Source organism: Anomaloglossus baeobatrachus, chromosome 9, assembly GCF_048569485.1.
Source record: "Anomaloglossus baeobatrachus isolate aAnoBae1 chromosome 9, aAnoBae1.hap1, whole genome shotgun sequence".
Classification (NCBI taxonomy): Eukaryota; Metazoa; Chordata; class Amphibia; order Anura; family Aromobatidae; genus Anomaloglossus; species Anomaloglossus baeobatrachus.
Window position 1 is genome coordinate 206942499 of NC_134361.1, and position 144179 is coordinate 207086677.

The 144179-nt window shown below is 47.3% G+C and overlaps 3 protein-coding genes and 1 long non-coding RNA gene across 4 annotated transcripts; 1 reads left to right on the plus strand and 3 right to left on the minus strand.

Moving 5' to 3' along the window:
* The first annotated feature begins 9798 nt into the window (after nucleotides 1–9798).
* On the plus strand, nucleotides 9799–16751 carry LOC142251877 (uncharacterized). The gene is made up of 7 exons (XM_075324925.1): nucleotides 9799–9826; nucleotides 9886–9976; nucleotides 10076–10133; nucleotides 11063–11275; nucleotides 14334–14475; nucleotides 14554–14704; nucleotides 14790–16751. Exons 1-7 carry the CDS (start codon nucleotides 9799–9801, stop codon nucleotides 15319–15321), a joined length of 1215 nt encoding a protein of 404 aa, XP_075181040.1. The 3' UTR covers nucleotides 15322–16751.
* A 5035-nt stretch (nucleotides 16752–21786) lies between these two features.
* Nucleotides 21787–23189, minus strand: LOC142250703 (uncharacterized). The gene is made up of 3 exons (XR_012725259.1): nucleotides 22982–23189; nucleotides 22497–22728; nucleotides 21787–21978 (listed from the first exon to the last, which is right to left on the minus strand). It is a non-coding gene; the product is annotated as an uncharacterized LOC142250703 (long non-coding RNA).
* A 15757-nt stretch (nucleotides 23190–38946) lies between these two features.
* LOC142251878 (mitogen-activated protein kinase-binding protein 1-like) lies at nucleotides 38947–60712 on the minus strand. The gene is made up of 8 exons (XM_075324927.1): nucleotides 60602–60712; nucleotides 44500–44689; nucleotides 44013–44159; nucleotides 43740–43924; nucleotides 43568–43659; nucleotides 43033–43158; nucleotides 42841–42911; nucleotides 38947–39141 (listed from the first exon to the last, which is right to left on the minus strand). Exons 1-8 carry the CDS (start codon nucleotides 60631–60633, stop codon nucleotides 38947–38949), a joined length of 1038 nt encoding a protein of 345 aa, XP_075181042.1. The 5' UTR covers nucleotides 60634–60712.
* Nucleotides 60713–124937: 64225 nt separating this feature from the next.
* On the minus strand, nucleotides 124938–131304 carry LOC142251879 (mitogen-activated protein kinase-binding protein 1-like). Its single transcript, XM_075324928.1, has 6 exons — nucleotides 131234–131304; nucleotides 126380–126569; nucleotides 125893–126039; nucleotides 125621–125805; nucleotides 125449–125540; nucleotides 124938–125041 (listed from the first exon to the last, which is right to left on the minus strand). The coding sequence occupies exons 1-6, from the start codon at nucleotides 131263–131265 to the stop codon at nucleotides 124938–124940; spliced, it is 750 nt and encodes a 249-aa protein (XP_075181043.1). The 5' UTR covers nucleotides 131266–131304.
* Nucleotides 131305–144179: the final 12875 nt, after the last annotated feature.

Consider the following 144179-nt stretch of genomic DNA (forward strand, 5'->3'; position numbering starts at 1 on the left):
GTCTGCAGCTCGGTTATATAGGGAATGTTTGGATAAAGCACTTATATCTAGAACACCATGAGGAAATATGAAGGTAACGGTATAAGGCGTGCAGAGGTGTTGATCCCCTCTGCGCCCCGGGGAAGTCATTTGTAGGCCTGGTGACCACATACTAGACATAAATCCTTAGGAATTATGCAGTGTATTATGTCAGTGGTTCTCCCAACACAACACCTATCAGTCAAACGTCCTTTGCTTCGAAGGTTTGGCACACCAATTTCAGCAGGTTTTGAGACAGACCTCATTCCTTCAGAATGTTTTAGACTCAAAATGTTAGTTAAATTGGTAAAGTTGTTCACAAGTGTACACAGAATGTGTAAACCACAGTTCACTATTGCTCAAAACATCCATGGTCACTTTTCTGGAAACAACTATCATTACAAATAATCACGAGTAATTGAAGTACTCTCACAGTTTTTCCAGTCCTAAGAGTGGGAGCATCACAGGCTTAACTTATAGTCCTCATATAGGGTCAGGGGATCTGCAAGATATGGCATAGAATTAGAAGATATTGGGCTCGGAGTGCATATCCAACAGTTCTTAGTGCTTTAGAGTCCATATCTTGGAACAGAACTTGGTGATGCTTTATCAGTTTGTTATCACAGTCCTCTTTTAGTGCCTCATTGATGGGACAAGAGGTACAGTTGCCATCAGCATAATCCAAAAGGCAGAGTGGTTATCTTTGCCTTGGATCTTGACAGAAGTGGCAGTGGTTAGCATCACTTAAGCTGGGTTCACACTAAACGACAGCGACAACGACGTCGCTGTTACGTCACCATTTTCGGTGACGTAACAGCGACCTTGTAAGTCGCTGTTATGATCGCTGCTTAGCTGTCAAACACAGTAGAAGCAACGATCATAACGTCGCTGTGCTACATGTGCAGAGAGCAGGGAGCCGCGCTTACCGCTGGCTCCTTGCTCTCCTGCAGCACACATCGGGTTAATTAACCCGATGTGTGCTGCAGCTACATGTCACAGTTCAGAGAGCAGGGAGCCGCGCGCACTGCTTAGCGCTGGCTCCTTGCTCTCCTTGCTACAGTATACATCGGGTTAATTACCCGATGCATACTGCAGCCACATGTCACAGTGCAGGAGCCGGCACTGGCAGCAAGAGCGGCGGAGGCTGGTAACCAGCGTAAACATCGGGTAACCAGGGAAAGGTCTTCCCTTGGTTACCCGATGTTTACGCTGGTTACAGCTTACCGCAGCTGCCAGTGCCGGCTCCTGATCGCTTCATTTCGTCGCTCTCTCGCTGTCACACACAGCGATGTGTGTGTCACAGCGGGAGAGTGACGACCAAAAAATGAAGCTGGACATTCAGCAACGACCGGCGACCTCACAGCAGGGGCCAGGTCGTTGCTGAATGTCACACACAGCGACAGCGACGGGACGTCGCTGCAACGTCACAGAAAATGGTGACGTAGCAGCGACGTCGTTGTCGTTGTCGCTGTGTGTGACACCAGCTTTAGAATGGCTCCCTGGATCTAGGCTCCAATGGTCTCCTTATGTGTCTCTTGACCACGACCCAGTCGCCTGGTGCCGGTATGTGTGTGCCGCTTATAAACATGGGGTCTGGGATGGAGGAAAGAACACAGTTATGAGTAACAGTCAGATGTTTGTGCAACTCAGCGACATATTCAGTGAGAAAAGCATACGAGGCCTGCAATTGCTGTGGGAAATATAATTCTGTCTCAGGAATACTACCAAACATTAATTCATATGGGGACAGCTTCTTTATACCTCTTCGGGCAGTTCTCACTGAAAGCAATGTGGTGGGCAAGCAATCTACCCAGGACAAGTGTGTTTCCTCCATGCACTTTAATTTAAGAGTACCGTTAAAGCGTTCCACCTTCCCACTACTTTGTGGGTCATAGGGAACGTGGAAAGCATGTTCTATTCCCAAAGTAGCCATGATCTGTTTCATTTAATTCTCCATTGAAGTAAGCACCTCTGTTACTTTCTATAGTTTTGGGAAACCCATATCTGCAAACCACCTTACTTATTACTTTCTTGATGGTAATTGTGGTCTTTGTATTATCTTTCATCACGGTCTAAGCTTCAGACATACCAGGACATATTCATAAGTACCCACCTTAGGCAGCAGTATGTAATCCACCTGCAGTCTCTGAAATGAGTAATCTGGTTTTGGTGCTGAATTTCTGCGGAACTCAAATAGGCCTACCGGGGCTGTGTTTTGCGCAAACAATACATACTTTGCAGCCATATTCGGGAACCCTGGGGCACATCAGTTTTGCAGCACTACTGCACACGTCACACCTTTGCACCGGGGAATGTGCCAGGGCAGCCATCATGGGGAACAGGCAGCGAGGGAGGCAAATCCGGGTGTTTACCTGCCATACCACTGACTCTGACCGTACAGCGCATTGCATTCTGTTCGTTTGAGGGGGCCTGGGTCTGGAAGACCTGAAACAGTTCACGATCAACGGCCACTAGGGCCGGTACGGTGCCAGCCTCCTTTGCTGAAAGGTGGCGCCCCGCACTCTCGGTCACTAAGCTCCCTTAGAGGGCTATGTCTGTTATGGCCAGTATTCCTGTCAGAGGTAGTCTCGCTGCTTCTTTAGCCAGCTTGTCGGCCAGTGCATTCCCTACTGCAAGGGGAGTTTGTTCCCGTGCGTGTGCCGATACTTTGACTATGGCTGCCCTTTGGGGAATGGTGAGTGCTGCGAGTAGCTGCTCTACCGCCTGCGCATATTTCAGGAAATTACGGCTCCGCCAAATGACGCCAAAGTCGTGTGCTACCCCAAAAGCGTATTGTGATTCAGAAAATACATTACTCTTCTTACCGTTTCCCAGACTGCACATTACAGCGAATGCCTTCAGCTCAACCTCTTGGGCAGAGTAGCTCGAGGGGAGTGGTTCTTACTGCCTTACCATTGTGGACTACTGCATACCCGGTGATGAACAGTCCTTGATCATTGTCCAAAGCTATGGAACCATCTATAAAATACTCAGCAGAGGGGTTAGTGAGTGGTACATCAGTGATATTTGTCAAGTCCTCTGTTTCTGCCTCCACCAATGCCTGACAGTCATGAGTCATATCAAACTGAACTTCTTCACCTGCTAGTTTGAAAAACAAGGGCAAGTCTTGTCTCACGGTCTCTCCCACAGGGACATGTCTTGTCTCATGGTCCCTCCCACAGGGGCCGGTCTTGTCTCACGGTCCCTCCCACAGGGACAGGTCTTGTCTCATGGTCCCTCCCTCAGGGACATGTCTTGTCTCATGGTCCCTCCCACAGGGGCCGGTCTTGTCTCACGGTCCCTCCCACAGGGACAGGTCTTGTCTCATGGTCCCTCCTTCAGGGGCAGGTCTTGGCTCACGGTCCCTCCCACTTCCCCATCCAAATATTCTCCTCCCTTTTCTACAATCCACTGTTAATCATGCAGCTGGATTTAGACCATTACAGTTTGAGAGCATTATGGGGGAATGTAAAGAGGGAAAAGCTTAATATTTGTTCGGCCTTTATACTGAAAGATGGTGGGTCTGAGCCTGTTGGAGTCTTTCAGATACAGCATGAGGAGCTTGGAGTGAGGGGGCAGCTTAACACTATGTCCTCTGTCTGTCAAATAGAGTCCTGAAACAGCTGCCCAGCTCTTACACAGGCAGGGGTCACTGTAATAACTGAATGTAGTATCCCAGAGTAATACTCTGGAGGGTGCTGTCTGCCACCGTGTTCTTGGGTGAGGACGCCGTCTATATGTCCAACATGCTTGTGGCGGTAAAGGGTTAAAGGTTTTTTCCCACGTCTATTTTGCTTATGTGACCACAACTGTCTGGATTTATTCTCGAGTCAAACAACTAGCTTTGGGAATTGTCAGTCAGGATTCGGAGACTACACAGGGCGCCTTCTTTTAAGGGGGGTCATCACCTTGGGCCCAATTAGGGTAAATTCTATGCAGGTCCCAATTTTCTGCAACACTTCTGTCCTTAAATTAATAAGTGAATATGAGAAAACTAAAACCTGGATCACAAAATAGGAACAATGAATATAGTCCCCGGGGGATGACAATGGGGTTGTGGGAGACATCTGAATTGTCAGTTTCCTATGGTGGTGGGGGTCACGATAGTAGTTGTTGCATTTTTGGGACATTTGTCCCCTCAATAAAACAAACAAAAAAACCCCTTTTTGCCCACAAGCCCAACCTTTTACATTGCTGTAGTCTAAGCCCTTAAAGCCTCTAGGGCTGTGACAACCCCACACCCTGATGAAGGTGACACTAATCACAAAACCACACATTGGTTCTGGACATCACACACCAACAAGATGTCCGTAGCGAGGCACCATCCTCTCACACATTGTGCTATCTTCCTATGCAGCATGGCTGACATACCTTCAGTCTTTTTAGCTGACACATTTACCATTGCTACTGCTTGCACATTTTCTCTTTTTTTTTTTTAGCACCTTACATTTACACCATGTACTTTTGTATGGTTCTTCATACATTGCTGCTGTAATATACTTCACCATCATTCCATTCTGTTCTATAAACTCATTGCCTTACATACACACGCAGCATGTTACTTTTTATAACGCATACTGTTTTTTGTATCATTATAGGTCAATACGGGTCTATTCACATTGCTGCTTGTGGTCATCATTATAAACAATCCTTTATAATCCAACATTATAAATATTCCTTTTACGTATTTTGATTGTTGTGATGCCGCCCTTTCTCGGTTGTACCCACTGCACCATTTTACTTGTTATCAATAAACATTATTGTGTTATTTCTCCTCTATAATGGTTACATATAGGCTATTTTTTTTTCTCTTCACTCTTTTGTGTATTCCTGTAGTTTAGTCTCTTATCTCCTTCTTGTGGTGGATTCCCCCTCTACCCCTCCCTTTTCTTCTACTTGGCTGCAGGGGGGCCAAATTAACGCTTTCCTTTCTAGTTCAGCTCCCCAGGGGATATTTCCATCAAATACATCCATTTCATATTGCTCCACTTTGGGAGACTGGTACAGCGCCCTGGACTGTAGGTCTATGGGCATTTATAACACACCGCAGCAATAGTCCATGATTCTTATCATTATGTTCATACCCAAAACTGAGTATGGTCCTATGCTACAATCTGCAACAGATCTTGTCGCTTATTCTGCCTAAAACCAGTGTCTAATCCTCTGTTAAACTCCATTCTCCGGAAAGTTATTAAGATTAGGTTTTCCTATGTGGCCAGATATACCTCCTGAATACCCTGGAGATATGTTCTAAATGTAAGGGTAATTTTACAGGAGATTCAGGATCTAGGTAGCAAGGACAATATACCTGGGCATAGAGAAACACAGGACACGCAATATTAGCTCCAGAGGGACTGTGTTGGCCACAGTGTCTGCAGGTCTATCCCAATGATCCTGCATATGGCAGGGGTGCTGAAGGGGGAGGCAGCGCAGGTTTTACATCAGTTATAGAGACTGCAGCGTTCCCTGGGCCTTTATACTATCACAGATTACATATACACCACCATGAATGGTTTAATCTGATTTATGGTCACTCAGTGAGAGACGCTTGGATACTTTACCACATTCTAACCTGTTTGTTTTTATCTTTCATACAGTCTTCACATTTGCAGAAAAAAACATCTCCCAAAACAAAAAAAAATTCCAATAACATTTTGCATCAATCCATTGCTTCATTCCCTTTTCGTCTTTCTTCTATATCCTTTGTAGGGACATGGGTGGTACCTCTGAGGCTGATTACGTCCTATAGCTGCCAGTCCTCTGACTGCAACTTCAATGCCCGCAGTTAACCGTAGAACTGAAATGGGCCATAGAGCTTAACCGCAGAAGAGTCTACTCTTCTCCCAGCACCAATTTGCTCGCAAGAGAAGGATTTCTACTCCCAGAACCACTGTTCTCGCAAGAGAAGAATTTCTAGGAAGCATCAGGTTACCAGCCCTTTGTACCCGTACAATTCTGAGACAGAACCAAACAAATAACAATTCATAAACTCTACTACCAACAGTTATTGGGATTACTTCTACTTCTCAATATAATATATCATGGGAGACTAAGCTAATTTCCTACAAAATCTCCATCTACCTCTGACTCAAACAGATTACATCAAACACAAAAGAGACAGTGTATCCAGACCAGAGCATATCAGATTTCAACTACTCAAACAAGTTCCCTTTCTTGTCCTGTAGAGGGCGCAGCTCCAAAAATAAAATCTTCAATAAGTTTTCCCTCTCTGGCTATATGTTTCTTTGTCTGGATAAACTGGATGATTACAAACTACACCTCCTATTAAGCCAATTCCCATCTTAAATGCAAATGCAAGAGAACATAAACACCAGCACAATGGTTTATCAGATTTTTACAATACATCCGTCACTCAAAGCTCAATCAGTCCCACATTAAAGGATCCTCATAGCTTAAAATATAATTCCAGACATAACAGTCATATAGAAAACACAGGACAACATATAATCTTTCAACTGCTGAGATGTTATACTCTTCATTCAATTTCCTTCAACAATCATTCGCACATTTAAAAACACATTGATACATATAACAGATCACAGATGGCATATCTCTATTATTTCAATCATACACACAAAATCCAAACACTGGCAGAGGTTTGATAAGAATGGTCTTGTTGGACCACTACGTACCCGTCTCGGACCTCCAGAAAGCACTGAAACATTTGTAACACAATGGGTTACTCACCGCGGATTTTGTTCAGTGGTTCCTGGGAAGGTCTTTGTAGTCGCGTCACAGAGAGGTCCAGTTAACCATCCCGGGTTTCAGGCACCATGTTCTGTCGTGGAAACCACTTTCCTGGGAGAGCTAATTTAGGGTGAGATGCAAAGTGATCTCCAGATCTGCCAATGTTGGTCCAATTAATAGCGATGCATCGGAGACAAACACAAGAACACACAGTCAATGTCCGTGTACCAGGCTTTGTCTGAATCTCAGATGCCCAAACAGTAGTTTATTAAAACCACAAAAGAAAAGGGGACGGCTTAGTACATGACCAAAAATGGAATGAAAGTTGAAAATAACAAAATCGTAAATTATGGACCCTGCTGAATTCCTTAAAATCAGATCTGTCCAGTTTTCTGGACCTTCAGTAACAAAGAAACTTTAGACAAAGGCCTCTTTAAAGCGACTACACCCAGTGCTATTGCTTTTATGAATAACACTTATAAAGCTAATACAAAAATACAAAATTATTAAACATATATAAATTGCTTAAATGATAATCAAAACTTAATATAAAATATTAACCATAACACCCACTTTCAACGTCCTAAGACAAAGTTTGAAAAATTGTGTATGGGTTCAGGCACAATACGACATTCGCTTTCAGTGGTTTATTCACTTTTGTCTTCGTCCCCTGACCAACAACTTCCCCCGTTTGCTTCACAATGGGAATGTGATTTGGGTATCCAGCTGACACCAATACAGTGGGAACGGATCTTCAGATTGGCACACACATCTTCCATCAGCTCCAGGTTCCAGGAGGCTAGCTATAAACTGTTATCCAGATGGTACAGAGTACCCTCCAGGTTACATGTCATGTTTCCAACAGTGGACCCCACATGTTGGAGATGTGGCACAGCAGAGGGTAACATTTTACATGTGTTTTGGGGGTGTGAGGCGATCCGGCCCTTCTGGAAGGGAGTGTCCGACACCATTCGCCAGGTTACTGGCAATGACGAGGAGCTGGGACCTGCTGCTGCCCTATTGCATCACTGTGGGGTCCCTGAAAAAACCTACAAGAATTCTTTGAGGAAATTCCTTATTATGGGTGCGAGAGTATGCATACCTGAAAGATGGAGGAGCACGACCCCTCCCATGTTGGTCCAATGGATCAATAAGGTCAATGACCTCATGTACATGGAGGATTTAACCTCCTCGCTGCATGATACATATGAGAAATTCTGGTCCACTTGGCGAGAATGGTTGGACTTCCAACATTCAGAGGAATATAGCGTCCTGGTGGGGGGGCGATGTGGCTGCCGATGGAACCGCAGTCCGCAACACTTAGCTGAATTCCCCTCCCTACCCCCCCTCTTCCCTCCCTCTCTTCCCCTCCCCCTCCCATCTTTCTTCCTACTTTTCTATTCTTCTCACACTGATTGCCTAATAACTTCTCTTTCTTCTCTAGCCTTTCTATCTTTCTTGTTTCACATGTATTTGTGAGTCACCTTCGTTATCTGTTTTAATGTGAATCTGTATTAAAGAAAAAGTGTGGTGGAACCTAGACTTATCAGGAACCCGGGAGGAGATATATGAAGGAACGTGATTCAGCAAGATACAAATATATATTTCCCAAGTTTGGCATCTTGTTAATGATATATGTATTGTAGCGCAAATTGGCCTGATTGGTCATAAGAACTGTATTATGTTATGTTGAAGGTTTTCACTTAAAAATAAAGAATTTTGAAAAAAAAAAATAGTTATATCTATCTTGAAGTGGTCAGTCCTGATAGTTGTATAGCACCACCGGCTCAAATAAGCCCAACCCTATCACAGTCAGGACTGAATATACCACAAGTTTTTATATATATCACCTCCAATATACACTGTGGCGGCATTCATCACCCACTGAATGACGTAAATTGCAACCTAAATCAGGCTTGCAATCACATATATTGCGGTATAGATACCACCTATCTGTACCTACTAGCTATCGCCATTAGATGTCACTGCAGCCATATAAAACATATATATATATATGTATCACATTACACTGATCACCTGAGATCATCATCAAGCTGTTATATTAGCCAGGTGACTAGCCATGTCTCAACATACCCACACCAGAGACAGGCAACAAACAGTGTAACCAGACATAAGGAGCATTAGAAAAAGAGACATTACCAGTCAGGAGCATAAACGTCCGACACGTGTTTCGATAGACTCTTCGTCAGGGGGCACACACACCAATGTTAAAGTGTCAGCAGCGCGTGCGCGTAGGGACACATGGCCACCGCGCGCACAACGGGGCAGGGCGCCGGGTGACGCCGTGTATCGTGAGCGCGCGGAGGACAGGGGACCCCGCGCACGCGCTGTGGGAGAGTGCTCGCATTGAGAGAATATACAAACCTAAGTGAGAGTGCAGGACATTAACATTGGTGTGTGTGTTCTGCCTTCCGCGCACGCGCGGTGTAACGGCGCCGGACTTCCAGTGCTTACTGCACCGCGCGTGCGCGTTACATCACAACGCACTCCCTCACTCACCGGGCACACACGCAGAAGTGTGGGCCTTGACTTCCGCGCATGCGCGGGGCTGACACTGCCTCAACGGCGTTTGGCCTTACCGCGCATGCGCGGGGCATTACGTCACCACGCCTGCGGCCACATGCGGGCCATATGCGTTCCACTCCCTACAGGAAGCTGATGCTCTTAGCACAGCATAAATACCACGCACTTCCCGTTCAAGGCGTCCAGCGTCCCACACGTGGCGGTCCTTCCACACAGGTATGTTATGGAACCTCTTGCCCCCACTAGCATTATTCCCCATTTAACCCCTTCCCCTCTGCTCCTCCATAGAGCCTTTGGCCTGCTCATTTACAGAAAACACATATACAGTCAGCATAGGAAAGGTATGTTACCATCTTACACCCCATCTGTCGTTCATACATTGACCTCACCCACATGTTCTTTTTATCACCTCTATAACATTCCAGCAACCACTCCACTTCTGGGGATCATACTTTTGTACCTCGCGGACCTCTCCCACAGCTGATGTAGCCTCACTTACATTACATGGCTACCATTGAATAAGGTACGATGGACTCTTTACATTTCTCTTTTCTAGGTATGGTCATATTGACTCATGTACTCTTCATTATATGATCTCCCTTACTGTCACCACAGCTAACACTCACCAACTGATGATCTTATTGGATCACAGAAGTATTGATTTGAGGCTGATACAGCATAACACCCATGAGATCCACATCCCATGGTGAGGTGTGTCCATTACCACCCCCGGTTTGGTAATTCCCATGACCAATACACATTCCTCTGCATTAACGTAATGTACGATCATGTGTTTTTCCATTAGTTTCCCCAGTATTCCTGTGGACCCATCTAAGACCTATCCCTCTACTCCTGTGTTGGTGGTAATCATGCCTTTACTTTACCCTGGTTGGTACTCACATCCAGTGACAATGCTACTATGTTTTTAGTCTCTGACATACATCTCAGACTTGTTTCCATGTATATCACAGCATGAATCATTTACCCACATTGGCTTTAATTTGACTCACATCGTGGCTTTGGACCCCTGGCACATTCTAGCTTTGCTCACCAGGTACGCCCCCCCTTTTTAGGGTTATATGCCATCCGTCCTGTCATGTCTCTTGTTTTTTATAGAAATATAATCTTTTTAATTTAGGATTAGGCTTTCAGCGACTTCCATGGAATTTACACACTAGCTTCACTTGCAAGGTATGCTCTCCAGGGTAGCCGATATGACACCAGCCTTTAAACGACGCCTATAGTGAACATAGTGAACATATGTATATTCTTCTGATTTCACAGGACGGCTGTGACCTCTCTTTTTTTCTCTCTACCAACACGAATCGATGTCCTAACACCCAACACTGGCCCTCTTAGGTAGGTCAACAACACAATCCCTTGCTGTCCCCCTTGGGTATTATTATTATCAGTTCTCAATAGTAACACTTTATGTTTCACCTTTTTCTAGTACCATTTTGGACATTAAAAATCTGTTTCACCTAACGTGACTTGGTGCTTGCTTAAGAAGTTTAGTTTCATCTACCATAGGTATGTCTTCATTTAATCCACGCAATTTGCATAACTACATTTAGCTAATCCCTGAGGGGATATACTTCATATTATTACAGTCTGTTCATGGGTGGTCCTCATGTATACTTTATATGGAATGCTTGTCTTGTTTTTGTTTTTGCAAAGCATTTTGTTTATTCTTTCTCATGTATGTGATACATGTCCCCATTATGTAACAATTGTGTACATTATACTGTTGTAACACTGGATCCCTTTCTTTTTTTCTGTTATCACAAATTAGTCCTTGAAGAAAACCCTCAACGGGTTGAAACGTTGGACAAAATATTTATTTCAAATAAAAAACGTTTGTTTGAGCACCATATTGGATCCATCTTCGCCTGTAGTTTCTGCACAGCGTCATTCAGTCGGTGGATCTCCTTCCGCTGCGAGCGGGAAACAGCGAGTCCGGAGTCTACTTTCTGAAGCTGTGACGGGAGAGGAGGCTGTGACACAGGTGCGGCGTACAGGCTGGGACACACGCGCGGAGTTCAAGCTGAGCAGACGTGGAATACAGACAGGGCAGCGTGTTGTCTGTATATAGGTGGTGACAGCACTCCTGGGTGGGGCCCTGCGGTCACTCCCCTCTTCCTCCTCCAGGGCAGGGTCCTGCGACCGCTCCTCCTTCTTGGGAGAGGACCTCCTGGCCACTCCGCCCCACCCTCACCAGCCCGCCCCCTGCAGACTGATCTGTGGAGCATCACCTGATTGTCCTTGGTGTGGAGCAGTCCCTGGAGCAGCTCTATCTCGGCCTCCGCTGATACCAGCGCTGCATGCTGGGAGTTGTAGTTCTCAGCTTCCTGCATCTCCTACAAGAGGACACAGAACAGCTATTTGGAGGAGTCTGCGGCTCTAAAGCAATGCTGGGAGTTGTAGTTTACCAACTGCTGGAGATCTGGGATACATTATCAATGAGAAAAGAAAAGTAACAGCAAGGCCCTGTGCGCACACGATAGTTTTTGATGCGTTTTTGGGTGCAGTTCCTGAGCCTCCACTGCATGAAAAGTCTGAGAATTGTAAGTGCTGTGCTTCTTTAAAAACGCACCAAAATGTGGCAAAAACGCACCAAAATGTGGCAAAACCGCACCAAAATGTGGCAAAACCGCAACAAAAGTGGCAAAACGCACCGAAACAAGCAAAACGCACACTTTATGCATTTTTCCCGCCAGAGGTGCGTTTTTTGTTGAAGAAAAGAAATATATAGTGTGCGCACAGCCTAAGGCTATGTGCGCACTTACCGGATTTTTCGCGGATTTTGCCGCGGATTTGCTGCATGTTTCGCTGCAGAAAATGTTGATAACATCTCTGCAGTGAATCACCAGCAAAGCCTATGGAGAAAAAAAATCCTGTGCGCACTGGGCGGAATTTGACAGCTGCGTGTTTTGCTGCGGAAATCCCGCAGCAAAAACAAGTGCATGTCACTTCTTTTCCGCACATCGCTGCGGGATTTCCCTCCATTGACTCAATGTTAATCATGAAATCCCGCAGGGAATAACGCAGGCAGCAAATTCTGTGCGGTTCACTGCGTTTTCCTGCGTTATTCCCTGCGGTATTTCGCGGTTTCGGGACCTAGTTACCTGCGGTTTCAAAGGAAGTGATGTCCCAAGAACAGGAAGAGGAAGTGCCTCCATTTTGTGAAGATTGTAAACATCCAGAAAAATGTCGTGGTACACCAGAATGTCCATTAATGTAAAACACCTCATAGAACTGGTAAGTATGTACAGTGCATCAGAACACACACACACACATCACACATCACACTGACACAGACCCCTCTACACACGATTTTATAGAAAAAAAATAGCGTGTGCTCCGCCGTAATTTAACGTCCGGCCGAGCTGAACACACAGCGGCGGGCCGGTATTCTCATGCTGCAGAGGGCAAGGGCCATGGTTACGGCCCCCCCCTCTCGCAGCCGCGAATATCAGCCCGCTACTGCTCCGAGATTGTCGCATGCATTGTATGCGACAGTCTCGGCGTGTCACTGGCCCTTCCTTTTGCCGTGTAGCAGTGGCAAAAAGGGTAATCTATGGAGTTATTGGCAGCACTTCGCTGCCAATAAATCCAAGATTAGTAATGGCAGCGTCCATGACACGCCATCACTAATCTGCAAGTTAAAGTAAATAAACACACGAGACAATCATTTATTTGCAATAAAACTCCCCAAAAAGCCCTCTTTGACCACTTTATTAAGTCCAAAAATAGCCTTGCACCAAGTAATCCACACGACATCCAGCGCTGTGTGAGACGTGGAAACCTCTGCAGCCTCAGCAGGGTTATTCCAGGTCATTTCCCACGGTCGCGAGACATTCACTGTACAAGCAGCACAAACACCAACGTGCTGTCAATTGCTAGCAGTGACCCTGTGTGACCTCCCCGATCATGCAAGGCCACTGCTGAGAGGGGGGACACAACTCACAAATAAATAAATCTATCTATTTAAATACATGTATTGTATTTATCTATCTTTTTATCCATCCTTCTATCTATCTTTTATCAATCCATGTTTCTATCTATCTATCTTTTATTTATCTATCCATCTATCTATATTTTATCTATCTATCTATCCCTCTATCTATCTATCTATCTATCCTTCTATCTTTTATCTATCTATCTATGCATCTATCTATCTATGCATCTATCTATCTATGCATCTATCTATCTATGCATCTATCTATCTATCTATCTATCCATCTATCTATCTATGCATCTATCTATCTATCTATCTATCCTTCTATCTTTTATCTATCTATCTATGCATCTATCTATCTATGCATCTATCTATCTATCTATCTATCCTTCTATCTTTTATCTATCTATCTATCTATCCTTCTATCTTTTATCTATCTATCTATCTATGCATCTATCTATCCCTCTATGTTTTATCTATCTATCTATCTATCCTTCTATCTTTTATCTATCTATCTATGCATCTATCTATCTATGCATCTATCTATCTATGCATCTATCTATCTATCTATCTATCTATCCCTCTATCTTTTATCTATCTATCTATGCATCTATCTATCTATGCATCTATCTATCTATGCATCTATCTATCCTTCTATCTTTTATCTATCTATCCCTCTATCTATCTATCTATCTATCTATCTATCTATCTATCCCTCTATCTTTTATCTATCTATGCATCTATCTATCTATGCATCTATCTGTCTATCTATCTATCCCTCTATCTTTTATCTATCTATCTATGCATCTATCTATCTATGCATCTATCTATCTATGCATCTATCTATCTATGCATCTATCTATCCTTCTATCTTTTATCTATCTATCCCTCTATCTATCTATCTATCTATCCCTCTATCTTTTATCTATCTATCTATGCATCTATCTATCTATGCATCTATCTATCTATGCATCTATCTATCTATGCATCTATCTATCTATCTATGACTATTAATTACCGATTTATCAATCCATTTTACACCGTCTCACATGTGTTTGGATTTTTTGGATATATGATTTAATTCCTTTTTTTTTAAAATTTGTAGGTGGAATGTAGACCAGGATTGTGGGATACAGCGTGCGATGAATACCATAACAAGTATAAACGCCATGACTGGTGGACCCAAATTTGCAGAGAGCTATTTCCCCTCTTTGATGAGGCCGATAAAAAGCTACAGTTTCAAATTGGTAATGGGCTAAATGTTTTTTGTTTTTTTTTTGTTTTTTATTATTCACAGAATTGAGTAATTTATTTTTGCTTTACAGATAAAGACGTTCGTAATCGATGGCGGTCCGTCAAAGACAGATTCCAGAAAGACCAGGCAAAGGCGAACCTGAGTGGTTCAGCAGCGCCCTCCAAGAAAATATTGTTTGAGGATGAACTACAGTTCCTTAACACTGGTCGAAGATTACGACCGTAAGTATTTGTCTTTGTAATTTTTTATAAAATATACTTTTTTTCCAAAAAATCAGATACAAAATTTGTCTCCTTGAAATCTTAGCACTGAAGGTAATATGATGCCAGAAGCGCCAAATGTGACCCTGGAACCAGAATCCGACTGTGACATGCTACCTTTGGCAACCGACGATTTGGAGGATATAGGATCCCCAGCTGCTGCCAACCTCAGCTTGGAGTTACCGTCCACTGCACCGGAACCGTCAGCCTCTGAAGAACGGCTGGACACTGATTGTTCGGCCACAACTTCTAATCGATGTCCCAGCATGCCATCTTCGTCAGTAGCGAATAAAGACAGGTCTACCATATTGCTCCGTAAAAAAGGGAAGAGTACAAAATCTTCAACTGTCTCTGAGAAATGTGATCAGCTGACCTGTGAGGCACTGAGCCTTTTAAAAAAATCATCCTCCCAAGCCAATAAATGTGATTCATTTGCTGCAAGTTTGTCTAGCAGGCTGCAAGAAATGAACAAACCAACACAGTCCACATGCATGGCTGCATGCTGTGCACTGTTTGATGGTTTTGAAGCCCCCCCCCCCCCATCCCACTCTAGCAAAAATTGTAAATGTAATTTGTAATGCATTTGGTAACCAAAACAATACTGATCAAACAATGATCCAGCAACAATCCCAACCAAACAATTTGCCCCTGGGTCAACAAAACCAAGGTTATGTTGGTGCACCAACACCAAGTTTCCAATCCCAACATCTATCAGCTGAAGTAGGCCAAAACAATATTCTAAATCAACCAAGGGCTTCAATGTCCAACCCCAACCCATCTGACAACTATAATTCTGGGTATTTTACCCCAGAATTATATAGGTTGTGATAATTATATATGTACCTCAGATATGTATCACACATAACATGAAGGCCCCTTTTTTTTTGTTGAAAAAGCAACAGACACTCTATTCATAAGTATGTACCAATATTTTTTTATTACTCTACAATTTTTATGTTAATTTGTAGAAATCGGACAAAGAGTCACAATGGCGAGAGAATTGCGCCAGTCTGTCAGCACATCACCCGGCATGGCCACACACTCTCCGGACAGGAGTGTCTCAGCGGCATAGAAATGCATACAGCCGATATGTTTCTGTCAGGAGAGTGTGTTGCCGTGCCTGGTGATGTGAGATGACACTTGGGCAAGTCTCTCACAAGTGTGAAGACCCCGTCACACACAGACATAAATCTTTGGCAGATCTGTGGTTGCAGTGAAATTATGGTCATATTGTTACGTGTTTACACAGCCAGAAACCTGCCACTGATTGTCCACAATTTCACTGCAACCACAGATCTGCCGCAGATTTATCTGCGTGTGTGACAGGGTCTTGATTGTTGCAGGGATGTCAAATTTGTATTCATGACTGGTTCAGCAGTCCTGTGTGCATTTATCAAAACACTGCTTCACTGTCCAACAATAATTCTACATACAAATAGGGTCCGGTCTTTACAAACTTTAATTTGTACATGCTGATGACTCCAGGGTGTATGTCGTAAATTAATAAAAAGGTCTGTCCTTCATGTATTCCTGTGGCTTGGTGGCCATATCACAGTTGCTAGAGTGACATGTTTTATTTTTTGGTGTTTTTAAATTAGTTAATTACATTTTATAGTTGCCAATTTAAATTTGCATATGGATACAGTGTGGCCTAAAGTATTGACACCCCTGCAATTCTGTTACAGAATACTCAATTTGTTCTCGAAAATTGATTTTAAGATAATAAACTAAAGTACTTTGTGATGATAAACATTTTCATGAGTAAACTGATTATTCTGTGCCAGGATTGCAGGGGTGCCAATAATTTTTTACAGCACTGTCATATGTGTTATGTTTGTTTTTGAATAAAAAATACAAGGGGTCAAATAATAAAAATACGACTTTACAGATTTCTAATTGATTTCACATTAAAATACTTATATTTCCAACCAGCGTTTATGATGTGTAGGGTGGATTGTTGGGTTATTTGTGTGGCTGGTAGGCCACTTTTTTGTTTGTACTGTTGTAAAGCATGTAATAAAAAGAATTTTGTTTGCAAAAATACAAGTGAACATTTTATTTATAATATTATTTTTATTACAACAAAAGAGCATAAATTTGTTATCCAAAGTACAAACCATACATTGTAAAAAAAGACAAAAACATTAAGAAATTTCAATTAGATTATCATCTTTCTGCGATGCCATGGCTTTGACAGGTTGTCACACAGTAAGGGACATGCACAACAGCAACCCACACACGGTTACTAAGAGCTGACCAGAAACCAGTCAATCCACCAAGGGTAGGACAAACACAACAGTGTACGGGACCATGTGGATGGAGAACGGACACCTAGGGGTGTAAACAGCCCAGTGAGGGAAGATTAGTACTTGACCTTTAGTTAACGTGTATAGGAGGAGAAGGTCAAATGCAAAGGCCAGAGACGCCTGGGTTGTAGCCCTGGTTCATTGGGTAGGTGGCAGATGGTGTTCTTTGGCTGCAAGACGTGAAGACGGCAGCCGGTGATGAAAGGTGTTCCGTGACATCCATCCTTCAAGATCAGAGCATCGCTGGCTGGTGGCACGGGGGCGGCACATTCGGGTGTCAATCGTGTCCCATGGGTCTCTGCTGATCCGGCTGCACATCACCAACACAGGAGTATTGCCAGTGCACGGCACCTTCTGGACTCATGAAGTAGTCAGTGAAGGATTCTCGCACCAACACACCCGAGTTTGATGGACGTCCAAAAACCATGTTGCTCACTGGATGTAATTCGGCCTGTTGTGTTTCCTCACCTTGCTGAGAGCTGTACTCTCTAACATAGTTGTGGAGAACACAACAGGCCTTTATCACAGTGTCAACGGTTTGGGTGTTTAACTGGATGGTTGTGTGTAGAATCCTCCACTGACTAGTCAGGATTCCGAAGGTGCACTCCACATATCTGCGTGCACGACTCAGCCTATAATTAAAAATCCTCCGCCGGGTATCCAGTCCCCTTCGTGGGTATGGGCGCAGCAGGTTTGGCAATAAAGGAAATGCCTCATCCGATACCATCACAAAGGGGACTGGATCTGTGGAGCCCGGCAAAGGTTGTGGGGCTGGGAGCGTTCCGCAATCCTGAAGAATTTGCAGTCCAATTTGTGATGTTCGCAACACCCGAGAATCCCCCGTACTGCCATAAGCACCGACATCGATGGCAATAAATTTGTAATGTGCATCAGCCACCGCCATGAGGACCACCGAAAAATACTTCTTATAATTAAAGAAGAGTGATCCTGATCGCGGTGGCTTCTGCACTCTTACATGTTTGCCATCGACCGCACCTATACAGTTGGGGAAGTTGGCCACAGTTTGAAAGCCCGCTGCAACCTGAAGCCAAGTCTCCTCGGTAGGGGAAGGCATCACCATGGGCTGCAATTTCTGCCAGATCACGACACATGTGCACCTCACAATTTCGGAGATGGTTGATTTACCAACCCGAAATTGAAGGTGCAGGGATGTGTAGCTCTCTCCTGTGGCCAGAAATCTGAAACATAAAAATATTAAATATTAGAAACACACACAGATATATAACAAACATTGTATGCTTTTCAAAATGGAATGGTCACATCATGTTAGATTTAAAAAACAAAAATAAAAGAATGATACTTTTTTGAAAATTACTTACCGCAAGGTGATGAGCAGCCGCTCCTCAGCAGACACAGATTTCCTTAATCTTGTGTTTTCATATTGTATATCTGACTTGAGCAAGGATAGCAGTCGGTCAAAGGCCGGTATCGTTAGGCGACAAAAAGAGGTAAATTTTTCTGGATAACTGCAAAATAATGGTAAAAAAAAAATAATGCAATTTCTAGCATTTAACAAATAAAAAAAGGTGTAAAGAAAGATAAAGGATACATATAGAGGTAGACACAGATAGGTCATACAGCTAGAAAGATATAATGATAGATAGATATAGACCGTAGAACCATGAGCCGATATAGACTCAGTGCCCACAGTCTAGACAACGAATCCGACCAACACAAGCAGAGCTACAAGCCCAGGGAGGACAGACTGTGCCAACACTGTGACCTGGAGGCCCTGGAGGATGAAACCCACCTCCTGCTACACTGCACCAAGTACTCAGCAGTGAGGGACACTCACTTCAGGAGACTCTCCCATCTCTTCCCGGATTTCAGCTCCATGAAGGAGGAAGAGAAAATATATATCCTGCTATATAGATAGATAGAGGGATAGATAGATAGATAGATAGATAGAGGGATAGATAGATAGATAGATAGAGGGATAGATAGATAGAGGGATAGATAGATAGATAGATAGATAGATAGAGGGATAGATAGATAGATAGATAGAGGGATAGATAGATAGAGGGATAGATAGATAGATAGAGGGATAGATAGATAGATAGAGGGATAGATAGATAGATAGATAGAGAGATAGATAGATAGATAGATAGAGGGATAGATAGATAGAGGGATAGATAGATAGAGGGATGTATAGATAGATAGATAGAGGGATAGATAGATAGAGGGAGGGATAGATAGAGGGATAGATAGATAGAGGGATGTATAGATAGATAGAGGGATAGATAGATAGAGGGATAGATAGATAGAGGGAGGGATAGATAGAGGGATAGATAGATAGAGGGATGTATAGATAGATAGAGGGATAGATAGATAGAGGGAGGGATAGATAGAGGGATAGATAGATAGAGGGAGGGATAGATAGAGGGATAGATAGATAGAGGGATGTATAGATAGATAGAGGGATAGATAGATAGAGGGAGGGATAGATAGAGGGATAGATAGATAGAGGGATGTATAGATAGATAGAGGGATAGATAGAGGGAGGGATAGATAGAGGGATAGATAGATAGAGGGATGTATAGATAGATAGAGGGATAGATAGATAGAGGGAGGGATAGATAGAGGGATAGATAGATAGAGGGATGTATAGATAGATAGATAGAGGGATAGATAGATAGAGGGAGGGATAGATAGAGGGATAGATAGATAGAGGGATGTATAGATAGATAGATAGAGGGATAGATAGATAGAGGGAGGGATAGATAGAGGGATAGATAGATAGAGGGATGTATAGATAGATAGATAGAGGGATAGATAGATAGATAGATAGAGGGATAGATAGATAGATAGAGGGATAGATAGATAGAGGGATAGATAGATAGAGGGATAGATAGATAGATAGATAGAGGGATAGATAGATAGAGGGATAGATAGATAGAGGGATAGATAGATAGAGGGATAGATAGATAGAGGGATAGATAGATAGATAGATAGAGAGATAGATAGATAGAGGGATAGATAGATAGATAGATAGAGGGATAGATAGATAGAGGGATAGATAGATAGAGGGATAGATAGATAGAGGGATGTATAGATAGAGGGATGTATAGATAGATAGATAGAGGGATAGATAGATAGAGGGAGGGATAGATAGAGGGATAGATAGATAGAGGGATGTATAGATAGATAGATAGAGGGATAGATAGATAGAGGGATAGATAGATAGAGGGAGGGATAGATAGAGGGATAGATAGATAGAGGGATGTATAGATAGATAGATAGAGGGATAGATAGATAGAGGGAGGGATAGATAGAGGGATAGATAGATAGAGGGATGTATAGATAGATAGATAGAGGGATAGATAGATAGAGGGAGGGATAGATAGAGGGATAGATAGATAGAGGGATGTATAGATAGATAGATAGAGGGATAGATAGATAGATAGATAGATAGATAGATAGAGGGATAGATAGATAGATAGAGGGATAGATAGAGATATAGATAGATAGATAGATAGAGATAGAGAAATAGATACATAAGGGCTAGATAGATAGATAAATGGATAGATTGATATTGAGATAGATGGATGGGTAAAGCGAGTGAGAGATACATAGTGATATAAAAATTAAGACATAAAAAAATAAAACTTTATTTACATATATTACATGTTTCACTTACCTTCTTAAATCTCTATAAAGAAGTCCAAAATGACCTTTTTCTTCACGTGTCATTAGTATGGGATGTATCCACATTTTTTTTCTTCTTTCTGCCTAAAAAAAACCAAAAAAAAAAACACCTGTAAAAAAAAAAAATTTTTTTTATGTTTTAAAAAAAAAAAAAAATATTAATAAATTACCTGTTGGCGACGACGACGTAGAAGACTGATCACAGTAACCAATAATAACTGGTAGTATGGCCTGTGTAGCCCCATTGTCATAGAATAGCCTGACATCGCAAAATAGGAGAATATACCCTCTGAGGTTAGAAAATGGAGAATCAGTGTCAGAGGAAGTGACATCATATCTTTTTTTTTTTTTTTTTTTTTAACCTTGCTTTATTGATTTTGGCAGTACAAACTGCAATGATCACCCTGCGGAAATTCCGCAGCAAATCCGCATCAAAAACCGCATCAAAACCGCATAAAAACGCAAAAAAACGCATGCGGATTTTGATGCGGTTTTCCGGCGTTTTTTTACCGCGGGTGCGGTAATCTTTGAGAGCATGCGGAATTTTCTCAAAGATATTTCATTTCCCAGTGCGCACAGAGCCTTAAAGTGACCCGAACCTGAGCCCACCATGCAGCATTCACTGCCCCCGCCCTGAGCCCACCATGCAGCATTCACTGCCCCCCGCCCTGAGCCCACCATGCAGCATTCACTGCCCCCCGCCCTGAGCCCACCATGCAGCATTCACTGCCCCCCGCCCTGAGCCCACCATGCAGCATTCACTGCCCCCGCCCTGAGCCCACCATGCAGCATTCACTGCCCCCCGCCCTGAGCCCACCATGCAGCATTCACTGCCCCCCGCCCTGAGCCCACCATGCAGCATTCACTGCCCCTGAGTGGCCCTGTTCCTCAGTGTCTCCTCCTGTCACTGCCCCGAGTGGCCCTGTTCCTCAGTGTCTCCTCCTGTCACTGCCCCGAGTGGCCCTGTTCCTCAGTGTCTCCTCCTGTCACTGCCCCCTGAGTGGCCCTGTTCCTCAGTGTCTCCTCCTGTCACTGCCCCCGAGTGCACTTGTTCCTTAGTATCTCCTCCTGTCACTGCCTTACCTCCGTCCTCTCCCTGTTTATCTGGACAGCGGTGCGGTGCAGGGACCTCAGCTGCTCTTTGGTTACACTCAGCTCCGCGGCAGCCATCTTGTCGGATGAGGCGACGTCCCTCTTCAGTTCCCTCAACTCTTGGTCCAGTCCGGAGAGTCTGTGCCGAGCGCGGGAATCCTGTACATCCCGCTACAAAACACAGCAACGTATCAGCACACGCCGAAGGGGGCGCTCCGCCGCACCGCACACATGCTGAAGGGGGTGCTCCACTGCACCGTACACATGCCGAAGAGGGCGCTCCTCGGCACACATACAAGACTGAGGAGGCGCGGGGGGGGTATGGGCAGATTATTAAGGGTATTCAGAGTGCGGGGGGAGTATGGGCAGGATTTCAGAGTGCGGGGGGAGTATGGGCAGGATTTCAGAGTGCGGGGGGGGGGTTTGGGCAGGATTTCAGAGTGTCGGGGGTATGGGCAGGATTTCAGAGTGTCGGGGGTATGGGCAGGATTTCAGAGTGTCGGGGGTATGGGCAGGATTTCAGAGTGTCGGGGGTGTGGGCAGGATTTCAGGGTAAGGTCCCAGATTTCGGGGTGAGGGAGTATGGGCAGGATTTCAGGGTGCGGGGGGGGGTGTATTGGCAGGATTTCGGGGTGCAGGAGGGTATGGGCAGCATTTCGGGGTTCACCAGCTGGCAGTGAATACCGCACCTCGGCCTCCAGCTGGTGCAGCTTGGCCAGCAGCCTCTCCCGCTCTTCCTCAGCCTTCAGCAGCTGCTGGTCAGCCAGGCCTTGTATCTCCTCCATGGTGCGGAGCTTCTGGTTCAGCCGTTGGACCTGGTTTTCCAGTTGTCGCTCCGCTGCCTCGTACTGTCGCTCCGCTGCCTTCCGCTGCCTCGTGCTGTCGCTCCGCTGCCTCGTGCTGTCGCTGCTCCATCTGGATCTATGGAGAAGAGATCTAAGTCTTCCTCCATTCCTGTGCACAATGCGTCTCACCAGTTTCCACATCTCTACATGACATACTGCTGGATACTGGTATTACGCACAGCTGAGGTTTTGTTACATTTGCATCCAGTCTCCCCTGTGACCTAATGCACTGACACATTGTAACGTGTTAGACATTATTGCACAGCAGTTTGTGGCTGGCAGCAGAGCAGTGGTGAGAAGCTGCGTGCGGACTCCGTCTCTGTGCTCACCCTGGCGTCTGCCGCCTTGGTACACGCCTTCTTATAGTCCTCGGGGGCCTGGCGGGCACGCTCCTGGAGGGCAGAGACCTCCTTTTGCAGCCTCTGGTGCCGCTCCTCTGCCTCCTTCTTCTCCTCTTCTGATTTCCGCAGGATCTGACCGATCTGTCTCTGCAGCTCCAGAAGATTCTGCCCCAAGACATCAGATGGACCCGAACATCTGCCAAAAACCAAATGTAGAAATTACACGGGTCCCACGTGTGCCATACACATCCAGTGTCCATTGTAGCATCGGCCCCCCATGTGTAACATGAGGGCGCTGTTGTGTCTACACATATACGGCTCCTCCACGTCTGGAGGAAACATTGTAATGAAATGTCCAATAATCCAGGGCCTCTTCAGCCCGGGACAGGAGAGGCGAGGCGACGGCCGGTGCCCCCAGCCCGGGACAGGAGCGCGCCGCGGCAAATTTTTAGGCCACGCCCCCTAACCACACCCATTTCACAGTCACGCCCATATCCACTCCCCATCCACACCCATTCAGCATGGACACGCAGGCAGCCGGCGGGCCTCCAGCATGGACACGCAGGCAGCCGGCGGGCCTCCAGCATGGACACGCAGGCAGCCGGCGGGCCTCCAGCATGGACACGCAGGCAGCCGGCGGGCCTCCAGCATGGACACGCAGGCAGCCGGCGGGCCTCCAGCATGGACACGCAGGCAGCCGGCGGGCCTCCAGCATGGACACGCAGGCAGCCGGCGGGCCTCCAGCATGGACACGCAGGCAGCCGGCGGGCCTCCAGCATGGACACGCAGGCAGCCGGCGGGCCTCCAGCATGGACACGCAGGCAGCCACAGTGAGGCGGCCGGTCGCCCGCACAGTGAGGCGGCCGGTCGCCTTCACAGACAGGCGGCGGGGGGCGCGGGCCGACCGCACAGAGAGGCGGTTGTCCGCCCGAACAGAGAGGCGGCCGGCCGCACGCACAGAGGAGTGGCCGGCCGCCCGCATAATGTGGCGGCCGGCCGCCCGCACAGACAGGCGGCCGGCCGCACGCACAGACAGGCGGCCGGCCGCACGCACAGACAGGCGGCCAGCCGCACGCACAGAGAAGCGGCCGGCCGCACGCACAGACAGGCGGCCAGCCGCACGCACAGAGAAGCGGCCGGCCGCACGCACAGACAGGCGGCCGGCCGCACGCACAGACAGGCGGCCGGCCGACCGCACAGAGAGGCTCCGGCCGGGGGTGGGGGGGGGTAGGGAGTGAAATCAGCGCTGGGGAGATTCAGTTTACATACCAGCAGCAGCACAGCGCTCCTCTCTGTTATGCCACGTCTACTAGGATGGTAGGAGGGAAAAGCAGTGAGGCGGGGAGAGAGTGGGTGGGCGGATCCCGGGAGACGGCCGTCCCGCCCGTGGCAACGGGACAAACAATGTGAAGCGTGAAAGTCCCGCTGTATCCGGGACGGTTGGGAGGTATGTGTTCAGAATTTACACCTACTGTCAATTCTATAAGTAGGCACTGAATAATTACAGCCAAAGCTTTCAAACCTCAGGTTCTGAATGTTTTTGATTAGAACGGTACATACCTGCAAAACTTATGGCTAAGAATGTCTTTAGTGGAATTTTTTTTTCAAGATGATAAATGTTCACACTTCTCTTGACAATATTACACTAAAATCTTGAGAAATAGAAGATCCAATGTATAATTGACCCAGTAACATGTCACAACATGAATTTTGTTGTCTATTTTAACTTGCAAGTTAAGCAGGAAAAAGCGCACTGCTACATATGCAAAGTTTCTAAAGCCTGACTACAATGTGAAAACAGTGTAAGATGAGCACATTGAAATGCCCGACATGAAAACATAATACATCTGGATATTATCATCTTCATTAACCCCTAGAGAGTTGGTGCTAACACAAATAGACTATTTGTTACATATGTATCATATCCACGTATATACAATTTTATCCAAGCTTTAAGGCTCCACTTGTGGTCTGCCTCTAAGGCTACTTTCACACATCCGGTTTGAGCACTGCGGCTCAATCCGGCTGTGAAACCTATGCAACGGATGTGGCGAAAACACTGCATCCTTTGCATAAGTTTTTACATGCGGCCTGTCCATTTTTTTCCGGTTGCGGCACGCTACTGAGCATGCGCAGTAGAAGAAACCGCATGCGGCGGCCGGATGCGTTTTTTTCCGCATCGCGCCGCATCCGGCATCCAGAGGCATGCATTGAAAATGCGCCGCAGCGGCCAGATGCGGCGCGATGCGGTTTTTTTTTGCCGGAGCAAAAAACGTTGCAGGCAACGTTCCATCCGGCCGTGGCATCGGCTAAATCTGCCGCATGCGGCAAAAACCGGACCGAACGCAGGCCCATGCGGCACAATACGGCACTAATGTAAGTCTATGCAAAAAAAAACGCAACCGGCGGCAAAAAAAACGGTTGCGGTTTTTCTGCAGAGTGCCGTATTGTGCCGCAGTGCAAAAACCGGATGTGTGAAAGTAGCCTAAGTAAAAAGAAGTTAAGACAGGCTTTTCCAAAAAACTGTCATGTGCAAATGCTCTCACAGTTAAAGTGGTCTCTTCATTTCCACATCGGCGGCGAGCTGAGTGAGAGGACACCAAAGTACCCAGAGCAAACCCATACAATCACATGGAGAACATGCAAATTCCTTGCAGATGTTGTCCTTGGGGGGATTTGAACCCAAGAATCACTGAGCCACCATGCCACCCAAATATCAGTACTTTTCACACCATTACTGCAGGAGCTCGGCAAAGCCAACAGCCGAGCTCCCGTAGTAACAGCCAGGGATGGCGTGTGGCCCTCTAGATGCTGCAATGGATAGTGATCATGGCATTTAGAAGCTTGTGGGAGAGGGCTCCTATTCTGACCTCCATTGGCCACTCCCGTGACTAAATCATGGGGAGCCAATGGTTGTCATGGCACCCAGAGGTCAAACAATTACCTCCTGGTATTGTGGTATGATGGTCTGTTAGGCCAGATTACAATTGTAGGCATTCTGTCTGTGTAATGATAGGTCTCAAGAATTGCAATACATGTCTATTGCAGTACATGAAGATGCATACAGTTGCACACTAAAAAGCCAACAATGCATAAAGGAATTCTGGTATTTCATTACTGCTATAGGAATATATGAAAAAAGAGATATTTGGTTTATGAATTGGCCAATGCATGTAAGCCCGGTCACCACGGCAAGGTATATCTCTGTAAACTAAATCCAAATGCTCCCTCCCTTCTGAGCCCCACAATGTGCCTAAACCACAGGTAGCATCCACATGTTTGGCTTTTCTATAGTAAGGAAAGCCCATTACATTTACAAGGTGCAGGTCTCTTGAAGCTCAAGCTGGACACAATATTCTGGGCACTACAAGATTTCCATTTTCACAACAGCAACATCCATTGCTGCTTTTTTCTGGAAAACACCCATGTGTTCCATGTTTCAAAATCTTCTCTACACCGGTAGATGAATTCCCAGAAGGGTGTAATTTCCAATTTGGGGTCACTTGAAGGTGGTTTCTGCTGTTTTGGCACTTAGGGTCTTTGTATATGGCGTCCAAAAACCATACTAGGAAACTCTGTGCTCCAAAAGTCAAATAGTGCTCCTTCCCTCCCAAGTCTCGCCATGTGGCCAAATGGTACTGCACAGCCACATATGTGGTATACTCACTTTCACAAGAATTTGTGTAATAATAATTATACAGACTCTTTCATCTATTTAACTTTGTGAAAATGTAAAATATGGGGCTAAAATTACATTTTAGTGGTAAAAATGTAATTATTTTTTCTTCACCGCTCAATGGTATAACATTTTGTGACACACCTGTGATGTCAAATTGAAAACGGCACCCATAAATAAATTAATTGAGGGGTCCAGTTTCTAAGATGGGGTTACGTGCGATTTCTGCTGTTCTGGCACCTCTGGGGCTCTGCTAATATGATATGGTACTCGCAAAGCAATCCAGCCAAATCTGCACTCCGATATGGTGCGCCTTTCCTTCTATGCTGTGCACTGTGCCTGAGAAGTAGTTTCTGATCACATATGGGATACTGCTGTAGTCAGGAGAAATCGTGTAACATATTTTATGGTACTTTTTCTCCTGTTACCCTTGAAAAATATTTTTTTTCCCTTCAGCATCAGTTTTGTTGAAAACAAAATGTAATATATCATTTATACTGCCCAATATCATAAAATTCAGTGAAACACCAATGGGTTCAAGATGCTCACCACCCCCCTAGAAAAAATCTTAAGGGGTGTGGTTTCCAAAAATGTGTCACATTTGGGGGGTTTCTGCTGTTTTGAAACCTTGGCGGCTCTGCAAACGAGGCATGTGTTACGTCCCCACAGGAGTCCGCTCCAGCGACTTCTGCTTCGATCACCAGGCAATACCGTGTTCTTGTCATGGATAGGGCTGGTGATGGGAGAGGAGTCGATGCCAGCGGCGCTGGTGGGCACAGGCTCCGCTCATCCACTGGGCTGGGTTTCCTTGGGATCTGCAGTAGCACTGGCTGGCTATAGGTGGCGTGTGTCTTCCAGCAGAAGTTACCATCATTCAGCTACAACCAATGGGAAGACACCACACCCTTTGTATTTGCCATCCTGTCTGCTGACCACTGCCAGAGATAGTTCTGTATTTCTGGTTCCTGTCCTGCCCTGTTCTGTTTAGTAATTCTGGTGTTCTGACTTCTGCTTGTTTCCTGACTACCCTCCTGCATGCTGTTTATGCACCTTGCTGCCCGATCCAGATTTCACCTCTGCTTTGTTTTCTGATTACGTCCTTGCCTGCGTGATTCTGTCCCTGTTTTGCATTTCCCGGTTTGACCCTGCCTGACTACTACTATCATCGAACTGCAGCCTTCCACAGGTAGTGATCACCTTGGGCCCTATGTAATTCCAAATCCCTGTATAGGGGTTAAAGGGGTTCAGGGTTCTAGGGATCCTGCTTGGTGAGTGGCTTCCCTCTAGCTTGTCCATTACAGCCTGTCTGAGTCTGTGGATCCAAGCAGGTGTTACAATATGGCATTCATAATCTATCCCAGGCAATATTGCACTCCAAAAATCAAATGTTGCTCTTTCCTTTCTGAGCCCTGCTGTGCATCCAAACAATAGTTTTCCACCACATATGGGATATCGACGTACTGTAGAGAAATTGCAGAACAAATTGTATGGTGTAATTTCTCCTGTTAATATTGTGAAAATGGAAACTTTGGAACAAAAATAAAATTTTTATTGGAAAAAAGTGATTTTTTATTTTCATGGCTTAACATAAAATTCTATGAAGCACTTGGGGGTTCAAGGTGCTCACCACACATCTATATTAATTTCATGAGGAGTCTAGTTTCCAAAATGGGGTCACTTGTGGGGGATTTACACTCTTTAGGCACATCAGGGGCTCTCCAAATGCAACATGGCATCCGCTAAGGATACATGCACACAATCAGGACTCGCTGTATCCTCGACTCAGCGGGTCCTGACCTGTGGGGCCACAAAACTCCTTCACAGGAGAACGCAGTAGACCGCAGCTGCTTGTACCCACAATCAGGGTTCGGTGCGCTGCGGTCTCTCGCTTGTGTTCTCCCTATGGAGGACACTTGTGCTTTCACAGCAAACAATTTACATGCTGCAGCTTAGAAAGTTGCACCGCAGGTCAGTGTTTACTGCGGGAAAAACAACAAGCACAGTGGGCATGAGCGTTCTAGAAAACCCATCCACTATGCTTGTACTTTACAGTGCAGCATTTCGGATGCAGCTGAAGCATGCTGTATCCAAAATGCTGTGAACACTGATCGTGTGCACTTACCCTGACAATTCCAGACAATTTTGCATTCCAAAAATCAAATGGTGCTCCTTCGTTTCTCTGCTGTGCACCCAAACAGTAGTTTTCCATCACATATTGGCATATGTGACGCCCTGGACTAGCCAGGTAGTCACAGACATAACATACACACCCCCACCCTAGGCAGTTACAACAGTCAGACAAAAAAACCCTTGATGCCTCCCTCCAGGGTCTGATGTCCACACCAGGTGGGGCGGAGCCAGGTGGTTGGCCCCACCCACCAAGGAGTTCACAGGCCTGGAGGCGGGAAAAGCAGTAGATCAGTTTAGAAGGTGAAAGTGAGAGGACACAAACTGCAAGTGTCTGGGTAGGAGCCCAGGCACTGACAGCAAGGTTGGCAGACGGTGGTGGCCATCTGCAGGAGTTAGCGGAACTCTGCAGAACCGTAGGACTGGGGTTGGGCGGTGGCCCACCGGTACCGAACCGGGGTAGCGGAGTGAAGTTAAGCACACAGGCAGGGCCATCGGACCCCGACTAGGCTTGGAGCCGCCGACAACGGTCAAATCCGAGTGTGACCGGAACCCCAGGGGTTTCCTAACAACCAAGTCCCGACAGAAGGCAACAGTCCACACCGTGAGGATATACAGCCACCGCCACAGGCTAGAGATCCAAGGGCCAGCGCCTGCGGGCAAAAGGGCTCCTACGGTACCTATACGCTGGGGAGCGGACTACCGTTGGGAAACCATCAGAGTCAACACAGTTTACACAGGTGCAGGGAAAAACAGCCACCATCAGCCGTCTGGGGAGAGCACAACAACACTGCAGCCGGCTGCGGGACCCGTCCATCCGGCCATTTGGTTTACCAGAGACTTTGTGACTTTCTATCTGAGTGAGTACACCAGTGCTGCCTGGCACTGTGCCGCGCTGTCCCTTCAACCCTGTGCCCCAGCCATCCAGCCTCCCCGTTACATCATCGGGCCCCGGGAGCACCGACCCCTACCCACGGAGGGGACAACATCCTAGCTGCTCTCTACCATCTCTCCCAGGATTCCCGTCACCAGCAGCGGTGGTGCCATCATCACCACGTCCCGTGGGTGGCATCACGAAATATCTCCCCAAACCAATCATCCCTTTTCACTCATGGGTGAGGATCACTCGAGCCACCGAGCAGCAGCAGTAGAAGCCCCGTCCCCGAGCGTGGCGAGCGCGTCCTCTCCGCCGGCGACACATACTCAGAAGAAATTGCACAACACATTGTATGGTGCAGTTTCCCCTGTTACCCTTTTGAAAATGCTAAATTTGGAACTAAGACAACATTTTTGTTGTAAAAAAAGTGATTTTTTTTTTTTCACATCTCAACATTATAACATGGTATAATCGCCTGGGTGTTCAAAGTGCTCACCACACATCTGGATACATTCCTTGATGGGTCTAGTGTCCAAAATGGGGTCACTTGTGGTGGAGCTCCACTGATTAGGCACATCAGGCACTCTGCAAACATGACATGGTGTCGCTAACGATTCCAGCCAATTTTGCATTTCAAAAGTTGAATGGTGCTCCTTCCCTTCTGGGCCCTGATGTGCATCCAAACAGTAGGTTTTTTTTAGAAAAAATGCAGATCAAATTGTATGGTGCAATTTTTCCTGTTACTATTGTGAAAATGTAAAATTTGAGGCTAAAATAACATTTTTGTGGTCAAAAGTTAAATTTTCATTTTTTAATTTCATATTGTTTTTGCTCCTGTGAAGCACATACAGGATTCATAAACTTCCTGAATGTAGTTTTGAGCAGTTTGAGGGTTGCAGTTTATAGAATGGTGTCACGTTGGGGTATTGTCTGTCACAAAGGCCCCTCAAAGTCACTTCAAATGTGATGTGGTCCCTAAAAATGTGGTTTTATAAATTTTGTTGGAAAAATGAGAAATTGCTGATAAACTTTGAACCCTTCTACCTTCCTAGCAAAAAAATTCTGTTTCAAAAATGGTGCTGATGTAAAGTAGACATGTGGGAAATGTTATTTATTATCTATTTTGTGTGGTATAGCTATCTGGTTTAGGCCATAAAAATTCAAAGTTTGAATAACCACTGGGACCTGTTGAAGCTTTCCAGGATTATTATTGTACTTCATAAAATAACACTAGTCTGATTTAAAAAAAATGAGACTTGGTCGCTAATGTACTAAGTGGCTTCGTTGTCAAGGGGTTAACCTGATCGGTAAACACTGTATAGAAAAATCTAAATTCCAGAAATGCAATTTTTTGGGCCACCACAAAAAAATGTAAAAGTGATCAAAGTGTATTAGTGCCAAAATAGTGTCAATAAATACATCAACTTTCCACGCAACAAACAAACCCTCATACAGCTCCATTGAGTGAAAAAATGAAAATATGGCTCTCGGAAAATGGCGATACAAGGGATTTTTTCAACAAATTTGTTCATTTTTTTCCACCACTATGTATTGCTGTAATCATACTGAATTGGAAAATCACATTGCCAGGTCATTTTTACTGAACATTTCTTCCCCCCCATTTTCTTGTACTCTGCATTGTAAAATGGATAGTGTTATTCAAATGTACATCACAATTAAAAAACAAGTCTTTATATGGCTAAGTGAAATTAAAAAATGTAAGTTATGGCTCTTGGATAAAGTGGAGGAAAACATGAAAACATAAAAAAGCGAAAATTGCCATGTCAGGAAGGGGTTAATTTAATAGGAACTAATAATGGGCGAGTGTGCTTGGCACTCGATTAAGCATCGGGGTGCTCGGGTACTCGCAGTGCGCAGCTGGGTTTCACGGGTGCTTGGATGTTTCGTCTGTGAGGCAATGAACACAAACCACAGGCTTGCTTCACTGCATGATGCGAGTAGGCACCCAAGTGAGAGCCACTTGCTTTGGGGTACGGTAGGAACCTCCAGCTGTGACCACAAATAAACTGAGTGACGTCACCGCTCATCGCTGCGGCTCAGTCAGACTCTGACTGAAGCCACAGTCTGCGGACATGTTCTGTCCCAGCACGCTGTGCCTTCAGTATGTAGCAGAGCCGGAATCATTGTGGGACCTTTTGTGGATTATGTCGGAACTGGATGTTTGAGGATAATAAAGGGGTGAAAGAGGGTGTTTATTTGTATTTCATTTCAAATAAAGTATTTTTTCGGTGTTTGTGTTTATTTCTTTTCACTTAGAGATTAGTAATGGGGGGCTCATAGAAGCCTCCCATTATTAATATAGGGTTTAGTGGCAGCTGTATGTTGTCATTACTCCCTTATTACCCTGATTGCCACTGCACCAGGGCAATCACGATGAGCCGGGTAAAGTGCCAGAATTGTCACTTCTAATGGATGTGAGAATTCAGGGTGGCTGCAGGCTGCTAAATTAAGGCGGGAGGGGGGCTCAATAAGCATGGGCCTCCCCAGCCTAAGAATAAAAGCCCCCAACTGCCAATCATGGCTGGTTATCAAAATTGTGGTGGGGGACCACTCGCCACTTTTAAAAATTGTAATAAGTTTTAAAAAAAGCTGCATAGGAGTCCCTCTTACTTTGATATGCAGCCAAGAGCAGCACACGGCTGGGGGATGGAGACTGCAGCTGTATGCTTTATCTGTGCTGGATATCATAGTATGGGGAGACCCTACACCAATTTTTTATTTATTTATATTATCACCAGTATAGGGACACACACAGCATCTGTGATTCCAGTCAGACACGCTGTCACACAGGGTGGGGGCGCGGTCTGACTGCAACGAGTCACAGATGCTGAGACTGCCGGTGAGCGAGGGATGCAGTGCATATGCATGAGGATAATGAGCTGCCCCGGAAGTAGTGTTACAGCCGTGAGGAGACTGATAAGTATAATGCACCTGCTTTATTTTTATTTTCTTTCTTTTTCCTTTATTTTTTAGCTTTAATTCCCTGGGTGGCCAGATCTGGATAGTCACCTGGAGTTCCCTGAAACCTCGGGGCCCAAGGATCAGTGCACGTGTACTAGATAATTCTTGCGGATCTGGACTATTACAGTCCGGGTTCGCCCATCACTAATAGTAATATATTTTGTATGATCTCAACCATTAATTAGCTTGCTTTGACCTCAATCCAAGTCAGGTGTAGAACATTTCAGAACTTGAAAATGTTTCCTTGAAGCTAAATGTACTTTATTGTTTCTGAATCTTAAAACAAATGTAATCTATATATATATAGAAAGCAGAATCTGTGTGCTGTAGCCTGTGGTAGCCCGTTCAACACAAAACAGTTTTCATCCGATTTGAGTGAATTTTGCATGGCCCATCTTTAACCCCAGACTAAATATACTGAAAATATTGAGTGAACAGTGCACTAAAAGTGCACAAGTGCTCTCTACCTGAGTCGAGCAGCTCAGACGGTCTGATGGGCTCAACTCGAGTAACGAGTAGAATGGAAGTCAATAATTCGGCAGGTCAGCTCCCCCCACTTACAGCCAGACATAAACAAAGCATTTCTGGGCTATTTTTTTTACATACAGCACCCAGACACGTTTTTACCCCCCCCCCCCCCCCCCCCCCCGTGCCCCCGTGAGAGCCATTCAGAGACTGCAAGTGGCTCTTATTGGGGTTCTGGCTCTCATCATTCACTGAAGGGAGCTGGCTCTTTGTGTCTGATCGTTTATAAACAAAACATCTGAGCACCCATGATACTTGGCCAAGTACCGAGCGTACCCGAGCACCCAGATCGGGTATTGAGCAGTAGTGAGCATGCCCACTCATCATTAACTGCAAACATTAAAACTCAAAACCTCCCCACTTTCATGAGATTTAGTCCCCAAAATTAGGCTCTATACAAATAAAGGAGTAAATGGTTTTCAATGCAAAACCATAGTTTTTGCCCAAAAGGGTCTTAAACAATTAAAGCCATGGTGCCAAAAGAGTTGCTCTTAAAGGGGCAGAAACCATATAGTCGCTAAGCTGGAGCAACCTGATAATTCGCTCTAAAGTCTGCAATTATAGCAATAACTATCAACAATCAGTGCAAAAGTAACTGGGACCTCATTTATCAGAATTGCCTCACAGTAAGATCATTCTAGTTGCCTAAAGCCACTGCCGAAGTAAATGGGGCCTCATTTATGAGATTGCCTCACAGTAAGATCATTCTGGTTTTCTATAGCCACTACAGAAGTAACTGGAGCCTTATTTATAAGAATTGCTTCAAAGCAAGATCATTCTAGTCTCCTATAACCACTGCAGAAGTAAATGGGGCCTCATTTATGAGAATTGCCTCACAGTAAGATCATTCTGGTTCCCTATAACCACTGCAGAAGTAACTGGGACCTCATTTATGAGAATTTCCTCAACGTAAGATCATTCTGGTGGCCTATAGCCACTGCAGAAGTAACTGGGGCCTCATTTATGAGTATTGTCTCACAATAAGATCATTCTGGTTCCCTATAGCCACTACAGAAGTAACTGGGGCCTCATTTATGAGTATTGCCTCACAGTAAGATCGTTCTGGTTCCCTATAGCCACTGCAGAAGTAACTGGGCCCTCATTTATGAGAATTTCCTCACAATAAGATCATTCTGGTTCCCTATAGCCACTGCAGAAGTAACTGGGCCCTCATTTATGAGTATTGCCTCACAATAAGATCGTTCTGGTTCCCTATAGCCACTGCAGAAGTAACTGGGGCCTCATTTATGAGAATTTCCTCAACGTAAGATCATTCTGGTTGCCTATAGCCACTGCAGAAGTAACTGGGGCCTCATTTATGAGTATTGTCTCACAATAAGATCATTCTGGTTCCCTATAGCCACTGCAGAAGTAACTGGGGCCTCATTTATGAGAATTTCCTCAAAGTAAGATCGTTCTGGTGGCCTATAGCCACTGCAGAAGTAACTGGGCCCTCATTTATGAGTATTGCCTCACAATAAGATCATCCTGGTTCCCTATAGCCACTGCAGAAGTAACTGGGGCCTCATTTATGAGAATTGCCTCACAGTAAGATTGTTCTGATTTTCTATAGCCACTGCAGAAGTAACTGGGGCCTCATTTATGAGAATTGCCTCACAGTAAGATCGTTCTGGTTTTCTATAGCCACTGCAGAAGTAACTGGGGCCTCATTTATGAGAATTGCCTCACAGTAAGATCGTTCTGGTTCCCTATAGCCACTGCAGAAGTAACTGGGGCCTCATTTATGAGAATTTCCTCAAAGTAAGATCGTTCTGGTGGCCTATAGCCACTGCAGAAGTAACTGGGCCCTCATTTATGAGTATTGCCTCACAATAAGATCATCCTGGTTCCCTATAGCCACTGCAGAAGTAACTGGGGCCTCATTTATGAGAATTGCCTCACAGTAAGATCGTTCTGATTTTCTATAGCCACTGCAGAAGTAACTGGGGCCTAATTTATGAGAATTGCCTCAAAGTATGATCATTCTGGTTGCCTATAGCCACTGCAAATGTAACTGTGGTCTCATTTATGAAAATTGCCTCAAAGCATGATCGTTCTGGTTGCCTATAGCAAAAAGAGTGCAGCTTTCATAATGAAGCTGCTGAGGTAAAGTGAAAGCTGAGTTCTGATTGGTTGCTATGGATAACTAGAACAGTCTGACTGAGGCAGATTTCATAACTGATATTTTACATACGTCAGGACATATTTTGTGGTTTAGATATTTAGATTCACCTATTAGATCTCTGATCAGTGTGAGAAGATTACTAAGGGTCATAAGACTGTTTTCTCCCTCTTCTTTTTTGTGTATTATGTTATGTGAAAGGAGAGTAAATTTTAATGTTTGATAAAAATGTGTTCAAAAACTAGTTGTTGTTCACCTCAGTATTACAACAAATTTGTAAAAAGAAGCAAGTGGCCTGAGGCAATCGTCCCCCCATCCTCCTCCATTTCATAAAGAGCCTCGCCTGTGTCAGAATGAAGTGGAGGCGCTGGGACCAGAAGAGGGTCAGAAATAATATGTTCAGATCCGGCATAATGAAGTATATAGCGAATTAGCAGAATACCAGGGCTTCGCTCGCTGAAAACGATATGTGACATTATTGATAATGCTTATAAGATAATAATAATAAGATAATAAGATTACATTTTCAATTTCAACCTGAAGAAGACCTCCTCAGGGTTAAAAATGTTTTTTTTTCAGCTATTCTTTTATTAGTTTGGCGTTAACAATAGCTTAAACCAGCCCAATTCTCCATTCTTCCACTTCATTTTATCCACCCCTTATTGCTGTATTTTGAATGACACCGTCCATTTTATGATGGATGTACTGGAAAGCAGCGGCGAAATAGCAAAAAAACCCCTGTAATTTCACAATTATTTTTTACATTTTTTACTTACAGCGTTCATTTAACTGTAAAAATGACCTGGCAATATGATTGTCCAGATCGGTACTGTTACAGAGATACTAAACATGCACAGTTTTTGCCTCATTTAACTGGTGAAAAAAAATTCAGAAATTTGTAAGTAAAAAAAATATTATGTCTGTATCTGAACACTCAATAGTTTCAGTGAACCTTTAAAAGTAAATGATCAAAGACTGGAATTAGAGATACAAGACAAATAAACCAGATTTTTAATATATCTATACTCATGCTAATTAATATTTAAAAAAAAAAAATAAAATAAATAGAAATTAACCCCTTCATGAACAATGACGTACTTATATGTCAGTAGTCGTGTCTGTCACTTTAATGTGGTCTTGTGCGACGAGTCTGCATTATTCCCCACACATGTTGGTTGATCTAATCAGCAGACATGTGCAGCTAACATGGACCTGTTAACTAGTTAAAACACTCTGTCAAACTCTGACAGCACGGTCTAATGTGTGGGTTGCGCTATTTCCCACCACCATTGGTGACCCCCATGATCACATTATGGGACGCTGATGGGTTGTCATGACAAACGGGTGTCAGCTGATGACGCCTCTCTCTGTCATCATGAAGTTCCTGTGAATGGCGGCAGAGTGACGGTATTCACAGGAGATCAGCATTTCTGCTGTTCAGAGGGATGCTGAAGCACTGATCCAGAAAGCTGAAGGATAGGATAGTGCAGGCTTCAAGTCCCCTAAGGCTATGTGCGCACGTTGCGTCGGAGTATCTGCAGTTTATTCTGCACGTTTTCCTTCCCTTGGTTTTTGACCAAATGGCTTTTGACCATTTTTTAGCGCTAAAAACGCATGCGTTTTTACCGCGTTTTTAGTGCGTTTTTTAGCGCTTTTTACCTGCGTTTTCACCTGCGTTTCTGCAGATGCGTTTTTGAGATCAAGACACTGAGAAATAAAGTTGAATTAGTCAAAAAGAATGAAAAAAGAGAAAAAAAAGTATAAAATTAACTTTTAATAAAATTATATGGGAAATTATCAATTTTAATGTAATAATAGTGGTTATGCACATTTTAACAGAAAAATAGCTAAAAGTTTATTATTTTTTTACATTTAAATTTTCGGTTATTGTGTGTGTGTAAAGGAACATTAGAACCCATTAATTTTTGCCCAGAAAAGCATGCGTTTTTGGAGCCAAAAACGCAGTTGAAAAGCAGGTAAAAAGTATGAAAAACGCAGGAATTGTGATTTTGGTTGCTTTTTGCCATTTCTCATTGACTCCAATGTTAAGGAAACGCTGCAGAAATGGCAAAAACAACTCACATGCTGCTTCTTTTTCAGCATGGTTTTTGACCACAAATATGCAAATTAAACGCTGCAGAAAAAAAAGCAAAGTGCAAACAGGATTTCTGCTTTTCCCATAGACTTTGCTGGAAATCAAAAACGCATGCGTTTTTGCCCAAAAACGCTGCCGCTAAAAACGCTGCAGAAACGCGGTAAAAAACGCAACGTGCGAACATAGCCTTAAGAGCACTAATAAAATCAATAAAAAATATAAAAAAAGTTTTTCAAAATATGAAAACCCCAAAAAACCCATTTGTCCCATTGAAAATAAAATAATAATTAAAAAAAACACATATTTGGTATGGTCGTGTTCAGAAATGCCCGATCTACCAAAATATAAAATCAATTAATCTGATCGGTAAAGTGCTTAGTGAGAAAAAAAATAAAATGCCAGAATTACATCTTTTTTATCGCTGCAACATTGCATTAAAATGCAATAGCTGGAGATCAAAACATTGCATCTAAAAAAAAATGGTAAAATTAAGAACATAAGCTCAAGACGCAAAAAAAATAAGCTGTCATTGAGCTCCAGATCTCCAAAAATGAAAACGCTACAGGTCTTGGAAAATGGTGGCAAAAACAGAATTTTTTTCATTTTTTATTTTTTTTTATAAATGTCTAATAAATTTTTTACCACTTAGATAAAAGTAAAACTATACATGTTTGTTATCTACAAACTGACCTGGGGAATCATATTTCCAGGTCAGTTTTAACATGTAGTGAACATGGTAAATAAAAACAAGTGTGAATTCACACTTTTTTTTGTAATTTAGCCGCATTTGTTTCCCGTTTTCCAGTACAATATGGGGCAGAAAGAATGGTGTCATTGAAAAGTACAACTATTCCTGCAAAAACAAGCCCTCATATGGCTATATTGATGGGAAGTTGAAAAATGTATGGCTCTTGGAAGAAGGGGAGGAAAAAATTAAGACGAAAAATGGAAAGTCACCTGGGGATGAGGGGTTAAGAGAATTGTGATCTTGAAGATGAAGAAAAATCCCTGATATATCCCGTTAAAGACTGGTCATATATGAATAAACCTGCATGGACCAGGTACAATTCTGCTGTGCTAATGGATTCTGTATCTCCAGTGGTGCTGCAGGGTTTCTCTCACCCCTGCTAGGTCTAAAGAGAATCTAAATCTGAAACCGCCTAATGCAGATTTTGAAAGTTTTGATATGTGTAAGGCTGCTTTCACACTTGCGTCGTTTTGCATCAGTTGCAATCCGTTGTGTGACTGATGCAACGGATACGTTTTAGAAAGTGGCACAACTGATGTGACTGATGCTGCAAAAAAATGCATCCGTTGTTTTTTTTCTTTACTGTTTTACCGGCGGCCGGCTATTGTGAACGATCAGCTGATCACCCGGCGGAGGCGCTGTGGGAAGATCTCCGTGCCTCCTTATGGGCTGCAGCTGGCTCGGATGTTTGCAGGAGTGAGCATCCTCTCCACCCTGCAGTCCGGCCTGACACTATGGTCTCTGCGAGGACTCAGCTTGCCTATGTACGTAGTATTCAAGCGATGTCTGCCCCTGGTGACCCTATTCATTGGAGTACTGGTGCTCAGGAATGGGCTGCCCTCTGTAGGGGGGCTCGCTGCAGTGTTCATCACCACTTGTGGGGTGCTCTGGCAGGTAAGTGCAATCATCATACCTATTCAATTCAAGCTGCTGCCTCTTACTGCATCTTAGGCAAGAGTCTGCTGTATTAATAAAGTCTGCTTTCTTTATTTGCTCCTACAAAGACATATCAGGCTCCTGAAAGGGTATATGTAGTATTCTTCAACTCAATAAATACCTGGCTATCCAGAAAGATAGACTTCCCCCATTTGATCACTACCTCATTTTATAGGACTTGTGAGTATATTAACAGCTGTTTTTATTGTCACCTCTATAAGCTACAGGCTGAAGCTTTTTCCTCTTTCCCCTCCTTGCCCCCTAGTGTTCTAGCACTTGTCATACTGCATACTGTACATACTTTACAGTTTAGTGTGACCTGCCTTTTGGGCAACAATATAACTTCACTTACCCTGGGTATTCACATTAGCAAAATGAAATAAATCTCATTTAATCATGAATTATTAATGAACACTAAATAATAGTATAAGTAAAGGACGTCTGGCTCAATGAACAGGTTCTTCTTTAATGATCACTAAAGTTGGAGGAACGAAAGGAACGAAACCATGACTGATTCCTGCCCTGGACAGGTTTCCTGGTTTTGGTTTGTGGCATGGAAGTACTCTTCCCGCCAGTAGCTTCCTTAATAATTTCATCCAGCTGTTCCCCGAACAGCCGGGACCCTGAAAAGGGAGTCCAGCAAGGTACTTCTTTGAAGAAGCATCTGCCTTCCACTCTCGAAGCCACAAGATTCTGTGGATAGCGAGGGAATTAGCCGAAGCCACCGCAGTGCGGTGAGAATCCTCCTGCATGGCAGACATGGCATAGGATGAAAAAGCTGAAGCTTGGGAAGTTAAGGTAACCATTTCGGGCATAGATTCCCTGGCGAGGGAATGCATCACCTCTAGAGAAGCAGAGATGGCTTTGAGAGCCCACACTGCTGCAAAAGTCGGGGAGAACGAAGCCCCCGCCGCTTCATATATGGATTTGGCCAGAAGGTCAATCTGGCGGTCAGTGGAACCCTTAAGAGAGGTGCCATCAGCCACCGATACAATGGTCCGGGCTGAGAGTCTAGACACCGGGGGGGTCTACCTTTGGGGAATGAGCCCACTCCTTGACCACCTCAGGTGGAAAGGGAAAGCGGTCATCAGAACCACGCTTTGGGAAGCGTTTGTCAGGACAGGCTCTGGGCTTGGTCACAGCGGCCTGAAAACTGGAGTGGCTAAAGAACACACTCTTTATCTCTTAGGCGAGGTAAACTGGTGCTTTTCTGCCAGAGAGGGTTGCTCCTCTGATACTGGCGGATTGAGATCCAGTACAGAATTAATGGACGCAATCAAATCACTAACATCTGAGTCACTTTCGGACAGATCAATGGGGTACATGGAGTTAACCTCCGAGCCCCCCGTTAAGACATCCTCCTCGCCCTGCGAGTCAGCTCCTGAATTAGAGCCGCGGGACGAGGAAGGAGAGGGAACCCTGCGTCTCTTCTTAGAAGGACGGGGTCTGGGACCAGATGATGAATCCTCTGTGAGCTCCGGTCCTGAGAGACCCCTAGCAGCAGAGGCACCCTGTGAAAGGGGCTGATGCATGTTCAGCAAAGTCCTGGACAGAAGTCCCATGGAGTCAGCAAAAGACTGGGAGATAGACCTAGAAAAGGATTCTACCCAAGCCGGGGGTTCAGCCACAGGAGCAGGAGCAGGGTGAGACTCCAGGCTGAGGCACCGCCAGGTTAGAGCAGGCATCACAATGTGGGAAGATGCTCGGTTCAGGCAGCAGGAGCTTACATGCAGTGCATACTGAATACAGCTTTGGAGCCATGCTCCTCGTGTGAGACATGCTGCTGGAGTGGGGGCTCTGCCAGAGAATGAACCCCAGAGAGTATAATCAGAGGTCCACAACCGGAGACCGGTTGTGGCTTACCAGACCGCTGGAGCGGTGTTGTGTGCCCTCCAGATCCCGAAGCCCGGACCCCCAAGCACAGCAATTCAGCAGAGATGCTGCAGACCAGCGCTGCAATGCAGAGAGAACGCTGAGAAAATGGCCGCCGGAGCAAAGAGAGGGGGCGGGACTTGCTTGAGGAGCGGGATCTGAAGGGCCATAGAGATCTACAGGGGAGGAGACACACACTGCAGTAGGGAGTGTCCCTCCCCTTGCAGAACGGCCGCCGGGCGGAGCCGAGCCTGTCCCTCTGCAAGAGTGACATGCGAGGGCAGTGAAACCGAAAGTAGGCCTCCGGCGAAGCCGGGGCCTAAATTTGAGCGGTGCGGCCGGCGCGCAGGCACCATCGGCGCGGTTCTCAGGCAACAGCCAGAGAACCCGCCGGAAATGTCATAAAAACACATCAGCACACTCTCCCACAACAATAAAGTACAGGGACCCCCAATATATAAACGTCTCAGGTACTTAGCTTGCTGAGACGCCGGGTTCCAAGTCCCTGGGGATGAGTGCTCCGGTCCAGCAGGGTCCTGAAGGGCTGCGGATGGAGACCGGTCTCCTGCTAAGCATGGAGACCGTGCTGGCTCCCACTTCAAGCCAGAGCCCAGGAGGGATGGTGAAGGAGCGCGGCATGTAAGGCTCCAGCCTTGGAATCAACCTTAACAACACCGCCGACACAGTGGGGTGAGAAGGGACATGCCGGGAGTCCAGACTTGGACCCGCTTTTCTTCAAACTCTTTCCAAAAATCAAAAAATCAGATGAGAATGCATGTGTGGATGTATGCCTCCTGAACACAAAGCGATAAACTGGCTAGATCTGGTTCTCCAGGGGGTGTATAAGCTCAGAGGGAGGAGCTACACTTTTAAGTGTAGTACTTTGTGTGTCCTCCGGAGGCAGAAGCTAAACACCCATGGTCTGGGTCTCCCATAGGAACGATAAAGAAATCATGTTTTTCTTGAACGATACCGACTTCTTCCTGTACCACTGCTTGAAGAAGTTGTCTTCCAGAAACTGGCAGTAGGTCTGGGAGTTGAGCTTCACTCCATCCTCAACCCAAAAAGGTCCCACAAGTTCATCTTTGATGATACCAGCCCATACCAGTCCCCACCTCCACCTTGCTGGCGTCTGAGTAGGAGTGGAGCGCTCTGCCCTTTACTGATCCAGCCTCTGGCCCATCAATCTGGCCCATCAAGTGTCACTTCTTATTTCATCAGTCCATAAAATCTTTGAAAATCATTCTTAAGATATTTCTTGGCCCAGTCTTGACGTTTTATCTTATGTTTCTTGGTCAGAGGTGGTGGTTTTTCAGCCTTCCTTACCTTGGCCATGTCCCTGAGTATGGCACACCTTGTGCTTTTTGATACTCCAGTAACGTTGCAGCTCTGAAATATGGCCAAACTGGTGGCAAATGGGATCTTGGCAGCTTCACGCTGAATTTTCCTCAATTCATAGGCAGTTATTTTGCACCCTTTTTTGCCCAACTTGCTTCTTGCGATCCTGTTGGCTATTTGCCATGAAACGCTTGATTGTTCGGTGATCACGCTTCAAAAGTTTGGCAATTTGAAGACTGCTGCATCCCTCTGCAAGACATCTCACAATTTTGGACTTTTTTAAGAGCCCGTCAAATCTCTCTTCTGACCCATTTTGCCAAAAGAAAAGAAGTTGCCTAATAATTAAGCACACCTCATATAGAGTGTTGTCATTAGACCGCACCCTTCCTCATTACAGAGATGCACATCACCTAATTTACTTAATTGGTAGTTGGCTCTCAAGCCTATACAGCTTGGAGTAGGACAACATGTATAAAAATGTGATCAAAATACTCATTTGCCTAATAATTCTGCACACAGTGTATATATATATATGTTTCACAACCATACCTGCTCAGCAGTGCGGAAGTAAATGCTTTTATCTGCTCCACAGCTGATCATTCGCATCTTGCCATCGTTAGCTGAAAAAGTAGCAGATTCAGGTTAGCAGTACGACAGTCGCCATCTTGGCAAAGATGATCAGTCTTCTTTACAAGGTATATAGCATTGTACTAGTCTATATGACTGCACATCAGAGCTCACCAGTAAATTTTACAGCAGTGATTGATGAAGAGTGGTCATCCAAGGTTTGTTGAAGGCTGTAATCTTTTGATGCATCTAGGACATGAATCAGTCGGTCACGGCTGGCAGAGGCCAACAGGTTCATTCCTAAAAAGGCAAACAAAAAAAAAAAAAAAGCATAAGATATTGAAGAAATAAAATGAATCACAATACATAAATGCACGTATAAAAGGTCACCTTGCCACGGTTGATCGGCTCACATGAATTGGCCAATTCTTGTGTGCCACCTATTCTGACTGTGCTTTCCGCCTATCAGCCACAGGGTGATTTTAATTAGTGCCAGATCCTATCTCCCCATACATTTGTAGAATTATAGCCCAGGAGAGGCAGGACACTAATATAGGGTCCCATCAAAGAAAGGTCACCTTGCCGTGGTTGATGAGCCAACTTTCATTTTTTTATGTATATTGCATATAGCATTAATGCAGTTTAGATTTCACATATTCTATGTTTGGTGCTTACAGAGGCTGCTGTATCCTTTTGTTTGTATATTTACCTGTGTCTGGTTTAGAATATTCTAAGCAAAGGATTTCCGAATCATGAGCTTCTACTTTCAGTAGCTCCGTCAGAGACTGCAGCTCATAAACCCTGTAATAATGAAGAATAAGCATTCAATCCCCCTAATATAGTGAGAATTTCGATGCCAGATATCCCCTCTGACCATATACCTGAGTGTGCCGGTTCTGTCGCCTGAGGCCAAGTGTTGGCCATTGGGGCTCACACACACGGAGCGAATCCCGGCCTCGGTGTCCAGGGTCTGCACATCGACCTTGTCCACCAACCCAGTGCAGTTACAGTCAGTGTCGAGCAGAGCTTGTGTGTTACCATCAATCAGAAGAATTTTCATCAAGTCCTGGTAAAGTCAAAGAACGTGAGACAATAAGAGTTGGTCGTGCTGTACATGAAACAACCCCCCCCCCCCCACAACCAAATACACGCACATTGCTGAGGATGTTCCGGTGTAACGCCGTGCCATGGATGCTAGACGTCTCCATGTTCCACAGTCGGATGGTGCTGTCAGAAGAGCCGGTAATGAAGGAGTTTGGGGGCAGGCAGGCCTGGTTGCTGTCCTTCATTTCAGGGTAAACCTAGACAAAAATATATAAAATTGGTATATAAGAAGCAAATGCTACCATTTATAAGATGAAACGGCTTAAATAACAATTCCTTAATTGTAGAGTCACTCACTTTACAATCAACAGAAAAAATGTAAAGTATCTGCGGCTTCAAATCAGCCCAGAATAAGATGAACTGATGTGATTCTATAGATCAGATCACTGCAATTTATAATAGCCAGTTTTATCTTAAAAGGAGATGACTCCGCACATATAAACGCCCTCAGAGCGGCGCTCGCTGAACAAGGCAGCACATCAATACTATAAAATAGACATCTGTGTTGTATTTTTATCTCGGTCGGCACGCTCATACCTCAGCGCTCCATACACAGGAGGAGTGGTACAGGGCAGAGTAGACTTTCCCCACTTTCTTCAGATCTTTAATGTCCCATACATAAAGACTGTGGTCATTGTACACACAAGACAGCCACTGGTTGGTGGAGTCAAAAGTCATACCGACGGTGTCCGGGTACTTGGCATCCGCAGCATTGGAGAAGAGGCGGCTGCAAAGAGAATAGATTGCATGAAAAAAACAAACAAACAGATATGGGAGATTTAAAGGAAAACCTATATAAACTGTATATAAATGGAGAGCGAGCACAAGGCAGAAAGCGGAGGCCATCCAGAGGCACGACGCTCCCCAACACTGAAAGCGGCACGACGCTGCCCAACACTGAAAGCGGCACGACGCTCCCCAACACTGAAAGCGGCACGACGCTCCCCAACACTGAAAGCGGCACGACGCTCCCCAACAATGAAAGCGGCACGACGCTCCCCAACACTGAAAGCGGCACGACGCTCCCCAACACTGAAAGCGGCACGACGCTCCCCAACACTGAAAGCGGCACGACGCTCCCCAACAATGAAAGCGGCACGACGCTCCCCAACAATGAAAGCGGCACGACGCTCCCCAACACTGAAAGCGGCACGACGCTCCCCAACACTGAAAGCGGCACGACGCTCCCCAACACTGAAAGCGGCACGACGCTGCCCAACACTGAAAGCGGCACGACGCTGCCCACCACTGAAAGCGGCACGACGCTGCCCACCACTGAAAGCGGCACGACGCTGCCCAACACTGAAATCGGCACGACGCTGCCCACCACTGAAAGCGGCACGACGCTGCCCAACACTGAAAGCAGCACGACGCTGCCCAACACTGAAAGCGGCACGACGCTGCCCACCACTGAAAGCGGCACGACGCTGCCCAACACTGAAAGCGGCACGACGCTGCCCACCACTGAAAGCGGCACGACGCTGCCCACCACTGAAAGCGGCACGACGCTGCCCACCACTGAAAGCGGCACGACGCTGCCCACCACTGAAAGCGGCACGACGCTGCCCACCACTGAAAGCAGCACGACGCTGCCCACCACTGAAAGCAGCACGACGCTCCCCCTGCAGCATTGGAGGAGAATAGCATAATACTATTCCAAAGCAGAACATCATATATTCATATACGAATCCAGAGTCCAGCCCCACAGAAGTCTACTGGTCTTGTATAGAAGATAGTGAATGCACGTGGAACAGATTGTGCTGCAAAAATTTGTCCCATTCATCCTCATGCATAACAAATTTTCACTTGTATAAATTTTTGCAACAAAATATTTAGTGTGTGAAAAAAAAGTTGTAGGCCCTGTTCTGATTAAAGTTGTCCAAACCTGCCGATTTTGACAGAATTATGACCCTGATATGAATAGGGGCTACCTGAATTCTGTTGGAGAGAAGATTTTGACATGTGGAATTACAATGCCTCGTCCCATTGTTCTATTGGTAGATGAGCTGCTGGCGGAAATATTTGGTAGAAGGTTTTCCTCAACTTCACCCCAATAAAAACACAAACAATGGAGACTTTGGGAGAGAACGCTGCACATATCTGGTGTATGTACGGGCACCTTTAAAGCTCCGTACGACTCAGAGGTTGTGCCTTGGGTATGCAGTTGATAATCTTAATATAATGTATTTATATATACGATTTCACACATGCCTATCACACATTTAGCCCTCTGTAGAGGAGATATAATTTTTATCCCCGGATGTATCACCACAGTTGGCCGATAAGCAAATATAACACCGAGACTGAAGACCGAGACAGATGGAAGGTTTCTGAGAAGTTCCTCTGTGCCGTCTGCAGACATGTGAAAATGGGGCCGGGAAGAGACATCACTCTACAAATGATAGTAAAAACTATCAGCGCAAGTAGCTTAAAAGACAAAGCTGTAACACCAAGAGGTCAACTAGAAGAAAGCTGAAGCACTTCATGACTGCTGAGACCCCAACAACCCAAAACTTATCGTCCCATGTAATGAAAAGCCACACTCAGATATATAAAAACAGAACTCTCTTTATTTGGAGATTTAATAACCAAATCTCATCTTTCAGTGGATGGTGGTCGGTCACAGCATAAAATATTAAGATAAAACCACGTAAATAAACCACAGTAAACCAGTACAAAGCATTATGCCGCCGCTGGACTCCCAGCACAGGTAGCTTTCGTACAAAAACCATCAACGCTGTTAAATTGACCGCCAAGGAGGAGCAAAGTAGCAAACTGCGCTCCGACCCCCACCCATTAAATAAGGAACACTCGATAGAAAGAAATAAGTCAGCTCTAATTTCCGTTAAGTATATGTGGCGCCCCTGACCTGGTCAGGCACCACTGAGTACTGCACCCATGCTGGGGACAGTACAATACAGGTAATCCAGAAGGCTGACCGAGGTGTGACTACACAGGCGCATAGTGATCAGGTCTCACACATGTACCTATGAGAGGACCCCTGGGGATCCCAGGAGGGGGAAAAGCCTTCACCTCCACTGGAATAGTGGAGGGGGCCAAAAGCCTCCATCTCCTCTCAAGGGGTGTGGTAAGAGAGTCTGGTTGCTAGGTGGCGTAGGCAGGCACAAAAGGGAAAAGAGAAGGAGGAGTAAACAGTCTGCAGCAGAGTGTGGAGGAGTGAGGAGCAGGAAAGTGAAGCTCTGACAGGAGCAGCAGTGAAGGTCCCAGATGTGAGCCGGTTCAGAGCAGAGTCCAGGGAGCTCCGAGGAGAGCTGACCCCTTCCCCTGGGGCTGTTGCAGTCTGACAGCGTCCGCGCAGTGGCTACCGACGGGGGAGAACGGTCACCTAGGAGTGCTACCCGAAACCCATCTCCAGCTAGAGAGAGAGCACAGAGTGGGAAGTAAGGAGACTGCTAGGGAGAACCAGGCCCAAACGGGTGGCAGATCCCGGAGCGGGGATAGATCCACCTTTCCCTGCTAAACCTGCCGGTGTGGGGCCCTCAAAGCCCACACCACAACACCTAAAAGCCGCAGCCACGTAGCCACAGTTAGGGCCCATAGTTCACAGGAGGCAAGCAGCTGGAGTGATCTGGCCCAGGCAACAAGCAAACGGCAAACGAAGGGGAGAGAGGCACCAGCAACTTCCCTGGGTGACCCCCATAGGGACTAAAAGTCGGGGTTACCCCAAACCACTAAGGGCTAAGGAAGGCGAGTTGGTAGTCACCATCAGAAGTCAGCCTGAAGGATACCTGGTTCCAGCCTGGTTCATCCCAGCTACGCCCGGGTTACTCACCCTGCCATCAACTGTGAGTAAAACCCCTGAAAGACATCCTGCTTGTGTGGAGTTATTCTGCGCCTTGTGGTTCTACACACCTACACAGGGCCCTGGGGCTTGCCTCACTCTCAGGAGGCTATTCCAACTAACTGCACTCACCATCAGCCCCAGGCGTCCCTCAACCTGCAGTGGCGGTCCCCACTGACCGCAATACTGAGAGTGGCGTCACGACAAATAGAAGATTCCCTACCTGTAACAAGATCCAGCCGAGTGGAGTCCCTGAAGGTAATGCACCGACACAACACCTGTGGGGCTTCACATCTGGCGTCACGAACAGGATAAGGACTAGACCTGTTCAGACAGGTGACCATGTGCCTGGGCGGTCCGCTTGGAAAATTGGAAGCGCCGCCATATTGCCACCATGAAAAGCGCGCTGAAAAACAACAGCAGCCCGCGCTGGGAGAAGTTACCGCCCACGAAGAGGTGTGGCTACCCAGAGATCCCCTGCAGAGTTCTGACCTCGCTTGTGAAGAGAGCGGAAGCGTCCAGAGACGTCGGGACAGAAAGGGAGCCAGAAGCCTGCTGCTGGGAGAGGAGCTGCTGAAAGAGGCAGAGCGGAAACTGAACAGCTTGCTACTAGAGGCAACGACGAGTCCACTGCTGGGAAATCGTGCAGAAGAAATGGCGTCTGACCGCAGAAACCCAGAACCGGGCTCCGCTGCCTGGTGGTATCGGGAGCTGGCCCAGTTCTGCGACCGACTGGAGACCCGGGTCGTGGAGCAGATCAGAGAAGAACGCATGGAACTTCTGGAGATGGCTGCCGCGGTTCAGGCCTATGAAGGGAGAGCCGCGCGCCGAGTGCCAGACCGGGCGGTGACGACTCAGACCCCGATGCTGCCACCGATGGGTGAGTCCAGTGATGCCCCTGCCAGCGCGAGTGCCCCGACCCCTGCTGCCACGTCCGCGGTCCCTGAAGAGGCGTCCGGCGCGGCGACGCTGAAGCAGGCCGCAGCCACGCCAGGTGCAGCCCGCCAAGCCCAGGCCGCCGCAGCGATGCCCTGCTCGGCCCACCAAGACCCGGTCCCTGCAGCAACGCCCAGTCCGGCCCGCAGAGAACCGGCTGCCACCGCGACCCTCATCCATGCCGCAGGTGTGACGCTGACCCAGGCCGCCGCCATGTTAGGCCCGGCCCGCCGAGACCCCACCGCAGCGGCAACGCTCGTCCGCGCCGCAAGTGAGGTGCTGAACCAGGCCGCAGCCCCGTCAGGTGCGGCCCGCCAAGCTCCGATCGCTGCAGCGACGCCCAGCCCAGCCTGCACCGATCCCATCGCGACAGCGACGCCGATCCAGGCCGCCGCCATGCAGGGCGCGGCCCGCCAAGACCAGGCCGCCGCCATACAGGGCGCGGCCCGCCAAGATAAGATTGCATCATCATTAACCCCGGCCTGCAAGGCCAGAGCAGACACCGCTCCCCAGTCCAAAGAGGTCCCTGCTGGAAAGCCCACGCTGGGGGAGGACCCCGCATACTGGCAGCTGAAGGCTGACATGGAGGCCAAGTTTCCACAATGGTTGGTGGATCAGTACATGCTCCCTCCACACACCCCCAAGAGGATCCCGACAACCCCTGCAGCAATCACGCCAAAGAGTCCCCCGCCTGGGCCTGCTGAAGGAAGTCCCTCCCCAGCACCGCCACCAAAGGAGTGCCAAGAAGAACTAAGGGGGAGAGGAGGCCAGGAAGTTGAGGAGTTGACTCAGGAGCCACCAGCAGTGGATCCATGCCCAGAGCCAGAGATGTTGCCATACTCCCGCTGGGATGAAGAAGACCTGACACCGTCTGCTGAAGAAGATTTGCCTAAAAGCCTCACCTGGGAGCTTGTAAGCTGTACTTCGCAGAATCCAGCCCGCAAGACACGGCGCCGCAGCAGAACCCAGTTTTCCCCTGCACCGCCATCCCCAGAGCAGAGAGAAGTCACGGCCAGAGACCTAGAAGAAAAACGGTTCCTGAGAAGAGCCAAAGCACAGGTCAGAGGACCCCTTTGTAGAGGAATTGTGGAAGACTTTAGCCTGAAGTCAGGATACGGATTCATCGTTGCACCTGGTATCAAAGAAGGCATTTTTGTCAATAGGAGAGACGTCAGAGCTAATTTGCCCAGAGGACATCCTGGAAGAAACTTAAGAATGGGAGATTCCGTACAGTTTACCATGCATCAAGGAGAAAGAGGGTGGTATGCGCTAGACGTAACACCATGTCCTACAGAAAAAGAAACAGATACAGAGAAAGAAACAGATACAGAAGATACAGAGGAAAGAAAAGAAAAGGAACCCATTGATGACCAAGATGGAGAAACCAACAGGTGCCGCAGCCCTACAGGCCCAAGCCCTGGTGAGGAGGAATCTGCCTAAAGTAAGAAGTACAGCAGTTGAAAAGTTAAAGTTTTGACCAGTTTGAAGTTTGCAACGTTTTCAAGTTTAAGAGATGTGCCCACATAAACTATTGTGAGAAATAAACCTTAAGGCTATGAACTGGCTATAGCCACAAACTCTCGCAGTGTACATAGTTACCCCAGAGGCACCACCACCAGAGCCAGCCTGTTTAGGGGCTTGGCTCGTCTGCAACCAGGGAGCACGTCCATTATGGGGCCTTGGCTTACCTGCAACCAGAGAGCATGCCTGTTTATGGGGCCTGGCTCTCCACCACAAAGAGGGTACCTGGTCAGCACCAACTGTGGAGGCCGCCTCTACATCCTGCCAGAAGAGGCTGAAGGCGCGGATCCACCAGGCCAGGTATACCCTGAAACCACCAGCCCATGGAAGCCGCCTCTACATCCTGCCAGAAGTGGCTGAAGGCGCGGCCAACGTGAGAGGGTTTTGGGTGGGTTAACGGACTTGTGGGTGGAGGGTGGTGATGTATGGTACCTGGTGCTTTTAAAAATGTTTTACATGTGGTCCCCACATAGCTTTCTCATGAGCCAGATCAGACACCCCCATACTTTGCACTGACGAGGGGCAAGCACCCCGAAACACCGTGTCTGCAAATTGGGATTCTGATCTGGCTTATATATCCTGAGTCATATTGCAAAGGATTGTCAAAAATCCACTTGTGACTTTTAGGATCGCTACTTCCAATAGGTGGCGCTGTGCTAGAGTTTGTCTCCTTTACTGGAGAGACAATTTGAATATTTCCCAGAGGGGCATTGCAGCTATAAGTCCCCTTACCTGGCAGCCAGACTGGCTTGCAAAGTCTCCTTAAGGAGAATAGTGTTCCCCCGTGGAATTTTAGGGGCATTGCAGCTATAAGTCCCCTTACCTGGCAGCCAGACTGGCTTGCAAAGTCTCCTTAAGGAGAATAGTGTTCCCCCGTGGTCCCCACATAGCTTTCTCATGAGCCAGATCAGACACCCCCATACTTTGCACTGACGAGGGGCAAGCACCCCGAAACACCGTGTCTGCAAATTGGGATTCTGATCTGGCTTATATATCCTGAGTCATATTGCAAAGGATTGTCAAAAATCCACTTGTGACTTTTAGGATCGCTACTTCCAATAGGTGGCGCTGTGCTAGAGTTTGTCTCCTTTACTGGAGAGACAATTTGAATATTTCCCAGAGGGGCATTGCAGCTATAAGTCCCCTTACCTGGCAGCCAGACTGGCTTGCAAAGTCTCCTTAAGGAGAATAGTGTTCCCCCGTGGAATTTTAGGGGCATTGCAGCTATAAGTCCCCTTACCTGGCAGCCAGACTGGCTTGCAAAGTCTCCTTAAGGAGAATAGTGTTCCCCCGTGGTCCCCACATAGCTTTCTCATGAGCCAGATCAGACACCCCCATACTTTGCACTGACGAGGGGCAAGCACCCCGAAACACCGTGTCTGCAAATTGGGATTCTGATCTGGCTTATATATCCTGAGTCATATTGCAAAGGATTGTCAAAAATCCACTTGTGACTTTTAGGATCGCTACTTCCAATAGGTGGCGCTGTGCTAGAGTTTGTCTCCTTTACTGGAGAGACAATTTGAATATTTCCCAGAGGGGCATTGCAGCTATAAGTCCCCTTACCTGGCAGCCAGACTGGCTTGCAAAGTCTCCTTAAGGAGAATAGTGTTCCCCCGTGGAATTTTAGGGGCATTGCAGCTATAAGTCCCCTTACCTGGCAGCCAGACTGGCTTGCAAAGTCTCCTTAAGGAGAATAGTGTTCCCCCGTGGTCCCCACATAGCTTTCTCATGAGCCAGATCAGACACCCCCATACTTTGCACTGACGAGGGGCAAGCACCCCGAAACACCGTGTCTGCAAATTGGGATTCTGATCTGGCTTATATATCCTGAGTCATATTGCAAAGGATTGTCAAAAATCCACTTGTGACTTTTAGGATCGCTACTTCCAATAGGTGGCGCTGTGCTAGAGTTTGTCTCCTTTACTGGAGAGACAATTTGAATATTTCCCAGAGGGGCATTGCAGCTATAAGTCCCCTTACCTGGCAGCCAGACTGGCTTGCAAAGTCTCCTTAAGGAGAATAGTGTTCCCCCGTGGAATTTTAGGGGCATTGCAGCTATAAGTCCCCTTACCTGGCAGCCAGACTGGCTTGCAAAGTCTCCTTAAGGAGAATAGTGTTCCCCCGTGGTCCCCACATAGCTTTCTCATGAGCCAGATCAGACACCCCCATACTTTGCACTGACGAGGGGCAAGCACCCCGAAACACCGTGTCTGCAAATTGGGATTCTGATCTGGCTTATATATCCTGAGTCATATTGCAAAGGATTGTCAAAAATCCACTTGTGACTTTTAGGATCGCTACTTCCAATAGGTGGCGCTGTGCTAGAGTTTGTCTCCTTTACTGGAGAGACAATTTGAATATTTCCCAGAGGGGCATTGCAGCTATAAGTCCCCTTACCTGGCAGCCAGACTGGCTTGCAAAGTCTCCTTAAGGAGAATAGTGTTCCCCCGTGGAATTTTAGGGGCATTGCAGCTATAAGTCCCCTTACCTGGCAGCCAGACTGGCTTGCAAAGTCTCCTTAAGGAGAATAGTGTTCCCCCGTGGTCCCCACATAGCTTTCTCATGAGCCAGATCAGACACCCCCATACTTTGCACTGACGAGGGGCAAGCACCCCGAAACACCGTGTCTGCAAATTGGGATTCTGATCTGGCTTATATATCCTGAGTCATATTGCAAAGGATTGTCAAAAATCCACTTGTGACTTTTAGGATCGCTACTTCCAATAGGTGGCGCTGTGCTAGAGTTTGTCTCCTTTACTGGAGAGACAATTTGAATATTTCCCAGAGGGGCATTGCAGCTATAAGTCCCCTTACCTGGCAGCCAGACTGGCTTGCAAAGTCTCCTTAAGGAGAATAGTGTTCCCCCGTGGAATTTTAGGGGCATTGCAGCTATAAGTCCCCTTACCTGGCAGCCAGACTGGCTTGCAAAGTCTCCTTAAGGAGAATAGTGTTCCCCCGTGGTCCCCACATAGCTTTCTCATGAGCCAGATCAGACACCCCCATACTTTGCACTGACGAGGGGCAAGCACCCCGAAACACCGTGTCTGCAAATTGGGATTCTGATCTGGCTTATATATCCTGAGTCATATTGCAAAGGATTGTCAAAAATCCACTTGTGACTTTTAGGATCGCTACTTCCAATAGGTGGCGCTGTGCTAGAGTTTGTCTCCTTTACTGGAGAGACAATTTGAATATTTCCCAGAGGGGCATTGCAGCTATAAGTCCCCTTACCTGGCAGCCAGACTGGCTTGCAAAGTCTCCTTAAGGAGAATAGTGTTCCCCCGTGGAATTTTAGGGGCATTGCAGCTATAAGTCCCCTTACCTGGCAGCCAGACTGGCTTGCAAAGTCTCCTTAAGGAGAATAGTGTTCCCCCGTGGTCCCCACATAGCTTTCTCATGAGCCAGATCAGACACCCCCATACTTTGCACTGACGAGGGGCAAGCACCCCGAAACACCGTGTCTGCAAATTGGGATTCTGATCTGGCTTATATATCCTGAGTCATATTGCAAAGGATTGTCAAAAATCCACTTGTGACTTTTAGGATCGCTACTTCCAATAGGTGGCGCTGTGCTAGAGTTTGTCTCCTTTACTGGAGAGACAATTTGAATATTTCCCAGAGGGGCATTGCAGCTATAAGTCCCCTTACCTGGCAGCCAGACTGGCTTGCAAAGTCTCCTTAAGGAGAATAGTGTTCCCCCGTGGAATTTTAGGGGCATTGCAGCTATAAGTCCCCTTACCTGGCAGCCAGACTGGCTTGCAAAGTCTCCTTAAGGAGAATAGTGTTCCCCCGTGGTCCCCACATAGCTTTCTCATGAGCCAGATCAGACACCCCCATACTTTGCACTGACGAGGGGCAAGCACCCCGAAACACCGTGTCTGCAAATTGGGATTCTGATCTGGCTTATATATCCTGAGTCATATTGCAAAGGATTGTCAAAAATCCACTTGTGACTTTTAGGATCGCTACTTCCAATAGGTGGCGCTGTGCTAGAGTTTGTCTCCTTTACTGGAGAGACAATTTGAATATTTCCCAGAGGGGCATTGCAGCTATAAGTCCCCTTACCTGGCAGCCAGACTGGCTTGCAAAGTCTCCTTAAGGAGAATAGTGTTCCCCCGTGGAATTTTAGGGGCATTGCAGCTATAAGTCCCCTTACCTGGCAGCCAGACTGGCTTGCAAAGTCTCCTTAAGGAGAATAGTGTTCCCCCGTGGTCCCCACATAGCTTTCTCATGAGCCAGATCAGACACCCCCATACTTTGCACTGACGAGGGGCAAGCACCCCGAAACACCGTGTCTGCAAATTGGGATTCTGATCTGGCTTATATATCCTGAGTCATATTGCAAAGGATTGTCAAAAATCCACTTGTGACTTTTAGGATCGCTACTTCCAATAGGTGGCGCTGTGCTAGAGTTTGTCTCCTTTACTGGAGAGACAATTTGAATATTTCCCAGAGGGGCATTGCAGCTATAAGTCCCCTTACCTGGCAGCCAGACTGGCTTGCAAAGTCTCCTTAAGGAGAATAGTGTTCCCCCGTGGAATTTTAGGGGCATTGCAGCTATAAGTCCCCTTACCTGGCAGCCAGACTGGCTTGCAAAGTCTCCTTAAGGAGAATAGTGTTCCCCCGTGGTCCCCACATAGCTTTCTCATGAGCCAGATCAGACACCCCCATACTTTGCACTGACGAGGGGCAAGCACCCCGAAACACCGTGTCTGCAAATTGGGATTCTGATCTGGCTTATATATCCTGAGTCATATTGCAAAGGATTGTCAAAAATCCACTTGTGACTTTTAGGATCGCTACTTCCAATAGGTGGCGCTGTGCTAGAGTTTGTCTCCTTTACTGGAGAGACAATTTGAATATTTCCCAGAGGGGCATTGCAGCTATAAGTCCCCTTACCTGGCAGCCAGACTGGCTTGCAAAGTCTCCTTAAGGAGAATAGTGTTCCCCCGTGGAATTTTAGGGGCATTGCAGCTATAAGTCCCCTTACCTGGCAGCCAGACTGGCTTGCAAAGTCTCCTTAAGGAGAATAGTGTTCCCCCGTGGTCCCCACATAGCTTTCTCATGAGCCAGATCAGACACCCCCATACTTTGCACTGACGAGGGGCAAGCACCCCGAAACACCGTGTCTGCAAATTGGGATTCTGATCTGGCTTATATATCCTGAGTCATATTGCAAAGGATTGTCAAAAATCCACTTGTGACTTTTAGGATCGCTACTTCCAATAGGTGGCGCTGTGCTAGAGTTTGTCTCCTTTACTGGAGAGACAATTTGAATATTTCCCAGAGGGGCATTGCAGCTATAAGTCCCCTTACCTGGCAGCCAGACTGGCTTGCAAAGTCTCCTTAAGGAGAATAGTGTTCCCCCGTGGAATTTTAGGGGCATTGCAGCTATAAGTCCCCTTACCTGGCAGCCAGACTGGCTTGCAAAGTCTCCTTAAGGAGAATAGTGTTCCCCCGTGGTCCCCACATAGCTTTCTCATGAGCCAGATCAGACACCCCCATACTTTGCACTGACGAGGGGCAAGCACCCCGAAACACCGTGTCTGCAAATTGGGATTCTGATCTGGCTTATATATCCTGAGTCATATTGCAAAGGATTGTCAAAAATCCACTTGTGACTTTTAGGATCGCTACTTCCAATAGGTGGCGCTGTGCTAGAGTTTGTCTCCTTTACTGGAGAGACAATTTGAATATTTCCCAGAGGGGCATTGCAGCTATAAGTCCCCTTACCTGGCAGCCAGACTGGCTTGCAAAGTCTCCTTAAGGAGAATAGTGTTCCCCCGTGGAATTTTAGGGGCATTGCAGCTATAAGTCCCCTTACCTGGCAGCCAGACTGGCTTGCAAAGTCTCCTTAAGGAGAATAGTGTTCCCCCGTGGTCCCCACATAGCTTTCTCATGAGCCAGATCAGACACCCCCATACTTTGCACTGACGAGGGGCAAGCACCCCGAAACACCGTGTCTGCAAATTGGGATTCTGATCTGGCTTATATATCCTGAGTCATATTGCAAAGGATTGTCAAAAATCCACTTGTGACTTTTAGGATCGCTACTTCCAATAGGTGGCGCTGTGCTAGAGTTTGTCTCCTTTACTGGAGAGACAATTTACATGTTTTAATGTTTTATGCATTTTAAAATGTTGTCTTGCAGCCCGAGGACGTGCTGGTGATAACTAAGGGGGAATGTGGCGCCCCTGACCTGGTCAGGCACCACTGAGTACTGCACCCATGCTGGGGACAGTACAATACAGGTAATCCAGAAGGCTGACCGAGGTGTGACTACACAGGCGCATAGTGATCAGGTCTCACACATGTACCTATGAGAGGACCCCTGGGGATCCCAGGAGGGGGAAAAGCCTTCACCTCCACTGGAATAGTGGAGGGGGCCAAAAGCCTCCATCTCCTCTCAAGGGGTGTGGTAAGAGAGTCTGGTTGCTAGGTGGCGTAGGCAGGCACAAAAGGGAAAAGAGAAGGAGGAGTAAACAGTCTGCAGCAGAGTGTGGAGGAGTGAGGAGCAGGAAAGTGAAGCTCTGACAGGAGCAGCAGTGAAGGTCCCAGATGTGAGCCGGTTCAGAGCAGAGTCCAGGGAGCTCCGAGGAGAGCTGACCCCTTCCCCTGGGGCTGTTGCAGTCTGACAGCGTCCGCGCAGTGGCTACCGACGGGGGAGAACGGTCACCTAGGAGTGCTACCCGAAACCCATCTCCAGCTAGAGAGAGAGCACAGAGTGGGAAGTAAGGAGACTGCTAGGGAGAACCAGGCCCAAACGGGTGGCAGATCCCGGAGCGGGGATAGATCCACCTTTCCCTGCTAAACCTGCCGGTGTGGGGCCCTCAAAGCCCACACCACAACACCTAAAAGCCGCAGCCACGTAGCCACAGTTAGGGCCCATAGTTCACAGGAGGCAAGCAGCTGGAGTGATCTGGCCCAGGCAACAAGCAAACGGCAAACGAAGGGGAGAGAGGCACCAGCAACTTCCCTGGGTGACCCCCATAGGGACTAAAAGTCGGGGTTACCCCAAACCACTAAGGGCTAAGGAAGGCGAGTTGGTAGTCACCATCAGAAGTCAGCCTGAAGGATACCTGGTTCCAGCCTGGTTCATCCCAGCTACGCCCGGGTTACTCACCCTGCCATCAACTGTGAGTAAAACCCCTGAAAGACATCCTGCTTGTGTGGAGTTATTCTGCGCCTTGTGGTTCTACACACCTACACAGGGCCCTGGGGCTTGCCTCACTCTCAGGAGGCTATTCCAACTAACTGCACTCACCATCAGCCCCAGGCGTCCCTCAACCTGCAGTGGCGGTCCCCACTGACCGCAATACTGAGAGTGGCGTCACGACAAATAGAAGATTCCCTACCTGTAACAAGATCCAGCCGAGTGGAGTCCCTGAAGGTAATGCACCGACACAACACCTGTGGGGCTTCACATATACCATCAGGAAACAGAATCTGTGAAAAAGTGCGCTGCAAAGCGAATAAAACGTGACACTCCAACATGAACTCCATGATTCCTAAATAGCCGTCATGTCATACACGCGAGGACTGACCTCTGACTAAGCCAAAGAAACCATGGAACACATCATAGTGGAAAGTTGCGTTAAATAAAGAGGCAGAGGTCATTCCCAGCAGCATAGAAAAACAAACTAAGAGGTAAAGAGGCATCCGGGAGATCCCAACTATTGGTCCTCGATGCCTTTCAGGGAACATCCAAAACCTGAAAAACCCAAATCCTCTTCCACGTGAATGGTTCTCCCATTCTCCTGGTCACCTAAGATAAAAGAATGGCCAAAAACGATACCACATGTTTGACACCATCTGTAATAGAGAAAATTGTTACAAAGGCAATAAAACCGGTCTAAAATACATGGAGAAAACTCAGCACGGCAACTATAAATACGTCGAATTTCAGGATTGGCAAGTAATGGCACCAATTATGAATTAGCACCAATCTCCTAGCCTCGAGGCTGAGAAACACAAAGGAGCAATTAAAATAATATTTATGAGAGGGGAACCATTGTCATGAGGTAAGAAAGAAGGACCTGAACGGCGAAAGGTAATTGCAACTAGAGACAGGGGAAACTTTTCCAAGGAAGGAAAAACAGGTACCCAAGAACAAATATCTGGAGGCTCGGTTGTTTGAGCATCAAATCCGAATGCAAAACCCCCGATCACTAAATTGATGTTATCACGATAAAGACCACCGGGGCTTGTTTGGGAAACAAAGTTATATTATCCCACTTCTATTCCTGTAATCGGGACTCCGCATGTCCCCAAGTATGCAGGAACCAGTGCCAAAAACACACCTTCAAGAAGTGAGCACCTACCGGAATATATGATGCAAAAAGCCTGGATACCAATATAGACCGGTGTAAAATAAATAAAACAATTGCTAATTCATATTTCCTTTACTTAGAAATTTTGACTTGACGTAAGCAGCAAGTATATATATATATATATTTTTGTGTTGTTTTACTTTTATATAAATATATTTATCAGGTCATTTCACTTCTAGAAACAAACATTTAATAGTGAATGTATGAAGAAATAGTGATCGCCCACACATACGACTCTCACCATGTTTTACTGTGAGCTTACCATGTTGCACAGACACCAAAAAACCTCCCCAGTGTTATCGTCTGTATTCACCACTCCCACATGAGGGATGGAAATGGACACTCAGGCATTGGGGCGAAACTCTCAGAACATAATGAAAACGAGAAAGTGTCAGCAATGATATTTCACCAACTAAAATGTACCGGACCCATAACCAAATGTTGAAACCAAAGCCCTAAAGAACAATAAACAATGAACTGTATTACCGAGGGGTGAGGATGGGGATACTATGACAAATGGTTTAAGAGTCGCCATGCTTATGTTAACGATGACAAATAGTTTAAGAATCGCAATGCTGATGCTAGCGGCCCAAAAGCAAAAGAGTCAAAGCAGAAAAATGTCAATCCAAAGTGTGATATCAATGGGAAACAACACAGCAAGGAAAGATGAATTTTCCAACCCCTAGGACACCAGAGACAACTTAAAACCCACAGAACCGACAGTATGAAAAAAAAAGATCAATTCCTGATAGTCGAACCTGGGAGCTAAACAAGGCAAGTATAGGATGAAAAAAGCTCTCAAACCGTCAAGGCATCTCACGCTAACATGCTATGCAATACCGTTGTTAAGGGAAATGTCAACTATCCACTGGTGGGACCAGAACCAAAGTTCTGTCTGTAACCCGCACACTTACTATTGAGCTATACACGCCATCACAGCCAAAACCTGTTGTTGGAAGCAACAACCAACGAGGGAAAATGTAACCCGTCGGAAGAATTCTCATCTGAACAAACAATACAAAATCAGAGTGCGAAACCGAATAGGGGACGCTGGACAGAAACCGAATAGGGGACGCTGGACAGAAACCGAATAGGGGACGCTGGACAGAAACCGAATAGGGGACGCTGGACAGAAACCGAATAGGGGACGCTGGACAGAAACCGAATAGGGGACGCTGGACAGAAACCGAATAGGGGACGCTGGACAGAAACCCAATAGGGGACGCTGGACAGAAACCGAATAGGGGACGCTGGACAAAGCAGCAATGAACAAAAAGCGTTTAATAAACTTGACAAGAATTAAATCATCAAAGTTGTGTATGATGGGACAATCCCTGTCACATACCAAATGACCCATTTCAGGAAACAACTAAAATGGCTCAAAATAACAAATTAAAACAACCCAAAGGAAAATGTGTTAAATTAATGTCAGTCTTAAAATGACCAAAAAAAAAACAACGGAAAAATGGTGAGAGTGTGAATGAACCAGGAAAAACGGAAGGAAGACCTGATGTCTGATGATGCGTATGTTACCGAAGTGAAACCTTTAAGATAAGTTGAAAACGGTTATATACACACACAGGCTGAAAATGTAACTATCGATACGATTATGTTAGCAAGAACCCTTGCGATGTGTTTAAAATTGGTTATATATGTACACAAGGCATTATCGGAAGTGCCGTTAAAGCTGATGAAACCTGACATGCATTGAAATTGGACATATCTGTATATACAGAATGAATTATCAGCAATTCCGACGTTAAAAAACACAAAATGCTCAAGGAAACTTCTAAATAAGATGACCAAGTAGTGAAAGCAGCCATGACATCTAATAATTAATTGTTAATAACTACATAATTCACCTGACATTAGGGGGGGGGCAGCAGAGTGCTGTTCATGACAGAAAAAAGACCCCATGCAGGCGGTGTAACCGGGGATGGGGAGGGGGGACACACCTTGCATGTGGGCAAACCCCAGAAATGCAGACGCAAGGAGGGCAAATACAAAATCCTTGTGTCTTAAATAGAAACCTGGTAATTTAGCATACCTAGAAACGCTCAGGGCAGGGATCGAAACCATAATGCCATGTTATCCAGCCATCAGCTGGAGCAGTAACCCTTCCCACTATATCACTGCACGACTGCCTATACACATCACTCCTTCTAGACTGAGCTCAAGGGCAAGATCCTTACTCCAACCGTACCAGGATGTGCCATGTATCAATGATTATTATTATTATTGATATTATTTATGTATTATTTATATTATTATTATTATTAATATTAATAATAATGATGATTATTGAAGGGTTTTTTTTTGTTTTTTTTTTTTAACTATAATGAACACCCTTACACGTAACCTGCTATGGTACAAATGGCACAATAATAATAAACAATAATAATAATAATAATAGTAAAGCTATGAACGAAATGTTGGTGTAAAATTAAGCTGAATCTTATTAACTGTTTTGATGTCTAAGTTTGAACGTAGTAAAAAACATTCTACCATGTGCTGGAAGCAGGGGGTGTTAATGAACACTACTACAATCAGGCAGCAAAGTAACTGACTAGAAGGCAAGGGAAATAATGCTGGTCATGCCCCCGCCCCTGAATACTGGTACTTACCAGCACCGTACATGATGAAGGTTCTGCAGTGGCTTTACAATAGTGTCTGGACCTGTGACCCAACTGCAGGCGAGTCACCAATTAATTTGAGGGCTCTTTTTCCACGAGAGGGTATGGAATGATGGAGCTGCAAGATTAATAGCTGCTGATGAATGGGGACCCTCTGGACTATGAGAGTCAAAGCAAAAACAGGCCAGCGGACCGGGTAGCGCGTCCTTAACGGACCGGTGATCCAGCACCCGCTGGGCAGACATTATGTATGGTGAAGTGCCATAGAGGCCACAGTCACTAGTGAAGGAGAGGGCAGAAAAAGGGGGGGGGGGATCTTGTTTGATGAACCCTGCCAGTGACTGAGGCAGAGCAGTGTCAGCAGGCAGTGCAGGGGGAGGGGGCAGGGGTGAGCTTGTGTCTGGTGAAATGTTCCAGTGACTGAGGCAGAGCAGCGTCAGCAGGCAGTGCAGGGGGAGGGGGCAGGGTGAGCTTGTGTCTGGTGAAATGTTCCAGTGACTGAGGCAGAGCAGTGTCAGCAGGCAGTGCAGGGGGAGGGGGCAGGGTGAGCTTGTGTCTGGTGAAATGTTCCAGTGACTGAGGCAGAGCAGCGTCAGCAGGCAGTGCAGGGGGAGGGGGCAGGGTGAGCTTGTGTCTGGTGAAATGTTCCAGTGACTGAGGCAGAGCAGTGTCAGCAGGCAGTGCAGGGGGAGGGGGCAGAGGTGAGCTTGTGTCTGGTGAAATGTGCCAGTGACTGAGGCAGAGCAGCGTCAGCAGGCAGTGCAGGGGGAGGGGGCAGAGGTGAGCTTGTGTCTGGTGAAATGTGCCAGTGACTGAGGCAGAGCAGTGTCAGCAGGCAGTGCAGGGGGAGGGGGCAGGGTGAGCTTGTGTCTGGTGAAATGTTCCAGTGACTGAGGCAGAGCAGCGTCAGCAGGCAGTGCAGGGGGAGGGGGCAGAGGTGAGCTTGTGTCTGGTGAAATGTTCCAGTGACTGAGGCAGAGCAGCGTCAGCAGGCAGTGCAGGGGGAGGGGGCAGGGTGAGCTTGTGTCTGGTGAAATGTGCCAGTGACTGAGGCAGAGCAGCGTCAGCAGGCAGTGCAGGGGGAGGGGGCAGGGTGAGCTTGTGTCTGGTGAAATGTGCCAGTGACTGAGGCAGAGCAGTGTCAGCAGGCAGTGCAGGGGGAGGGGGAAGGGTGAGCTTGTGTCTGGTGAAATGTGCCAGTGACTGAGGCAGAGCAGTGTCAGCAGGCAGTGCAGGGGGAGGGGGCAGGGTGAGCTTGTGTCTGGTGAAATGTGCCAGTGACTGACGCAGAGCAGTGTCAGCAGGCAGTGCAGGGGGAGGGGGCAGGGTGAGCTTGTGTCTGGTGAAATGTGCCAGTGACTGAGGCAGAGCAGTGTCAGCAGGCAGTGCAGGGGGAGGGGGCAGGGTGAGCTTGTGTCTGGTGAAATGTTCCAGTGACTGAGGCAGAGCAGCGTCAGCAGGCAGTGCAGGGGGGGGGGCAGGGTGAGCTTGTGTCTGGTGAAATGTGCCAGTGACTGAGGCAGAGCAGTGTCAGCAGGCAGTGCAGGGGGAGGGGGCAGAGGTGAGCTTGTGTCTGGTGAAATGTGCCAGTGACTGAGGCAGAGCAGCGTCAGCAGGCAGTGCAGGGGGAGGGGGCTGGGTGAGCTTGTGTCTGGTGAAATGTTCCAGTGACTGAGGCAGAGCAGTGTCAGCAGGCAGTGCAGGGGGAGGGGGCAGGGTGAGCTTGTGTCTGGTGAAATGTGCCAGTGACTGAGGCAGAGCAGCGTCAGCAGGCAGTGCAGGGGGAGGGGGCAGGGTGAGCTTGTGTCTGGTGAAATGTGCCAGTGACTGAGGCAGAGCAGTGTCAGCAGGCAGTGCAGGGGGAGGGGGCAGAGGTGAGCTTGTGTCTGGTGAAATGTGCCAGTGACTGAGGCAGAGCAGCGTCAGCAGGCAGTGCAGGGGGAGGGGGCTGGGTGAGCTTGTGTCTGGTGAAATGTTCCAGTGACTGAGGCAGAGCAGCGTCAGCAGGCAGTGCAGGGGGAGGGGGCAGGGTGAGCTTGTGTCTGGTGAAATGTTCCAGTGACTGAGGCAGAGCAGCGTCAGCAGGCAGTGCAGGGGGAGGGGGCAGGGTGAGCTTGTGTCTGGTGAAATGTGCCAGTGACTGAGGCAGAGCAGCGTCAGCAGGCAGTGCAGGGGGAGGGGGCAGGGTGAGCTTGTGTCTGGTGAAATGTGCCAGTGACTGAGGCAGAGCAGTGTCAGCAGGCAGTGCAGGGGGAGGGGGCAGGGTGAGCTTGTGTCTGGTGAAATGTGCCAGTGACTGAGGCAGAGCAGCGTCATCAGGCAGTGCAGGGGGAGGGGGCAGGGTGAGCTTGTGTCTGGTGAAATGTGCCAGTGACTGAGGCAGAGCAGCGTCAGCAGGCAGTGCAGGGGGAGGGGGCAGGGTGAGCTTGTGTCTGGTGAAATGTGCCAGTGACTGAGGCAGAGCAGTGTCAGCAGGCAGTGCAGGGGGAGGGGGAAGGGTGAGCTTGTGTCTGGTGAAATGTGCCAGTGACTGAGGCAGAGCAGTGTCAGCAGGCAGTGCAGGGGGAGGGGGCAGGGTGAGCTTGTGTCTGGTGAAATGTTCCAGTGACTGAGGCAGAGCAGCGTCAGCAGGCAGTGCAGGGGGAGGGGGCAGAGGTGAGCTTGTGTCTGGTGAAATGTGCCAGTGACTGAGGCAGAGCAGTGTCAGCAGGCAGTGCAGGGGGAGGGGGCAGGGTGAGCTTGTGTCTGGTGAAATGTGCCAGTGACTGAGGCAGAGCAGCGTCAGCAGGCAGTGCAGGGGGAGGGGGCAGGGTGAGCTTGTGTCTGGTGAAATGTGCCAGTGACTGAGGCAGAGCAGTGTCAGCAGGCAGTGCAGGGGGAGGGGGAAGGGTGAGCTTGTGTCTGGTGAAATGTTCCAGTGACTGAGGCAGAGCAGTGTCAGCAGGCAGTGCAGGGGGAGGGGGCAGGGTGAGCTTGTGTCTGGTGAAATGTTCCAGTGACTGAGGCAGAGCAGCGTCAGCAGGCAGTGCAGGGGGAGGGGGCAGAGGTGAGCTTGTGTCTGGTGAAATGTGCCAGTGACTGAGGCAGAGCAGTGTCAGCAGGCAGTGCAGGGGGAGGGGGCTGGGTGAGCTTGTGTCTGGTGAAATGTGCCAGTGACTGAGGCAGAGCAGCGTCAGCAGGCAGTGCAGGGGGAGGGGGCAGGGTGAGCTTGTGTCTGGTGAAATGTGCCAGTGACTGAGGCAGAGCAGTGTCAGCAGGCAGTGCAGGGGGAGGGGGCAGGGTGAGCTTGTGTCTGGTGAAATGTTCCAGTGACTGAGGCAGAGCAGCGTCAGCAGGCAGTGCAGGGGGAGGGGGCAGGGTGAGCTTGTGTCTGGTGAAATGTTCCAGTGACTGAGGCAGAGCAGCGTCAGCAGGCAGTGCAGGGGGGGGGCAGGGGTGAGCTTGTGTCTGGTGAAATGTTCCAGTGACAGGCAGAGCAGCGTCAGCAGGCAGTGCAGGGGGAGGGGGCAGAGGTGAGCTTGTGTCTGGTGAAATGTTCCAGTGACTGAGGCAGAGCAGCGTCAGCAGGCAGTGCAGGGGGAGGGGCAGGGGTGAGCTTGTGTCTGGTGAAATGTTCCAGTGACTGAGGCAGAGCAGTGTCAGCAGGCAGTGCAGGGGGAGGGGGCAGGGTGAGCTTGTGTCTGGTGAAATGTTCCAGTGACTGAGGCAGAGCAGCGTCAGCAGGCAGTGCAGGGGGAGGGGGCAGGGTGAGCTTGTGTCTGGTGAAATGTTCCAGTGACTGAGGCAGAGCAGCGTCAGCAGGCAGTGCAGGGGGGGGGCAGGGGTGAGCTTGTGTCTGGTGAAATGTTCCAGTGACAGGCAGAGCAGCGTCAGCAGGCAGTGCAGGGGGAGGGGGCAGAGGTGAGCTTGTGTCTGGTGAAATGTGCCAGTGACTGAGGCAGAGCAGCGTCAGCAGGCAGTGCAGGGGGAGGGGCAGGGGTGAGCTTGTGTCTGGTGAAATGTTCCAGTGACTGAGGCAGAGCAGTGTCAGCAGGCAGTGCAGGGGGAGGGGGCAGGGTGAGCTTGTGTCTGGTGAAATGTTCCAGTGACTGAGGCAGAGCAGCGTCAGCAGGCAGTGCAGGGGGAGGGGGCAGGGTGAGCTTGTGTCTGGTGAAATGTTCCAGTGACTGAGGCAGAGCAGCGTCAGCAGGCAGTGCAGGGGGAGGGGGCAGGGTGAGCTTGTGTCTGGTGAAATGTTCCAGTGACTGAGGCAGAGCAGCGTCAGCAGGCAGTGCAGGGGGGGGCAGGGGTGAGCTTGTGTCTGGTGAAATGTTCCAGTGACAGGCAGAGCAGCGTCAGCAGGCAGTGCAGGGGGAGGGGGCAGAGGTGAGCTTGTGTCTGGTGAAATGTTCCAGTGACTGAGGCAGAGCAGCGTCAGCAGGCAGTGCAGGGGGAGGGGCAGGGGTGAGCTTGTGTCTGGTGAAATGTTCCAGTGACTGAGGCAGAGCAGTGTCAGCAGGCAGTGCAGGGGGAGGGGGCAGGGTGAGCTTGTGTCTGGTGAAATGTGCCAGTGACTGAGGCAGAGCAGCGTCAGCAGGCAGTGCAGGGGGAGGGGCAGGGGTGAGCTTGTGTCTGGTGAAATGTTCCAGTGACTGAGGCAGAGCAGTGTCAGCAGGCAGTGCAGGGGGAGGGGGCAGAGGTGAGCTTGTGTCTGGTGAAATGCGCCAGTGACTGAGGCAGAGCAGCATCAGCAGGCAGTGCAGGGGGAGGGGGCAGAGGTGAGCTTGTGTCTGGTGAAATGCTCCGGTGACTGAGGCAGAGCAGCGTCAGCAGGCAGTGCAGGGGGGGGGCAGGGGTGAGCTTGTGTCTGGTGAAATGTGCCAGTGACTGAGGCAGAGCAGCGTCAGCAGGCAGTGCAGGGGGAGGGGCAGGGTGAGCTTGTGTCTGGTGAAATGTTCCAGTGACTGAGGCAGAGCAGCGTCAGCAGGCAGTGCAGGGGGAGGGGGCAGAGGTGAGCTTGTGTCTGGTGAAATGTTCCAGTGACTGAGGCAGAGCAGCGTCAGCAGGCAGTGCAGGGGGAGGGGGCAGGGTGAGCTTGTGTCTGGTGAAATGTGCCAGTGACTGAGGCAGAGCAGCGTCAGCAGGCAGTGCAGGGGGAGGGGCAGGGGTGAGCTTGTGTCTGGTGAAATGTTCCAGTGACTGAGGCAGAGCAGTGTCAGCAGGCAGTGCAGGGGGAGGGGGCAGGGGTGAGCTTGTGTCTGGTGAAATGTTCCAGTGACTGAGGCAGAGCAGCGTCAGCAGGCAGTGCAGGGGGAGGGGGCAGAGGTGAGCTTGTGTCTGGTGAAATGCTCCGGTGACTGAGGCAGAGCAGCGTCAGCAGGCAGTGCAGGGGGGGGGGCACGGGTGAGCTTGTGTCTGGTGAAATGTGCCAGTGACTGAGGCAGAGCAGTGTCAGCAGGCAGTGCAGGGGGAGGGGGCAGAGGTGAGCTTGTGTCTGGTGAAATGTTCCAGTGACTGAGGCAGAGCAGCGTCAGCAGGCAGTGCAGGGGGAGGGGGCAGGGTGAGCTTGTGTCTGGTGAAATGTTCCAGTGACTGAGGCAGAGCAGCGTCAGCAGGCAGTGCAGGGGGAGGGGGAAGAGGTGAGCTTGTGTCTGGTGAAATGTTCCAGTGACTGAGGCAGAGCAGCGTCAGCAGGCAGTGCAGGGGGGGGGGCAGGGGTGAGCTTGTGTCTGGTGAAATGTGCCAGTGACTGAGGCAGAGCAGCGTCAGCAGGCAGTGCAGGGGGAGGGGGCAGGGTGAGCTTGTGTCTGGTGAAATGTGCCAGTGACAGGCAGAGCAGTGTCAGCAGGCAGTGCAGGGGGAGGGGGCAGGGTGAGCTTGTGTCTGGTGAAATGTTCCAGTGACTAAGGCAGAGCAGCGTCAGCAGGCAGTGCAGGGGGGGGGGGCAGAGGTGAGCTTGTGTCTGGTGAAATGTGCCAGTGACTGAGGCAGAGCAGCGTCAGCAGGCAGTGCAGGGGGAGGGGGAAGAGGTGAGCTTGTGTCTGGTGAAATGTGCCAGTGACTGAGGCAGAGCAGCGTCAGCAGGCAGTGCAGGGGGAGGGGGCAGGGTGAGCTTGTGTCTGGTGAAATGTGCCAGTGACTGAGCCAGAGCAGCGTCAGCAGGCAGTGCAGGGGGAGGGGGAAGAGGTGAGCTTGTGTCTGGTGAAATGTGCCAGTGACTGAGGCAGAGCAGCGTCAGCAGGCAGTGCAGGGGGAGGGGGCAGGGTGAGCTTGTGTCTGGTGAAATGTGCCAGTGACTGAGGCAGAGCAGCGTCAGCAGGCAGTGCAGGGGGAGGGGCAGGGTGAGCTTGTGTCTGGTTTAATGTGCCAGTGACTGAGGCAGAGCAGCGTCAGCAGGCAGTGCAGGGGGAGGGGGCAGAGGTGAGCTTGTGTCTGGTGAAATGTTCCAGTGACTAAGGCAGAGCAGCGTCAGCAGGCAGTGCAGGGGGGGGGGCAGAGGTGAGCTTGTGTCTGGTGAAATGTGCCAGTGACTGAGGCAAAGCAGTGTCAGCAGGCAGTGCAGGGGGAGGGGGCAGAGGTGAGCTTGTGTCTGGTCAAATGTTCCAGTGACTAAGGACAGAGCAGCATAAACTGGCAAGGGGGGGAAAGGTAGGGGGGAGCCTTGCTTACAATAGGAGATGCTGCTGCAGCCTGACCTCCCATAGTGAGAGGAAAAGCACTCCGGTCAGGAGGGGGATGGGGCAGGAAAGGGAAACTTATAGGACCCACAGGCCGGAAAGGAGCTAAGGCACTGCGTACCTGCCAAGGTGGGTGTGCAGCTGCCATGTTACTAAAAGGACGGGGTGGGAAATAGGGAATAGTTAACAGAGATGGCGGCGCTGTGTAGCCTCGGAGACAGGTGTCGTGGAAACCCTTTTCCTGGGAGAGCTAATTTAGGGTGAGATGCAAAGTGATCTCCAGATTTGCCAATGTTGGTCCAATTAATAGCGATGCATCGGAGACAAACACAAGAACACACAGCCATTGTCCGTGTACCAGGCTTTGTCTGAATCTCAGATGCCCAAACAGTACTTTATTAAAACCACAAAAGAAAAGGGGACGGCTTAGTACATGACCAAAAATGGAATGAAAGTTGAAAATAACAAAATCGTAAATTATGGATCCTGCTGAATTCCTTAAAACCAGATCTGTCCAGTTTTCTGGACCTTCAGTAACAAAGAAACTTTAGACAAAGACCTTTTTAAAGCGACTACACCCAGTGCTATTGCTTTTATGAATAACACTTATAAAGCTAATACAAAAATACAAAATTATTAAACATATATAAATTGCTTAAATGATAATCAAAACTTAATATAAAATATTAACCATAACAATTCCTCCCTTTTTATTATTTACAGACAATTTATCCATCAGCTATATCCCCATGCTATGACAGCATGGAGGGCCAACCCCGTTCACCGATAGATATCTTGTTTGTAAATTTCATCATATATATATTTACTAAGGGAGCACTGAGATATTTTTCACATGTGGTAACTGACGGCCTGTGATACTTGATCTTACATGTCTCTTTTCATAGTGTTGTCATAACAAATTCACCAATTCTAGCAGCTACATACACTAATAGTACCAACATTCCCATGTGTAGAATGCCCATCAGCCACCCAGTGATACCTGAGAACCAAATTGTCGGAGACATTTGTCTGCAGCTCGGTTATATAGGGAATGTTTGGATAAAGCACTTATATCTAGAACACCATGAGGAAATATGAAGGTAACGGTATAAGGCGTGCAGAGGTGTTGATCCCCTCTGCGCCCCGGGGAAGTCATTTGTAGGCCTGGTGACCACATACTAGACATAAATCCTTAGGAATTATGCAGTGTATTATGTCAGTGGTTCTCCCAACACAACACCTATCAGTCAAACGTCCTTTGCTTCGAAGGTTTGGCACACCAATTTCAGCAGGTTTTGAGACAGACCTCATTCCTTCAGAATGTTTTAGACTCAAAATGTTAGTTAAATTGGTAAAGTTGTTCACAAGTCTACACAGAATGTGTAAACCACAGTTCACTATTGCTCAAAACATCCATGGTCACTTTTCTGGAAACAACTATCATTACAAAAAATCACGAGTAATTGAAGTACTCTCACAGTTTTTCCAGTCCTAAGAGTGGGAGCATCACAGGCTTAACTTATAGTCCTCATATAGGGTCAGGGGATCTGCAAGATATGGCATAGAATTAGAAGATATTGGGCTCGGAGTGCATATCCAACAGTTCTTAGTGCTTTAGAGTCCATATCTTGGAACAGAACTTGGTGATGCTTTATCAGTTTGTTATCACAGTCCTCTTTTAGGGTACCTTCACACTTAGCGATGCAGCAGCGATCCGACCAGCGATCTGACCTGGTCAGGATCGCTGCTGCATCGCTACATGGTCGCTGGTGAGCTGTCAAACAGGCAGATCTCACCAGCGACCAGTGAACAGCCCCCAGCCAGCAGCGACGTGCAAGCGACGCTGCACTTGCACGGAGCCGCGGTCTGGAAGCTGCGGAGACTGGTAACTAAGGTAAACATCGGGTATGGTTACCCGATGTTTACATTAGTTACCAGCGCACAGCTGTGTGTGCAGGGAGCAAGGAGCCGCGCACACTGAGCGCTGGCTCCTTGCTCTCCTAGCTACAGTACACATCGGGTTAATTAACCCGATGTGTAATGCAGCTACATGTGCAGAGAGCAGGGAGCCGCGCACACCGCTTAGCGCTGGCTCCTTGCTCTCCTAGCTACAGTACACATCAGGTTAATTAACCCGATGTGTACAGCAGCTACATGTGCAGAGAGCCGGAGCCGGCAGCACAGGCAGCGTGAGAGCTGCAGAGGCTGGTAACTAAGGTAAATATCGGGTAACCGTGGTTACCCGATGTTTATCTTGGTTACAAGCTAAGCTCAGCTGTCAGACGCCGGCTCCTGCTCCCTGCTCGCTTCATTTGTCGCTCTCTCGCTGTCACACACAGCGATCTGTGTGTCACAGCGGGAGAGCGGCTTTGAAGAAAACGAACCAGGGCTGTGTGTAACGAGCAGCGATCTCGCAGCAGGGGCCAGATCGCTGCTCATTGTCACACACAGCGAGATCGCTAATGAGGTCACTGCTGCGTCACAAAAAGCGTGACTCAGCAGCGATCTCGGCAGTGAGCTCGCTGTGTGTGAAGTACCCCTTAGTGCCTCATTGATAGGACAAGAGGTACAGTTGCCATCAGCATAATCCAAAAGGCAGAGTGGTTATCTTTGCCTTGGATCTTGACAGAAGTGGCAGTGGTTAGCATCACTTAGAATGGCTCCCTGGATCTAGGCTCCAATGGTCTCCTTATGTGTCTCTTGACCACGACCCAGTCGCCTGGTGCCGGTATGTGTGTGCCGCTTATAAACATGGGGTCTGGGATGGAGGAAAGAACACAGTTATGAGTAACAGTCAGATGTTTGTGCAACTCAGCGACATATTCAGTGAGAAAAGCATACGAGGCCTGCAATTACTGTGGGAAATATAATTCTGTCTCAGGAATACTACCAAACATTAATTCATATGGGGACAGCTTCTTTATACCTCTTCGGGCAGTTCTCACTGAAAGCAATGTGATGGACAAGCAATCTACCCAGGACAAGTGTGTTTCCTCCATGCACTTTAATTTAAGAGTACCGTTAAAGCGTTCCACCTTCCCACTACTTTGTGGGTCATAGGGAACGTGGAAAGCATGTTCTATTCCCAAAGTAGCCATGATCTGTTTCATTTAATTCTCCATTGAAGTAAGCACCTCTGTTACTTTCTATAGTTTTGGGAAACCCATATCTGCAAACCACCTTACTTATTACTTTCTTGATGGTAATTGTGGTCTTTGTATTATCTTTCATCACGGTCTAAGCTTCAGACATACCAGGACATATTCATAAGTACCCACCTTAGGCAGCAGTATGTAATCCACCTGCAGTCTCTGAAATGAGTAATCTGGTTTTGGTGCTGAATTTCTGCGGAACTCAAATAGGCCTACCGGGGCTGTGTTTTGCGCAAACAAGACATACTTTGCAGCCATATTCGGGAACCCTGGGGCACATCAGTTTTGCAGCACTACTGCACACGTCACACCTTTGCACCGGGGAATGTGCCAGGGCAGCCATCATGGGGAACAGGCAGTGAGGGAGGCAAATCCGGGTGTTTACCTGCCATACCACTGACTCTGACCGTACAGCGCATTGCATTCTGTTCGTTTGAGGGGTCCTGGGTCTGGAAGACCTGAAACAGTTCACGATCAACGGCCACTAGGGCCGGTACGGTGCCAGCCTCCTTTGCTGAAAGGTGGCGCCCCGCACTCTCGGTCACTAAGCTCCCTTAGAGGGCTATGTCTGTTATGGCCAGTATTCCTGTCAGAGGTAGTCTCGCTGCTTCTTTAGCCAGCTTGTCGGCCAGTGCATTCCCTACTGCAAGGGGAGTTTGTTCCCGTGCGTGTGCCGATACTTTGACTATGGCTGCCCTTTGGGGAATGGTGAGTGCTGCGAGTAGCTGCTCTACCGCCTGCGCATACTTCAGGAAATTACGGCTCCGCCAAATGACGCCAAAGTCGTGTGCTACCCCAAAAGCGTATTGTGAGTCAGAAAATACATTACTCTTCTTACCGTTTCCCAGACTGCACATTACAGCGAATGCCTTCAGCTCAACCTCTTGGGCAGAGTAGCTCGAGGGGAGTGGTTCTTACTGCCTTACCATTGTGGACTACTGCATACCCGGTGATGAACAGTCCTTGATCATTGTCCAAAGCTATGGAACCATCTATAAAATACTCAGCAGAGGGGTTAGTGAGTGATACATCAGTGATATTTGTCAAGTCCTCTGTTTCTGCCTCCACCAATGCCTGACAGTCATGAGTCATATCAAACTGAACTTCTTCACCTGCTAGTTTGAAAAACAAGGGCAAGTCTTGTCTCACGGTCTCTCCCACAGGGACATGTCTTGTCTCATGGTCCCTCCCTCAGGGACATGTCTTGTCTCATGGTCCCTCCCACAGGGGCCGGTCTTGTCTCACGGTCCCTCCCACAGGGACAGGTCTTGTCTCATGGTCCCTCCCTCAGGGGCAGGTCTTGGCTCACGGTCCCTCCCACTTCCCCATCCAAATATTCTCCTCCCTTTTCTACAATCCACTGTTAATCATGCAGCTGGATTTAGACCATTACAGTTTGAGAGCATTATGGGGGAATGTAAAGAGGGAAAAGCTTAATATTTGTCCGGCCTTTATACTGAAAGATGGTGGGTCTGAGCCTGTTGGAGTCTTTCAGATACAGCATGAGGAGCTTGGAGTGAGGGGGCAGCTTAACACTATGTCCTCTGTCTGTCAAATAGAGTCCTGAAACAGCTGCCCAGCTCTTACACAGGCAGGGGTCACTGTAATAACTGAATGTAGTATCCCAGAGTAATACTCTGGAGGGTGCTGTCTGCCACCGTGTTCTTGGGTGAGGACGCCGTCTATATGTCCAACCTGCTTGTGGCGGTAAAGGGTTAAAGGTTTTTCCCACGTCTATTTTGCGTATGTGACCACAACTGTCTGGATTTATTCTCGAGTCAAACAACTAGCTTTGGGAATTGTCAGTCAGGATTCGGAGACTACACAGGGCGCCTTCTTTTAAGGGGGGTCATCACCTTGGGCCCAATTAGGGTAAATTCTATGCAGGTCCCAATTTTCTGCAACACGTCTGTCCTTAAATTAATAAGTGAATATGAGAAAACTAAAACCTGGATCACAAAATAGGAACAGTGAATGTAGTCCCCGGGGGATGACAATGGGGTTGTGGGAGACATCTGAATTGTCAGTTTCCTATGGTGGTGGGGGTCACGATAGTAGTTGTTGCATTTTTGGGACATTTGTCCCCTCAATAAAACAAACAAAAAAAACCCTTTTTGCCCACAAGCCCAACCTTTTACATTGCTGTAGTCTAAGCCCTTAAAGCCTCTAGGACTGTGACAACCCCACACCCTGATGAAGGTGACACTAATCACAAAACCACACATTGGTTCTGGACATCACACACCAACAAGATGTCCGTAGCGAGGTACCATCCTCTCACACATTGTGTTATCTTCCTATGCAGCATGGCTGACATACCTTCAGTCTTTTTAGCTGACACATTTACCATTGCTACTGCTTGCATATTTTCTCTTTTTTTTTTTAGCACCTTACATTTACACCATGTACTTTTGTATGGTTCTTCATACATTGCTGCTGTAATATACTTCACCATCATTCCATTCTGTTCTATAAACTCATTGCCTTACATACACACGCAGCATGTTACTTTTTATAACGCATACTGTTTTTTGTATCATTATAGGTCAATACGGGTCTATTCACATTGCTGCTTGTGGTCATCATTATAAACAATCCTTTATAATCCAACATTATAAATATTCCTTTTACGTATTTTGATTGTTGTGATGCCGCCCTTTCTCGGTTGTACCCACTGCACCATTTTACTTGTTATCAATAAACATTATTGTGTTATTTCTCCTCTATAATGGTTACATATAGGCTATTTTTTTTTCTCTTCACTCTTTTGTGTATTCCTGTAGTTTAGTCTCTTATCTCCTTCTTGTGGTGGATTCCCCCTCTACCCCTCCCTTTTCTTCTACTTGGCTGCAGGGGGGCCAAATTAACGCTTTCCTTTCTAGTTCAGCTCCCCAGGGGATATTTCCATCAAATACATCCATTTCATATTGCTCCACTTTGGGAGACTGGTACAGCGCCCTGGACTGTAGGTCTATGGGCATTTATAACACACCGCAGCAATAGTCCATGATTCTTATCATTATGTTCATACCCAAAACTGAGTATGGTCCTATGCTACAATCTGCAACAGATCTTGTCGCTTATTCTGCCTAAAACCAGTGTCTAATCCTCTGTTAAACTCCATTCTCCGGAAAGTTATTAAGATTAGGTTTTCCTATGTGGCCAGATATACCTCCTGAATACCCTGGAGATATGTTCTAAATGTAAGGGTAATTTTACAGGAGATTCAGGATCTAGGTAGCAAGGACAATATGCCTGGGCATAGAGAAACACAGGACACGCAATATTAGCTCCAGAGGGACTGTGTTGGCCACAGTGTCTGCAGGTCTAGCCCAATGATCCTGCATATGGCAGGGGTGCTGAAGGGGGAGGCAGCGCAGGTTTTACATCAGTTATAGAGACTGCAGCGTTCCCTGGGCCTTTATACTATCACAGATTACATATACACCACCATGAATGGTTTAATCTGATTTATGGTCACTCAGTGAGAGACGCTTGGATACTTTACCACATTCTAACCTGTTTGTTTTTATCTTTCATACAGTCTTCACATTTGCAGAAAAAACATCTCCCAAAACAAAAAAAAATTCCAATAACATTTTGCATCAATCCATTGCTTCATTCCCTTTTCGTCTTTCTTCTATATCCTTTGTAGGGACATGGGTGGTACCTCTGAGGCTGATTACGTCCTATAGCTGCCAGTCCTCTGACTGCAACTTCAATGCCCGCAGTTAACCGTAGAACTGAAATGGGCCATAGAGCTTAACCGCAGAAGAGTCTACTCTTCTCCCAGCACCAATTTGCTCGCAAGAGAAGGATTTCTACTCCCAGAACCACTGTTTTCGCAAGAGAAGAATTTCTAGGAAGCATCAGGTTACCAGCCCTTTGTACCCGTACAATTCTGAGACAGAACCAAACAAATAACAATTCATAAACTCTACTACCAACAGTTATTGGGATTACTTCTACTTCTCAATATAATATATCATGGGAGACTAAGCTAATTTCCTACAAAATCTCCATCTACCTCTGACTCAAACAGATTACATCAAACACAAAAGAGACAGTGTATCCAGACCAGAGCATATCAGATTTCAACTACTCAAACAAGTTCCCTTTCTTGTCCTGTAGAGGGCGCAGCTCCAAAAATAAAATCTTCAATAAGTTTTCCCTCTCTGGCTATATGTTTCTTTGTCTGGATAAACTGGATGATTACAAACTACACCTCCTATTAAGCCAATTCCCATCTTAAATGCAAATGCAAGAGAACATAAACACCAGCACAATGGTTTATCAGATTTTTACAATACATCCGTCACTCAAAGCTCAATCAGTCCCACATTAAAGGATCCTCATAGCTTAAAATATAATTCCAGACATAACAGTCATATAGAAAACACAGGACAACATATAATCTTTCAACTGCTGAGATGTTATACTCTTCATTCAATTTCCTTCAACAATCATTCGCACATTTAAAAACACATTGATACATATAACAGATCACAGATGGCATATCTCTATTATTTCAATCATACACACAAAATCCAAACACTGGCAGAGGTTTGATAAGAATGGTCTTGTTGGACCACTACGTACCCGTCTCGGACCTCCAGAAAGCACTGAAACATTTGTAACACAATGGGTTACTCACCGCGGATTTTGTTCAGTGGTTCCTGGGAAGGTCTTTGTAGTCGCGTCACAGAGAGGTCCAGTTAACCATCCCGGGTTTCAGGCACCATGTTCTGTCGTGGAAACCACTTTCCTGGGAGAGCTAATTTAGGGTGAGATGCAAAGTGATCTCCAGATCTGCCAATGTTGGTCCAATTAATAGCGATGCATCGGAGACAAACACAAGAACACACAGTCAATGTCCGTGTACCAGGCTTTGTCTGAATCTCAGATGCCCAAACAGTAGTTTATTAAAACCACAAAAGAAAAGGGGACGGCTTAGTACATGACCAAAAATGGAATGAAAGTTGAAAATAACAAAATCGTAAATTATGGACCCTGCTGAATTCCTTAAAATCAGATCTGTCCAGTTTTCTGGACCTTCAGTAACAAAGAAACTTTAGACAAAGGCCTCTTTAAAGCGACTACACCCAGTGCTATTGCTTTTATGAATAACACTTATAAAGCTAATACAAAAATACAAAATTATTAAACATATATAAATTGCTTAAATGATAATCAAAACTTAATATAAAATATTAACCATAACACCCACTTTCAACGTCCTAAGACAAAGTTTGAAAAATTGTGTATGGGTTCAGGCACAATACGACATTCGCTTTCAGTGGTTTATTCACTTTTGTCTTCGTCCCCTGACCAACAACTTCCCCCGTTTGCTTCACAATGGGAATGTGATTTGGGTATCCAGCTGACACCAATACAGTGGGAACGGATCTTCAGATTGGCACACACATCTTCCATCAGCTCCAGGTTCCAGGAGGCTAGCTATAAACTGTTATCCAGATGGTACAGAGTACCCTCCAGGTTACATGTCATGTTTCCAACAGTGGACCCCACATGTTGGAGATGTGGCACAGCAGAGGGTAACATTTTACATGTGTTTTGGGGGTGTGAGGCGATCCGGCCCTTCTGGAAGGGAGTGTCCGACACCATTCACCAGGTTACTGGCAATGACGAGGAGCTGGGACCTGCTGCTGCCCTATTGCATCACTGTGGGGTCCCTGAAAAAACCTACAAGAATTCTTTGAGGAAATTCCTTATTATGGCTGCGAGAGTATGCATACCTGAAAGATGGAGTAGCACGACCCCTCCTACGTTGGTCCAATGGATCAATAAGGTCAATGACCTCATGTACATGGAGGATTTAACCTCCTCGCTGCATGATACATATGAGAAATTCTGGTCCACTTGGCGAGAATGGTTGGACTTCCAACATTCAGAGGAATATAGCGTCCTGGTGGGGGGCGATGTGGCTGCCGATGGAACCGCAGTCCGCAACACTTAGCTGAATTCCCCTCCCTACCCCCCCTCTTCCCTCCCTCTCTTCCCCTCCCCCTCCCATCTTTCTTCCTACTTTTCTATTCTTCTCACACTGATTGCCTAATAACTTCTCTTTCTTCTCTAGCCTTTCTATCTTTCTTGTTTCACATGTATTTGTGAGTCACCTTCGTTATCTGTTTTAATGTGAATCTGTATTAAAGAAAAAGTGTGGTGGAACCTAGACTTATCAGGAACCCGGGAGGAGATATATGAAGGAACGTGATTCAGCAAGATACAAATATATATTTCCCAAGTTTGGCATCTTGTTAATGATATATGTATTGTAGCGCAAATTGGCCTGATTGGTCATAAGAACTGTATTATGTTATGTTGAAGGTTTTCACTTAAAAATAAAGAATTTTGAAAAAAAAAAATAGTTATATCTATCTTGAAGTGGTCAGTCCTGATAGTTGTATAGCACCACCGGCTCAAATAAGCCCAACCCTATCACAGTCAGGACTGAATATACCACAAGTTTTTATATATATCACCTCCAATATACACTGTGGCGGCATTCATCACCCACTGAATGATGTAAATTGCAACCTGAATCAGGCTTGCAATCACATATATTGCGGTATAGATACCACCTATCTGTACCTACTAGCTATCGCCATTAGATGTCACTGCAGCCATATAAAACATATATATATATATATATGTATCACATTACACTGATCACCTGAGATCATCATCAAGCTGTTATATTAGCCAGGTGACTAGCCATGTCTCAACATACCCACACCAGAGACAGGCAACAAACAGTGTAACCAGACATAAGGAGCATTAGAAAAAGAGACATTACCAGTCAGGAGCATAAACGTCCGACACGTGTTTCGATAGACTCTTCGTCAGGGGGCACACACACCAATGTTAAAGTGTCAGCAGCGCGTGCGCAAAGGGACACATGGCCACCGCGCGCACAACAGGGCAGGGCGCCAGGTGACGCCGTGTATCGTGAGCGCGCGGAGGACTGGGGACCCCGCGCACGCGCTGTGGGAGAGTGCTCGCATTGAGAGAATATACAAACCTAAGTGAGAGTGCAGGACATTAACATTGGTGTGTGTGTTCTGCCTTCCGTGCACGCGCGGTGTAACGGCGCCGGACTTCCAGTGCTTACTGCACCGCGCGTGCGCGTTACATCACAACGCACTCCCTCACTCACCGGGCACACACGCAGACGTGTGGGCCTTGCTTTCCGCGCATGCGCGGGGCTGACACTGCCTCAACGGCGTTTGGCCTTACCGCGCATGCGCGGGGCATTACGTCACCACGCCTGCGGCCACATGCGGGCCATATGCGTTCCACTCCCTACAGGAAGCTGATGCTCTTAGCACAGCATAAATACCACGCACTTCCCGTTCAAGGCGTCCAGCGTCCCACACGTGGCGGTCCTTCCACACAGGTATGTTATGCAACCTCTTGCCCCCACTAGCATTATTCCCCATTTAACCCCTTCCCCTCTGCTCCTCCATAGAGCCTTTGGCCTGCTCATTTACAGAAAACACATATACAGTCAGCATAGGAAAGGTATGTTACCATCTTACACCCCATCTGTCGTTCATACATTGACCTCACCCACATGTTCTTTTTATCACCTCTATAACATTCCAGCAACCACTCCACTTCTGGGGATCATACTTTTGTACCTCGCGGACCTCTCCCACAGCTGATGTAGCCTCACTTACATTACATGGCTACCATTGAATAAGGTACGATGGACTCTTTACATTTCTCTTTTCTAGGTATGGTCATATTGACTCATGTACTCTTCATTATATGATCTCCCTTACTGTCACCACAGCTAACACTCACCAACTGATGATCTTATTGGATCACAGAAGTAATGATTTGAGGCTGATACAGCATAACACCCATGAGATCCACATCCCATGGTGAGGTATGTCCATTACCACCCCCGGTTTGGTAATTCCCATGACCAATACACATTCCTCTGCATTAACGTAATGTACGATCATGTGTGTTTCCATTAGTTTCCCCAGTATTCCTGTGGACCCATCTAAGACCTATTCCTCTACTCCTGTGTTGGTGGTAATCATGCCTTTACTTTACCCTGGTTGGTACTCACATCCAGTGACAATGCTACTATGTTTTTAGTCTCTGACATACATCTCAGACTTGTTTTCATGTATATCACAGCATGAATCATTTACCCACATTGGCTTTAATTTGACTCACATCGTGGCTTTGGACCCCTGGCACATTCTAGCTTTGCTCACCAGGTACGCCCCCCCTTTTTAGGGTTATATGCCATCCGTCCTGTCATGTCTCTTGTTTTTTATAGAAATATAATCTTTTTAATTTAGGATTAGGCTTTCAGCGACTTCCATGGAATTTACACACTAGCTTCACTTGCAAGGTATGCTCTCCAGGGTAGCCGATATGACACCAGCCTTTAAACGACGCCTATAGTGCACATAGTGAACATATGTATATTCTTCTGATTTCACAGGACGGCTGTGACCTCTCTTTTTTTCTCTCTACCAACACGAATCGATGTCCTAACACCCAACACTGGCCCTCTTAGGTAGGCCAACAACACAATCCCTTGCTGTCCCCCTTGGGTATTATTATTATCAGTTCTCAATAGTAACACTTTATGTTTCACCTTTTTCTAGTACCATTTTGGACATTAAAAATCTGTTTCACCTAACGTGACTTGGTGCTTGCTTAAGAAGTTTAGTTTCATCTACCATAGGTATGTCTTCATTTAATCCACGCAATTTGCATAACTACATTTAGCTAATCCCTGAGGGGATATACTTCATATTATTACAGTCTGTTCATGGGTGGTCCTCATGTATACTTTATATGGAATGCTTGTCTTGTTTTTGCAAAGCATTTTGTTTATTCTTTCTCATGTATGTGATACATGTCCCCATTATGTAACAATTGTGTACATTATACTGTTGTAACACTGGATCCCTTTCTTTTTTTCTGTTATCACAAATTAGTCCTTGAAGAAAACCCTCAACGGGTTGAAACGTTGGACAAAATATTTATTTCAAATAAAAAAACGTTTGTTTGAGCACCATATTGGACTCTTTTTCATGAGATTCTTTAGTGTGCCGGAGTATATTTTCTATAGTGGAGATGATGTCGTCTCAGAGACTCCAAGTCATCCAGGAGATGCTCCATCTCCGCAACATGATCTACGGGACACAGAGACAATTCCACACAGGAGGCGACCACAGGAGCCGCCATCATCAGCTCCACAGGAGCGCGGGGAGCGGTTGAGCTGATGGTGGGGGAGCGGCTGAGCTGATGGTGGGGGAGCGGCTGAGCTGATGGTGGGGTCCTACCTGCTCGGCTGTGCTCCAAAAGGTGTCTGAGGCGATCCGTCTCCGCCTGTAGTTTCTGCACAGCGTCATTCAGTCGGTGGATCTCCTGCTGCTGCGAGCGGGAAACAGCGAGTCCGGAGTCTACTTTCTGAAGCTGTGACGGGAGAGGAGGCTGTGACACAGGTGCGGCGTACAGGCTGGGACACGCGCGGAGTTCAAGCTGTGACACTGAGCAGGCGTGGAATACAGACAGGGCAGCGTGTTGTCTGTATATAGGTGGTGACAGCACTCCTGGGTGGGGCCCTGCGGTCACTCCCCTCTTCCTCCTCCAGGGCAGGGTCCTGCGACCGCTCCTCCTTCTTGGGAGAGGACCTCCTGGCCACTCCGCCCCACCCTCACCAGCCCGCCCCCTGCAGACCGATCTGTGGAGCGTCACCTGATTGTCCTTGGTGTGGAGCAGTCCCTGGAGCAGCTCTATCTCGGCCTCCGCTGATACCAGCGCTGCATGCTGGGAGTTGTAGTTCTCAGCTTCCTGCATCTCCTACAAGAGGACACAGAACAGCTATTTGGAGGAGTCTGCGGCTCTAAAGCAATGCTGGGAGTTGTAGTTTACCAACTGCTGGAGATCTGGGATACATTATCAATGAGAAAAGAAAAGTAACAGCAAGGCCCTGTGCGCACACGATAGTTTTTGATGCGTTTTTGGGTGCAGTTCCTGAGCCTCCACTGCATGAAAAGTCTGAGAATTGTAAGTGCTGTGCTTCTTTAAAAACGCACCAAAATGTGGCAAAACCGCAACAAAATGTGGCAAAACCGCAACAAAAGTGGCAAAACGCACCGAAACAAGCAAAACGCACACTTTATGCATTTTTCCCGCCAGAGGTGCGTTTTTTGTTGAAGAAAAGAAATATATAGTGTGCGCACAGCCTAAAAGTGACCCGAACCTGAGCCCACCATGCAGCATTCACTGCCCCCCGCCCTGAGCCCACCATGCAGCATTCACTGCCCCCCGCCCTGAGCCCACCATGCAGCATTCACTGCCCCCCGCCCTGAGCCCACCATGTAGCATTCACTGCCCCCCGCCCTGAGCCCACCATGCAGCATTCACTGCCCCCCGCCCTGAGCCCACCATGTAGCATTCACCGCCCCCCGCCCTGAGCCCACCATGCAGTATTCACTGCCCCTGAGTGGCCCTGTTCCTCAGTGTCTCCTCCTGTCACTGCCCCGAGTGGCCCTGTTCCTCAGTGTCTCCTCCTGTCACTGCCCCCTGAGTGGCCCTGTTCCTCAGTGTCTCCTCCTGTCACTGCCCCCGAGTGCACTTGTTCTTTAGTATCTCCTCCTGTCACTGCTTTACCTCCGTCCTCTCCCTGTTTATCTGGACAGCGGTGCGGTGCAGGGACCTCAGCTGCTCTTTGGTTACACTCAGCTCCGCGGCAGCCATCTTGTCGGATGAGGCGACGTCCCTCTTCAGTTCCCTCAACTCTTGGTCCAGTCCGGAGAGTCTGTGCCGAGCGCGGGAATCCTGTACATCCCGCTACAAAACACAGCATCGTATCAGCACACGCCGAAGGGGGTGCTCCGCCGCACCGCACACATGCTGAAGGGGGTGCTCCACTGCACCGTACACATGCCGAAGGGGGCGCTCCTCGGTACACATACAAGACTGAGGAGGCGCAGGGGGGTATGGGCAGATTATTAAGGGTATTCAGAGTGCGGGGGGAGTATGGGCAGGATTTCAGAGTGCGGGGGGAGTATGAGCAGGGTATTCAGAGTGCGGGGGGAGTATGGGCAGGATTTCTGAGTGCGGGGGGAGTATGGGCAGGATTTCAGAGTGTCGGGGGTATGGGCAGGATTTCAGAGTGTCGGGGTATGGGCAGGATTTCAGGGTAAGGTCCCAGATTTCGGGGTGAGGGAGTATGGGCAGGATTTCAGGGTGCGGGGGGGGTGTATTGGCAGGATTTCGGGGTGCAGGAGGGTATGGGCAGCATTTCGGGGTTCACCAGCTGGCAGTGAATACCGCACCTCGGCCTCCAGCTGGTGCAGCTCGGCCAGCAGCCTCTCCCGCTCTTCCTCAGCCTTCAGCAGCTGCTGGTCAGCCAGGCCTTGTATCTCCTCCATGGTGCGGAGCTTCTGGTTCAGCCGTTGGACCTGGTTTTCCAGTTGTCGCTCCGCTGCCTCGTGCTGTCGCTCCGCTACCTCGTGCTGTCGCTGCTCCATCTGGATCTATGGAGAAGAGAGAGATCTAAGTCTTCCTCCATTCCTGTGCACAATGCGTCTCACCAGTTTCCACATCTCTACATGACATACTGCTGGATACTGGTATTACGCACAGCTGAGGTTTTGTTACATTTGCATCCAGTCTCCCCTGTGACATAATGCACTGACACATTGTAACGTGTTAGACATTATTGCACAGCAGTTTGTGGCTGGCAGCAGAGCAGTGGTGAGAAGCTGCGTGCGGACTCCGTCTCTGTGCTCACCCTGGCGTCTGCCGCCTTGGTACACGCCTTCTTATAGTCCTCGGGGCCTGGTGGGCACGCTCCTGGAGGGCAGAGACCTCCTTTTGCAGCCTCTGGTGCCGCTCCTCTGCCTCCTTCTTCTCCTCTTCTGATTTCCGCAGGATCTGACCGATCTGTCTCTGTAGCTCCAGAAGATTCTGCCCCAGGACATCAGATGGACCCAAACATCTGCCAAAAACCAAATGTAGAAATTACACGGGTCCCACGTGTGCCATGACAACACAAGGCCTACCCATTAAATTAAAGACACCACACTTGAATAAAGTAAATGGCATAAAATGGCCGTGACATTTATTAAGGGTTACATAATAAATAAATTAAATAATAAATAATTAAAACCAATATTTTATTAAAATTCTTCCATAACCATATACCATAAACAACCAGTCCGCCAGTAAAACTGGCGACTTTACCCAATACTTTCAAAAAGAAGTCCATAACCAACCAGTCCACCAGTAAAACTGGCGACTTTCCCACTAACAAATGTCACGACGAGAGCAGTTCATGAAGTAGTCTTTCTCCAGGGGGGGGGGAGGGTGGGTGTTCTTCTTGATCTTCAATTCTTCTGACAGCCAGCTGACGGAAGCAGCTACTTTTATAGTTAAAATTACCCGCACTTTCTGCCAGCTGATCCAATCAGCTGGCAGCAAAAACGGGCGCGCAAAAAACAGACTAAACCTGTCAGAGCCAGAATACCTCAGAGCCACTGACTGAAAATTTGTTAACCCTTTCTGCACCTGAATAAAATGTTAACCAAATTCACAACCAAATAGTGAGGCCTGTGTTATCATGCGGTCGCTACGGCATACAAGATACCGTGCTCTGAACATGACAACACAAGGCCTACCCATTAAATTAAAGACACCACACTTGAATAAAGTAAATGGCATAAAATGGCCGTGACATTTATTAAGGGTTACATAATAAATAAATTAAATAATAAATAATTAAAACCAATATTTTATTAAAATTCTTCCATAACCATATACCATAAACAACCAGTCCGCCAGTAAAACTGGCGACTTTACCCAAACGCCAAGGACTAACAGTCCTTGGCCCACCCCCACTAACAAATATCACAGCCATTTCTCGATACAATTTAGGAGCCCTAAATTGAATATGTCCAATCCCACGTCTGACAGATGGACTAAATCATCCCTGTAAAGGCCACTCAGAAAACCTTCCAGATCAAGATGTCTGTAGGTTGACCCATTTATAACTGGTAAAAACCTTTCCATGGCACGGTTTATCCTTTTCCGAATCCGCTCCCGGAACCTCAGCCTGTCACAATGCCACTGCAAACGGGGAACGATTTCGGAAAAGACCAAACCCGCATCAGGAAACCATGACCTAATGATTGAAAGGTCTCTTCGCAACCACAAAATGTTAAAATGTTCAATATTAATGGCTAAATTCCCTCCATATGACCTTCCTGATGCTCTACTCTTGGCCCAAAATATGTAAGAGTGTCCCACTATCCAAATGACAATGGGACCTACAAAAAAGAAAAAGAAATTTTATACTAACAACCTTGGACGGACATAAATTTTGTAACGCTTTGACTCCCATCTCCCAATCCCCATAATTTTACTAGCCGGTAACCCCCTTATGGCTGCTTCTGTAGCTGCCCCTATACGAAAAGAATGGGATGACAGTTTAAGATGCTCTAGATTCAGTTTAATCAAGGATTTTTTAAAAACTGAATTAAACTGAAACACTGTCACCGAACTCCCATCCTGATGGATAAGAAACGCCCCATCAAATGGAGGTCTAATTTGAAGCCAATTGTTAACATTGGAGACAGGACAAATAACTGAATTCTTTATCCGAAATAACCTAACGTTTGATCCCAAACCATCCTGATCAGACTTAGACCTACCAATACAAATCCTCAACGACTTATCAGTAACAAAAACATCTGAAAACATCAATCCTGACAACCGACTCCTACTAACAGAAACTAACACACCAATCCTAAAAGCTCCAAAATATGCTAAAACGAATGCCACCCTAAACACCATTGACTCAAAGTCATTAACGCAAATATATGGCAACACATTCCACAATGAGAGCAATAACTTAAGCGAAATAGGTCTACGATTATCCGGCTTCCACGTCCTTTTCCTATAACCTTTCAATGCCTGTTGAACTGGGAAAAAACTCTTCAATGACAACAGACCATGCAATCTCAAGAAAAAAGACACACCTGAAAAAATATTAGAAACTGACCCCACCGCTAAATTCTTTCTCATCAAAAAATCCAGAAATTCAAGCGCTAAACCCACATTACTCTGAAAACAATCCACTTTATGAAAAACAAAAATTCTGCCATTCTAACCATGCGGCCGAATACCTGGCCCATGTTGAATCAGCAATAGACCTCTTAATAGCCGAAACAACTAAGCCATCACTACATTCCATAAAGCTTCTGGGCACGGGCTCCCGAGAGAAATTGCCATCGGTTCCATACAAAAAAGTTCTTCCCGATCCTGCAGAGACAGAGCATTGTCCAACTTATTAACCCTGTCTGGTTCCTGCTATCTGATACCAACAGCATCCTTTGATTTGACCACAACTTACCCCAGACCTCAACCAACCGCAAAACTGGAAATAAGGACATTACCGTACTATTGCCCGTCACAACACTAACCTTCCAATAATTGCGCCAAAACTCAAATAAGAATTCACCTTGACAAAAAACACCAAAACCGTACTCACCCTGACCAAAAAACAACTACAAAACGTAGGAAAGTTCAAAACTCCTGCTGAAAAAGTACCGCCACATAAACAAATCTTCCTTAAGCTGATGTGCCAAACTAATATAAGAACCCGAAGATGATAATCCCTGAGTATCAGCCTTCTGTCTGTCTAGGAAGCGCCTTAACCATCCCAGCATGTTTTGTAACCTCACTAGAATCGCCGCCTTTAAAAATGGACTCTTTACTGCTGTGTTGCTGCTGGTTACTCTGATTCTGCTTCTTAAAGCATTTGATGACGGCATGATTGCCCCCGCAGAAGGAGCACTCATGCCGAAATCTGCAGTTAGATGCAAACTTACAATTTGATTCATTGTAAGCGAAACAAAATCCTTTACTAACAGTAGAATTATTAATACTCTCATACCTCCCAACCGTCCCGGATACAGCGGGACAGTCCCTCTTCTGAGCCTTTGATCCCGGGTCCCGCCCGTGAGGCTGTTTGTCACGGCTCCACCCACCCACTGTAGCCCCGCCTCGCTGTTTCTCCCTTCTACTATTCATTACAGAGCCGAGCGCGCACCTACTCCTGTGACTGCTGCTGAGGTATGAATCACCCCCTGCAGCAGAGCGACCCCCCTGCAGCAGAGCGACCCCCCTGCAGCAGAGCGACCCCCCCTGCAGCAGAGCCCCCCCCCCCTGCACCAGAGCCGACCCCCCCCAGTCCCGGAGCCTGCGTTTGTCTGCAGCTGTTCTCTGACTCCCCGTGTGCGGCTTCCCACTGCTGCAGACACGCGGGGAGTCAGGAAGCTGAGGAGACCGTGCAATCAGCACTTATCTCCTGCAGATAGCACTGGCCAGTAATAACCTATGCAGAGTGACATCTGCAGGCTTCTATTACCGATCAGTGGTCTCCTGCCTGTGGAGCAGAGCTGCTGGGTCCTAGCTTCCCAACAGCTTCAGCTCTGCTTTATCCTGGCTCCCCTACCAGTTAAAGGGAACATGTCAGCAGAAATTTCACAATGAAAGTAAAAGATTCCCCTCTGCAGCTCCTGGGCTGCTTCTAGAAAGGTTCCTGTTGTTATTGTGCCCCCTTTGAGACCTACAAAAATACTTTATGAAGTCTTACCTTTTTGTATGCAAATGTGTTTTTATGGTCACGGGGGCGGGCTGTCTGGCGTCCGTTATTCCCCCTCCTGCCGCTTTACGCAGTCCCCCATTGCTCATTTACATACACAAGAACGCCTTCCTCATGTAACTGTCCTCCCGAAGTTTTGCGCATGTGAACGCTTTTTCAGGTGATTGCGCAGGCACGAGATTATGGGCGGCGCTGTGATTGTCATCAACAGCGTTAACCAAGTACCCGCCCATAATCTCGTGCCCGCACTTTTCCCTCTGACTCCACCGTTATGCGCAAGTGCTGGCCATATGAACCATGTTACCTATTACTGCTTGCACGAGATTATGGGCGGGTACTTGGATGACTTTGCTGATGACAATCACAGCGCCGCCCATAATCTCGCGCCCATGATAATAGGTAACGTGGTTCATATGGCCAGTGCTTGCACATAACGGTGGAGGCAGAGTGAGAAGCGCGGGCACGAGATTATGGGCAGGTACTTGGATGACGCTGCTGATGACAATCACAGCGCCGCCCATAATCTCGCGCCCATGATAATAGGTAACATGGTTCATATGGCCAGTGCTTGCACATAACGGTGGAGGCAGAGTGAGAAGCGCGGGCACGAGATTATGGGCAGGTACTTGGATGACGCTGCTGATGACAATCACAGCGCCGCCCATAATCTCGCGCCCACGGTAATAGGTAACATGGTTCATATGGACAGTGCTTGCACATAACGGTGGAGGCAGAGTGAGAAGCGCGGGCACGAGATTATGGGCAGGTACTTGGATGACTTTGCTGATGACAATCACAGCGCCGCCCATAATCTCGCGCCCATGATAATAGGTAACGTGGTTCATATGGCCAGTGCTTGCACATAACGGTGGAGGCAGAGTGAGAAGCGCGGGCACGAGATTATGGGTGGGTACTTGGATGACGCTGCTGATGACAATCACAGCGCCGCCCATAATCTCGCGCCTGCGCAATCACCTCAAAAGCGTTCACACTTTGCACAGTGCTTACTCCCGCGAGAGTGGCACTGGGCATGCACAAAACTTCAGGAGGACAGTTACATGAGGAAGGCGTCCTCATGTATGGAAATGAGCAATGGGGGACGGCGTACAACGGCAGGAGGGGGAATAACGGACGCCAGGCAGCCCGCCCCCGTGACCATAAAAACAGATTTGCATACAAAAAGGTAAGACTTCATAAAGTATTATTTTAGGTCTCAAAGGGGGCACAATAGCAACAGGAACCTTTCCAGAATTCATCCCAGGAGCTGCAGAGGGGAATCTTTTATTTTTTTTGCTAAATTTCTGGTGACAGGTTCCCTTTAAAGGGAACCTATCAGGTGCAATCTGCACTCAGAGCCAGGAGCAGTTCTGGGTGTATATTGCTAATCCCTCCCTAACTGTCCCTGTATACACCAGCATAGATAAAGGCAGCTATAGAAAAAGTATTTTTAAAGAGCTTATATCTTATGCTAATTAGCGCGGGGACTAGTCCCAAGGGCGTTACTTCACTTGGCTAGTCGGCTCACATAGCGTGTTAGTACTCACACAGGGGCGTAATAACATGCTAACATGCTATGCGAGCCGACTAGCCAAGTGAAGTAACGCCCTTGTGACTAGTCCCCGCGCTCATTAGCATAAGATATAAGATCTTTAAAAATATTTGTTCTTGATCTCTTTATCTATGCTAGTGTATACAGGGACGGTTAGGCAGGGATTAGCAATATTCACCCAGAACTGCTCCTGGCTCTGAGTGCAGATTGCACCTGACAGGTTCACTTTAAAGGGAACCTGTCACCAGATTTGGGGCCTATAAGCTGCGGCCACCACCAGCGGGATCTTATGTACACATTCTAACATGCTGCATACCTCCCAACCGTCCCGGATACAGCGGGACTTTCACGCTTTACGTTGTTTGTCCCGTTGCCACGGGCGGGACGGCCGGCTCCCGGGCTCCGCCCACCCACTCTCTCTCCACCTCCCTGCTTTTCCCTCCTACCATCCTAGTAGACGTGGCATAGAGAGGAGCGCTGCCTGTGCTGCTGCTGGTACAGTAAACTAATCTCCCCAGCGCTGATTTCCCTCCCTCCCCCCTCACCCCCTGCCGCCTGTCTGTGCGGGCGCCCCCCTGCCGCCTGTCTGTGCGGGCGCCCCCCTGCCGCCTGTCTGTGCGGGCGCCCCCCCCGCCGCCTGTCTGTGCGGGCGCCCCCCCCGCCGCCTGTCTGTGCGGGCGCCCCCCCGCCGCCTGTCTGTGCGGGCGCCCCCCCCGCCGCCTGTCTGTGCGGGCGCCCCCCCCGCCGCCTGTCTGTGCGGGCGCCCCCCCGCCGCCTGTCTGTGCGGGCGCCCCCCTGCCGCCTGTCTGTGCGGGCGCCCCCCTGCCGCCTGTCTGTGCGGGCGCCCCCCTGCCGCCTGTCTGTGCGGGCGCCCCCCTGCCGCCTGTCTGTGCGGGCGCCCCCCCTGCCGCCTGTCTGTGCGGGCGCCCCCCCGCCGCCTGTCTGTGCGGGCGCCCCCCCGCCGCCTGTCTGTGCGGGCGCCCCCCTGCCGCCTGTCTGTACGGGCGCCCCCCTGCCGCCTGTCTGTGCGGGCGCCCCCCTGCCGCCTGTCTGTGCGGGCGCCCCCCTGCCGCCTGTCTGTGCGGGCGCCCCCCTGCCGCCTGTCTGTGCGGGCGCCCCCCTGCCGCCTGTCTGTGCGGGCGCCCCCCTGCCGCCTGTCTGTGCGGGCGCCCCCCCGCCGCCTGTCTGTGCGGGCGCCCCCCCCGCCGCCTGTCTGTGCGGGCGCCCCCCCCGCCGCCTGTCTGTGCGGGCGCCCCCCTGCCGCCTGTCTGTGCGGGCGCCCCCCTGCCGCCTGTCTGTGCGGGCGCCCCCCTGCCGCCTGTCTGTGCGGGCGCCCCCCTGCCGCCTGTCTGTGCGGGCGCCCCCCTGCCGCCTGTCTGTGCGGGCGCCCCCCTGCCGCCTGTCTGTGCGGGCGGCCCGCCGCCTCATTGTGCGGGCGGCCGGCCGCCTCTCTCTGCGGGCGGCCGGCCGCCTCTCTGTGCGGGCGGCCCGCCGCCTGTCTGTGAAGGCGGCCGGCCGCCTGTCTGTGAAGGCGACCGGCCGCCTCACTGTGGCTGCCTGCGTGTCCGTGCTGGAGGCCCGCCGGCTGCCTGCGTGTCCGTGCTGGAGGCCCGCCGGCTGCCTGCGTGTCCGTGCTGGAGGCCCGCCGGCTGCCTGCGTGTCCGTGCTGGAGGCCCGCCGGCTGCCTGCGTGTTTGTGCTGAATGGGTGTGGATGGGGAGTGGATATGGGCGTGACTGTGAAATGGGTGTGGTTAGGGGGCGTGGCCTAAAAATTTGCCGCGGCGCGCTACGCGCGCCGCAAACTTTATCCCTCTTTTCCTTCTTTAAAAGTTGGGAGGTATACATCAGGCACTCTGCAAACATGACATGGTGTCGCTAACGATTCCAGCCAATTTTGCATTTCAAAAGTTGAATGGTGCTCCTTCCCTTCTGGGCCCTGATGTGCATCCAAACAGTAGGTTTTTTTTTAGAAAAAATGCAGATCAAATTGTATGGTGCAATTTTTCCTGTTACTATTGTGAAATTGTAAAATTTGAGGCTAAAATAACATTTTTGTGGTCAAAAGTTAAATTTTCATTTTTTAATTTCATATTGTTTTTGCTCCTGTGAAGCACATACAGGATTCATAAACTTCCTGAATGTAGTTTTGAGCAGTTTGAGGGTTGCAGTTTATAGAATGGTGTCACATAGGGGTATTGTCTGTCACAAAGGCCCCTCAAAGTCACTTCAAATGTGATGTGGTCCCTAAAAATGTGGTTTTATAAATTTTGTTGGAAAAATGAGAAATTGCTGATAAACTTTGAACCCTTCTACCTTCCTAGCAAAAAAATTCTGTTTCAAAAATGGTGCTGATGTAAAGTAGACAAGTGGGAAATGTTATTTATTAACTATTTTGTGTGGTATAGCTATCTGGTTTAGGCCATAAAAATTCAAAGTTTGAATAACCACTGGGACCTGTTGAAGCTTTCCAGGATTATTATTGTACTTCATAAAATAACACTAGTCTGATTTAAAAAAAATGAGACTTGGTCGCTAATGTACTAAGTGGCTTCGTTGTCAAGGGGTTAACCTGATCGGTAAACACTGTATAGAAAAATCTAAATTCCAGAAATGCAATTTTTTGGGCCACCACAAAAAAATGTAAAAGTGATCAAAGTGTATTAGTGCCAAAATAGTGTCAATAAATACATCAACTTTCCACGCAACAAACAAACCCTCATACAGCTCCATTGAGTGAAAAAATGAAAATATGGCTCTCAGAAAATGGCGACGATACAAGGGATTTTTTCAACAAATTTTTTCATTTTTTTCCACCACTATGTATTGCTGTAATCATACTGAATTGGAAAATCACATTGCCAGGTCATTTTTACTGAACATTTCTTCCCCCCCATTTTCTTGTACTCTGCATTGTAAAATGGATAGTGTTATTCAAATGTACATCACAATTAAAAAACAAGTCTTTATATGGCTAAGTGAAATTAAAAAATTTAAGTTATGGCTCTTGGATAAAGTGGAGGAAAACATGAAAACATAAAAAAGCGAAAATTGCCATGTCAGGAAGGGGTTAATTTAATAGGAACTAATAATGGGCGAGTGTGCTTGGCACTCGATTAAGCATCGGGGTGCTCGGGTACTCGCAGTGCGCAGCTGGGTTTCACGGGTGCTTGGATGTTTCGTCTGTGAGGCAATGAACACAAACCACAGGCTTGCTTCACTGCATGATGCGAGTAGGCACCCAAGTGAGAGCCACTTGCTTTGGGGTACGGTAGGAACCTCCAGCTGTGACCACAAATAAACTGAGTGACGTCCCCGCTCATCGCTGCGGCTCAGTCAGACTCTGACTGAAGCCACAGTCTGCGGACATGTTCTGTCCCAGCACGCTGTGCCTTCAGTATGTAGCAGAGCCGGAATCATTGTGGGACCTTTTGTGGATTATGTCGGAACTGGATGTTTGAGGATAATAAAGGGGTGAAAGAGGGTGTTTATTTGTATTTTATTTCAAATAAAGTATTTTTTCGGTGTTTGTGTTTATTTCTTTTCACTTACAGATTAGTAATGGGGGGCTCATAGAAGCCTCCCATTATTAATATGGGGTTTAGTGGCAGCTGTATGTTGTCATTACTCCCATATTACCCTGATTGCCACTGCACCAGGGCAATCACGATGAGCTGGGTAAAGTGCCAGAATTGTCACTTCTAATGGATGTGAGAATTCAGGGTGGCTGAAGGCTGCTAAATTAAGGCTGGAGGGGGGCTCAATAAGCATGGGCCTCCCCAGCCTAAGAATAAAAGCCCCCAACTGCCAATCATGGCTGGTTATCAAAATTGTGGGGGGGACCACTCGCCACTTTTAAAAATTGTAATAAGTTTTAAAAAAAGCTGCATAGGAGTCCCTCTTACTTTGATATGCAGCCAAGAGCAGCACACGGCTGGGGGATGGAGACTGCAGCTGTATGCTTTATCTGTGCTGGATATCATAGTATGGGGAGACCCTACACCAATTTTTTATTTATTTATATTATCACCAGTATAGGGACACACACAGCATCTGTGATTCCAGTCAGACACGCTGTCACACAGGGTGGGGGCGCGGTCTGACTGCAACGAGTCACAGATGCTGAGACTGCCGGTGAGCGAGGGATGCGGTGCATATGCATGAGGATAATGAGCTGCCCCGGAAGTAGTGTTACAGCCGTGAGGAGACTGATAAGTATAATGCACCTGCTTTATTTTTATTTTCTTTCTTTTTCCTTTATTTTTTAGCTTTAATTACCTGGGTGGCCAGATCTGGATAGTTACCTGGAGTTCCCTGAAACCTCGGGGCCCAAGGATCAGTGCACGTGTACTAGATAATTCTTGCGGATCTGGACTATTACAGTCCGGGTTCGCCCATCACTAATAGTAATATATTTTGTATGATCTCAACCATTAATTAGCTTGCTTTGACCTCAATCCAAGTCAGGTGTAGAACATTTCAGAACTTGAAAATGTTTCCTTGAAGCTAAATGTACTTTATTGTTTCTGAATCTTAAAACAAATGTAATCTCTATATATATAGGAAGCAGAATCTGTGTGCTGTAGCCTGTGGTAGCCCGTTCAACACAAAACAGTTTTCATCCGATTTGAGTGAATTTTGCATGGCCCATCTTTAACCCCAGACTAAATATACTGAAAATATTGAGTGAACAGTGCACTAAAAGTGCACAAGTGCTCTCTACCTGAGTCGAGCAGCTCAGACGGTCTGATGGGCTCAACTCGAGTAACGAGTATAATGGAAGTCAATAATTCGGCAGGTCAGCTCCCCCCACTTACAGCCAGACATAAACAAAGCATTTCTGGGCTATTTTTTTTACATACAGCACCCAGACACGTTTTTACCCCCCCCCCCCCCCCCCCCCCCCGTGCCCCCGTGAGAGCCATTCAGAGACTGCAAGTGGCTCTTATTGGGGTTCTGGCTCTCATCATTCACTGAAGGGAGCTGGCTCTTTGTGTCTGATCGTTTATAAACAAAACATCTGAGCACCCATGATACTTGGCCAAGTACCGAGCGTACCCGAGCACCCAGATCGGGTATTGAGCAGTAGTGAGCATGCCCACTCATCATTAACTGCAAACATTAAAACTCAAAACCTCCCCACTTTCATGAGATTTAGTCCCCAAAATTAGGCTCTATACAAATAAAGGAGTAAATGGTTTTCAATGCAAAACCATAGTTTTTGCCCAAAAGGGTCTTAAACAATTAAAGCCATGGTGCCAAAAGAGTTGCTCTTAAAGGGGCAGAAACCATATAGTCGCTAAGCTGGGGCAACCTGATAATTCGCTCTAAAGTCTGCAATTATAGCAATAACTATCAACAATCAGTGCAAAAGTAACTGGGAACTCATTTATGAGTATTGCCTCACAGTAAGATCATTCTGGTTTTCTATAGCCACTGTAGAAGTAACTGGGACCTCATTTATCAGAATTGCCTCAAAGCAAGATCATTCTGGTTGCCTAAAGCCACTGCCGAAGTAAATGGGGCCTCATATGAGAATTGCCTCACAGTAAGATCGTTCTGGTTCCCTATAGCCACTGCAGAAGTAACTGGGGCCTCATTTATGAGAATTGCTTCAAAGCAAGATCATTCTAGTCTCCTATAACCACTGCAGAAGTAACTGGGGCCTCATTTATGAGTATTGCCTCACAGTAAGATCATTCTGGTTTTGTATAGCCACTGTAGAAGTAACTGGGACCTCATTTATGAGTATTGCCTCACAATAAGATCATCCTGGTTCCCTATAGCCACTGCAGAAGTAACTGGGGCCTCATTTATGAGAACTGCCTCACAGTAAGATCGTTCTGGTTTTCTATAGCCACTGTAGAAGTAACTGGGGCCTCATTTATGAGTATTGCCTCACAGTAAGATCGTTCTGGTTCCCTATAGCCACTGCAGAAGTAACTGGGCCCTCATTTATGAGTATTGCCTCACAATAAGATCATCCTGGTTCCCTATAGCCACTGCAGAAGTAACTGGGGCCTAATTTATGAGTATTGCCTCACAGTAAGATCGTTCTGGTTTTCTATAGCCACTGCAGAAGTAACTGGGGCCTAATTTATGAGAATTGCCTCACAGTAAGATCGTTCTGGTTTTCTATAGCCACTGTAGAAGTAACTGTGGTCTCATTTATGAGTATTGCCTCACAGTAAGATCGTTCTGGTTTTCTATAGCCACTGTAGAAGTAACTGGGGCCTCATTTATGAGTATTGCCTCACAGTAAGATCGTTCTGGTTCCCTATAGCCACTGCAGAAGTAACTGGGCCCTCATTTATGAGTATTGCCTCACAATAAGATCATCCTGGTTCCCTATAGCCACTGCAGAAGTAACTGGGGCCTCATTTATGAGAATTGCCTCACAGTAAGATCGTTTTGATTTTCTATAGCCACTGCAGAAGTAACTGGGGCCTAATTTATGAGAATTGCCTCACAGTAAGATCGTTCTGGTTTTCTATAGCCACTGTAGAAGTAACTGTGGTCTCATTTATGAGTATTGCCTCACAGTAATATCGTTCTGGTTCCCTATAGCCACTGCAGAAGTAGTTGGGGCCTCATTTATGAGAATTTCCTCACAGTAAGATCGTTCTGGTTCCCTATAGCCACTGCAGAAGTAACTGGGGCCTCATTTATGAGAATTGCCTCACAGTAAGATCGTTCTGGTTTTCTATAGCCATTGTAGAAGTAGCTGGGGCCTCATTTATGAGAATTGCCTCACAGTAAGATCGTTCTGGTTTTCTATAGCCACTGTAGAAGTAACTGGGGCCTCATTTATGAGAATTGCCTCACAGTAAGATCGTTCTGATTTTCTATAGCCACTGTAGCAGTAACTGGGCCTCATTTATGAGAATTGCCTCACAGTAAGATCGTTCTGGTTTTCTATAGCCACTATAGAAGTAACTGGGGCCTCATTTATGAGTATTGCCTCACAGTAAGATGTTCTAGTTCCCTATAGCCACTACAGAAGTAACTGGAGCCTTATTTATGAGTATTGCCTCAAAGCAAGATCATTCTAGTCTCCTATAACCACTGCAGAAGTAACTGGGGCCTCATTTATGAGAATTGCCTCACAGTAAGATCATTCTGGTTCCCTATAGCCACTGCAGAAGTAACTGGGGCCTCATTTATGAGAATTTCCTCAACGTAAGATCATTCTGGTTCCCTATAGCCACTGCAGAAGTAACTGGGGCCTCATATATGAGAATTGCCTCACAGTAAGATCGTTCTGGTTCCCTATAGCCACTGCAGAAGTAACTGGGGCCTCATTTATGAGAATTGCTTCAAAGCAAGATCATTCTAGTCTCCTATAACCACTGCAGAAGTAACTGGGGCCTCATTTATGAGTATTGCCTCACAGTAAGATCATTCTGGTTTTGTATAGCCACTGTAGAAGTAACTGGGACCTCATTTATGAGTATTGCCTCACAATAAGATCATCCTGGTTCCCTATAGCCACTGCAGAAGTAACTGGGGCCTCATTTATGAGAACTGCCTCACAGTAAGATCGTTCTGGTTTTCTATAGCCACTGTAGAAGTAACTGGGGCCTCATTTATGAGTATTGCCTCACAGTAAGATCGTTCTGGTTCCCTATAGCCACTGCAGAAGTAACTGGGCCCTCATTTATGAGTATTGCCTCACAATAAGATCATCCTGGTTCCCTATAGCCACTGCAGAAGTAACTGGGGCCTAATTTATGAGTATTGCCTCACAGTAAGATCGTTCTGGTTTTCTATAGCCACTGCAGAAGTAACTGGGGCCTAATTTATGAGAATTGCCTCACAGTAAGATCGTTCTGGTTTTCTATAGCCACTGTAGAAGTAACTGTGGTCTCATTTATGAGTATTGCCTCACAGTAAGATCGTTCTGGTTTTCTATAGCCACTGTAGAAGTAACTGGGGCCTCATTTATGAGTATTGCCTCACAGTAAGATCGTTCTGGTTCCCTATAGCCACTGCAGAAGTAACTGGGCCCTCATTTATGAGTATTGCCTCACAATAAGATCATCCTGGTTCCCTATAGCCACTGCAGAAGTAACTGGGGCCTCATTTATGAGAATTGCCTCACAGTAAGATCGTTTTGATTTTCTATAGCCACTGCAGAAGTAACTGGGGCCTAATTTATGAGAATTGCCTCACAGTAAGATCGTTCTGGTTTTCTATAGCCACTGTAGAAGTAACTGTGGTCTCATTTATGAGTATTGCCTCACAGTAATATCGTTCTGGTTCCCTATAGCCACTGCAGAAGTAGTTGGGGCCTCATTTATGAGAATTTCCTCACAGTAAGATCGTTCTGGTTCCCTATAGCCACTGCAGAAGTAACTGGGGCCTCATTTATGAGAATTGCCTCACAGTAAGATCGTTCTGGTTTTCTATAGCCATTGTAGAAGTAGCTGGGGCCTCATTTATGAGAATTGCCTCACAGTAAGATCGTTCTGGTTTTCTATAGCCACTGTAGAAGTAACTGGGGCCTCATTTATGAGAATTGCCTCACAGTAAGATCGTTCTGATTTTCTATAGCCACTGTAGCAGTAACTGGGCCTCATTTATGAGAATTGCCTCACAGTAAGATCGTTCTGGTTTTCTATAGCCACTATAGAAGTAACTGGGGCCTCATTTATGAGTATTGCCTCACAGTAAGATGTTCTAGTTCCCTATAGCCACTACAGAAGTAACTGGAGCCTTATTTATGAGTATTGCCTCAAAGCAAGATCATTCTAGTCTCCTATAACCACTGCAGAAGTAACTGGGGCCTCATTTATGAGAATTGCCTCACAGTAAGATCATTCTGGTTCCCTATAGCCACTGCAGAAGTAACTGGGGCCTCATTTATGAGAATTTCCTCAACGTAAGATCATTCTGGTTCCCTATAGCCACTGCAGAAGTAACTGGGGCCTCATATATGAGAATTGCCTCACAGTAAGATCGTTCTGGTTCCCTATAGCCACTGCAGAAGTAACTGGGGCCTCATTTATGAGAATTGCTTCAAAGCAAGATCATTCTAGTCTCCTATAACCACTGCAGAAGTAACTGGGGCCTCATTTATGAGTATTGCCTCACAGTAAGATCATTCTGGTTTTGTATAGCCACTGTAGAAGTAACTGGGACCTCATTTATGAGTATTGCCTCACAATAAGATCATCCTGGTTCCCTATAGCCACTGCAGAAGTAACTGGGGCCTCATTTATGAGAACTGCCTCACAGTAAGATCGTTCTGGTTTTCTATAGCCACTGTAGAAGTAACTGGGGCCTCATTTATGAGTATTGCCTCACAGTAAGATCGTTCTGGTTCCCTATAGCCACTGCAGAAGTAACTGGGCCCTCATTTATGAGTATTGCCTCACAATAAGATCATCCTGGTTCCCTATAGCCACTGCAGAAGTAACTGGGGCCTAATTTATGAGTATTGCCTCACAGTAAGATCGTTCTGGTTTTCTATAGCCACTGCAGAAGTAACTGGGGCCTAATTTATGAGAATTGCCTCACAGTAAGATCGTTCTGGTTTTCTATAGCCACTGTAGAAGTAACTGTGGTCTCATTTATGAGTATTGCCTCACAGTAAGATCGTTCTGGTTTTCTATAGCCACTGTAGAAGTAACTGGGGCCTCATTTATGAGTACTGCCTCACAGTAAGATCGTTCTGGTTCCCTATAGCCACTGCAGAAGTAACTGGGCCCTCATTTATGAGTATTGCCTCACAATAAGATCATCCTGGTTCCCTATAGCCACTGCAGAAGTAACTGGGGCCTCATTTATGAGAATTGCCTCACAGTAAGATCGTTTTGATTTTCTATAGCCACTGCAGAAGTAACTGGGGCCTAATTTATGAGAATTGCCTCACAGTAAGATCGTTCTGGTTTTCTATAGCCACTGTAGAAGTAACTGTGGTCTCATTTATGAGAATTGCCTCAGAGTAATATCGTTCTGGTTCCCTATAGCCACTGCAGAAGTACCTGGGGCCTCATTTATGAGAATTTCCTCACAGTAAGATCGTTCTGGTTCCCTATAGCCACTGCAGAAGTAACTGGGGCCTCATTTATGAGAATTGCCTCACAGCAAGATCGTTCTGGTTTTCTATAGCCACTGTAGAAGTAACTGGGGCCTCATTTATGAGAATTGCCTCACAGTAAGATCGTTCTGATTTTCTATAGCCACTGTAGAAGTAACTGGGCCTCATTTATGAGAATTGCCTCACAGTAAGATCGTTCTGGTTTTCTATAGCCACTAAAGAAGTAACTGGGGCCTCATTTATGAGTATTGCCTCACAAGATCGTTCTGGTTCCCTATAGCCACTGCAGAAGTAACTGGGGCCTCATTTATGAGAATTGCCTCACAGTAAGATCATCCTGGTTCCCTATAGCCACTGCAGAAGTAACTGGGGCCTCATTTATGAGAATTGCCTCACAGTAAGATCGTTCTGGTTTTCTATAGCCATTGTAGAAGTAACTGGGGCCTAATTTATGAGTATTGCCTCACAGTAAGATCGTTCTGGTTTTCTATAGCCACTGCAGAAGTAACTGGGGCCTCATTTATGAGTATTGTCTCACAATAAGATCATTCTGGTTCCCTATAGCCACTGCAGAAGTAACTGGGGCCTCATTTATGAGTATTGCCTCACAATAAGATCATCCTGGTTCCCTATAGCCACTGCAGAAGTAACTGGGGCCTCATTTATGAGTATTGTCTCACAGTAAGATTGTTCTGGTGGCCTATAGCCACTGCAGAAGTAACTGGGGCCTCATTTATGAGAATTTCCTCAACGTAAGATCATTCTGGTTGCCTATAGCCACTGCAGAAGTAACTGGGGCCTCATTTATGAGTATTGTCTCACAATAAGATCATTCTGGTTCCCTATAGCCACTGCAGAAGTAACTGGGGCCTCATTTATGAGTATTGTCTCACAGTAAGATCGTTCTGGTTCCCTATAGCCACTGCAGAAGTAACTGGGGCCTCATTTATGAGTTTTGCCTCACAATAAGATCATCCTGGTTCCCTATAGCCACTGCAGAAGTAACTGGGGCCTCATTTATGAGAATTGCCTCACAGTAAGATCGTACTGATTTTCTATAGCCACTGCAGAAGTAACTGGGGCCTCATTTATGAGTATTGCCTCACAGTAAGATCGTTCTGGTTCCCTATAGCCACTGCAGAAGTAACTGGGGCCTCATTTATGAGTATTGCCTCACAGTAAGATCGTTCTGGTTTTCTATAGCCATTGTAGAAGTAACTGGGGCCTCATTTATGAGAATTGCCTCACAGTAAGATCGTTCTGGTTTTCTATAGCCATTGTAGAAGTAACTGGGGCCTCATTTATGAGAATTGCCTCACAGTACGATCGTTCTGGTTTTCTATAGCCACTGTAAAAGTAACTGGGGCCTCATTTATGAGAATTGCCTCACAGTAAGATCGTTCTGATTTTCTATAGCCACTGTAGAAGTAACTGGGGCCTCATTTATGAGAATTGCCTCACAGTAAGATCGTTCTGGTTTTCTATAGCCACTATAGAAGTAACTGGGGCCTCATTTATGAGTATTGCCTCACAGTAAGATCGTTCTGGTTCCCTATAGCCACTGCAGAAGTAACTGGGGCCTCATTTATGAGAACTGCCTCACAGTAAGATCGTTCTGGTTTTCTATAGCCACTGTAGAAGTAACTGGGGCCTCATTTATGAGTATTGCCTCACAGTAAGATCGTTCTGGTTCCCTATAGCCACTGCAGAAGTAACTGGGGCCTAATTTATGAGAATTGCCTCACAGTAAGATCGTTCTGATTTTCTATAGCCACTGCAGAAGTAACTGGGGCCTAATTTATGAGAATTGCCTCACAGTAAGATCGTTCTGGTGGCCTATAGCCACTGCAGAAGTAACTGGGCCCTCATTTATGAGTATTGCCTCACAATAAGATCATCCTGTTTCCCTATAGCCACTGTAGAAGTAACTGGGGCCTCATTTATGAGAATTGCCTCACAGTAAGATCGTTCTGGTTTTCTATAGCCACTATAGAAGTAACTGGGGCCTCATTTATGAGTATTGCCTCACAGTAAGATCGTTCTGGTTCCCTATAGCCACTGCAGAAGTAACTGGGGCCTCATTTATGAGAATTGCCTCACAGTAAGATCGTTCTGGTTTTCTATAGCCATTGTAGAAATAACTGGGGCCTCATTTATGAGAATTGCCTCACAGTAAGATCGTTCTGGTTTTCTATAGCCACTATAGAAGTAACTGGGGCCTCATTTACGAGAACTGCCTCACAGTAAGATCGTTCTGGTTTTCTATAGCCACTATAGAAGTAACTGGGGCCTCATTTATGAGAATTGCCTCACAGTAAGATCGTTCTGGTTCCCTATAGCCACTGCAGAAGTAACTGGGGCCTCATTTATGAGAATTTCCTCAAAGTAAGATCGTTCTGGTGGCCTATAGCCACTACAGAAGTAACTGGGGCCTCATTTATGAGTATTGTCTCACAATAAGATCATTCTGGTTCCCTATAGCCACTGCAGAAGTAACTGGGGCCTCATTTATGAGTATTGCCTCACAGTAAGATCGTTCTGGTTCCCTATAGCCACTGCAGAAGTAACTGGGGTCTCATTTATGAGAATTTCCTCAACGTCAGATCATTCTGGTTGCCTATAGCCACTGCAGAAATAACTGGGCCCTCTTTAATGAGTATTGCCTCACAATAAGATCATCCTGGTTCCCTATAGCCACTGCAGAAGTAACTGGGGCCTCATTTATGAGTATTGTCTCACAGTAAGATCGTTCTGGTGGCCTATAGCCACTGCAGAAGTAACTGGGGCCTCATTTATGAGTATTGTCTCACAGTAAGATCGTTCTGGTTGCCTATAGCCACTGCAGAAGTAACTGGGGCCTCATTTATGAGTATTGTCTCACAATAAGATCATTCTGGTTCCCTATAGCCACTGCAGAAGTAACTGGGGCCTCATTTATGAGTATTGTCTCACAGTAAGATCGTTCTGGTTCCCTATAGCCACTGCAGAAGTAACTGGGGCCTCATTTATGAGTATTGCCTCACAATAAGATCATCCTGGTTCCCTATAGCCACTGCAGAAGTAACTGGGGCCTCATTTATGACTATTGTCTCACAGTAAGATCGTTCTGGTTCCCTACAGCCACTGCAGAAGTAACTTGGACCTCATTTATGAGAATTTCCTCAAAGTAAGATTGTTCTGGTTCCCTATAGCCACTGCAGAAGTAACTGGGGCCTCATTTATGAGTATTGCCTCACAATAAGATCATCCTGGTTCCCTATAGCCACTGCAGAAGTAACTGGGGCCTCATTTATGAGAATTGCCTCACAGTAAGATCGTTCTGATTTTCTATAGCCACTGTAGAAGTAACTGGGGCCTCATTTATGAGAATTGCCTCACAGTAAGATCGTTCTGGTTTTCTATAGCCATTGTAGAAGTAACTGGGGCCTCATTTATGAGAATTGCCTCACAGTAAGATCGTTCTGGTTCCCTATAGCCACTGCAGAAGTAACTGGGGCCTCATTTATGAGAATTTCCTCAAAGTAAGATCGTTCTGGTGGCCTATAGCCACTGCAGAAGTAACTGGGGCCTCATTTATGAGTATTGCCTCACAATAAGATCATCCTGGTTCCCTATAGCCACTGCAGAAGTAACTGGGGCCTCATTTATGAGAATTGCCTCACAGTAAGATCGTTCTGATTTTCTATAGCCACTGTAGAAGTAACTGGGGCCTCATTTATGAGAATTGCCTCACAGTAAGATCGTTCTGGTTTTCTATAGCCATTGTAGAAGTAACTGGGGCCTCATTTATGAGAATTGCCTCACAGTAAGATCGTTCTGGTTCCCTATAGCCACTGCAGAAGTAACTGGGGCCTCATTTATGAGTATTGCCTCACAGTAAGATCGTTCTGGTTTTCTATAGCCACTGCAGAAGTAACTGGGCCCTCATTTATGAGTATTGCCTCACAATAAGATCATCCTGGTTCCCTATAGCCACTGCAGAAGTAACTGGGGCCTCATTTATGAGAATTGCCTCACAGTAAGATCGTTCTGGTTCCCTATAGCCACTGCAGAAGTAACTGGGGCCTCATTTATGAGAATTGCCTCACAGTAAGATCGTTCTGGTTCCCTATAGCCACTGCAGAAGTAACTGGGGCCTCATTTATGAGAATTTCCTCAAAGTAAGATCGTTCTGGTGGCCTTTAGCCACTGCAGAAGTAACTGGGCCCTCATTTATGAGTATTGCCTCACAATAAGATCATCCTGGTTCCCTATAGCCACTGCAGAAGTAACTGGGGCCTCATTTATGAGAATTGCCTCACAGTAAGATCGTTCTGGTTCCCTATAGCCACTGCAGAAGTAACTGGGGCCTCATTTATGAGAATTGCCTCACAGTAAGATCGTTCTGGTTTTCTATAGCCATTGTAGAAGTAACTGGGGCCTCATTTATGAGAATTGCCTCACAGTAAGATCGTTCTAGTTTTCTATAGCCACTGTAGAAGTAACTGGGGCCTCATTTATGAGAATTGCCTCACAGTAAGATCGTTCTGATTTTCTATAGCCACTGTAGAAGTAACTGGGGCCTCATTTATGAGAATTGCCTCACAGTAAGATCGTTCTGGTTTTCTATAGCCACTATAGAAGTAACTGGGGCCTCATTTATGAGTATTGCCTCACAGTAAGATCGTTCTGGTTCCCTATAGCCACTGTAGAAGTAACTGGGGCCTCATTTATGAGAATTTCCTCAAAGTAAGATCGTTCTGGTGGCCTATAGCCACTGTAGAAGTAACTGGGCCCTCATTTATGAGTATTGTCTCACAATAAGATCGTTCTGGTTTTCTATAGCCACTATAGAAGTAACTGGGGCCTCATTTATGAGTATTGCCTCACAGTAAGATCGTTCTGGTTCCCTATAGCCACTGCAGAAGTAACTGGGGCCTCATTTATGAGAACTGCCTCACAGTAAGATCGTTCTGGTTTTCTATAGCCACTGTAGAAGTAACTGGGGCCTCATTTATGAGTATTGCCTCACAGTAAGATCGTTCTGGTTCCCTATAGCCACTGCAGAAGTAACTGGGGCCTCATTTATGAGAATTTCCTCAAAGTAAGATCGTTCTGGTGGCCTTTAGCCACTGCAGAAGTAACTGGGCCCTCATTTATGAGTATTGCCTCACAATAAGATCATCCTGGTTCCCTATAGCCACTGCAGAAGTAACTGGGGCCTCATTTATGAGAATTGCCTCACAGTAAGATCGTTCTGATTTTCTATAGCCACTGCAGAAGTAACTGGGGCCTAATTTATGAGAATTGCCTCACAGTAAGATAGTTCTGATTTTCTATAGCCACTGCAGAAGTAACTGTGGTCTCATTTATGAGTATTGCCTCACAGTAAGATCGTTCTGGTTTTCTATAGCCACTGTAGAAGTAACTGGGGCCTCATTTATGAGTATTGCCTCACAGTAAGATCGTTCTGGTTCCCTATAGCCACTGCAGAAGTAACTGGGGCCTCATTTATGAGAATTTCCTCAACGTAAGATCATTCTGGTTGCCTATAGCCACTGCAGAAGTAACTGGGGCCTCATTTATGAGTATTGTCTCACAATAAGATCATTCTGGTTCCCTATAGCCACTGCAGAAGTAACTGGGGCCTCATTTATGAGTATTGTCTCACAGTAAGATCGTTCTGGTTCCCTATAGCCACTGCAGAAGTAACTGGGCCCTCATTTATGAGAATTGCCTCACAGTAAGATCGTTCTGGTTTTCTATAGCCATTGTAGAAGTAACTGGGGCCTCATTTATGAGAATTGCCTCACAGTAAGATCGTTCTGGTTTTCTATAGCCACTGTAGAAGTAACTGGGGCCTCATTTATGAGAATTGCCTCACAGTAAGATCGTTCTGATTTTCTATAGCCACTGTAGAAGTAACTGGGGCCTCATTTATGAGAATTGCCTCACAGTAAGATCGTTCTGGTTTTCTATAGCCATTATAGAAGTAACTGGGGCCTCATTTATGAGTATTGCCTCACAGTAAGATCGTTCTGGTTCCCTATAGCCACTGCAGAAGTAACTGGGGCCTCATTTATGAGAACTGCCTCACAGTAAGATCGTTCTGGTTTTCTATAGCCACTGTAGAAGTAACTGGGGCCTCATTTATGAGTATTGCCTCACAGTAAGATCGTTCTGGTTCCCTATAGCCACTGCAGAAGTAACTGGGGCCTCATTTATGAGAATTTCCTCAAAGTAAGATCGTTCTGGTGGCCTATAGCCACTGCAGAAGTAACTGGGCCCTCATTAATGAGTATTGCCTCACAATAAGATCATCCTGGTTCCCTATAGCCACTGCAGAAGTAACTGGGGCCTCATTTATGAGTATTGTCTCACAGTAAGATCGTTCTGGTGGCCTATAGCCACTGCAGAAGTAACTGGGGCCTCATTTATGAGAATTTCCTCAACGTAAGGTCATTCTGGTTGCCTATAGCCACTGCAGAAGTAACTGGGGCCTCATTTATGAGTATTGTCTCACAATAAGATCATTCTGGTTCCCTATAGCCACTGCAGAAGTAACTGGGGCCTCATTTATGAGTATTGTCTCACAGTAAGATCGTTCTGGTTCCCTATAGCCACTGCAGAAGTAACTGGGGCCTCATTTATGAGAATTTCCTCAAAGTAAGATCGTTCTGGTGGCCTATAGCCACTGCAGAAGTAAGTGGGCCCTCATTTATGAGTATTGCCTCACAATAAGATCATCCTGGTTCCCTATAGCCACTGCAGAAGTAACTGGGGCCTCATTTATGAGAATTGCCTCACAGTAAGATCGTTCTGATTTTCTATAGCCACTGTAGAAGTAACTGGGGCCTCATTTATGAGAATTGCCTCACAGTAAGATCGTTCTGATTTTCTATAGCCACTGTAGAAGTAACTGGGGCCTCATTTATGAGAATTGCCTCACAGTAAGATCGTTCTGGTTTTCTATAGCCATTATAGAAGTAACTGGGGCCTCATTTATGAGTATTGCCTCACAGTAAGATCGTTCTGGTTCCCTATAGCCACTGCAGAAGTAACTGGGGCCTCATTTATGAGAACTGCCTCACAGTAAGATCGTTCTGGTTTTCTATAGCCACTGTAGAAGTAACTGGGGCCTCATTTATGAGTATTGCCTCACAGTAAGATCGTTCTGGTTTTCTATAGCCACTGTAGAAGTAACTGGGGCCTCATTTATGAGTATTGCCTCACAGTAAGATCGTTCTGGTTCCCTATAGCCACTGCAGAAGTAACTGGGGCCTCATTTATGAGAATTTCCTCAACGTAAGATCATTCTGGTTGCCTATAGCCACTGCAGAAGTAACTGGGGCCTCATTTATGAGTATTGCCTCACAGTAAGATCGTTCTGGTTCCCTATAGCCACTGCAGAAGTAACTGGGACCTCATTTATGAGAATTTCCTCAAAGTAAGATCGTTCTGGTGGCCTATAGCCACTGCAGAAGTAACTGGGCCCTCATTAATGAGTATTGCCTCACAATAAGATCATCCTGGTTCCCTATAGCCACTGCAGAAGTAACTGGGGCCTCATTTATGAGTATTGTCTCACAGTAAGATCGTTCTGGTGGCCTATAGCCACTGCAGAAGTAACTGGGACCTCATTTATGAGAATTTCCTCAAAGTAAGATCGTTCTGGTGGCCTATAGCCACTGCAGAAGTAAGTGGGCCCTCATTTATGAGTATTGCCTCACAATAAGATCATCCTGGTTCCCTATAGCCACTGCAGAAGTAACTGGGGCCTCATTTATGAGAATTGCCTCACAGTAAGATCGTTCTGATTTTCTATAGCCACTGTAGAAGTAACTGGGGCCTCATTTATGAGAATTGCCTCACAGTAAGATCGTTCTGATTTTCTATAGCCACTGTAGAAGTAACTGGGGCCTCATTTATGAGAATTGCCTCACAGTAAGATCGTTCTGGTTTTCTATAGCCATTATAGAAGTAACTGGGGCCTCATTTATGAGTATTGCCTCACAGTAAGATCGTTCTGGTTCCCTATAGCCACTGCAGAAGTAACTGGGGCCTCATTTATGAGAACTGCCTCACAGTAAGATCGTTCTGGTTTTCTATAGCCACTGTAGAAGTAACTGGGGCCTCATTTATGAGTATTGCCTCACAGTAAGATCGTTCTGGTTCCCTATAGCCACTGCAGAAGTAACTGGGGCCTCATTTATGAGAATTTCCTCAACGTAAGATCATTCTGGTTGCCTATAGCCACTGCAGAAGTAACTGGGGCCTCATTTATGAGTATTGCCTCACAGTAAGATCGTTCTGGTTCCCTATAGCCACTGCAGAAGTAACTGGGACCTCATTTATGAGAATTTCCTCAAAGTAAGATCGTTCTGGTGGCCTATAGCCACTGCAGAAGTAACTGGGCCCTCATTAATGAGTATTGCCTCACAATAAGATCATCCTGGTTCCCTATAGCCACTGCAGAAGTAACTGGGGCCTCATTTATGAGTATTGTCTCACAGTAAGATCGTTCTGGTGGCCTATAGCCACTGCAGAAGTAACTGGGGCCTCATTTATGAGAATTTCCTCAACGTAAGGTAATTCTGGTTGCCTATAGCCACTGCAGAAGTAACTGGGGCCTCATTTATGAGTATTGTCTCACAATAAGATCATTCTGGTTCCCTATAGCCACTGCAGAAGTAACTGGGGCCTCATTTATGAGTATTGTCTCACAGTAAGATCGTTCTGGTTCCCTATAGCCACTGCAGAAGTAACTGGGGCCTCATTTATGAGAATTTCCTCAAAGTAAGATCGTTCTGGTGGCCTATAGCCACTGCAGAAGTAACTGGGCCCTCATTTATGAGTATTGCCTCACAATAAGATCATCCTGGTTCCCTATAGCCACTGCAGAAGTAACTGGGGCCTCATTTATGAGAATTGCCTCACAGTAAGATCGTTCTGATTTTCTATAGCCACTGTAGAAGTAACTGGGGCCTCATTTATGAGAATTGCCTCACAGTAAGATCGTTCTGGTTTTCTATAGCCACTATAGAAGTAACTGGGGCCTCATTTATGAGTATTGCCTCACAGTAAGATCGTTCTGGTTCCCTATAGCCACTGCAGAAGTAACTGGGGCCTCATTTATGAGAACTGCCTCACAGTAAGATCGTTCTGGTTTTCAATAGCCACTGTAGAAGTAACTGGGGCCTCATTTATGAGTATTGTCTCACAATAAGATAATTCTGGTTCCCTATAGCCACTGCAGAAGTAACTGGGACCTCATTTATGAGAATTTCCTCAAAGTAAGATCGTTCTGGTGGCCTATAGCCACTGCAGAAGCAACTGGGCCCTCATTAATGAGTATTGCCTCACAATAAGATCATCCTGGTTCCCTATAGCCACTGCAGAAGTAACTGGGGCCTCATTTATGAGTATTGTCTCACAGTAAGATCGTTCTGGTTCCCTATAGCCACTGCAGAAGTAACTGGGGCCTCATTTATGAGTATTGCCTCACAATAAGATCATCCTGGTTCCCTATAGCCACTGCAGAAGTAACTGGGGCCTCATTTATGACTATTGTCTCACAGTAAGATCGTTCTGGTTCCCTATAGCCACTGCAGAAGTAACTGGGCCCTCATTAATGAGTATTGCCTCACAATAAGATCATCCTGGTTCCCTATAGCCACTGCAGAAGTAACTGGGGCCTCATTTATGAGTATTGTCTCACAGTAAGATCGTTCTGGTTCCCTATAGCCACTGCAGAAGTAACTGGGGCCTCATTTATGAGTATTGCCTCACAATAAGATCATCCTGGTTCCCTATAGCCACTGCAGAAGTAACTGTGGTCTCATTTATGAAAATTGCCTCAAAGCATGATCGTTCTGGTTCCCTATAGCAAAAAGAGTGCAGCTTTCATAATGAAGCTGCTGAGGTAAAGTGAAAGCTGAGTTCTGATTGGTTGCTATGGACAATTAGAACAGTCTGACTGAGGCAGATTTCATAACTGATATTTTACATACGTCAGGACATATTTTGTGCTTTAGATATTTAGATTCACCTATTAGATCTCTGATCAGTGTGAGAAGATTACTAAGGGTCATAAGACTGTTTTCTCCCTCTTCTTTTGTGTGTTATGTTATGTGAAAGGAGAGTACATTTTAATGTTTGATAAAAATGTGTTCAAAAACTAGTTGTTGTTCACCTCAGTATTACAACAAATTTGTAAAAAGAAACAAGTGGCCTGAGGCAATCGTCCCCCCATCCTCCTCTATTTCATAAAGAGCCTCGCCTGTGTCAGAATGAAGTGGAGGCGCTGGGACCAGAAGAGGGTTAGAAATAATATGTTCAGATCCGGCATAATGAAGTATATCGCGAATTAGCAGAATACCAGGGCTTCGCTCGCTGAAAACCATATGTGACATTATTGATAATGCTTATAAGATAATAATAATAAGATAATAAGATTACATTTTCAATTTCAACCTGAAGAAGACCTCCTCAGGGTTAAAAATGTTTTTTTTTCAGCTATTCTTTTATTAGTTTGGCGTTAACAATAGCTTAAACCAGCCCAATTCTCCATTCTTCCACTTCATTTTATCCACCCCTTATTGCTGTATTTTGAATGACACCGTCCATTTTATGATGGATGTACTGGAAAGCAGAAAAATCATCCTAAGTGCGGCGAAATAGCAAAAAAACCCCTGTAATTTCACAATTATTTTTTACATTTTTTACTTACAGCGTTCATTTAACTGTAAAAATGACCTGGCAATATGATTGTCCACATCGGCACTGTTACAGAGATACTAAACATGCACAGTTTTTGCCTCATTTAACTGGTGAAAAAAAATTCAGAAATTTGTAAGTAAAAAAAATATTATGTCTGTATCTGAACACTCAATAGTTTCAGTGAACCTTTAAAAGTAAATGATCAAAGACTGGAATTAGAGATACAAGACAAATAAACCAGATTTTTAATATATCTATACTCATGCTAATTAATATTTAAAAAAAATAAATAAAATAAATAGAAATTAACCCCTTCATGAACAATGACGTACTTATATGTCAGTAGTCGTGTCTGTCACTTTAATGTGGTCTTGTGCGACGAGTCTCCATTATTCCCCACACATGTTGGTTGATCTAATCAGCAGACATGTGCAGCTAACATGGACCTGTTAACTAGTTAAAACACTCTGTCAAACTCTGACAGCACGGTCTAATGTGTGGGTTGCGCTATTTCCCACCACCATTGGTGACCCCCATGATCACATTATGGGACGCTGATGGGTTGTCATGACAAACGGGTGTCAGCTGATGACGCCTCTCTCTGTCATCATGAAGTTCCTGTGAATGGCGGCAGAGTGACGGTATTCACAGGAGATCAGCATTTCTGCTGTTCAGAGGGATGCTGAAGCACTGATCCAGAAAGCTGAAGGATAGGATAGTGCAGGCTTCAAGTCCCCTAAGGCTATGTGCGCACGTTGCGTCGGAGTATCTGCAGTTTATTCTGCACGTTTTCCTTCCCTTGGTTTTTGACCAAATGGCTTTTGACCATTTTTTAGCGCTAAAAACGCATGCGTTTTTACCGCGTTTTTAGTGCGTTTTTTAGCGCTTTTTACCTGCGTTTTCACCTGCGTTTCTGCAGATGCGTTTTTGAGATCAAGACACTGAGAAATAAAGTTGAATTAGTCAAAAAGAATGAAAAAAGAGAAAAAAAGTATAAAATTAACTTTTAATAAAATTATATGGGAAATTATCAATTTTAATGTAATAATAGTGGTTATGCACATTTTAACAGAAAAATAGCTAAAAGTTTATTATTTTTTTACATTTAAATTTTCGGTTATTGTGTGTGTGTAAAGGAACATTAGAACCCATTAATTTTTGCCCAGAAAAGCATGCGTTTTTGGAGCCAAAAACGCAGTTGAAAAGCAGGTAAAAAGCATGAAAAACGCAGGAATTGTGATTTTGGTTGCTTTTTGCCATTTCTCATTGACTCCAATGTTAAGGAAACGCTGCAGAAATGGCAAAAACAACTCACATGCTGCTTCTTTTTCAGCATGGTTTTTGACCACAAATATGCAAATTAAACGCTGCAGAAAAAAAAGCAAAGTGCAAACAGGATTTCTGCTTTTCCCATAGACTTTGCTGGAAATCAAAAACGCATGCGTTTTTGCCCCAAAACGCTGCCGCTAAAAACGCTGCAGAAACGCGGTAAAAAACGCAACGTGCGAACATAGCCTTAAGAGCACTAATAAAATCAATAAAAAATATAAAAAAAGTTTTTCAAAATATGAAAACCCCAAAAAACCCATTTGTCCCATTGAAAATAAAATAATAATTAAAAAAAACACATATTTGGTATGGTCGTGTTCAGAAATGCCCGATCTACCAAAATATAAAATCAATTAATCTGATCGGTAAAGAGCTTAGTGAGAAAAAAAATAAAATGCCAGAATTACATCTTTTTCATCGCTGCAACATTGCATTAAAATGCAATAGCTGGAGATCAAAACATTGCATCTAAAAAAAAATGGTAAAATTAAGAACATAAGCTCAAGACGCAAAAAAAATAAGCTGTCATTGAGCTCCAGATCTCCAAAAATGAAAACGCTACAGGTCTTGGAAAATGGTTGCAAAAACAGAATTTTTTTCATTTTTTATTTTTTTTTATAAATGTCTAATAAATTTTTTACCACTTAGCTAAAAGTAAAACTATACATGTTTGGTATCTACAAACTGACCTGGGGAATCATATTTCCAGGTCAGTTTTAACATGTAGTGAACATGGTAAATAAAAACAAGTGTGAATTCACACTTTTTTTTGTAATTTAGCCGCATTTGTTTCCCGTTTTCCAGTACAATATGGGGCAGAAAGAATGGTCTCATTGAAAAGTACAACTATTCCTGCAAAAACAAGCCCTCATATGGCTATATTGATGGGAAGTTGAAAAATGTATGGCTCTTGGAAGAAGGGGAGGAAAAAATTAAGACGAAAAATGGAAAGTCACCTGGGGATGAGGGGGTTAAGAGAATTGTGATCTTGAAGATGAAGAAAAATCCCTGATATATCCCGTTAAAGACTGGTCATATATGAATAAACCTGCATGGACCAGGTACAATTCTGCTGTGCTAATGGATTCTGTATCTCCAGTGGTGCTGCAGGGTTTCTCTCACCCCTGCTAGGTCTAAAGAGAATCTAAATCTGAAACCGCCTAATGCAGATTTTGAAAGTTTTGATATGTGTAAGGCTGCTTTCACACTTGCGTCGTTTTGCATCAGTTGCAATCCGTTGTGTGACTGATGCAACGGATACGTTGTAGAAAGTGGCACAACTGATGTGACTGATGCTGCAAAAAAGTGCATCAGTTGTTTTTTTTCTTTACTGTTTTACCGGCGGCCGGCTATTGTGAACGATCAGCTGATCACCCGCCGGACGGCGCTGTGGGAAGATCTCCGGGCCTCCTTATGGGCTGCAGCTGGCTCGGATGTGTGCAGGAGTGAGCATCCTCTCCACCCTGCAGTCCGGCCTGACACTATGGTCTCTGCGAGGACTCAGCTTGCCTATGTACGTAGTATTCAAGCGATGTCTGCCCCTGGTGACCCTATTCATTGGAGTACTGGTGCTCAGGAATGGGCTGCCCTCTGTAGGGGGGCTCGTTGCCGTGTTCATCACCACTTGTGGGGTGCTCTGGCAGGTAAGTGCAATCATCATACCTATTCAATTCAAGCTGCTGCCTCTTACTGCATCTTAGGCAAGAGTCTGCTGTATTAATAAAGTCTGCTTTCTTTATTTGCTCCTACAAAGACATATCAGGCTCCTGAAAGGGTATATGTAGTATTCTTCAACTCAATAAATACCTGGCTATCCAGAAAGATAGACTTCCCCCATTTGATCACTACCTCATTTTATAGGACGTGTGAGTATATTAACAGCTGTTTTTATTGTCACCTCTATAAGCTACAGGCTGAAGCTTTTTCCTCTTTCCCCTCCTTGCCCCCTAGTGTTCTAGCACTTGTCATACTGCATACTGTACATACTTTACAGTTTAGTGTGACCTGCCTTTTGGGCAACAATATAACTTCACTTACCCTGGGTATTCACATTAGCAAAATGAAATAAATCTCATTTAATCATGAATTATTAATGAACACTAAATAATAGTATAAGTAAAGGACGTCTGGCTCAATGAACAGGTTCTTCTTTAATGATCACTAAAGTTGGTTATACACCTGAAACGCGTAGGTGCAGATGCTATCAATACATTTTTAATGTAATGTCCCATATATTAATATTTAAAAAATAAAGAAAAACATGTTCATGTTTAGGACGTCCTTTACTTTTTCTATGCTGAATTCAGGCCATGGCGAAGCTCCTGTCCGAGCTCTGAAGAGAAGGTGGATACTTGTATGTTGATCTGGACCTTCTTTGATACTAAATAATAGTGATTTGGTAATTTATAGCAACACTTTACCATGCATCAAGGTGAAGTCAGGATTTTTTATGGTTGAAGTACACATCTTTGGGTGTCCCACTGAAGAAATAGGTGATACAACATATGGAGCATGCAGTAGAAAAGAATGAGTCAACTGACCTATAGGATATAAGATATCAGATTTATCAAACAATTTTGGCACATTATGTAATATAAATATAGTGATACTGAGCCTTGAACACCTATATATACTTTATTAGCCTCTGAAGAAAAAAGTGTGGCATAATGAATTTGTGTCATGTCTCATGTTTTTGTAGACACCCCCGCAACTTGCACAAAATCCCCCATTAACCTGTCTTCTTATGAACTTATTCAGGTTAACATTGTATTTATTATGTCAGATAATACTGTATTTAACACGCTGGATTTTCTGTGGTATTATCATGCTAATTTATAAACCATGAAGGAGAAATCTGCAGAGTCTTGTTTTGTGGAAGTATCGAAAAATAAGTAGTATTAAGAGACACTGGTAGATACTGTTAACATTACTGAGTGTACCTTTTCTCCTCTATATGGCCAAAACTACTAAAGGAATGTGTGTTCTCCATTGAAACGAAATTATTTAACTTCTACATATTTTCTCTGCAGACTTAGCAGGTAGTAATATACATATATATATATATTAGTTACGTCCGGGTGGTGGAAGCACTGGACCGTACACCGATTTCCCCTGAGAAGGCAGCCAAGCTGGTCACCCCGCCAGAGGGTCCTGATGCACGGCAGCCGGAGCACTATAGGTAGCTGGACAGTCCGTAGAGAAGCAGGAAAGGTGGATGATGCTGAACCCACGGAATTCTGGACGGTAGTCCGAGTGACGAGGCTCAGGGTCCGAGGCCGGGTTATAGGGTCAGGCGGGATCCGGAACCTGCTGAGCGATGGAACAGGTCACCGAACGGAGCCAGAGACTGGAGACTGGCGGAGCTGTAGAGGTGGTGGGACATCCGCCGAAGTCACCGTCAGGGTCCAGGGATGGACTTGGTTCGGAGCGACTGGCGTGGCAGGATAGGCTCTACGAGACAGGACAGGGTTAACACAAGGCAAAGCACAGGGCAAAGCAATACGGGGACCTGAACACTAGCTTGCTAAACATGTAGAACAGGCCCCGCCCACCAGGAAAGAGAAACCTTATATACCCTGTACCTGTCTATGCAATATCCTGTTTCTGGGTGCTGGCTCTTTAAGAAAGGGTCAATGACCGCGCGCGCGCCCTAATGCGCATGCGCGAGGCCCGTGTGCCAGAAGCCAGTCCAGGAAGTGGTGAGGAGGAAGCAGGAGCGCCCGGCTGGGAGTCCCACGTCGCAGAGGAGCGCCGGGAGCGGGGAGCTGGACGCATGGAGGCCGCAGGCGGGTAAGAGGAGGCCGGGACCGGAGTGGTAAGCAGGGGACGCCGCCGGGGAGCGGACCACGGGGACCGGAAAACGGGACCAGGGGACCGGGAAGCGTGACAATATATATATATATATATATATATATATATATGGTACTGTTCAAAACTATGAGTCGGGGTGTGGAGAAATTGCTGTACAGTAGGAAGATAGTTACGGGTGTAATTATTTTTTTTTTAGTAATTACCAAAATACAAAGTTGATGAACAAAAGAAAGATTTATATCAACTCAATATTTGATGTGACTGCCCCTTTTCCAAATCAGCATCAATACTTCTAGCTACAGGTGAGCACAGTTTTTGATGGAACTTGGCACATGGAGGTTATTGCAAACCTCTTGGAGAAGTAACCGCAGATCTGTGGATGTAGTCTTGCACAAATCTTTCTGTCTATTTATGTAATCCCACACAGGCTTGATGATGTTAAAATCAGGGCTTTGCAGGGCTTATATTATAACTTCCAGGACTGTTTGTTCTTCTTTACACTGAAGATCGTTCTTAATAACACTAGTTGTATGTTTGGGTTCATTGTTCAAATGCAGAACACATTTGGAGCCAATCAGATTCCTCCCTGATGGTACTGTATGAGAGATATGAGTATCTGACATCTTTTTAGCATGTATTTAAATTGACCAAATCCCCAACTCTCTATGCTGAAATGTAGCCCGACTTGCAAGGAACTTCCCCCAAGCTTGACAGTTGCCTACAGATGCTAATTATTGCACAGCTTTCCTGCTGTTCCGTAAACAGACTACATTATATTAGAGCCAAATAGATCAAACTTTTACTTCATCAGAGCACCTGCTGCCATTTTTCTGTTCTTATATTTTCATACATACTTGAGTCACTTGGTCTTGTTTCAGTATCAAATGTATGACTTTTTAGCCACAATTTTTCCATGACAACCACTTTTAGCCAATCCTTTCCAAACAGTAGATGGGTATAGCTGGGTTGCACTGGTAGCCGGCAATTCTGAGCCAATGACATTACTGGATATCTTCTTATTTTGAAGGAAAGTAAACATGTTGAGTCTTTCATCTGCTATATTAAAGGGAACCTGTCAGGTCCCCTATGCCCTCCAACTTAGTAGCATTCACACCTGAATGCCCAAATTCCTTGCCAAACCAGCCCTGTATAATGCTATTCACTAATATGAATGTTTTCAAAAACTACTTTTAAACTTCACTTTCCCTATGCTAATTATGCTTGTTGCAGGGGCGTTTTCTCCCCACGCTAGTCTGCCCTTTTTCCATGTTTCCACTCCACTATGGGTATGGTAACATGATTTCCACGAGCTGGCGCGTCACAGCCAGCTAATGGAAATCTTACACATGCACGCAGCTCATTTTGACCAGTGCTCTTCAGAAGCAGGGTGGATGCTTCCCGGCTTCATTAGGTGCACTACACATGACCGTAAGTTCAGAAGATGTGAATTTGAACCATCTGCTGAACGTCCGGTCATGCACAGTGTGTCTAATGAAGCTGGAAAGCGTATGTGGCGCCTCTGAGCCTTCAGTCGCCATAGAGGTACTGGACCTCAGCCAGATGTGTAGTATCCCATTCTCGGGTAAGGAGGGGGGTCCCAAACCGGTATACACACAACACAGGCACTCTCATTTAGCAACACTCCACTAGACCGTGGTTAGGGCAAGTTGCACCTTTGATGCGCCATAGGAACGCACAGTCCGAAGCCAGGCTGGGAGGTGGAGTCTAGTTAGTGGGAGCAGACTGTAGAACGTTGGCGAGTTAGGAAGGAGCAGTGGAGGCGTAAAGACCTGTGGTCTGGAACTGCAGCAGCTTGGCCCAGGCACACGACAGAAAGAGTCCTAGAGCCCACGGGAAGTGCACCATACTCTCGTGGTCTCGTTCCACAGATGACATTCCGGAGTGGAGGGACTTGGCCGCAGAAGGAGACCGGCCCCTCAACTAGTGGAGAACTTTAAGACTCAGCTAGCAAACTAGAGGCTGAGGTTGCTTCAAGTGCAGAAGCCACATCCACACACATCCAGTGAAAAGGTGACCACATAGGGCCAAGAAATAGAGCTTTAAGCCACCCGACAGGGTCCGCAGACACCGGCTCGGGGCTCTGTGTGTGTGCAGGCGTGGGACAGGCGGGAGAGGTCAGCGCAGGAAGACGACCAGGAAGGGAACACAGAAGGGTGTACCGGTTTGTGCCTCCGAACTATCTGGCATCGGCTGGAGCCCATCACAGCAGGACTCAGCACACCAAGGGCAGCATTTGTCTAGATGTGCTAACCTAGAACTGTTAACTGTGAGTAAAGACCTTGTGACTGCATCCCTGTCATCCGGTTATTTCCTGCGCCTCCAGCCTGGCACCCCGCTGTTACAGACTACTACTCCCAACACCCTGGGGTCCTGCTCTACCTGTGGAGAGAGATTCCAACTCTGCTGTGTCACCACCGACCCCAGGGGAAACTGAACAGCAGCGGCGGCAGCGCTCTTGCTGCATACCACAGGTGGCGTCACGATATCTCCCCTGTAAATATTTCCCCCACCATCATCAGCCATTTATTAAAACAACACCGCCGGGGAGCCGCGGCCCGGTAACAAGTAACCCCCAGGCCCCTGTGCGGGCGTGTCACGTACACCTGGCTTCAAAGGCATACTGTTGCAGCTGAAATGAGCCATGCGCATGCGTGAGATTTCCACGACCTGGTGGTGACATCAGCTCGTGGAAATCATGTTATCACACCAACAGGGGCATGGAAACATGGAAAAAGGGCCAACTAGTCTGGGGAACTAATGCCCCTGCAACTAGTCAAGGCCCTAATTAACATAGGGAAAGTGAGATTTTCATTTTTTCTAAACATTCATATTACTATAGAGCATTAGACATGGCTGGTTGTGTGTTACGTCACCACCGGAGTCCACTCCAGCGACTTCTACTCTGATCGCCAGGTGACGCCGTGTTCCTGCCGTGGATGGTCCTGGTGATGGGAGAGGAGTAGATGCCAGCGGCGCCGGTTGGCGCAGGCTCCACTCATCCACTGGGTTGGGTTTCCTTGGGATCTGCACTGACTGACTATAGGTGGCGTGTGTCTTCCAGCTGAAGTTACCATCATTCAGCTACAGCCAATGGGAAGACACCACACCCTTTTTAATTCCCCTCCTGTCTGCTGACCACTGCCAGAGATAGTTCTGATATTCTTACTCCTGTTCTGCCCTGTTCTGTTTTGTGATTCTGGTGTTCTGACTTTTCCTTGTTTCCTGACTACCTCTTCTGCCTGCTGTTCATGTACCTCGCTGTCCGATCCGGATTTGACCTCTGCTATGTTTTCTGATTACATCCTTGCCTACCGATTCTGTCCCTGTTCTGCAATTCCTGGTTTGACCCTGCCTGACGATTACTCTCTCACACTGCTGCCTTCCACAGGTAGTGATCTCCAGGGCCCTGTGTAATTCCAAATCCCTTTATAGGGGTTAAAGAGTTTCAGGGTTCTGGGGTCCTGCTTGGTGAAGCGGTTTCCCTCTAGCCTGTCCATTACAGCTCGTCTGAGTCTGTGGATCCAGGCAGGCGTTACATTGGGGTGGGAATTTGGGCGTACAGGTATCAATGCTGCTGGGTTAGAGGGCATGGGGGACCTGACAGGTTCCCTCTAAGTTTCCCTGGCAGACCAGTGACTCTTTGGTCCTCAGTCGTGATGGGCGAACTCAGACTGTAAAAGTCTGGATCTCAGGGAATTTCAGGTAAATTTCCAGATCTGGTCATCTGGATAATAAAAAAAAATAATTAAGTGAAGAGAAAGAAAATAGGAATAAAGCAGGTGCGTTATACTTACCGAGTCTACACGCAGCTGTAACACTATTTCAAGGACTGCTCATTACCCTCATGCATATTTAATGCTTCCCTCACCCACTGTTAGTCCCAGCGTCTCTGATTGGTTGCAGTCAGACCACGCCCCACTCTGTGTGACAACGTATCTGACTGTTTGAAATTGCATACTCTACCTGCCTATGTATAGTGGTGCAAAAATAAAATAAAAAATTGGGATAGGGTCCCCCTATATTATGATACCCAGCATAGATAAAACACATGACTACAGGCTGCAGCCCCCAGACGGGTGCTTATCTTGGCTGTGTATCAACCTACCTAATGTGGCTTTTTCTTTTTTTTAAAAAAAAGTTAAATAAATAGCTTAGAAATAGCAGCCTGCAGCCACCCAGAATTGTCGCCACCATTAGATGTGACAATCCCGGCACTTTACACTGCTCATACCGATTGTCCTGGTGCGGTGGCAATCAGGGTAATAAGGGGTTAATGATAGCTCACAGGTGCCACTAAACCCTAGATTAGTAATGGGAGGCATCTATGAGACCCCCACATTAATAATCTGTAAGTGAAAAGAAATAAACACAAACACCGAAAAATTCTTCATTTGAAATGAAATGCAAAAAAACACCCTCTTTCACCCATTTATTAACCACAAACACTTAGTTCCAACGTAATCCACACTCGGTCCCATGTCATGATGATTCCAGCTCTGATACATACATACTGAAGACAGAACATGTGCGCACGCTGTGGGCTCCACGCAAAGTCTGACGTAGCTGCAGTGATGTCACTCAGTTTATCTGCGGTCATAAATGTTGTTTCCCACGGTACCCCACCTGTGACTGCAGGTAAACTGACCTCAAGTGACGTCATTAAATTCACTGACCTGACCTCAAGCGAGGTCACTGAGTTCACAGACCTGCATTTCCTGGCAGAAAACCAAGGTTTTTTTGTCAAGAGAAACAGATTTGGTGCTGATATTTCCATCATATTGCTGCACCAAATCTGCATTTTTAGGCAAAAAAACCCGCATCAAAACATGATGCAGTTTTGATACAATAGTGATGTGATTTTTTGCCAGGAGATGCAGATTTGGTTTAGGACTATGGTGTATAAATTTCAGCACCAAATCTGCATGTCTTGGCAAAAAAATGCACAATCTCAGTGCGGTTTTCTGCCAGAAGATGCAAATTTGGTGCTAAAATGGTGTCAAAACTGTTATGGTGTTTTTTTTTAAGTACAGATGCAGATTTGGTGCTGAAATTTATTCCTGCACCAAATCTGCATCTCCTGGCAAATAATTGCATCACTACTGCATCAAAACCACATCGTGTTAAGATGAGTTGGGTTTTTTTTGCCAGAAGATGCAGGTTTGGATCAGGAATATGGTGTATAAATGTTAGCATCATATCTGCATCTCTTGGCAATAAAACATGTAGTTGTCTGCCAGGAGATGCAGATCTATGAACTCAGTGACCTCACTTGAGGTGACGTCACTGAGTTTAATGAGATTGCCTGAGGTCCATTTACCTGTGGTCACAGGGGGAGTACCGTGTGAACCTCCAGCTATGACCACACATAAGCTGAGTGACATCACTGCTCATCGTTGCAGCTCAGTCAGTCTCTGCCTGAAATCACAGGATGCAGACATGTTCTGTGCCCGCACACTGTGACTTCAGTATGTAGCAGAGCTGGAATTGTTATGGGACCTTGTGTTGTTTACATCAGACCTAAGTGGGGTAATATAGGGATGAAAGAGTGTGTTTTTTTTGTATTTTATTTCAAATAAAAAAATTTTTGGTGTTTGTGTTCATTTCTTTTCCTTTACAGATTACTAATGGGGGGGTCTCACAGACTCCTCCCAATACTAATCTAGAGCCACCATACCAGGGTAATCAGGATGAGCCGGGTAAAGTGGCAGGATTGTCACAGCTAATGGATGCAATAATCCTGGGTGGCTGCCGGCTGCTATTTTTTGGCTCGGGGGCCAAATAACAATGGGCCTCCCCAGTCTGATAATAGCAGCTGTCGGATTTATGATGGTTGAGTAGTAAAATTGGGGGGGGGAGACCATGCACTGTTTTTTATATTATTTATGTAAATATTTTTTAAAAAAAATCTACATGGGGTTCCTCTTATTTTGATACACAGCCAAGATAAGCACATAGCTGTGGGCTGCAGCCTGTATCCGTATGCGTTATCTGTGCTGGGTATCATAATATGGGGGGACTCTGCCAATTTTTTAATTTATTTATTTTTACACCACTATACATATTCAGACAGCATCTGTGATTCCACACAGTCTGAAACGCTGTCACACAGTGTGGGGATGTGGTCTGATTGCAATCAATGACAGACGAGCTTAAACCACGGTGTAGACCTGTAAGAGTTTGCTAATAAGTATTGTAGGGATACGGCTCACTCGGAGGCAGTTGAGGTAGACATGGGAGGCGACATTAAACAAAAATTACTAGGCTGCTTTTTTAAGGCTCCATAAAGCAAGCCACCCACAAGGAAAATAAATGGCATTTCTTTGCAGGACAATAGAATACATAGTCCTAACAAAAACACTACAATATTATTTCAGCACATAAGTCCAAACATGGAGATATCACACAAGAGAATTTCTTACCTCCAGACACAGTTAATGATCACACCGGGACTTTCTTATGTCCACAATACCACACCCCAGGGTGGGGATACGTGAGCAGCCAATCCCACTCATATCTGACTGCTCATAAACTGCCCCTTGTTAGCCCAATCCCTCTCAGTACCATACGTACTGTGAGCTTGCTTTGAATCACGATCTCTGTGATACATATCTCCCCTCTATGACGTGTCCAGATGCCATCTTGCAGTATAATGAGAATTTTTAAAGTGGAGCCAGATTTCACAATACAAATTGTATACAATATTAAATAGATCTCATAGCTCTGATGAAGCTGGTGTAGAAACTTTGAAGCTGAAATGGCTGTATAATCCTTTTTGAAAGTTTTCTTGCGGGATATTAAAATTAGTATTTAATGCACTGGATTTATAAAATGTTCATCTTAACATGGACATTCTGCTGTGGATTATCAAAGTAAGTACACCAGATTAATTGGATCTATAAGATACATTTAATAATGTGTACAATTTGTACTGAGAAATCTGGTGAGAAATCTTTTTTACATAACCACTGACTTTTTTTCTGGGAAATCTTATTTTGCTTCCTTTTTGACATTTAATCTACACAATATTTTGGAAAACTGCAATTGAAAAGGACACATTATTCATTAATTAATGCAGGGGGCCTGGCCAGTTACTGTCACTTCATCAGTAATTAGATAGGGTCACATTATTGATTTCTGCTCCTTTTAAGCTACCATCAGAGTTAGTTTTATTGTTCGTATAGTTATTTATTACACTAATTTTGCACATAGCATATTCCTACACTAAGACATCTAAAATAGTAATAAACTTCCAGACACCATTTTCTGGCTTGTTTGTAAGCAAATGTGGCACCCTGGACAAGCCAGGACGTCACAGGTACTGCAACAACACACCCCACACCCCGGTTAGGAACATCAAAGTCAGACACAAATCCTTGTTGCCTCCCTCCAGGGGCTGATGTCCACACCAGGTGGGGCGGAGCCAGGCGGTTGACTCCACCCACCAAGGAGTTCACAGTCCTGGAGGCGGGAAAAGGGAAGAGAGAAGTGAAGTGGAGTGAGAAAAAGTGGAAGGAGTAAGTGGTAGGAGAGGAGCAGACTAACCGTGTCCGGGTACGTGGCCCGGGCACCTGAGAGCAAGGTTGGCACACGGTGGTGACCGTCTGCAGGAGAGGCCGATTGACGCACAACCGTAAGGACCGGGGACGGGCGGTGGCCCGCCGGTACCGGATCGGGGAGCAAAGAGAAGCCAGCACCATCCGGCAGGGCCTACGGACCCCGACCAGGCTTGGAGTTGCCGTTAAACCGGTCAAATCCGTCAGCGACGGGAACCTCCGAGGTTTCTCAGCAGTAAAGACCTGACTGAAGGCAACCGCTCAACCGTGAAGGGAAATACAGCTAGGGTTACCAGGGCCAGCGCCTGCGGGCAAAAGGGGCTCCTCCGGCAAATATACCGCTGAGGAGCGGGTTACCGGTGGGAAGCCATCGGGGCCGAGAACATAACACCGGTGCAGGGAGAGACAGTTACCGCCAACCTACCGGGAGTGACCGTAGCAGCCGTCTGTGGGACTCGTCCATCCAGCCGTTTGTTTTACCAGAGACTCCGTGTACGTTACTGGCTAAGTAAGTACCACCGTGCCGTCTGGCACTGCGCTGCCCCGCGACCCTGCACCTGGCCAAGCCCCGCAATCCACCTTACAGACAACAACTCCGGGCCCCGGGACTACCAAAATCCCCCTACCCACGGAGGGGAGAGAAACATCCAAGCTTCTCCCTGTCATCGCTCCCGGGATCCCCGTACAGAGCAGCGGTGGTACCTCAACCTCACCACACACCGTGGGTGGCGTCACGAACCGACATCCCAAACACCAACAAACCACCCCTTTCACTCACGGGCGAGGAGCGACGCTCGTGTCCCCGGATCCGGCCCACCGCTCGAGCCACCGAGCAGCAGTAGCAGCAGCGCCGGACCCGAGCGTGGTGAGCGCAGCGCCCTCCCCGCCCGCGACAACTTGGCGTCACGAACAGGATTCTACCGTTCTACCGCCCGGTAGAAGTGCGCCTTGTGTTCCGCCGGAGGTGTCCGGCCGAAAATATTCGGAAGCCGCCATCTTGGGCGCGAAAAGTCCCCGCTCGAGCGTCTTCCCGAGCAGTGGAGGTGCGAAAGCCGAAGCTCCGCCCCTGAAGAGGAGGTGCCGGAAAGAGACCAAGGAGGGCACGGAAGGCGTCTGGCCGCATGTGGACCACGGCTATAAAAGCAGGGACGCCAGGACCCTGCGGCCATCTTTTGGTTCCTGGAAGAGGCCGCCGCAGCGATGCACCGTCCGATCAGCAACACAACGTAGCCCCCGCGCCCGGCACCCATCCTGCTGTCCCAAGGATCAGCGCCCCCATCCTGCTGTCCCAAGGACCAGCGCCCCCATCCTGCTGCCCCGGGGTCAGCACCCCCATCCTGCTGTCCCAAGGATCAGCGCTCCCATCCGGCTGTCCCAAGGATCAGCGCCCCCATCCTGCTGTCCCAAGGATCAGCGCCCCCATCCTGCTGTCCCAAGGACCAGCGCCCCCATCCTGCTGTCCCAAGGACCAGCGCCCCCATCCTGCTGTCCCAAGGATCAGCGCCCCCATCCTGCTGTCCCAAGGATCAGCGCCCCCATCCTGCTGTCCCAAGGATCAGCGCCCCCATCCTGCTGTCCCAAGGATCAGCGCCCCCATCCTGCTGTCCCAAGGATCAGCGCCCCCATCCTGCTGTCCCAAGGATCAGCGCCCCCATCCTGCTGTCCCAAGGATCAGCGCCCCCATCCTTCTGTCCCAAGGATCAGCGCCCCCATCCTGCTGTCCCAAGGATCAGCGCCCCCATCCTGCTGCACTGTGGTCAGTGCCCCCATCCTGCTGTCCCAAGGATCAGTGCCCCCATCCTGCTGTCCCAAGGATCAGCGCCCCCATCCTGCTGTCCCAAGGATCAGCGCCCCCATCCTGCTGTCCCAAGGATCAGCGCCCCCATCCTGCTGTCCCAAGGATCAGCGCCCCCATCCTGCTGTCCCAAGGATCAGCGCCCCCATCCTGCTGTCCCAAGGATCAGCGCCCCCATCCTGCTGTCCCAAGGATCAGTGCCCCCATCCTGCTGTCCCAAGGATCAGTGCCCCATCCTGCTGCACTGTGGTCAGTGCCCCCATCCCGCTGTCCCAAGGATCAGTGCCCCCATCCTGCTGCGCCGGGGTCAGTGCTACAGGCCACAGCAAGGAGAAGACACCGCGCTACAGGCCACAGCGAGGAGCACACGCTGGTGTAACCCCACCGACACCCCAGAGTTAGCACTACAGGCCACATCGAGGAGCAGAGACCGGTGTAACCCAACCGATGTAACCGCCACACCTGGACTGATCCCCATGTGCACTGGTCAAACAGTGAAACCTGTGGAGCATAGCACAACATGACGGCTCCACACCTCACTCATCATAGCAGCCTCGTCCACAGGCACCGACCCCTCCAGCTCCTGCACAGGGGGAAGAGAGCTGAAGACGTCTGTGGGGCCATGTCCCAGATGTCAGGGACGTGAGCGGCCATGATCTCAGAGACATGCCTAAATACACCCAGAGAAAAAGCAAGTTTGCCCCACAGCCAGAGGAGGGTCCACGCGGAGGGGACAGAATAGAAGGGTCCAGTGTGAGAGAACACAAGGGTCCAGAAATAGGGGGAGAGAATAGAAGGGTCCAGAGAGAGGGGGCTGAGAATAGAAGGGTCCAGATGAAGGGGCAAGATTAGAAGGGCTCTAAAAAAAGAAGGGGGCAAGAATAGAAGGGTCCAGAGGGAGCAGGCAAAAATAGAAGGGTCCAGAGGGAGGAGACGCCTAGGAGTCCTGAAGAAGGTGGGGGGAACAGAAGTCTGTATGCACCACACTAACAGAGGTTGCTGCACCGTGGGGCCGTGCACCCTCTTGCCATTGTGCTCCTCAGATTGTCGTACATGGGCTTTATACAAGGCGCCTGCTATGTGGAGATTACTTGCAGATAATCAGGAGGACCAGTCGTCTTCTGCAGACGTCGCACACAGGCCTGCAGGGTCCGGTGGGGACTTACAAGCTCGTTCCTGGTGGCCATCTGGCACCCCAGCTCCTGGTAGATCTTCTGCTGCTTCACCTCTTGCTGCAGAGACTTGATAAGCTGGTCCTGGCTGTGGAGCTCACTGGCCACATTCGTCTTCTGACTCTGCAGCTCCTCGATCTCCTTCATCTTCTCCAGGTCTGTCTCCAGCTTCTCCACCTCCTCTACAAGAACAGTTCAGACTGCCAGGACCCCAGCACATACTCCCCCCCCCCCCCCCCCCTTTAAGAGACACCACAACACAATTTTTTCTTTAAAACAAACTTTTTATTTAACTTTGCTTTGGAGAGTCAAAGGAAATCAATGCTCTCATCTTTTGGGATAAAATTATGGTCACAGCTCTCCAAACAGGCGTTAAACCAGTCACGGCTGGCAGAGGCCAACAGGTTCATTCCTAAAAAGGCAAACAAAAAAAAAAAAAGCAAAAGATATTGAAGAAATAAAATGAATCACAATACATAAATGCACGTATAAAAGGTCACCTTGGCACGGTTGATCGGCTAACATGAATTGGCCAATTCTTGTGTGCCACCTATTCTGACTGTGCTTTCCGCCTATCAGCCACAGGGTGATTTTAATTAGTGCCAGATCCTATCTCCCCATACATTTGTAGAATTATAGCCCAGGAGAGGCAGGACACTAATATAGGGTCCCATCAAAGAAAGGTCACCTTGCCGTGGTTGATGAGCCAACTTTCATTTTTTTATGTATATTGCATATAGCATTAATGCAGTTTAGATTTCACATATTCTATGTTTGGTGCTTACAGAGGCTGCTGTATCCTTTTGTTTGTATATTTACCTGTGTCTGGTTTAGAATATTCTAAGCAAAGGATTTCCGAATCATGAGCTTCTACTTTCAGTAGCTCCGTCAGAGACTGCAGCTCATGAACCCTGTAATAATGAAGAATAAGCATTCAATCCCCCTAATATAGTGAGAATTTCGATGCCAGATATCCCCTCTGACCCTATACCTGAGTGTGCCGGTTCTGTCGCCTGAGGCCAAGTGTTGGCCATTGGGGCTCACACACACGGAGCGAATCCCGGCCTTGGTGTCCAGGGTCTGCACATCGACCTTGTCCACCAACCCAGTGCAGTTACAGTCAGTGTTGAGCAGAGCTTGTGTGTTACCATCAATCAGAAGAATTTTCATCAAGTCCTGGTAAAGTCAAAGAACGTGAGACAATAAGAGTTGGTCGTGCTGTACATGAAACAACCCCCCCCCCCCACAACCAAATACACGCACATTGCTGAGGATGTTCCGGTGTAACGCCGTGCCATGGATGTTAGACGTCTCCATGTGCCACAGTCGGATGGTGCTGTCAGAAGAGCAGGTAATGAAGGAGTTTGGGGGCAGGCAGGCCTGGTTGCTGTCCTTCATTTCAGGGTAAACCTAGACAAAAATATATAAAATTGGTATATAAGAAGCAAATGCTACCATTTATAAGATGAAACGGCTTAAATAACAATTCCTTAATTGTAGAGTCACTCACTTTACAATCAACAGAAAAAATGTAAAGTATCTGCGGCTTCAAATCAGCCCAGAATAAGATGAACTGATGTGATTCTATAGATCAGATCACTGCAATTTATAATAGCCAGTTTTATCTTAAAAGGAGATGACTCCGCACATATAAACGCCCTCAGAGCGGCGCTCGCTGAACAAGGCAGCACATCAATACTATAAAATAGACATCTGTGTTGTATTTTTATCTCGGTCGGCACGCTCCTACCTCAGCGCTCCATACACAGGAGGAGTGGTACAGGGCAGAGTAGACTTTCCCCACTTTCTTCAGATCTTTAATGTCCCATACATAAAGACTGTGGTCATTGTACACACAAGACAGCCACTGGTTGGTGGAGTCAAAAGTCATACCGACGGTGTCCGGGTACTTGGCATCCGCAGCATTGGAGAAGAGGCGGCTGCAAAGAGAATAGATTGCATGAAAAAAAACAAACAAACAAATATGGGAGATTTAAAGGAAAACCTATATAAACTATATATAAATGGAGAGCGAGCACAAGGCAGAAAGCGGAGGCCATCCAGAGGCACGACGCTCCCCAACACTGAAAGCGGCACGACGCTCCCCAACACTGAAAGCGGCACGACGCTCCCCAACACTGAAAGCGGCACGACGCTCCCCAACACTGAAAGCGGCACGACGCTCCCCAACACTGAAAGCGGCACGACGCTCCCCAACACTGAAAGCGGCACGACGCTCCCCCTGCAGCATTGGAGGAGAATAGCATAATACTATTCCAAAGCAGAACATCATATATTCATATACGAATCCAGAGTCCAGCCCCACAGAAGTCTACTGGTCTTGTATAGAAGATAGTGAATGCACGTGGAACAGATTGTGCTGCAAAAATTTGTCCCATTCATCCTCATGCATAACAAATTTTCACTTGTATACATTTTTCCAACAAAATATTTAGTGTGTGAAAAAAAAGTTGTAGGCCCTGTACTGATTAAAGTTGTCCAAACCTGCCGATTTTGACAGAATTATGACCCTGATATGAATAGGGGCTACCTGAATTCTGTTGGAGAGAAGATTTTGACATGTGGAATTACAATGCCTCGTCCCATTGTTCTATTGGTAGATGAGCTGCTGGCGGAAATATTTGGTAGAAGGTTTTCCTCCACTTTACCCCAATAAAAACACTAACAATGGAGACTTTGGGAGAGAACGCTGCACATATCTGGTGTATGTACGGGCACCTTTAAAGCTCCGTACGACTCAGAGGTTGTGCCTTGGGTATGCAGTTGATAATCTTAATATAATGTATTTATATATACGATTTCACACATGCCTATCACACATTTAGCCCTCTGTAGAGGAGATATAATTTTTATCCCCGGATGTATCACCACAGTTGGCCGATAAGCAAATATAACACCGAGACTGAAGACCGAGACAGATGGAAGGTTTCTGAGAAGTTCCTCTGTGCCGTCTGCAGACATGTGAAAATGGGGCCGGGAAGAGACATCACTCTACAAATGATAGTAAAAACTATCAGCCCAAGTAGCTTAAAAGACAAAGCTGTAACACCAAGAGGTCAACTAGAAGAAAGCTGAAGCACTTCATGACTGCTGAGACCCCAACAACCCAAAACTTATCGTCCCATGTAATGAAAAGCCACACTCAGATATATAAAAACAGAACTCTTTATTTGGAGATTTAATAACCAAATCTCATCTTTCAGTGGATGGTGGTCGGTCACAGCATAAAATATTAAGATAAAACCACGTAAATAAACCACAGTAAACCAGTACAAAGCATTATGCCGCCGCTGGACTCCCAGCACAGGTAGCTTTCATACAAAAACCATCAACGCTGTTAAATTGACCGCCAAGGAGGAGCAAAGTAGCAAACTGCGCTCCGACCCCCACCCATAAAATAAGGAACACTCGATAGAAAGAAATAAGTCAGCTCTAATTTCCGTTAAGTATACCATCGGGAAACAGAAGCTGTGAAAAAGTGCGCTGCAAAGCGAATAAAACGTGACACTCCAACATGAACTCCATGATTCCTAAATAGCCGTCATGTCATACACGCGAGGACTGACCTCTGACTAAGCCAAAGAAACCATGGAACACATCATAGTGGAAAGTTGCGTTAAATAAAGAGGCAGAGGTCATTCCCAGCAGCATAGAAAAACAAACTAAGAGGTAAAGAGGCATCCGGGAGATCCCAACTATTGGTCCTCGATGCCTTTCAGGGAACATCCAAAACCTGAAAAACCCAAATCCTCTTCCACGTGCATGGTTCTCCCATTCTCCTGGCCGGCCAAGATAAATGAATGGCCAAAAACGATACCACATGTTTGACACCATCTGTAATAGAGAAAATTGTTACAAAGGCAATAAAACCGGTCTAAAATACATGGAGAAAACTCAGCACGGCAACTATAAATACGTCGAATTTCAGGATTGGCAAGTAATGGCACCAATTATGAATTAGCACCAATCTCCTAGCCTCGAGGCTGAGAAACACAAAGGAGCAATTAAAATAATATTTATGAGAGGGGAACCATTGTCATGAGGTAAGAAAGAAGGACCTGAACGGCGAAAGAAAAGGTAATTGCAACTAGAGACAGGGGAAACTTTTCCAAGGAAGGAAAAACAGGTACCCAAGAACAAATATCTGGAGGCTCGGTTGTTTGAGCATCAAATCCGAATGCAAAACCCCCGATCACTAAATTGATGTTATCACGATAAAGACCACCGGGGCTTGTTTGGGAAACAAAGTTATATTATCCCACTTCTATTCCTGTAATCGGGACTCCGCATGTCCCCAAGTATGCAGGAACCAGTGCAATGGTGCCAAAAACACACCTTCAAGAAGTGAGCACCTACCGGAATATATGATGCAAAAAGCCTGGATACCAATATAGACCGGTGTAAAATAAATAAAATAATTGCTAATTCATATTTACTTTACTTAGAAATTTTGACTTGACGTAAGCAGCAAGTATATATATATATATTTTTGTGTTGTTTTACTTTTATATAAATATATTTATCAGGTCATTTCACTTCTAGAAACAAACATTTAATAGTGAATGTATGAAGAAATAGTGATCGCCCACACATACGACTCTCACCATGTTTTACTGTGAGCTTACCATGTTGCACAGCCACCAAAAAACCTCCCCAGTGTTATCGTCTGTATTCACCACTCCCACATGAGGGGTGGAAATGGACACTCAGGCATTGGGGCGAAACTCTCAGAACATAATGAAAACGAGAAAGTGTCAGCAATGATATTTCACCAACTAAAATGTACCGGACCCATAACCAAATGTTGAAACCAAAGCCCTAAAGAACAATAAACAATGAACTGTATTACCGAGGGGTGAGGATGGGGATACTATGACAAATGGTTTAAGAGTCGCCATGCTTATGTTAGCGATGACAAATAGTTTAAGAATCGCAATGCTGATGCTAGCGGCCCAAAAGCAAAAGAGTCAAAGCGGAAAAACGTCAATCCAAAGTGTGATATCAATGGGAAACAACACAGCAAGGAAAGATGAATTCTCCAACCCCTAGGACACCAGAGACAACTTAAAACCCACAGAACCGACAGTATGAAAAAAAAAGATCAATTCCTGATAGTCGAACCTGGGAGCTAAACAAGGCAAGTATAGGATGAAAGAAGCTCTCAAACCGTCAAGGCATCTCACGCTAACATGCTATACAATACCATTGTTAAGGGAAATGTCAACTATCCACTGGTGGGACCAGAACCCAAAGTTCTGTCTGTAACCCGCACACTTACTATTGAGCTATACACGCCATCACAGCCAAAACCTGTTGTTGGAAGCAACAACCAACGAGGGAAAATGTAACCCGTCGGAAGAATTCTCATCTGAACAAACGATACAAAATCAGAGTGCGAAACCCAATAGGGGACGCTGGACAGAAACCGAATAGGGGACGCTGGACAGAAACCGAATAGGGGACGCTGGACAGAAACCCAATAGGGGACGCTGGACAGAAACCGAATAGGGGACGCTGGACAGAAACCGAATAGGGGACGCTGGACAGAAACCGAATAGGGGACGCTGGACAGAAACCGAATAGGGGACGCTGGACAGAAACCGAATAGGGGACGCTGGACAGAAACCGAATAGGGGGCGCTGGACAGAAACCGAATAGGGGACGCTGGACAGAAACCGGATAGGGGACGCTGGACAGAAACCGAATAGGGGACGCTGGACAGAAACCGAATAGGGGACGCTGGACAGAAACCGAATAGGGGACGCTGGACAGAAACCGAATAGGGGACGCTGGACAAAGCAGGAATGAACAAAAAGCGTTTAATAAACTTGACAAGAATTAAATCATCAAAGTTGTGTATGATGGGACAATCCCTGTCACATACCAAATTACCCATTTCAGGAAACAACTAAAATGGCTCAAAATAACAAATTAAAACAACCCAAAGGAAAATGTGTTAAATTAATGTCAGTCTTAAAATGACCAAAAAAAAAACAACGGAAAAATGGTGAGAGTGTGAATGAACCAGGAACAACGGAAGGAAGACCTGATGTCTGATGATGCGTATGTTACCGAAGTGAAACCTTTAAGATAAGTTGAAAACGGTTATACACACACACAGCCTGAAAATGTAACTATCGATATGATTATGTTAGCAAGAACCCTTGCGATGTGTTTAAAATTGGTTATATATGTACACAAGACATTATCGGAAGTGCCGTTAAAGCTGATGAAACCTGACATGCATTGAAATTGGACATATCTGTATATACAGAATGAATTATCAGCAATTCCGACGTTAAAAAACACAAAATGCTCAAGGAAACTTCTAAATAAGATGACCAAGTAGTGAAAGCAGCCATGACATCTAATAATTAATTGTTAATAACTACATAATTCACCTGACATTAGGGGGGGGGCAGAGTGCTGTTCATGACAGAAAAAAGACCCCATGCAGGCGGTGTAACCGGGGATGGGGAGGGGGGACACACCTTGCATGTGGGCAAACCCCAGAAATGCAGACGCAAGGAGGGCAAATACAAAATCCTTGTGTCTTAAATAGAAACCTGGTAATTTAGCATACCTAGAAACGCTCAGGGCAGGGATCGAAACCATAATGCCATGTTATCCAGCCATCATATATTTTTTATTTTTTTGGTAGACGAGCAGTAACCCTTCCCACTATATCACTGCACGACTGCCTATACACATCACTCCTTCTAGACTGAGCTCAAGGGCAAGATCCTTACTCCAACCGTACCAGGATGTGCCATGTATCAATGATTATTATTATTATTGATATTATTTATGTATTATTTATATTATTATTATTATTATTATTATTGATATTATTTATGTATTATTTATATTATTATTATTATTAATATTAATAATAATGATGATTATTGAAGGGGTTTTTTTTGTTTTTTTTTTTAACTATAATGAACACCCTTACACGTAACCTGCTATGGTACAAATGGCACAATAATAATAAACAATAATAATAGTAAAGCTATGAACGAAATGTTGGTGTAAAATTAAGCTGAATCTTATTAACTGTTTTGATGTCTAAGTTTGAACGTAGTAAAAAACATTCTTCCATGTGCTGGAAGCAGGGGGTGTTAATGAACACTACTACAATCAGGCAGCAAAGTAACTGACTAGAAGGCAAGGGAAATAATGCTGGTCATGCCCCCGCCCCTGAATACTGGTACTTACCAGCACCGTGCATGATGAAGGTTCTGCAGTGGCTTTACAATAGTGTCTGGACCTGTGACCCAACTGCAGGCGAGTCACCAATTAATTTGAGGGCTCTTTTTCCACGAGAGGGTATGGAATGATGGAGCTGCAAGATTAATAGCTGCTGATGAATGGGGACCCTCTGGACTATGAGAGTCAAAGCAAAAACAGGCCAGCGGACCGGGTAGCGCGTCCTTAACGGACCGGTGATCCAGCACCCGCTGGGCAGACATTATATATGGTGAAGTGCCATAGAGGCCACAGTCACTAGTGAAGGAGAGGGCAGAAAAAGGGGGGGGGGGGGGAGGGGATCTTGTTTGATGAACCCTGCCAGTGACTGAGGCAGAGCAGTGTCAGCAGGCAGTGCAGGGGGAGGGGGCAGGGGTGAGCTTGTGTCTGGTGAAATGTGCCAGTGACTGAGGCAGAGCAGCGTCAGCAGGCAGTGCAGGGGGAGGGGGCAGGGTGAGCTTGTGTCTGGTGAAATGTGCCAGTGACTGAGGCAGAGCAGCGTCAGCAGGCAGTGCAGGGGGAGGGGGCAGAGGTGAGCTTGTGTCTGGTGAAATGTGCCAGTGACTGAGGCAGAGCAGTGTCAGCAGGCAGTGCAGGGGGAGGGGGCAGAGGTGAGCTTGTGTCTGGTGAAATGTTCCAGTGACTGAGGCAGAGCAGTGTCAGCAGGCAGTGCAGGGGGAGGGGGCAGGGTGAGCTTGTGTCTGGTGAAATGTTCCAGTGACTGAGGCAGAGCAGCGTCAGCAGGCAGTGCAGGGGGAGGGGGCAGGGTGAGCTTGTGTCTGGTGAAATGTTCCAGTGACTGAGGCAGAGCAGCGTCAGCAGGCAGTGCAGGGGGAGGGGGCAGGGTGAGCTTGTGTCTGGTGAAATGTTCCAGTGACTGAGGCAGAGCAGCGTCAGCAGGCAGTGCAGGGGGAGGGGCAGGGTGAGCTTGTGTCTGGTGAAATGTTCCAGTGACTGAGGCAGAGCAGCGTCAGCAGGCAGTGCAGGGGGAGGGAGCAGAGGTGAGCTTGTGTCTGGTGAAATGTTCCAGTGACTGAGGCAGAGCAGCGTCAGCAGGCAGTGCAGGGGGAGGGGGCAGAGGTGAGCTTGTGTCTGGTGAAATGTTCCAGTGACTGAGGCAGAGCAGCGTCAGCAGGCAGTGCAGGGGGAGGGGGCAGGGTGAGCTTGTGTCTGGTGAAATGTTCCAGTGACTGAGGCAGAGCAGCGTCAGCAGGCAGTGCAGGGGGAGGGGGCAGAGGTGAGCTTGTGTCTGGTGAAATGTTCCAGTGACTGAGGCAGAGCAGTGTCAGCAGGCAGTGCAGGGGGAGGGGGCAGGGTGAGCTTGTGTCTGGTGAAATGTTCCAGTGACTGAGGCAGAGCAGCGTCAGCAGGCAGTGCAGGGGGAGGGAGCAGAGGTGAGCTTGTGTCTGGTGAAATGTTCCAGTGACTGAGGCAGAGCAGCGTCAGCAGGCAGTGCAGGGGGAGGGGGCAGAGGTGAGCTTGTGTCTGGTGAAATGTTCCAGTGACTGAGGCAGAGCAGCGTCAGCAGGCAGTGCAGGGGGAGGGGGCAGGGTGAGCTTGTGTCTGGTGAAATGTTCCAGTGACTGAGGCAGAGCAGCGTCAGCAGGCAGTGCAGGGGGAGGGGGCAGAGGTGAGCTTGTGTCTGGTGAAATGTTCCAGTGACTGAGGCAGAGCAGTGTCAGCAGGCAGTGCAGGGGGAGGGGGCAGGGTGAGCTTGTGTCTGGTGAAATGTTCCAGTGACTGAGGCAGAGCAGCGTCAGCAGGCAGTGCAGGGGGAGGGGGCAGAGGTGAGCTTGTGTCTGGTTAAATGTTCCAGTGACTGAGGCAGAGCAGCGTCAGCAGGCAGTGCAGGGGGAGGGGGCAGAGGTGAGCTTGTGTCTGGTGAAATGTGCCAGTGACTGAAGCAGAGCAGTGTCAGCAGGCAGTGCAGGGGGAGGGGGCAGGGTGAGCTTGTGTCTGGTGAAATGTTCCAGTGACTGAGGCAGAGCAGCGTCAGCAGGCAGTGCAGGGGGAGGGGGCAGGGTGAGCTTGTGTCTGGTGAAATGTGCCAGTGACTGAGGCAGAGCAGCGTCAGCAGGCAGTGCAGGGGGAGGGGGCAGGGTGAGCTTGTGTCTGGTGAAATGTGCCAGTGACTGAGGCAGAGCAGTGTCAGCAGGCAGTGCAGGGGGAGGGGGCAGGGTGAGCTTGTGTCTGGTGAAATGTGCCAGTGACTGAGGCAGAGCAGCGTCAGCAGGCAGTGCAGGGGGAGGGGGCAGGGTGAGCTTGTGTCTGGTGAAATGTGCCAGTGACTGAGGCAGAGCAGCGTCAGCAGGCAGTGCAGGGGGAGGGGGCAGGGTGAGCTTGTGTCTGGTGAAATGTGCCAGTGACTGAGGCAGAGCAGCGTCAGCAGGCAGTGCAGGGGGAGGGGGCAGGGTGAGCTTGTGTCTGGTGAAATGTGCCAGTGACTGAGGCAGAGCAGTGTCAGCAGGCAGTGCAGGGGGAGGGGGAAGGGTGAGCTTGTGTCTGGTGAAATGTGCCAGTGACTGAGGCAGAGCAGTGTCAGCAGGCAGTGCAGGGGGAGGGGGCAGGGTGAGCTTGTGTCTGGTGAAATGTGCCAGTGACTGAGGCAGAGCAGTGTCAGCAGGCAGTGCAGGGGGAGGGGGCAGGGTGAGCTTGTGTCTGGTGAAATGTGCCAGTGACTGAGGCAGAGCAGCGTCAGCAGGCAGTGCAGGGGGAGGGGGCAGGGTGAGCTTGTGTCTGGTGAAATGTTCCAGTGACTGAGGCAGAGCAGCGTCAGCAGGCAGTGCAGGGGGAGGGGGCAGGGTGAGCTTGTGTCTGGTGAAATGTTCCAGTGACTGAGGCAGAGCAGCGTCAGCAGGCAGTGCAGGGGGAGGGGGCAGGGTGAGCTTGTGTCTGGTGAAATGTGCCAGTGACTGAGGCAGAGCAGCGTCAGCAGGCAGTGCAGGGGGAGGGGGCAGGGTGAGCTTGTGTCTGGTGAAATGTTCCAGTGACTGAGGCAGAGCAGCGTCAGCAGGCAGTGCAGGGGGAGGGGGCAGAGGTGAGCTTGTGTCTGGTGAAATGTTCCAGTGACTGAGGCAGAGCAGTGTCAGCAGGCAGTGCAGGGGGAGGGGGCAGGGTGAGCTTGTGTCTGGTGAAATGTTCCAGTGACTGAGGCAGAGCAGCGTCAGCAGGCAGTGCAGGGGGAGGGGGAAGAGGTGAGCTTGTGTCTGGTGAAATGTGCCAGTGACTGAGGCAGAGCAGCGTCAGCAGGCAGTGCAGGGGGAGGGGGAAGAGGTGAGCTTGTGTCTGGTGAAATGTGCCAGTGACTGAGGCAGAGCAGCGTCAGCAGGCAGTGCAGGGGGAGGGGGCAGGGGTGAGCTTGTGTCTGGTGAAATGCTCCAGTGACTGAGGCAGAGCAGCGTCAGCAGGCAGTGCAGGGGGAGGGGGCAGAGGTGAGCTTGTGTCTGGTGAAATGTGCCAGTGACTGAGGCAGAGCAGTGTCAGCAGGCAGTGCAGGGGGAGGGGGCTGGGTGAGCTTGTGTCTGGTGAAATGTGCCAGTGACTGAGGCAGAGCAGCGTCAGCAGGCAGTGCAGGGGGAGGGGGCAGGGTGAGCTTGTGTCTGGTGAAATGTGCCAGTGACTGAGGCAGAGCAGTGTCAGCAGGCAGTGCAGGGGGAGGGGGCAGGGTGAGCTTGTGTCTGGTGAAATGTTCCAGTGACTGAGGCAGAGCAGCGTCAGCAGGCAGTGCAGGGGGAGGGGGCAGGGTGAGCTTGTGTCTGGTGAAATGTTCCAGTGACTGAGGCAGAGCAGCGTCAGCAGGCAGTGCAGGGGGGGGGCAGGGGTGAGCTTGTGTCTGGTGAAATGTTCCAGTGACAGGCAGAGCAGCGTCAGCAGGCAGTGCAGGGGGAGGGGGCAGAGGTGAGCTTGTGTCTGGTGAAATGTTCCAGTGACTGAGGCAGAGCAGCGTCAGCAGGCAGTGCAGGGGGAGGGGCAGGGGTGAGCTTGTGTCTGGTGAAATGTTCCAGTGACTGAGGCAGAGCAGTGTCAGCAGGCAGTGCAGGGGGAGGGGGCAGGGTGAGCTTGTGTCTGGTGAAATGTTCCAGTGACTGAGGCAGAGCAGCGTCAGCAGGCAGTGCAGGGGGGGGGGCAGGGGTGAGCTTGTGTCTGGTGAAATGTTCCAGTGACAGGCAGAGCAGCGTCAGCAGGCAGTGCAGGGGGAGGGGGCAGAGGTGAGCTTGTGTCTGGTGAAATGTGCCAGTGACTGAGGCAGAGCAGCGTCAGCAGGCAGTGCAGGGGGAGGGGCAGGGGTGAGCTTGTGTCTGGTGAAATGTTCCAGTGACTGAGGCAGAGCAGTGTCAGCAGGCAGTGCAGGGGGAGGGGGCAGGGTGAGCTTGTGTCTGGTGAAATGTTCCAGTGACTGAGGCAGAGCAGCGTCAGCAGGCAGTGCAGGGGGAGGGGGCAGGGTGAGCTTGTGTCTGGTGAAATGTTCCAGTGACTGAGGCAGAGCAGCGTCAGCAGGCAGTGCAGGGGGAGGGGGCAGGGTGAGCTTGTGTCTGGTGAAATGTTCCAGTGACTGAGGCAGAGCAGCGTCAGCAGGCAGTGCAGGGGGAGGGGGCAGAGGTGAGCTTGTGTCTGGTGAAATGTTCCAGTGACTGAGGCAGAGCAGCGTCAGCAGGCAGTGCAGGGGGAGGGGCAGGGGTGAGCTTGTGTCTGGTGAAATGTTCCAGTGACTGAGGCAGAGCAGTGTCAGCAGGCAGTGCAGGGGGGAGGGGGCAGGGTGAGCTTGTGTCTGGTGAAATGTGCCAGTGACTGAGGCAGAGCAGCGTCAGCAGGCAGTGCAGGGGGAGGGGCAGGGGTGAGCTTGTGTCTGGTGAAATGTTCCAGTGACTGAGGCAGAGCAGTGTCAGCAGGCAGTGCAGGGGGAGGGGGCAGAGGTGAGCTTGTGTCTGGTGAAATGTGCCAGTGACTGAGGCAGAGCAGCGTCAGCAGGCAGTGCAGGGGGAGGGGGCAGAGGTGAGCTTGTGTCTGGTGAAATGCTCCGGTGACTGAGGCAGAGCAGCGTCAGCAGGCAGTGCAGGGGGGGGCAGGGGTGAGCTTGTGTCTGGTGAAATGTGCCAGTGACTGAGGCAGAGCAGTGTCAGCAGGCAGTGCAGGGGAGGGGGCAGGGTGAGCTTGTGTCTGGTGAAATGTGCCAGTGACTGAGGCAGAGCAGCGTCAGCAGGCAGTGCAGGGGGAGGGGGCAGGGGGAGCTTGTGTCTGGTGAAATGTTCCAGTGACTGAGGCAGAGCAGCGTCAGCAGGCAGTGCAGGGGGAGGGGGAAGAGGTGAGCTTGTGTCTGGTGAAATGTTCCAGTGACTGAGGCAGAGCAGCGTCAGCAGGCAGTGCAGGGGGGGGGGCAGGGGTGAGCTTGTGTCTGGTGAAATGTGCCAGTGACTGAGGCAGAGCAGCGTCAGCAGGCAGTGCAGGGGGAGGGGGCAGGGTGAGCTTGTGTCTGGTGAAATGTGCCAGTGACAGGCAGAGCAGTGTCAGCAGGCAGTGCAGGGGGAGGGGGCAGGGTGAGCTTGTGTCTGGTGAAATGTTCCAGTGACTGAGGCAGAGCAGCGTCAGCAGGCAGTGCAGGGGGAGGGGGCAGGGGTGAGCTTGTGTCTGGTGAAATGTTCCAGTGACTAAGGCAGAGCAGCGTCAGCAGGCAGTGCAGGGGGAGGGGGCAGGGTGAGCTTGTGTCTGGTGAAATGCTCCAGTGACTAAGGCAGAGCAGCGTCAGCAGGCAGTGCAGGGGGAGGGGGCAGAGGTGAGCTTGTGTCTGGTGAAATGTTCCAGTGACTAAGGCAGAGCAGCGTCAGCAGGCAGTGCAGGGGGGGGGCAGAGGTGAGCTTGTGTCTGGTGAAATGTGCCAGTGACTGAGGCAGAGCAGCGTCAGCAGGCAGTGCAGGGGGAGGGGGCAGGGTGAGCTTGTGTCTGGTGAAATGTGCCAGTGACTGAGGCAGAGCAGCGTCAGCAGGCAGTGCAGGGGGAGGGGGCAGGGTGAGCTTGTGTCTGGTGAAATGTGCCAGTGACTGAGGCAGAGCAGCGTCAGCAGGCAGTGCAGGGGGAGGGGGCAGGGTGAGCTTGTGTCTGGTGAAATGTTCCAGTGACTGAGGCAGAGCAGCGTCAGCAGGCAGTGCAGGGGGAGGGGGCAGAGGTGAGCTTGTGTCTGGTGAAATGTTCCAGTGACTGAGGCAGAGCAGTGTCAGCAGGCAGTGCAGGGGGAGGGGGCAGGGTGAGCTTGTGTCTGGTGAAATGTTCCAGTGACTGAGGCAGAGCAGCATCAGCAGGCAGTGCAGGGGGAGGGGGAAGAGGTGAGCTTGTGTCTGGTGAAATGTGCCAGTGACTGAGGCAGAGCAGCGTCAGCAGGCAGTGCAGGGGGAGGGGGCAGGGTGAGCTTGTGTCTGGTGAAATGTGCCAGTGACAGGCAGAGCAGCGTCAGCAGGCAGTGCAGGGGGAGGGGGCAGAGGTGAGCTTGTGTCTGGTGAAATGTTCCAGTGACTAAGGCAGAGCAGCGTCAGCAGGCAGTGCAGGGGGGGGCAGGGTGAGCTTGTGTCTGGTGAAATGTGCCAGTGACTGAGGCAGAGCAGCGTCAGCAGGCAGTGCAGGGGGAGGGGCAGGGTGAGCTTGTGTCTGGTGAAATGTGCCAGTGACTGAGGCAGAGCAGCGTCAGCAGGCAGTGCAGGGGGAGGGGGCACGGTGAGCTTGTGTCTGGTGAAATGTGCCAGTGACTGAGGCAGAGCAGCGTCAGCAGGCAGTGCAGGGGGAGGGGGCAGAGGTGAGCTTGTGTCTGGTCAAATGTTCCAGTGACTAAGGACGGAGCAGCATAAACTGGCAAGGGGGGGAAAGGTAGGGGGGAGCCTTGCTTACAATAGGAGATGCTGCTGCAGCCTGACCTCCCATAGTGAGAGGAAAAGCACTCCGGTCAGGAGGGGGATGGGGCAGGAAAGGGAAACTTATAGGACCCACAGGCCGGAAAGGAGCTAAGGCACTGCGTACCTGCCAAGGTGGGTGTGCAGCTGCCATGTTACTAAAAGGACGGGGTGGGAAATAGGGAATAGTTAACAGAGATGGCGCCGCTGTGTAGCCTCGGAGACAGGTGTCGTGGAAACCCTTTTCCTGGGAGAGCTAATTTAGGGTGAGATGCAAAGTGATCTCCAGATCTGCCAATATTGGTCCAATTAATAGCGATGCATCGGAGACAAACACAAGAACACACAGCCATTGTCCGTGTACCAGGCTTTGTCTGAATCTCAGATGCCCAAACAGTACTTTATTAAAACCACAAAAGAAAAGGGGACGGCTTAGTACCTGACCAAAAATGGAATGAAAGTTGAAAATAACAAAATCGTAAATTATGGATCCTGCTGAATTCCTTAAAACCAGATCTGTCCAGTTTTCTGGACCTTCAGTAACAAAGAAACTTTAGACAAAGACCTTTTTAAAGCGACTACACCCAGTGCTATTGCTTTTATGAATAACACTTATAAAGCTAATACAAAAATACAAAATTATTAAACATATATAAATTGCTTAAATGATAATCAAAACTTAATATAAAATATTAACCATAACAATTCCTCCCTTTTTATTATTTACAGACAATTTATCCATCAGCTATATCCCCATGCTATGACAGCATGGAGGGGCCAACCCCGTTCACCGATAGATATCTTGTTTGTAAATTTCATCATATATATATTTACTAAGGGAGCACTGAGATATTTTTCACATGTGGTAACTGACGGCCTGTGATACTTGATCTTACATGTCTCTTTTCATAGTGTTGTCATAACAAATTCACCAATTCTAGCAGCTACATACACTAATAGTACCAACATTCCCATGTGTAGAATGCCCATCAGCCACCCAGTGATACCTGAGAACCAAATTGTCGGAGACATTTGTCTGCAGCTCGGTTATATAGGGAATGTTTGGATAAAGCACTTATATCTAGAACACCATGAGGAAATATGAAGGTAACGGTATAAGGCGTGCAGAGGTGTCGATCCCCTCTGCGCCCCGGGGAAGTCATTTGTAGGCCTGGTGACCACATACTAGACATAAATCCTTAGGAATTATGCAGTGTATTATGTCAGTGGTTCTCCCAACACAACACATATCAGTCAAACGTCCTTTGCTTCGAAGGTTTGGCACACCAATTTCAGCAGGTTTTGAGACAGACCTCATTCCTTCAGAATGTTTTAGACTCAAAATGTTAGTTAAATTGGTAAAGTTGTTCACAAGTGTACACAGAATGTGTAAACCACAGTTCACTATTGCTCAAAACATCCATGGTCACTTTTCTGGAAACAACTATCATTACAAAAAATCACGAGTAATTGAAGTACTCTCACAGTTTTTCCAGTCCTAAGAGTGGGAGCATCACAGGCTTAACTTATAGTCCTCATATAGGGTCAGGGGATCTGCAAGATATGGCATAGAATTAGAAGATATTGGGCTCGGAGTGCATATCCAACAGTTCTTAGTGCTTTAGAGTCCATATCTTGGAACAGAACTTGGTGATGCTTTATCAGTTTGTTATCACAGTCCTCTTTTAAGGCCCCGTCACACTAAGCAACATCGCTAGCAACATCGCTGCTAACGAACAACTTTTGTGACGTTGCTAGCGATGTTGCTGTGTGTGACATCCAGCAACAACCTGGCCCCTGCTGTGAGGTCGTTGGTTGTTGCTGAATGTCCTGGGCCATTTTTTAGTTGTTGCTGTCCCGCTGTGAAGCACAGATTGCTGTGTGTGACAGCGAGACAGCAACAACTAAATGTGCAGGCAGCAGGAGCCGGCTTCTGCGGAGGCTGGTAACCAATGTAAACATCGGGTAACCAAGAAGCCCTGTCCTTGGTTACCCGATATTTACCTTTGATACCAGCCTCCGCCGCTCTCACTGCCTGTGCTGCCGGCTCCTGCTGTGTGCACATGTAGCTGCAGGACACATCGGGTTAATTAACCCGATGTGTGCTGTAACTAGGAGAGCAGGGAGCCAGCGCTCAGTGTGCGCTGCTCCCTGCTCTCTGCACGTGTAGCTACAGCACACATCGGGAAATTAACCCCATGTGTGCTGTAACTAGGAGAGCAAGGAGCCAGCGCTAAGCAGTGTGCGCTGCTCCCTGCTCTCTGCACATGTAGCTACAGCACACATCGGGAAATTAACCCCATGTGTGCTGTAACTAGGAAAGCAGGGAGCCAGCGCTAAGCAGTGTGCGCTGCTCCCTGCTCTGTGCACATTTAGCTGCAGTACACATCGGGTAATTAACCTGATGTGTGCTGTAACTACGAGAGCAGGGAGCCAGCGCTCAGTGTGCGCTGCTCCCTGCTCTCTGCACGTGTAGCTCCGTGCGGTGGTAACCAAGGTAAATATCGGGTTGTTTACCCGATATTTACCTTAGTTACCAAGCGCAGCATCTTCCACGCGGCGCTGGGGGCTGGTCACTGGTTGCTGGTGAGCTCACCAGCAACTTGTGTAGCCACGCTCCAGCGATCCCTGCCAGGTCAGGTTGCTGGTGGGATCGCTGGAGCGTTGCAGTGTGACATCTCACCAGCAACCTCCTAGCAACTTACCAGCGATCCCTATCGTTGTTGGGATCGCTGGTAAGTTGCTTAGTGTGACTGGACCTTTAGTGCCTCATTGATAGGACAAGAGGTACAGTTGCCATCAGCATAATCCAAAAGGCAGAGTGGTTATCTTTGCCTTGGATCTTGACAGAAGTGGCAGTGGTTAGCATCACTTAGAATGGCTCCCTTGATCTAGGCTCCAATGGTCTCCTTATGTGTCTCTTGACCACGACCCAGTCGCCTGGTGCCGGTATGTGTGTGCCGCTTATAAACATGGGGTCTGGGATGGAGGAAAGAACACAGTTATGAGTAACAGTCAGATGTTTGTGCAACTCAGCGACATATTCAGTGAGAAAAGCATACGAGGCCTGCAATTGCTGTGGGAAATATAATTCTGTCTCAGGAATACTACCAAACATTAATTCATATGGGGACAGCTTCTTTATACCTCTTCGGGCAGTTCTCACTGAAAGCAATGTGATGGGCAAGCAATCTACCCAGGACAAGTGTGTTTCCTCCATGCACTTTAATTTAAGAGTACCGTTAAAGCGTTCCACCTTCCCACTACTTTGTGGGTCATAGGGAACGTGGAAAGCATGTTCTATTCCCAAAGTAGCCATGATCTGTTTCATTTAATTCTCCATTGAAGTAAGCACCTCTGTTACTTTCTATAGTTTTGGGAAACCCATATCTGCAAACCACCTTACTTATTACTTTCTTGATGGTAATTGTGGTCTTTGTATTATCTTTCATCACGGTCTAAGCTTCAGACATACCAGGACATATTCATAAGTACCCACCTTAGGCAGCAGTATGTAATCCACCTGCAGTCTCTGAAATGAGTAATCTGGTTTTGGTGCTGAATTTCTGCGGAACTCAAATAGGCCTACCGGGGCTGTGTTTTGCGCAAACAAGACATACTTTGCAGCCATATTCGGGAACCCTGGGGCACATCAGTTTTGCAGCACTACTGCACACGTCACACCTTTGCACCGGGGAATGTGCCAGGGCAGCCATCATGGGGAACAGGCAGCGAGGGAGGCAAATCCGGGTGTTTACCTGCCATACCACTGACTCTGACCGTACAGCGCATTGCATTCTGTTCGTTTGAGGGGGCCTGGGTCTGGAAGACCTGAAACAGTTCACGATCAACGGCCACTAGGGCCGGTACGGTGCCAGCCTCCTTTGCTGAAAGGTGGCGCCCCGCACTCTCGGTCACTAAGCTCCCTTAGAGGGCTATGTCTGTTATGGCCAGTATTCCTGTCAGAGGTAGTCTCGCTGCTTCTTTAGCCAGCTTGTCGGCCAGTGCATTCCCTACTGCAAGGGGAGTTTGTTCCCGTGCGTGTGCCGATACTTTGACTATGGCTGCCCTTTGGGGAATGGTGAGTGCTGCGAGTAGCTGCTCTACCGCCTGCGCATACTTCAGGAAATTACGGCTCCGCCAAATGACGCCAAAGTCGTGTGCTACCCCAAAAGCGTATTGTGAGTCAGAAAATACATTACTCTTCTTACCGTTTCCCAGACTGCACATTACAGCGAATGCCTTCAGCTCAACCTCTTGGGCAGAGTAGCTCGAGGGGAGTGGTTCTTACTGCCTTACCATTGTGGACTACTGCATACCCGGTGATGAACAGTCCTTGATCATTGTCCAAAGCTATGGAACCATCTATAAAATACTCAGCAGAGGGGTTAGTGAGTGGTACATCAGTGATATTTGTCAAGTCCTCTGTTTCTGCCTCCACCAATGCCTGACAGTCATGAGTCATATCAAACTGAACTTCTTCACCTGCTAGTTTGAAAAACAAGGGCAAGTCTTGTCTCACGGTCTCTCCCACAGGGACATGTCTTGTCTCATGGTCCCTCCCTCAGGGACATGTCTTGTCTCATGGTCCCTCCCACAGGGGCCGGTCTTGTCTCACGGTCCCTCCCACAGGGACAGGTCTTGTCTCATGGTCCCTCCCTCAGGGGCAGGTCTTGGCTCACGGTCCCTCCCACTTCCCCATCCAAATATTCTCCTCCCTTTTCTACAATCCACTGTTAATCATGCAGCTGGATTTAGACCATTACAGTTTGAGAGCATTATGGGGGAATGTAAAGAGGGAAAAGCTTAATATTTGTTCGGCCTTTATACTGAAAGATGGTGGGTCTGAGCCTGTTGGAGTCTTTCAGATACAGCATGAGGAGCTTGGAGTGAGGGGGCAGCTTAACACTATGTCCTCTGTCTGTCAAATAGAGTCCTGAAACAGCTGCCCAGCTCTTACACAGGCAGGGGTCACTGTAATAACTGAATGTAGTATCCCAGAGTAATACTCTGGAGGGTGCTGTCTGCCACCGTGTTCTTGGGTGAGGACGCCGTCTATATGTCCAACCTGCTTGTGGCGGTAAAGGGTTAAAGGTTTTTTCCCACGTCTATTTTGCTTATGTGACCACAACTGTCTGGATTTATTCTCGAGTCAAACAACTAGCTTTGGGAATTGTCAGTCAGGATTCGGAGACTACACAGGGCGCCTTCTTTTAAGGGGGGTCATCACCTTGGGCCCAATTAGGGTAAATTCTATGCAGGTCCCAATTTTCTGCAACACGTCTGTCCTTAAATTAATAAGTGAATATGAGAAAACTAAAACCTGGATCACAAAATAGGAACAGTGAATGTAGTCCCCGGGGGATGACAATGGGGTTGTGGGAGACATCTGAATTGTCAGTTTCC

What these genes read in the sequence shown, in the direction of transcription:
- LOC142251878 (XM_075324927.1), bottom strand. Translation starts at nt 60,633, where the DNA reads ATGGTTTCGATCCCTGCCCTGAGCGTTTCTAG. An exon ending in ACCGGAACATCCTCAGCAAT is followed by an intron (nt 43,925 to 44,012) that starts GTGCGTGTATTT and finishes TGACTTTACCAG; the next exon opens with GACTTGATGAAAATTCTTCT. An exon ending in ATATTCTAAACCAGACACAG is followed by an intron (nt 43,159 to 43,567) that starts GTAAATATACAA and finishes TTGCCTTTTTAG; the next exon opens with GAATGAACCTGTTGGCCTCT.
- LOC142251879 (XM_075324928.1), bottom strand. Translation starts at nt 131,265, where the DNA reads ATGGTTTCGATCCCTGCCCTGAGCGTTTCTAG. An exon ending in CCTGCCCTGAGCGTTTCTAG is followed by an intron (nt 126,570 to 131,233) that starts GTATGCTAAATT and finishes TTCTCTTTGCAG; the next exon opens with CCGCCTCTTCTCCAATGCTG. An exon ending in ACCGGAACATCCTCAGCAAT is followed by an intron (nt 125,806 to 125,892) that starts GTGCGTGTATTT and finishes TGACTTTACCAG; the next exon opens with GACTTGATGAAAATTCTTCT.
- LOC142251877 (XM_075324925.1), top strand. Translation starts at nt 9,799, where the DNA reads ATGGACTCTTTACATTTCTCTTTTCTAG. An exon ending in GAGAGGAGGCTGTGACACAG is followed by an intron (nt 11,276 to 14,333) that starts GTGCGGCGTACA and finishes TAAAATTTGTAG; the next exon opens with GTGGAATGTAGACCAGGATT. An exon ending in ACTGGTCGAAGATTACGACC is followed by an intron (nt 14,705 to 14,789) that starts GTAAGTATTTGT and finishes TTGAAATCTTAG; the next exon opens with CACTGAAGGTAATATGATGC.